The sequence below is a fragment of the Aythya marila genome, assembly GCF_965140915.1.
Source record: "Aythya marila genome assembly, chromosome: 15".
NCBI lineage: Eukaryota > Metazoa > Chordata > Aves > Anseriformes > Anatidae > Aythya > Aythya marila.
The window spans coordinates 6,159,383-6,270,363 of NC_139056.1; the positions used below are offsets into that span (position 1 = coordinate 6,159,383).

Consider the following 110,981-nt stretch of genomic DNA (forward strand, 5'->3'; position numbering starts at 1 on the left):
GGGAGCGAAGAGGGGACAAGAGGGGACACAGGAGGGACAAGGGGGGGACACAGGAGCGACGGGGGGAGCAGGCAGCGCCTGTGGGGACGCGATAAGGAGGCGCGGGGAGAGGCTCGGCGCTGATAGCAGAGAGGGGGGCACACCAAGAAGCGGCTGTGGAGCAGCACCGGGCCCGGCCCGCTCCGTTACCCCGTCCCCGCCCGGCGGCGGAAAATGGTGGCGAGCACCGCCTCTCCCCCCCCCCTCCACACACACACCCCTTCCACAGCGGCCCGGCCCCGCCCGGCGGCAGGGGCACGGAGCGGGGCGGCTGGAGCGGAGCCCGAGGGGCGCTCGGTGCCGCAGCCCCGTGCGAGGCCGGCGGGGAGCGGCGGGAGGCGGGCGGCGGGGCCGGGCCAGCCCCGCTGGGGCGGGTGGGGGCCGGCCCGGCGGCGGCAGCAGCAGCAGCAGCAGCAGCAGCGGCGGTGGCGGCCGTGAGGGGAGCGCTGCCCGCCCAAGCGGCCGCCATGGAGCAGCGGTGCCCTCCCGGAGGGGGCCCGGAGCCCGCTCGGCGACGCTGAGCGGGACCGGGCAGGGGGCGAAGCGAGCGGCGGGTCCCGGTCCCGGTCCCGGCCCCCCCCCCACCCCCCATCCCCAGCCCTCCCTTCACGGGCGCGGCGCCTCCGTGGCCGTGCGAGGCGGGGGAATATGCGGGGCTGCCCGCCTCGCCCTGCCCTGCCTGCCGCGCCCGGCCCGCGGCGGAGCGCCCCGGCGCTGCCCGGCCGCCCCTCCGAGCAGGCGGCGGGTGGAGACTGAGCGGCACGGCCCCGGGGAGCCCCGCGGGGTGGCCCCGCCGCCGGCGGCTCTCCCGGCCCCGGAGGGTCCGGCTCCGGTTGCTCGGAGCTCCCCGGGAGGAGCCGCCAACATGGCTTCCCCGCCGCACCAGCAGCTGCTGCATCACCACAGCACCGAGGTGAGCTGCGACTCCAGCGGGGACAGCAACAGCGTGACGGTGAAAATCAACCCCCGGCAGCAGGCGGGCTGCGGCTCTTCCAAGCGCTGCAAGTACAGCATCTCGTCCAGCTGCAGCTCCGGGGAGTCGGGGGGTGCCCGCAGGGCGGCCGGAGGAGGCGGCGGCCCCGGCCTCCGGAGGCAGAAGAAGCTGCCGCAGCTCTTCGAGAGGGCCTCGTCCAAGTGGTGGAACCCCAAGTTCGACTCCACCAACCTGGAGGAGGCGTGCATGGAGCGGTGCTTCCCGCAGACCCAGCGCCGGTTCCGCTACGCCCTCTTCTACATCGGCGTGGCCTGCCTGCTCTGGGGCGTCTACTTCGGCGTGCACATGAGAGAGAAGCGGATCGTGTTCATGGTGCCGGCGCTGTGCTTCCTCGTGGTGTGCGTGGCGTTCTTCGCGTTCACTTTCACCAAGGCCTACGCGCGCCATTACGTGTGGACTTCGCTGGTACTCACCCTCCTGGTCTTCGCCTTGACTCTGGCTCCGCAGTTCCAGGCGCTGAATCCCCTCTCAGGAAGCGGCGACGTGTCCAACCGGACGCCCCCGGCCAGTCCCGCGGACACTTGTCTTTCTCAAGTAGGCAGTTTTTCCATGTGTGTCGAAGTGCTCTTGCTGCTTTACACCGTGATGCACCTACCCCTGTATTTAAGCTTGTTTCTGGGACTGTCGTACTCGGTCCTCTTTGAGACCTTTGGGTATCGCTTCCGCGACGAGAACTGTTTCGCGCCTCTTGGAGCCGGGGCGATTTACTGGGAGTTGTTGAGTAAAGCCTTCCTTCACATCTGCATCCACGCCATCGGTATTCATTTATTTATCATGTCCGAAGTCAGGTCCAGGAGCACGTTCCTGAAAGTGGGGCAGTCCATCATGCATGGAAAAGACTTGGAAGTGGAAAAAGCCCTGAAAGAGAGGATGATTCATTCTGTTATGCCAAGAATAATAGCCGATGACTTAATGAAGCAGGGGGATGATGAAAGTGAAAACTCCGTCAAACGCCATTCCACCTCGAGCCCCAAAAACAGGAAGAAGAAGCCCTCCATCCAGAAAACCCCCATAATATTCCGCCCTTTTAAAATGCAGCAGATCGAGCAGGTGAGCATTTTGTTCGCAGATATCGTTGGCTTCACGAAAATGAGCGCCAACAAATCTGCCCACGCGCTGGTGGGGCTCCTGAACGACCTGTTTGGACGTTTCGACCGCCTGTGCGAGGACACCAAATGCGAGAAGATAAGCACTTTGGGAGACTGCTACTACTGCGTAGCTGGCTGCCCAGAGCCCCGGGCAGACCACGCTTACTGCTGCATCGAGATGGGCTTGGGGATGATTAAAGCCATCGAGCAGTTTTGCCAGGAGAAGAAAGAAATGGTGAACATGAGAGTCGGCGTCCATACCGGGACAGTCCTGTGTGGCATTCTGGGAATGAGGAGGTTCAAGTTCGACGTGTGGTCCAACGATGTCAACTTGGCCAATCTGATGGAGCAGCTGGGGGTGGCTGGAAAAGTCCACATTTCGGAAGCTACTGCAAAATATTTGGATGATCGTTATGAAATGGAGGATGGAAAGGTGACCGAGCGAGTGGGTCAGAGCGTGGTAGCTGATCAGTTAAAAGGTACGTGCTTTTATTTTGTATTCAGTTCTTTTTTTTTTTTTTTCCCTTTTACAAGGGAATATTTTTTCCCCAGTACGTGTCTTATGCTTGTTGACTTGCAAACTGAACGTGCTTTACACGTATCTCTGCGTGCTGGTGATCAGAAACGCCAAGGGAATTACAGAGTGAAAGATGCCATGGAGATAAGTGTGAAAGAGCTCATGCCTTTTTTTTTTTTTTTTTTTTTTTTGGAGGGTACTCAAAGCATACTTGGACTTCAAAACTCCTTAAAATTCCTCGTGAGCTTATCGTGTTGTAGGGAGGAGAAGGTTAATGTGCTTGCTGTCTGCAAGAGGTTTTTGTTTGACTGTTGTGTGTCATCCTTTAATTCAGTAAATAAACTTGTTAATTGACTTCATGTGCCATACATACAGCATATGTGTTTTGCAAAATTATGTATATCTGTGAAAAGTTTTTTGGCACCGAAAGAGTTGGGACTGCGAAGGCATTTGGGAAAACTGACAGCTGGATTCACAGAAAGAAGTGAGCACTGCAGATTTGGCAGTTTGATAGCGAGTTGTTACGGTTCGAAGTTAGGCTGGAAAAAGTTACTGGGGTGGTGCAGTGAGCTAGCAGATGCTCTCATTTCTGCAGCTCTAAGGATTTGGGGATGAAACTGCAAATTTGCAATTCCGGAAAGAAAATGAGGGATTGTCCGGTTCCCCTTATAGCTCGCATAAGGGGCCAAAACTCATTTTTCCACAGAGGGTTCATTTTCAAATGAACCCCTCGACTGCTTTCCAGCAGAGGTAGCAGCACGTAGGGGTGCGTGCAGGGGGATTGTACGTGCTGGGGCTTTCACTCTGGGGCTCCTTGGATAAAGCTGTCCGTCTCCAGCACCGTGCTTTTGTCTCTCCGAGGTGTGTGTGTCTGCAGCAGCGGTGCTCCCAAGCGGAGAGCAGACAAACAAAAACGAGCGTGGACTGCGTTGCAGCCCCTTTTGTGCGACATGGGTTTGTTTGTTCAGCTTGTGAATGTGCATGTTTCTATAAGGAAAGTGCGGAAAATGGAGTGGAGGAAACCAGAGGAGTCGCAGGAGAGCGTTGTGGTGGGGAAGGAGAGGTTTGTGGCAGTAAATACGAAACGAGGCCAGGATGGTTGTAGGAAGGTCAGCGAGTAAGGACGGGGGGGAGAGCGTTGCAAAACAGCGGTAGAAGCGGTGGCGGCGGTCTGCTCGCCTGTGGCAGGTGCTTATTTTGATGTGACACAAATACTTATTTTTGGTGAACTGGCTGTCTGTATGCATATGGCAACAGGGCTGAAATGAGAGGCTTACGGGGAGGGAAAATATCAATAATGACATTGGTGGCTGGAAGCCACGGAGCTGAAGCAGATGTGTGTCCTGAGGCTTTAGCTCTCTATTTGACTTCTAAAAATACAAATTAAGTTAATTTCTTTGAAAACTGTTGACGCCGGGGTGGTTACGTGGAAGGGTACTTTCGAGAAAAAAGGATCAGATATAATCGCTCCGTCAGGGTAACTTGAAGCTTGCCTTTCTTGTGAAAATAAATTACATGATTTCCAGAGAAACAGCCCTGCGATGTTTAAGTTCTTATTTTCCCTCTGTCTTATTTTTTCTGTCTATAGCTAAATGCAGTGTAAAGGCTGTGCTGCAGCAGCAAGTGAAATGAAGTGGTTTTGCTAAATTTATAACTGCACTCAGTGTCATTAATCGAAGTGACACAAATTGGCTTGCGGAGACTGATGGTACTGCTCTTCGATATTTTAATGTATTTGTTCATGTTTTCTAGGAGATCACAAGAGCGCTGTATAGAGCAGTTACGCCCCATGCCAGGAGTGTTTTTTCATGGTCTTCCTCAGACTTGCGTTCTGTCCTTGGTTTCATTTATTGCAAGGAGGCATAGGCTGCTCTCTCTGCAGCGTACTGATGCGGATTTGGCAGCTTCCAATGCCTTTCACGGGTCCTGCTTTAGCCAGGGCACTACGGATGAACAAGCTGAAACGCAGCTCAGATAAGATGAAGTATGCTGTGTGGATTGACATTTTAATGGTCTCTTCTCACCCTGAAACCTAGCTATGACAGCAGTTGGAAGATGTGGTAAGAATTACTTGAACAAGGAATTGCTTTAACAAGGTTTTTTTTTTTTTTTTTTTTTTTCTTCTTTTTTTTTTTCTTTCCCATCTGTATTTTGTTGCGGAGCTGTAATTAGCTCACATTTTATTATCCGTGTCTTCTACGGTTACAGAAAGCGAAGCCTGTGTGCACGTGTACGTGTGGTGCAGGCAGCCCCGTGCCCTGCCTGCTCGACGTGCAGGTACGCCGCAAGGTGCTGCAGCAGTTGCCCATTTTTTCCTCTTTTCTCAGTTCTTTGCTCCCCAGTGAGCTTACTTGGCTGACAGCTGAATGGCATCAGGGGGGGAAAAAAACAACAGGGAAATGGCAATGATAAAAGCAACCTGGCAGCAGTGCCACTGTATAACAGGGGGCTGTGGATTAAAACCAGCTGCAGGGGAGGGTTTTGTTAAGGAGCCACTCTGAGAGTTAATGCGGTGAAGTGAATTTCACCTTGTAATTAATAGTCCTCTGCCAAGCACCTGCTCGGTTTTGTGACTGAAGTACTGTTAGGAAGCTTTGCTTTACTGTTTTTCCTGAGCATTAGTTGATAGCAGCGATAGAGCAGAGGAAGTTTGTTGTGGTTGTTTAATTATGTCATGTGTCGTACTCTTTTCAAGTATCAAAGCACAGCGGAGATAACAGGCATAAGCTTTATTTCCCTACCAATACTTCACTTCTCAGCTTCCTTTCAACCTTTGGTATCTTAATGATATCCTATTTTTTATGTTGTATGCCTAGCCTATTATCTCTTAATTGCTTGAGCTGCCGCAGCGGTCGTTGCTATCTGGCTGAGGCTAAGTCAACATTACCAAGTCAACTCCTCATCAAGCAGACTGGGGGTGCTGAGGGCTCGTGTCCACCTCGGGTGGGTTTTGGGACTTCTGCCTGCATGAGTGCTGCCCTGGCACTCTGGACACGGCGCTGTACTGGCTCAGGAGTACCCCATGGTGCTGGTAGAGGTGTGCCCGGAGTCATCCTCCTGCTGCTCTGCTTGGTTGCTGGAATGTGCGAGGTATAACCAAGTTTCTCCTTCCCTGTGCTGTTTTGTGTTTCGTTGGAATTTTTAGGATGGAAGTACCTTTTCTTCCTCCTTTGGCTGATCCATGATATGATGCTTCCTCGTCTCCTTATCGTAAGAAGTGCAGCCCCAGTATGTTCCTTCGTGTTTCTGACTTCTGAACTAACTAGATGGTGTTTACAGCCTGCTGATGAGGAAACAGAGCCACTGATGGCCTTACAATGTCTTTTTGCCTGGCTGCTCATTGTTTTAAGATTGCTTAGGCCTGCTGGCCTAGCAACACCTTGGATTTGAGGGGTTATAGGGGAGCAATGTTGTAGTGATTTTTTTCAAGTCCATAGATAAGCCCTAGAGGTCAGTTTAATTGCATCTTCCATGTTATTTTTGCCGTAGGATTTGAGACAATTCACTTTTTCTGTTTTCTTGCTGAGCTTCCTAACAAATACATGTATTGAGGAATAAGATAGCAAGCGTCACATAATACATGAGATTATGGTTTTAATGTGTCCCTTCAGGACTCTGTGGAGTCAGAGATCTCTTTTCAGGATATAAAAAGTCCTGCTTATGGAAATATTTTTGTTTTGCTCTTGGTTGTTCTTGTTTCTTCTTGGTTGTTTGCATTTCTCTTTCTTGTTACTTAGGAGGTCACAATATTGCTATTTGCCAGCCAGCCAGCAACATTTCCAGAAATACCAGGGTCACCAGCATCTTTTTTTGAGCGCTCAAAATGCGTAAGCATGTTGGGGAAGAATGCTTGCTCTGTTTATGGAGCATAGCACAACGGAACCATGGTTTCATTTGGGACGTTTGCATGTATGCTGTTAGTCTAGTGAGAGTCATTGTTATTAAATTCCCTAAAAAATTCCTGGCTGTTCTGCCTCAAGCCACCTCCTTCAGTTTGTCTCAAGGAATGGCGTTACCCCTGAATTCCTGGAAGCGCTTGGAGATATGGACACGGTTTCTCTATGGTTGCCATTTGCTTCATCATGGAAAAAATGTCAGTGTTTCCTGTGCTCTCCGTCACTGGCTCAGCAGCTCGAGCTGTGCGTGGCCGTGGGGTGCAGGTCTGGTGGTGTGAAAATCCTCCTTCACCTGTGGCAGCCGGTGGCTCCAGCTGGTAAAGCGCTCGGAGATCTGGGGCTTAATGTTCTGTTCTTTGCCGTTCTCCGTGCTTCTTCTAATAACTTTAAACGTTTTTAAAGAAAGCAAATCAGTTATAAAATTCACCATTTCGCCTGATATTGCAACCTTTCTGTGCAGTCCATGAAGGCTGTTATTTCTCCATAAACAGCCCGGCTGCGTGAAGGCGCGGTGGCAACCTCTGGCTGACGGGATGCGCGTCTCTGCGCCAGGCCTGCCTGGTGACCCGATACTCTGCTGCTCTTCGGGTTTAAGTTACAGGGAGGCAGGGCTGGTTTTCCTGAGAGAAAAACGTCTCAGATAAGGTTATGTAGAGGCAAAGCACTGAATTTTTCTTCCCTTCATCCCCTCTTGCAGATCAGGTGAGACCATCAGGTGATGGCAGTGAAATCTCCCCAGCCTGCCCATATTTCTCTTTTTGCAGGGCTTCACACAGGGGACCTGTGCAGTTGTGTGCTTCTTGAAGCTCATAGGAGGATGAAAAATAAGATGGAAGTTTCCCTGAACTTCCTGAGCCCAGCCTGCTGGGCCTGCTGTAAATCTAGAAGGCTTGTGCTTGTGCCAGTAGGACAGCTCAGCAGAGAGCTCCATGCGGGTTCGTCTTTGCTGCGTGACTTGGCTAAAAGCAGCTTTAGTCCGTAAAGAGGAGTTTTTAGTGAATAGTCAGTTTATCATTTTTATATCGTCTGACCTATAAACTGTTATTATTGAGGTGGAAGTCCACGATCTTGTTGTCAAGTGTGAGACTGAAAATATAATATACACAGGTTGACTTCTCTCCTGTGTTTTAAAAATGGAAAGTACTCAGTGACAGATAAAGAATTATAACTGGAGATAATTTGCGCGAAGGCATGTTGCCAGGAAGAAGTAAATTCCACGTTGATTTAACATTTTGACATGATCTGTAATTTTACAGTGTAATAGTAAAAAGAAAAGAGATAAATAGTGCATGAAGTTGCTCAACCTGATTCTTGTCTAAGTCTTCACTTGGTAAAGATACGTTTTGTACTTATAAACAAAAGAACCTTATGGGAAAACCTAGTGATTATATTATGCAACATATCTGGAAAGTTGAATAATGATAGAGCTTTTTTTGAAAGTAAACATTTGTATTTTTATTTATGTATTAGTGCTAATCAGGTTTATTGCCAGGTAGGCATGACCTTTGCAGAAAGATCAATTTCTCCAAATTTTGAGGGAGATTTGCTGAGTTGCTCTTGACTTTACACAAGACCAAGTAGCAAAATATCTCTATTTAGAAATCCTCACATGTAAGCTGTTTTTATTATTCAAGGGAAACTTGGATGCTGACCGTTGAGGCTCTGAGTTTTGATAACATACTTCTGGGCTAATTTGATTGCACGTGGTGCAAAGTCATTTGTAAGCACAGTTACCGTCTATGTAAGATTCTCCACTTTGCACAGGGTGGGGCCTGGCTCTGGCCATATACTTTGTTTAACAAATTGGCCTCCAGTTTCATTTTTTTTGTATGTCCTGACACTAACAGGGAAGTCAGCATGTGGCTTCCAGTCTGGTTGGAAGGTGTTGCTGGATTCAGCCCTATCTCAGTGCTGTTGGGTGGAGCAACAGCTTTACTAGCCTTTAAGACATTTACATCCTCAAGGAGTTGAAGTGAGCACAGCACGAGTGGGGCTTTATTTTAAAACGTGGGCAAGATCAGTGTTGAAATCAGGTCCTGTAACATTGGAGTGATACTATAACTTCCACTGCAGTCAGTGATTGTCATCTGCAGAGGCTTTCTTTCATGTTCCTTTCTTTGGCTCCTCAAAATACAGTTGTTGAAATGCAAACCTGTACCCTACAAATAAGTCAGAATTCCCTTCTTCCTCCTCTCCATTTACTTCAGTAAATCTTCAGAGGCATGTAAGGGACTGTTCAAATGCAAGAAAACTTTCTGTTCTTTAAATAAGAGCATTGATATTGTAGGTTATAGGGGGAAAAGATTGATGGAAAAGACAAAGCACAGTCAAAAACACATAATTATATTCATCTTCTGTCACGAGGATTGAATGGGTTGTTTAAAACCCTCTTCAGTTGTTTCACAATATGTACTTCACTTTTCCTTCTGGCAGGCAAAGTATGTAAGAACTTACATTTGCCACTTTAAAGCACAGTACAATTTCATTGCATTTCAAGTTGCCGTAAATTGTCCTGGAATACTAATCAAATTAGTAAATTAGCACTGCTTTCTCCCGTCTGCAGCTCGTGGTTGAGCTGTCTCACTCTTGATCCTGAATCACAAGCTGGCTGCATCCCTCCGGGCTCTGTAAGGAGAGACTGCTATTCCTGCTTCCGTTACAGCTGACACTTGAAAATTCCCTGCTATTTTTAGATGATTTTCAATCTCATTTCTGTCCTTCAAAAAGAAAAAAAATAAATCCTAGCCTTTCAATTTTTAACTTCCAGTGGGAGTTGCTATTGCCAAGAAGCCAGCTAGTCACCGTAGTCGCATTAACACATTTTAACAGGTTCTGTTACCTACGTTTGTGTTACTGTCAAGGCTGTTTCACAGGTTTGTGGGAAATGGCTGGAACTTGACTTAAAGCGAGGCTGTACGGGTTGTGGAAGTGCAGCTGCGTGCTCCCAAGCAGCATTTAGTGAAAACACGAAGTGACAGTGCTGGCAGGAGTGGGCCGGGAGCAGCGCCATAGGGCTGCGGGCCTGGCCGTGACCTAGGGCCGTGCTGAGGGGCCGTGGCTGCTTGGGCAGGCTCGGCTGGAGCCAGGCTCCTCTCGATCCTCTTTGTCTGTCCTGGGTGGCTCTGGGTGCCTGTGCTGCCCTTCCAAACCAACTTGTTTTCATCGCACAAATGTTCTCTTTCCTTGTTTCCAGAAACGCTCTAGCCTAGAGTGCTAGGCCTACCGGACACGTGGCTTTAGGGTTAGATAGGTTTCATGGTTCTAAAATTATTTTGTGAAGGAACAAAATGTTCCACATTTTTTCTTCATCGAGCATCCCTCAAGTTCAAAATGTCCCTTACATCTGCCTGCAAACTTTTGGATTTGTATTTGCTACAGTAACTTAATGTGGGAATTCTTAGGAGACCATATAAATAACCATAAATACATGCTGCAAGTCTTTATTTCACTGACAGTGCTTCCTGTTCCTTTGAATGCACTTCTTAAGCTGTTGTCTTCAGCTTGACTTGATAAATTTAGAAATCACATTATTGTCATGAAGTTGTACTACCTAGAGAAAATCCCCCAAATTGGAACAGTGACAAGGAGCTACTGGAAGAATGAAGTACGCTAGCTTGCTGATGGGACCTTTCTGTTTCTGGCTTGACATACGCAAATCACGCAAACAAAAATAAAGCATCTTTTGCTGTGCCTGTAATGTCTTGTTTGCCTAAGAGCGAAAGAGCAGCTGTCTTTCCTCTTGCTCTTTTCCTTTGGCTGTCGGCTGAAGGTAACCCTGGTTCCTGTGTGTGTCCACCAGAGCAGGACCGTCCCCGGTGTTCCTCCCATTGCACGGGGAGTGGAGGGACACAGAGAGAGATGAAAAGCATCCGAATGCAGCTGTCTGTGAACTAGGAGTTAACGTTGGTTCCCTTCCACTTCTGTTAGCTTATAGGCCTTTGAAGGAAAACTCACAGAATGGTTAGGTTTGGCAGGGACCTCTGGTCATCTGACGCAACCTTCTGCTCAAGCAGGGAATCCTCTTCTGCCCCCTCAGAGATAAGAGGGAGAAGGAGACAGTGAAAGCAAAACTAGTTTATAATCCATGTTAGCAATTATTCATATGTTTACTGAGCTAAAATGGTGACAGTTGGTTTCTCCGCTTAACAGCACAATGAGCAAAAAGGAAAGTCAGTAATTGAAATAAAATGCGCTTTGAAATGTTGATTCAGCCTGTAGGAAATGTAAGAAAACTTCTGTTTCTGATATCAGATGCTTAATTCTTTGCATTCATTAGATAAACAAGGACATTTAAAACAGAAATGGAAACTTTTTTTTTTTTTTTTAATGTGCAGCTTGGATGTCTGACTTGAAAGCATATACCTAATGCATGAAATAGAACTTTTTTTTTTCTTTATACCCATTTTCAAAAAGCTGCCTGATAAGCTTTTGCATAGCTGCTCCTGGTAGTTCTTGAATCAAATTCTTGCAGTTATTTTTAACTCCTGTTCAGTGGACATGTGAGGTCTGTCCTGTAGGGAACGGAGTGTCTTTATCCTCTGACCGACTTGGACAGAAGTGAAACAGGTAAATCTCTTGGAAGTACTCAGGGCCTGACACGGCTGGTGTTAAAGACAGGATGTAATGAGGAAATGCTACTGCAAGGACATAATTTGCAAAGAGCCCAAGTACAATGTTAGCTCCAAATTTCCGTTGTTTAAACAACGTGATGCTCGGTAAGAGCTGTGGGTGTTTCTAGGAAGTCTGCGTTTGGGCTGTACCAGCAGAAGGAATGGTGGCTGCAGGCTTCCAGAAGAACAGCGAAAACCTTGTAGTGTGGCACTTGCCCACAGTGAAATTCTGCTAGCAGACCATCAGACCTTGTTCCAAGATTTTGTAGCCTTTTCCACCTATGCCACTTTTCAGGACTTGGTTTTTATTTGATAACAATATGTAACATGGTTTCACTTGTTTTGCTTTCAGTCTGACTCCCTTTCTGTGAATGACATTGCTTCTGCAGTATGTTATGAAAGAGATTTTATCACGTACGTACATGTAAGTTACTATTGAGACAATATGAGTAATATTTAATGTTTTACTTGCTGCTTGGCAATGTAGCATCAACTGGAAGCAGAGAGCTTTCTTAAAAACACCACGTGAGGATGAGAAAATTTATTATTAGTTGTTTCATAATCCCAATAAACCATTTAAGAGAAACGCACACACGTGCCATGCCTTTCCCCAGTTTCTGGAATCCGTAGTGATCGCTAATTGAATTTTTCTGCTGAGGATGTTAAACTAACATGTATGTCTTAGGTTATGAAACATCGCTGCCACTGGAATCTGCTGCGGGTACGGAGCTGTAAACAAAAGGTCTCTAGTCTTCGCTGAAGTCACGTTTTCCTACCTCTGTTGGAAACTTTACTCATACTTTGGTATTTGATGACAGCTTTTCACAAAGAAGTTCAAAAATCTTTATTGCGTGAAACTGTTGAGAGTTACTTGCTTTCAATGTAGACATACATGATGTTTGTGTATATGTATAGCATTTCAGTAAATATGTGCATCCTGAGGGTGTTTCTTATATGAAAACGCACCAAGTTGTCTTTGCAGCCTGTTATCTCTGAAAAATTGTCTTCTGTGCCTGTGACCATCACCATGTAACCCTTCGGCCTCACTGCAGTCGAGCTGGGGTGTCCTTTGTCCCTCCTTTATCTAGCAGGGTGAAGTCAAAGACATCGTGAGAACTGTTAGTACCAGTAAAGCTCATGATTCTACCATCTTATTTTTCGGACTGATTGTCAAAAATTTAAAATTAGGACTTTAGCCAGCTGGTACTTTTGATGAGACAGAAGCATATCTCTAGCTGTAAGCACCAGAGTAGGGTTGCCACTGTTGGGATTGCTGATGTGTCTAATGAGAAGTTCAGGGACACTTGCAGGGTCAGGCATAACACTGAATTTAACCTCTCACAGCTGGATTCTTCCAAAGGCAGTAAGGAGGTTTACGTGCCCATAGCCACAGCAATGTCCAGAGGCCATGGTGGGAATCCTTGTCTAAAGAACTGTATTATTTTATTATACAGGGATGGTTTGCCTTTTACAATTTACTGCCTGAAAACTTTTGAAATCCACTGTCTGTGTATTGCTGCACATGAGCTACAAATCAAAGCAAACAGGAATATGTCACTTTGAAATCCTGTCTATTGAAATGATTATGAAAAATGCACTTGTCTTTTTTTTTTTTTTTTTTTTTTTTTTTTTACTACTTTTCATCAAAAAGCAAAAATGGCCAAAATATAACATTCAGCTTAGGTCAAATAAATGTGTGGTCATACAGGAGCTTTTTGTTGTTGATATGTCCGTTGTAAAAACACTGGATTAACCAAATTGCCTGGTAACCTTCATTTCATGGCTGGACCTCTTCAGCCGAGTGTACTTTCTTTCCAGTTCGTGGCCAGAAGATCAGCCATTAGTGCAGGTTTGTTGCAATGAGAGCCTAAAGCTTTTAAAATGGTGGAGATCTCATAGGTCCAAGAGATCTCATATGGTCAGAGCATCTAGGTCATGGAAGGCTCCGACGTAGTGCACTGGTTACAGCTGGGATCTGGTGTTTGAAGGCACCATCAGCTGCTCTTGATCAGGCTTTACTTGGGAATAGTGCACAGTTCTTGCACCAGATCTTCATCAGATGGCTGGTGTTAAAAAACAACAACAACAACAAAGCTTAGCAATCTATATTAGAACCTACCTGTTGATAGCAAAGGCAGGAGCACATCTAAGACAGATTTTCTTTCTTTCGCTGCTGCTGCTTCAGCAGGGGCTGGGGCGCACCCAGCTCGGCAGCGCTGCTCGTGCAGGGATCGCGGGCAGAGGAGTTCGTGGTGGCCACAGTCAGGTGCCGAGACTGAATCAGGCCATATGGAAAACATTTTTGATCAGGCACACAGTTTTCTGAACGCTGCAAAAAAACGTGTGCGTGACGTGGCTGTTTTTAAAATGTAGTGTGTCTGTCTGTCAAGCGTTGAATTCTTCCCAAGATTTCAAGAGGTGACAAAGTTGGAAATTGTCTTAGAACATAAAAGGAAAGTTTTTAAAGTTAGGATAGATTTTTCTTGCTAGGCTTCCCCACTTTCTGCCCTTCCATAAAGTATGATATTTTATAAGCACTTAGATAAACTGTGTTACGTGTGTATGTTGGGACTGAACTTGGACTGTGATTTGCGTGGTGTGAGCCTCATGGCGTGGGCAGCTCTGCAGCACGGCAGGCTGTAAGTGTGCATGGTGTTGCTGCTGCTGTAGCAGAGGGGGCTTTGCGGTGCTGGGTTGTGCTGGCAGCACGTTATTTGTCCGACCCCTTCAGAGTGCAGGATTTGTTAATTCTTGTGCCGCTTCCTACGCCCAGGATCCAGGCCCTGCTGGGGTTCTGTGCAGATTTTAAACAGCAAATCTTCCTCATGCAAGCAGCATGCTTTGTTGAAGTTGTTATAATCGTTTCCTTTCAGAGGAGCCAGCTGGTTTTAATGGTGGAGTTATTGATTTGGGGAGGTGGTGTGATTTTGTGTGTGCGCTCATGTCGCCTGCAGGACGTTCCGGTAACAAGTCTGTGGGGGTAATGCATAAAACTGCATCGATACACACTGAGTGCACTGGCAGTTTATGTAAATAAGAGCACTTTAAGTTAGCAAAGGGCTTCCACACATGCAAGCCACACAGGAGTGTGCTCGGACAGTCCTTGCTGCTGTGTTCAGGTGATTCAGCACAAAGCGAAGTGCAAGAGGAAAGGTTGTAAACACAGACACAGGGATCGGAAGAAGGAAGCCTGAGAGTAGTTCTGAGAGTTATTATCGTCCCTTTCAATGTGTGTGTCAAATTATAACACTGCTGCCATGACCATTAGAGCTTGATGTTACAGAAAATTAGCAAGAGGACTGCAGCTGTCATTAGGTGGCCATTGGCCAGGCTCACAAAGCCAGTAACTATCCTGTCTCTATGCTTGAGTTGATAATGGCTCTTCTACAGCCTTGTTGGGTAAATAAATAAGTTTGGGTTCTTTCTTGAGCATAATTAGATTTCTTTTTCCTGGCATGACTTTTTCACGTCTTGTAATTTGAAGAAAAATCCCTCCAACCCCTTCCTTTCAAGAAAGCCTAAAATAAAGGTCTCAGTATGGATATGTGGATATTTTTATACCAATACATAACTGAACCATAACGAAGGGAGGATGAAATGTTATTCTTTCATATGTGCTCTTTCCCTTAGGTGGTCAGGAGATAAAAATCTGCAGTGTGGGCCCAGCACACCAGCCGGGAAGAAGCTGTGCTGCGTTTGGGTCACTGGGACAAACTGGCTTTGTGTGCTTGCAGAGGGATGCTGTGGTTGGACAGGGGCAAGTGCTTGCTTTGAGAGCTGTCTGGAGTCCCTGCCGTTAGTTTCTTCCATGTCTGTAGCTGTGTAGCCCGTCCCTGGAAAACAGTTGTGCAGGCATCTGTCAGAATGTGTTATTTTTCTGATGTGCCCATTCAATAATCTGCCCGAGGAGGTAAGTCAGCCTTCATCAAACCCCGGTTATAGCTGCAGCCAGGGGTCGTTATGTTCGTGTTTTGTAGGGCTCCTGCCTGCTCTAATAAAGCTGCTGGAACAGTTGGCTTCATTGCCCTGATCTGTGAAGTTTACCATTGTTAATGTCACTTTTTTTTTATGGGAGACTGACCAGACACATCCTAAGAACGCAGCAGTGAAGTGCCAGCGTGCAGTAACTGCAACTTCTATGCTGTGACCCCTAAAAGCAGGTTTAAAACCCCATCACCAAACAGGTGCTTGCTTCCCAAATGTCTTTGTGGTAGAGGGAGCACCACAAAGTGCTGCTGTGTGCAGGGCAGGGCAATGAGCTCGTTCATTCGCTGGTAAGAAGATGTGCTTGCATTTTGTTGACAGTGAGCTGTGATTGCTGACAGCGGCTCCCAAAATGCTGTATTTAGGGTTTCTCCAGAAACACAGGCATTTGTAAGTAAGTGGGCTAAATCAACTACATTCTGTGCAGTTAAAATCAGTATTTCTACTCCATGGACACGGTGTGTTGCTTGATACCCCTGTCTCAGACACTGCCTGCCTGCACGTACACTTCTGTGTTGAGCTGGGAATATTTTCTCCTATCTAGTTGCGTCCCCACATTTTCTCCCCATAGCATTTTCCCCCCACGTGGAGTTCAGGAAGAATACAGGGTTGAGCTGTGTTTTCCCTTTTTTTGGTACATCTGTAGGCATTATCTGTAACAGAGTTTGGGGCCTTAAAAAGGTAAATTGGTATGGAGATACTGACCAGGAGATGCGACAGGGAGATGTGGGGATACCGGGCACATTTCAGCAGCAGGATGAAGAACAGCGGGTTTGGCCCAGCAGCGCTGAAAACCCCCTCAGTGGTACGGGCAGACGCAGTATTTGCAGGGAGGAGAGTGAAAATACTCCTGAGCTGTCCCTTGGCTTCTGCATCTCGAGCTCTGGTGGCAGGTTATCGTTAGCAGCGTTGTCCAAGCCGGTGTCCGCGTCGTTCTGCTCGGCTTTCGCTTCCTGCGCTCGTGGGTGGAACCCGGTGTTCTGCCTCCAGACTTGGAGAGGAGAAATTGCTGTCAACGCTATTTTGCAGCTTTTTTTTTTTTTTTTTTTATAGTACAAACCAGATAATGATTTATCCTTCCTACTGCAGTGTTATGGTAGTTCTGGCAGGGAGAGGGTTTTTAAGTGACATTCACTTGGGAGGACGGAAATGATTCTTTAATGGCCTAACGTTTTCAGATGCTGCCTAGCATTTGGGGTGATTCATGACGTTTCCTGAACCAGAATTTACCTATTTGGATGTTGGGGAAGGAAAGAACATACCGCAGCGGCAGTAGTGTATCCAAGATGCTTTTTGTTGTTATTTCAGTGAGATCTCCCCAAAGTAAATCTCAAGACCTTTAGCACTTGGCGGAGCCTCTCCTCGTCCCGTGTGCGGAAGAAAGGATTGATTCAGTGCATTTATCCAGCTGACATTTGGCTGCTCTGAATACGTGTTCCGCTTAGTGTGACCGGTCATGTGAACATGTTCGGATGTGAACCTGCCTCCACACGTGGAGAAATTGGAGTTTTTGAGCTGCCTGTGTGTGTATGTATGTATATAGTTGCAGTATTATCAGCCAAAACAGCGGGGAGACCAAGTGTGTAAATGACACCTGAAAATCTGAAAGGTAAGCATTAAAGCAAGTGCTTACAGCACAGGCAGTAGGTGGCCGAGTTCCTTCATGTTCGCCTTTAAAATTTGCCATTTTGGCATTTGGAAATTTAACATCCAAATTTTGAAACATACTGCGGTCTTTTAATTTCTTTCTATTTTTAAAACCTACTTAATAACCAGGATGTTAGTTGGCAAAAACATCTTTCAAGGGAAGCAGAAGTGAAAGAGGGAGAGATGGTGGATTTTTGGTCCGGTGGGAGACAGCTCATTCCCCCAGGGCGGCCGTGCCCCTGGGTTCCCAAAGTTCAGGTGCTGGGGGCTCTGCTGGGCCCAGTTTTTCTTTCTGGGTTATCCATTACGTTCCTGCCTGATTTTAGGGGCCGCATTTCAGAGGAATTTTCTCAGTGCGGTGCAAGCCGCTGCCCATGGTAACTTGTGCGCTTCTAAAGAAAGGTCGTATTTGCTGGTATCGCCCTCCCTGCCCCCAAAACCTGACAGCTGTTTTAAGAAGTTATTTTCAGGCTGGAACATGAAACTTGGAGGAGAACCAGCCTTCTTTATAAACAAACTCAGCAGTTCCCCCCTATTAAATACGACTCTGTACTTTTATTTACAACTGAATGTAGCTGATCCTATGTTACTGCTGCAGTTTATTTCCCCCTTTTTATTTACTTTAATGCTCTTTAATGTTTGTTTGCTAATAATTCAAAAGCGTAAACAACTGGAGGTGGTGGTGGACTTTGTGGTGTGAGTTGTAATAGCATTTCCAGTGCAGTTTGCTGATGGGAAAAAGGATGTTGGGAAATAGGAAAGCTGGGATTTTCACATATTCGCATCATGGTTTTTAGCTGTAGAACTGAAGAGCAAAACTTATTTTTGAGCAATGTCTCGCATACTTTGGTGCAAGTTCCCAAGGTCCCACAGCACCATGGTAGCTTCTCTGGAAATATTGTGGCTTATTTAGATAAATTTTCAGTGTTTGTTTTCTTTGTTCTCTTGCAACTGAAGATAGGCCCTGTAGGCAATACAGCAGGAAAATATTTTAATGGGACGGAAGCAGTGAAGGGAAAATAGTTATTCCTAAATTTTCTTTTGTATTTTTAATTACCCATTAGATCATATCTTCTGAGATGTAAATTAGCGATGGATTCTGTGGTGATAGGCAGAAAAACCGGGAGGGCGGTAGGGAAGTGGAAATCAAAGGGACGCTGTGTGATGGTGGGAGGGAAGAGGTGGGGAGGGGTTGAGAGCCGTGGGAAGCCAACCTGGACTTCATTTTCAGGGTCTTTTCTTGTTTAGCCCTTGGATGTCGTTAGTTTTGTTTCAGAAATAGAAGAAACGCAGCCAAAACACGACGTGAAGCAAGTGGAGAGGACCTATAAGAGGGCAACGGAGACAGGCAGATGCTGAGTAAAGAGGAAAGGAATTGCAGCTGTTTGGGTTGGGATGGAAGGATGAGGGGGAGGGCGCTGCGTGGGGGGCAGGACCCGAGTCCTGTCCTTACGCTGCTGCACCAGCCCCGGGCCCGGCAGCGTGGGCGGAACGACAGCGACTTCATCGTGTTGAGGATGCTGAAACACTGACATGAATTAATGCATCGCCCTGGGAGGTCGTAGGGCTTCCCCCGCTGGCAGTTCTCATGAAGAAGCGAGGAGCTCCGCGGGGACTGCCCCGCGGCGTGTGGGTGGGCTGGGTCGGGGCGATGGGAATCGCGGTGCTGAGCCGAACCGCGCTGCTGCGAGTGGAGGTGCCGTATTTCAGCAAGATGGCATTAAAAGAATTTTAATCCTCTTTTTGAAAACACAGAAGTGCTGCAGCTTTACTGGGCGGGGGAGTATTTCTTTTTTTTTTTTTAATGTCATGATTCATCCACAGTGCAAGATGAGAGAAGATCTGCTGCTGGCCCCAAAGCTGCGCAGAGCAGTGCCACGATCCTACCCGTGATAACCAGGCCTGGGATGGGCTGAGCATGTGTCGGGGCTGTGGTGCTTTCTGGAATGACACTTAAGCAGTCCCCAAGTCTCATTGCCAGAGGTTTTCCTATAGGTAGAAATTCAACTTGCAATGAGAATATATTTTTTTAACATTCTCACGTGTACACATATAAATAAATGCATCGATTCTGTTAGCTAAGAACTATTAATTCTGGAAAAGAAAATAATTGCAAACCAATGGTTTGGGGGGTTGTTTTGCTTTTGTGCGAAAAGCTTTGGATGCTGCAGCCACACAAAACACCAGGACAGACGTGGGACACATCCTGACGGTGCCGGTCCCATCGCACCGCAGCTGGCCAGGGCTGGCCGGGAAGCACCTGTGGCTGGCGGAGGGCTTGCGATGCTCCAGAGGGTGGCTGTGCTCAGCTGTGACAGTTTGTCCCTCTACATCCTTTTCCTTTCAGTGCAATCTTATGGACACACTTGTGTGATAAGTTTTTTTTTGACTGCAGATGTGTTTGTCGTTGGAATTTACTCCGCTCTGCTCTGCGAGCCTTGCCGTGGTGTTTCCAGGTCTGTTTCACTGGAAATTTCTCCTGCACCATCTAAGCTTGCAAAAACAAACCAGGCATAACTATTTGGAAAGGCTGTTTTGTGAGCTGTTCTTTCTGTATTTTCCAAATGTATATTGCCAGCAGTAAGACGAAAGTGACGGGAAGGTGCTTTGGGTGCAAGTATGGCCCAGGAGCAGTAAAAGTTCCGTTTTCTCTTCGGCTTTGTGCAGACCAGCAAAGCACGTTGGTATCATGAAACATTCTCAAATATTTTCTGTTCTCATTTCTATTTCTTCCTTATCTACTAGCACAATTCCGTAGGCTTGCTCATTGATAAGCAGATAAGGACACCTATCAAAGATTAAGAAAATAAACCTGATTTTTGATTGTTTCCATCGCTTGCCAGCTTTGTCTCAATGTGTGTGTACAGGAAAACGTTCTCAGGGGTCAACAAGCCTGATGATTTTGTTGGTAGTAGTTCAGATGTAATGCCTCTTAGTTATGAAGGGCAACATCTTATACTTAATTTAATATCATGTTAGCCATTCTCTCCTTTCAGTTATCAACAGGAAGACTAAATAAAAATAGCTTAAAGAAACATGCCACTAAAATATTATTTTTTTAAAAAGCATTAGGGAAGAACTATTTCACGGGCTATTTTTAGGTCCCTAAAACTTGAGGCTGTCTTCTTATTTCTTTTTCCCACCATGTAGGCTTTTGTTTTGTTTTGTTGTTGTTTTTAAATCTTTTCTGTTTACTTTCATAACCAGAATTGTTGCCTTGAAGTAATGTATTTTTAAGGATAGTTAAACTCAGGAAGTTTGGGGGGATTGTGTTATTTATAGTCCATCACTTTATACCAAGGTTCTTAGCGAAGGATTTCTTTGTATCTGATTAGTTTTGTTTCTCATTAATTTTTTCATTAAACTCCATGTACTCCAGTGGGAGCTGTACACCTAACTCAACTTGGATCTACCTGTGCAGATTGTGAAAACCAAGCTTCTAGCTCACACTGGGGAAAAAATCAAGTTATAAATATGTTTTTGCTCTCCTCGCTGGGGCTGTTTTACTAGAAAGCAAGCTCTGTTGAGCATGTCAAAGCCCTTAATCGTCAGGCTCCATCTCACAGTTGCTGCTTCTCACTTGCTCGCTTTTCCTTTTTTTTTTTTTCCTTTTTTTTCCCCTCCTTTGCCAGTTCTCCCCCTCCCCTCTCATTAATGTGAGTCGTATTCAGATTAAATTAAGGAAACACAGGGGAAATGCATATATTTTAAGAGGCTGGTTCTTCTCTGCTCACGCAGTGTTTGTTGTTGGGTGCTGCCTGGAATTTGCCTTCATGCAAAACTTCAGCTTTTACTGTTTGCTTTAGGGCTGGCACAGCACAGTAAGCATCGTGCGGGTTTTTAGGTAGGGGAGAAACGAGGCTTTGCTGCTTGCGACGTGATGCAGGTGGTGCTCATGGGGCTGCCTGGCTTTTTGGCCTTCCTCCTCCACGTAGATTAGAATTGTGGAATTGTATTGGCTTTCCAATTGCCGTTTGGAAAAAGTATTTTACCTTTAATAAAGCCTATGAAATGTTTTCCTTCCCTGCCTCCAGCATCTTCGCTTTCTCCATGCCCCTTCTTTCTTCCAGTCCTTCCTTCCAGGTTTCCGCTCCAGGTCTGGAGATGGAAGCCACGAAGCAGGGCTGGCCCAGTGCTCGGGATGGCTGGAGGAGAGAAAAGCTGAAGCACAGGGAGCGAATGAAGCAATGGGAGAGAGCAGCTGGGTAGGGTGGTTGGAAACTCCTGCAGCAGATCCGCTGGTGGAGCAGCACTCCTCGTCCTCCTGCAGCAGCACCCCCAGGCCTTCCCGCTGCCTCCCATCTCTCGTTTGCTTTCTTCCCATTGTCCAGCTAATCCTTGCATCGGGACAGGATTCCTGAAGGAGATGAAAATTTGTTTAGAAAGAATCACGGTTATCCATTTCATTTTATATGAGCGATGATCTGGAATGTTACACAGCCTGAATGTTGATGGATTGGCAGCGAATGTCAAGGCCCTTCATTCTCCAAACTCCATTTTAGCTGTTTTTAAGGACATGAAAATGTAAAGATGTGATTACCAAGGGCAGAAGCAGCAGCAAGGATAACCGAGTCAGTTCCTGTTCCTTTTCAGGAAAGGAGCCTGGCTCTGCTGGGCTGGGAAGCACCCATAAACTTCCCAACCTAGCTGATTTGTTTTAAGCTCTGGATTTATGGGACTTACAGTAAGCAAACCCGAAAGGAAATAGTATAACATCCGGAACGGAGCATCTCTCTCACACTTGACAGTAAGGGAGTAATGGGAAGGAAGGAGCAGGGCTGGCCACGGGCAGGGTTTTGTGCCCAGGGCTAGGAGCGCCCCGGGACACGGCTGTGGTTGCTCCCCCGTGCCGACCGCGGCCCCTGGCTCTGGGGCCATAAAAGGGAACACATTTCTTGTCAAAATACGGCTGCCAAGCCTGGCGGATTTCTGGGAAAAACGTCCAGTAATGGCTGATGCAGCCTTGGGATGCTGGACAGATTAAGAGTGTAAACATTTACTTGCTTTAACCAGGGTTGTTCGCTCTTTGGAGCCCGTAGGGCAGGAGGATGTAATGCTGCCGACTCATGGACGGCCACTGCGTAGCGGCGTAAAGCCTAGGCAGAGGTTTAAAGGTCAAAATTGATGTTTTTGTTTTTGTTTTTTTTTTTTTAAGTTATTTTATCACGATGGACATAGCAAACAGGTCCATTTTTTTTTTTTTTTTGAAAAAGGTGCATCCTTGCAGTAAAAATCAATTTTAGATAAAAAGTAGCCATTTTTTCCCTCTCGTCATTTAATTTGAATTGTTTTATAGTAACACTATTCCCATATTGCCCGGGGAGTTTTAAATATCTATAAGCTCTTTAAATGATGCAAGAAGGCGATCTGTTGGCATATAATGCAAACTGAGCGAGTGGAAAAGTAAATATTTAAGGCTGACATATTGAAGTATAAATAGCGGTCACTGTGTGTAATGTCTTAATTGTAAAAATATTTCTAGAGTTCTGCTACTATGCACCGCTGCCCGTCCGATGGCGACGTTTTCGAGAAGCTGCATTTATATTTTGGAAAGTCTGCCTCAGGCTGCTCGGGGACGCTCCGTTGCCAGCGCTGTGCCGCCGGGTGCGTGGCGATCCCCAGCCCACGGGCAGAAAAACTTTTCTCCTCTGAAGTTTGTCCCTGCCTTGGGCTGGCTGTGGAGCTGTCTAATCCCAAAATGAGGAGCACGGCTCCTCAAACAGTGGCATTGAGGCAGCACAAAGGGCTGCTGCTGGCCAGGCCGTGCCATGAGGTGTTGGCAGCCCTGCAGAGGTGCGGCGCTGGGGGAGGCCTGGGCAGATGCTGCCACCCACCACAGATGTCCTGCCAGGCTGGAGCTGGGTTTTCTCCATCTTCAGAACCTGGTTTTGATGTCTTAAGGTTTGCAAGGCCAGGGTTTTGTACCTGAAGAGCCTCACCATGCACCTCAGCTGGGGCTGCAATGAAGAGCTCACCTCTGCGTTCCCTTCCCGTGGGCTCCTGGTAGGTCATGGCTGCGACTCGAGGCTTGAGTGATGAACAGGAGCCCCGTGGGCTGTGCCGTGCCCTGCCCTCGTTGTCAGGCTTGGCTGGTGTCCCTGTGTGCAGGAGGGCAGGGAGGTGGGAGCTGTTAGCATGCCTTGACATTGTACGACAGCTGCCCTCCGCTCGCAGCTGAAGTTTGGCGCGGCCGGAGCCAAGCTGACATTTGTACTTAATGCTTAACGTGTCTGACTTCAGCAATAACGTTAAAGGGAGGCATCCCTCTCTTGCAAAGAGCCATCGTGGTCACAGGTAACGCTCGTCTGGAATTGCATTGGTGGTTTTTGCTAAATCCACTCTGAAACGTTTTATAGGTAGGCTTTGACTGAAAGTTTTGTAGAAGGGAACAACACGAGAGATCTTGCTAAATTTCAGCTTCCCCATCTCTTAAAAGATTTTCACATGCAGGAATTTGGTCTTGAAATGCAGTGCAGAACAGGGGCACGCCAGGGCCTTTCGGAGCCCTTCCTTACCTTTCTGGCAGGCAGCTTGCTTGGCCAGGTCGGCGTGGCGGTGACACGCACAGTGACAAGCTGCAGTTGTCATCGTCTCCCTAGATGGTGCCGCTATCTGTGTCAGCCTGTACTTTCTCTTGTTTATTCCTTCTGTAATACTGCCTGCTAATACTGAGTCATATTTTTAAGCTGTGGTTTGGAGCTCTCCAGGACCTCGAGCTCAGCGCCGGTGACGCGCTGCGTCGTGTTACTTTCTCCAGAAGCAGTCCCCATCTCGCCGCTCCCCTCCCGAAATTCGTAGCAGCCCAGGTACGTCGCTAGTTTTGCAAAGCAGCGCGGGGCAAGGAGGTTTCCTGCTGCTCGGTAGGTCCAGCCACAGCAGAAGGTGGCGAAGGGCAACCCCTTCCCTGTCCCATTCCCGAGGTGGCCGGGAGCGCCACGGCCACGTAGTGTCCGTTGTTGTGTTGTTCTTTGCCCAAATGGTATCCGTGGTTTTTACTCACTGGAAAATAAATGGTTTGCAGGAGCTTTTGTGGCCAAGAAAGAAAAATAACTTTTTTTTTTTTTTTTTTTAAATAATTGTGTAAATGTGTACAATAAAACCCAGTCATGCATTTAGCAATAAATGCTTGTTCTGCCAGTGCCATACCTGTGGTCAGGGCAGTGTAGTGACATTTTTCATATTACCCCAATATAAATAATTGATTTAGTGAATTATTATTTTATATGTTAGTTTCTAATCCAATGTATAGTTATATAACAATGGTAATGCCTGAGAGCCATAATGAAAATCAAGAACATTTTCTTAAGTGCTTTTCAAACATTAAAAAAAATCCCTGTGAACTCTGGTTTAAATAAACGATACAGATGCAACAGAGATACAAGCCACAGCAGAAGTAAATTTGTATTCAAAAAATATAGGAATGTGCTTAAGTATTTTCTTTGAAAAGCTTTTTTAAAAATACTATCTAATATTCTAACTGACATATTTAAAAGTCTGAAAGCTTTGTTCGTAATCATCAATTGTGCTGCACTGATTATGCAGAACAGGTAATTGTGAGGCTGTCGAACACCTAACAAAGGTCTGACCTTGCTGACTTCCCCTTGCAGGCCTGTGCTGTCCTCCGTTTGATCTGCTCTGTCTCTCCCAGCCGAGTGCTGCTTTCCCAACTCACTGGCTCAATAACCTTGTTTATTCGCTGCCTAGCAAACAGAACAGCGCATGCCCTGAGGCCTGGCTGTGGCACTACAGGGCTTGCCACCAGCTCTTTTGCCCTCTGCTTTCTTCCCCACTGAGATTTTTTTTTTCTTTTGTGATTTAATCACTTTTACAGCCTGCTTCTCTGGTTTAAACTGTCCGCATCCTTCAGTGCACGTGGCTGTTCAGTAATGAGCTATTCAAACTCATGCAGATAGCTTGAGTAAGCTGTACTTGGATATCCCATTTTATACTTTATTGCAGTGCATAAATCCTATCAGAAATTGATTAGGAATGTTCTTTTGGGAGGCTAGACGTGGTACGGTTAGGTCTTTGCAGACGACTGCTTAATGCTCATTTCCTTTCTTTTGCAAAAAAAAAAATAAATTAAATTGTCTTGACCGTAGCAAAGACCATTTTTCAGATGTTGAATGCTGGAGTAATGGACACAGTACGGTTTTATCATGCTCGCACCGATCATTTCATGGCTGTGACTCCATTTGTTCTGGTTTTGTTTGGCTTTTTGAACAGTTGTTAAAAACAACCGTTCTGGAAGCACCTCGCATAGGTAAGGTAGTAGGCTGGTATATTTTTAGTGCAGCAGCTAAAAAACAGGGCAATGGACAATAAAGCAGTGTGTGTGCCGCTGTCCTGGCAAGAGTGGCTGGTAGATGCTGCCCTAACCACAGAGCTCCCAAAGCACTGGTGTGCTTCGTGGCACGGGGATCGCTGATTCGACTTGGTGAGCAATACATTCCTCTCTCTTCAGCTCCAGTGCATTGAGGTGTATTTTGAAAGCTTTAATACCAACAGGTTTTATAGGTTGTGCGTAGTTAATTCACATCCCTCAGTGGTGTCTTGAGCCATTGCTGCATTTCTCTTATTTCCCGAGCAATTCCGTGTGCTGATTTACGATGCAGTTGCTTTCAGTTTGCATCTTAATTTTATGTGTGTGTCACTTAACAACAGATGCTTTGTGGAGTAGAGGCTCCTATAATTAGATCTGGCATATGTTCTCATGATAGGTGAAATAGTTTGCATGCTTGTAGAATAAATATTTTCTGCTGTCCGTATTTATAATAATGGTAAACAATTGACCACGTTAGCTCTGCGCTCCATCTTTAGCGTAAGCTGTGGCTTTTGGAACAGGTACCCTTGTGGTTCCAAAATACGGAGTCCTTTCTAACGGCATTTTTGTTGTTGTTTTAATACTCCAAAAAAGGGAATGATCAAAGTGCAGTCTGTTCTTTCCTGCCCTTCTAGATATACAAAACAGCTGCAAAGCACAATCAACTATTGTAGTGATATGTGCCCGAGGTCTATAAATAGACGTAAAGCTTCGAGCTTGAACTGCGCTGCTGGAGAGGCCAGGGGATTTTTGCCTGGGGTTACTAAACATTCCCTCTCTTGTTTGTGGTTTAGAACCATAATTTCCTAGGCTGCTATATTCCAATTAAACCTGAATTCAAAATGACTTTACCATGAAGGCTTTACATGATTTCATTGTTCGCAGTTTTCTCATTCCGTGATGGTTTTCAACCTCTTTTTTTTTTTTTTTCATTGCAAAATCTTTGTGCATTACAAGTTTCTAAAGGAAAACAAGGGAAGTACAAGAACTATTTTTTTTACCAACAGAATATTGCTGCGATATGTGCACTTAGTGGGAATTTTATGGAGGCATGCGTGAAGAGTGAGAATCTGAATATTGTTTCATTAAACTGTGGTCTGGACTCTCCTTCAACCTGGAAATGTGCAGTGTGGTGCTAGATAAGGGCTTCATGTTCTTTTGAACTGGGAAGTAGGCAGCTGCTCCAAGTACACCCTGCCGAACTGTGAAAAAGAGTAATAAAATCTGCATAGCAGACTCTGAGCTGCAAGAGCTGTTCCCAGATTTCTGAAGTTGATGTGCTGCATACTTCTTATTCATCGTGTTAACTGCTATTGGAGTAGTTGTTGAGAATGTGAGAGCTAGGGACTTCCAAGACGATGAGCGAAAAATTAGTGTATTTGGCAGGAGGAAGGTGTTGGAGATAATTTGGGTTTTGAGTATCCAGGATGTGGTTGAAACTGCTTCAGGCAGAGTTGAAGGAGGCTCTAAATTGCTCGTTGGCTTTCCGCTCGCTCTCCTCCTGAGCAAACTATTGGTTCCCGTTGCTTTTCGACAATGCTAGCACCCAGCATTGTTAGTAGTGCTGTCCTGCTTTAAATTAAAGGGAGAGGAGTGATAAAAATAACAACTTTAGCATTTTAAGCCGCTACTTTTCACATGTAACCTTCCTGCTTTGAGTCAGATGAACTGCTTCATCTCAAGTCTGCATAATTTCCGTGACATGACTTGAAATCCAGATAATTGCCGCTTATCAGGAGCGACATGGAAGGACCTGCTCCGTGTAGGCAACTCACTGAAGGTGTTTCCTGAAGCCTTCAGTGCATAAATATACTTGGATATATGTGGTCTGCGTTTCCCAAGGACGTGCGAGCTTATGGTAGAAGTTCCCCAGCCAGAGAGTAGAGTGGGATGATGATAAACAGTGTTGTTTCTGAAGGAATGGCAATAAATCCTTGAAGGAAGCAGGTTGAAATCTCAACTGGAAAAGCTGTTTGAGAAGGTACAGGCCTGCAGAGTGCCTTGCAGCAGCTGGAGCTTGACGGGAGGCAGCAGTGTGTGTGTGAGGCTGCTGCTCTGAGCCCGGCGATGGCTCCGGGGTGGTTTTCGCCCGTGGTTTTTGTCAGTCAGAGATTTACCTGAGATGAGAAATTCGTCTATTGGAAGCTGTCCTGGTGTGGCCTTTCTTGGTGAGGATCGGGACATCAAGAGGGCTTTTTTAACTGAAGAACACCAGGAAAATTTCTCTGCTTCCTCTGCTGGGTCCATGAAAACCTAAACCAAGCCGGCACAGGCACACAGCTGATCTTTACATCAAAGAGGACTTTCCCTGTAACTTTCCATGTGGCAGTCCTTAGGCTTCATGGAGCAGCAGAGGTTAGAAGGAGCCTCAGAAGGTGCCTTGGCCAGGCTCCTGCTCAGATGTGGGAGCTCAGGCCCTTGTCCAGCTGCTTGGGAATCTCTCTGAGGACGGAGACCCCACAGTCTCTCTGCTCTCCTTTTTTTTGGCACTCCACGGTGAAACTTCCTCCAGTATTTTGCCTCTCAGCTTCCACCACCCAGACCATCCCTATAGCCTGGCAGAGAGGGCTGGGGCAAGCGCCCAACCTTCCTTTGGAGAGGCTGAGGGGAGAAATCAGCCTCCTGCCCCCTTCCTGCAGGCTGCGTAGATGCACCAGCAGCAGTACCAGCAGTGCTGCAGGTGCTCAAGGAGCTGTGGGCACATGGAGAGAAGCTCCCAGAGCCCACAGGTAGTGAAGGTGTTGAAGAGCGTTCAGGGAGGTTGGTGGACTCAGTGGTTTGGACTGGGAGAGGATGTTCTCCTCCGAGCTGGTTTTCTCAGAGAAGCAGATGTGAGGTGAAGCATTCGGAAGGGTCGGTTTCTCAGGACGGTTGCTGTAGTGCAGGCTCCTCTTTTTCGGGATCGCAGGGCTCCAGCGTCCCTGCATAGCATTTTTAGTGCATCCAGCAAAAATAGATGTACTTCAGTACCCAGTGTCTTTATTTATTTGCTTTTGAGAGCAGTAGCTATTGCGTGTCTTCCCGAGACGCTGTTTTTTTCCATGAGATCGTATTTGGTTTCTGATGTTGTTCGGGGCCCCTCGGCTGAACTCCTGCAGTCACCTTGTTGTCTCGAACAGAGCATGGCTATTGTGCTGGTCCTCGCAGCAGTTCCCTGCTAGAGCTGGCAAATGTTTTCCTGAACTCGCTGTACCCTCCAGTAGATAAAATGGCAATCTAAAAGCAACACAGGCTTCCCACCAAAAGATTAAAATTAATTCTTTTTTTTTTTTTTCAGCTACGTGTTTTTTTTTTCCAGGCTTCTGTGCTTGCTGGTTTGCCTCCTAGAGAAAGAGCAGCTACTCTGGAGGTGTGCACCATGCAGCTCCAGCTGAAAAGACAAATGCCTTGCTTGTGCTTTGGTGCTAATGGGAGAGCAGACTTGAAATAATCCATTTCCCTCTAAAGTAAACAACTTTTTATGCTTCTGACATAAAAGATGAAAAGCACACCTCCTTTCAAAACCAGACCTTGCTCCTTAAGATTCTGGCAGCTTCATGAATTAAAAAAAAAATAAATAAAAATAAAAATAATATATATATATATATATGCTTCAGATGAGATGTTCTTTTAAACAAAACACTATTTGATCTCCATATTCTATATATCCTTCATATTCTACAAACAGGACATCCAGTTGTTGTGTAATACCTTCAGTAGATGGCTATGACTCAGTGGAGCCCTCCAGTAACTATTAGAAAAGTATTTCCTTTCTCAGCTCTAAGTTTATATACTCCCGTTCCCATTTCCCAAGTGAACTCTGGCATGAAATACCAGCGGCCTGGGTCAATGAGAAATTAAAATGTTCTTTTTTGGACTAGGCAGCTGGGAAAAAAAGGCATCAATTGATGGGGTAGCACCCAAAGTTTGTCTAAGGTTGGACTCGGTGCTGTGCGAGGCGATGCTGTTTGTTCTGAAGCCTTGTTTGAGGGTCTCGCAGCCCGGGGAAGCGAGGTGAGCAGCACAGCACGCGCGGGGCTCTTCTGTCCTGCAGGGATTGCGGCTCCGTGCTGGGGGGGCCAGGAGATCTGCTTCAGAAATCGGCAGCTGCGTGGTGCAAGTAGCTTTCTCTTGCACGTTTCGGCGTGACTTTGGGTTTTGCTGCCGAAGAGTTGATGGTTATATAAGCTCCAGGGGAAGACGGCTACATTAGCAATGCATAGCTGGGTGCTGGCATACATCTTAATATATTTAGAGTCCTGATTTGCCTGGTATTTCTAAGACATCCTACGATGATGCTTTTTAGGGGAGAAGAATCTCTCTTCCCTACATGCTGCCCAAGCAGTGACATGTGTTAAAAATAATTTATTTTTTCAAAGTATTTGTCTAGTTTTAACTTTTCAGTGATTAAACTTTGATTGAACAAGTTTAACAAAGCTTGAGACGTTTAATGGTCTGAGAAGAGACTCTTTTATTTTGACATAAAGTGCTTCCATAATTCTCATAATGCTGGCTAAGAAATAAGAGTGTGCAGGAACAAATAGATGGGAAGAAGTGCAGTCAGAAATCCACCTAGGTGGAAGGTAAAATGCCAACAAAGTGCAGAGATCTCACTGTAGACAAAAATGAGGTGAAAACTGAGGCATAGACCTGTGTGATTGAGATTTTAATACCAGAGATAGGCAGAGATGGGGGATATATGTCCCAAGCATCCTACACACTATCCTGGATGCCATACACTTTGTTTAAACTCATTTTCTGATATTGGTGTCTTTAATTTCACGATGTCAGTTATTTAATTTCAGTTTCCTTGAAGGAAGGCGTGCAAACTGAAGGGAGATTTGCCACCATCGTTTTTTCTGTTTTGAGACTTCCCATGCACCTCTGTGAGTTTTGCAGCTGCCTTGCTGCATTCTGGATGTGCATCTGCTTCTAAAGCAAGAGATTAGGCTGCTTACCTCAGGGAGATGCTAAAAAGTGTCAATGGTTGGTTATAAAATCCTTCCTTTACATAAAATGGTGTGTACAAGTGTGAAGGTAATGAAAAGCATACTCTTCTTCTTGTTCAAACAAGCTCATAGTGTTTCTTAGATTAGATATCTTTGGAAAAAAGAAAAAAATAAAAAAAAGAATTGCTTGCTATCGGTTAAAAAAAAAAAAAAAAAAAAAAAACTTCTTAAGATGAGTAAGCTAAACCACTGTGATTCATCATGTTTCTCAGAAGCCCTGATCCCTAACCTCAGGGAGAGAGTAATCCCACAAAATACCTCACTCTTCATTGAGGAATTTTGTTTTTGAATGCCTGGATCTTCAAATAAATCAGGAAGGACTCCGTCGGGCGGGTGATTCAGTAGCACAGCGCTGGCCCAGAGCTGCCAGAAATCCAGTTGGGGGCTGCTCCCCCCCGATCCCCACAGATCCCAGGCTCTTTGCACAGGCACCTGGCAGGGCTGCTTGCTTGGTGTCTGCTGTCGTTCCCCGCACAGAGGGGCTGGAAGAAGAGAACAGCCTTCTGCACCGCGTGTGCTGAGCTCGTGTCCAACACTCTGCTTGCAGGTGCCAGGCCCTACAGGGAGGGAGGGCGACGCAGGAATTTACGTGCACTAAAATAGGCTTTTGTAACAGAAGCTGTCTGTCAGTAAGCCTGTTACGTAGTAGCATGCAACTATAAAGAAAGCTTCCGCATGAAAATAATAATAAAAGAAGTTAATTTAGCTGAATAGTCGTCTTTTTCAAGTCATGGCTTAGTTTATGGAACGCTTGTTTCTTATGAAATCACATCAGAATTTTTGAATACAGTAAAAGCAATCACTTAAGTCTTGAACCAAGCTAACCTTGCAAAATAAGAATAAGAACAGAATTGAATGTCAGGAGGGCAATGGTACCATCAAAGAACTTGCTCTGGAGTTGTGTGTACTGCTTATTGCAAGCCCTTAGTTTTATCCATAAAAGATTCCCGAATGTGATGTGGTGCACAAAGGTCAGGTTTAGCTTGCTTTAACTTTAATGAATCACTCTGAATAGGCGCCTATATCTTTATTTCCAAAATGTGAAGTATTCGGCCTATCTTGGATTTTCTCTCTTACACCAGATTTTGAAGAGTTTACGCAGGATAGTTAGCTGCCTCGCATGCCAGTGTAGCACAAACATTATTTATATGGATTTTTTTGCAGAAATGCTTCTTCCTAAGAGCTGGGAGACTAAATCATTTCACCAGTAGATTAGCTAGGGGAGATAGTGGGCCACTTTCTTGTGGTTTTGCTTTTGGAGAGGCGACGAGTTTCCGTAGCGAGCTATCTATTTATACCAGCTCAGAGCCCACTGATTTTCACCCTGGTTGTTTTTGCATTCCAGACACATTCCTGTACTCCCCAGTAATAACTTCTAGCCCGAGGGCAGTTTGAAATGTAATCAGGTAATTATTAGCACGAAGTCTGAGAATGTTTTTGCAAAGGATGAAACCATCATCCTTCGGGTGATATGGGGCAGGAGCAACTGGCGGAGCTGGCTGCGGTGTGAAGCAGGCTGCCAGGCTTGGTCTGAATGCAGACTGCTGGGCAATCGGTGAAATATCCAAACCTTGGAACAACAGAAGTGCTAATTTCACCCATTTTGTGCCGCTTAGAAGACTTCTACTCACCTGTCAGCCAGTCGTGGTGGTATTTTTTTGGTATTAAGATTGGATGTGAGCATTAGTAGTGGGCAGAGACTTGTTGAGGGCGCACTCATTTCAAACAGTGACAAGCCGAAGGAAACGGTCAGCAAATCTGTATTTGGAGAATGAGCATTTGACTGTATTTTATTTATTTTTAGCATCATTCACAACAGGTAGATTTAATGATGAGATGTAATGATAATCAAGAGAGTTCATTGAGCAACCAGTGACAAACCTCAAGCTAAATTTAATCAGGTGTGTTTGGACATACGAAAGAATTTGCCACATGTGCTACATTTTCTAGACATCTTTCATCTAAATTATGATTTGGATCACGCTGCGTTATGTGGTGAAGTACAAGTTGCTAAATGGGGTAGCGATAAGCATTTGTGGTGAATGCACAAGAGCAAAGGTAACATGGTTTGAAGTCTGTATACAAGAAGCCTGCACTGGTTCGGACCTGTCCTGGCCCGAGTGCGTGGCTCAAGTACATGGCAAGCTTTGATGACAGCCTGAAGACACTCGGCAGCTTCTCATGCAACAGCAGGTTTGTTCTCTGTCCCTGGAGCCAGGAGGGGGTCATCCTGCATGCCTCGCACATCCTCACCTTGTGGTAAGGGATGAAACTCCACTGGGAAGCAGCGAGACCAGGGAGGGCAGCAGGGGAGGTCGAGGGAGATCCCTCACCATGCTGCTCTTCAGCTTTGTGGCCTTCTCTGAGTGTAGGTGCTTGCCGTGCTTGGAGGATCGAAGTGGGTTCTCGACAGGTTTGGTTTTCTTGCTGAAGGTCCTAAGAAGCCTACCATTTGGGCAGTCTCTGGTTGTCCTGATGTTACATGGGAAGGAATAGAAGGGATTTCGGAAAGGTTTTGGCTGTGTGAATAAACATAGCTCTGGAACAATTTCCTTTTCTTTTTAACTTTGTTTTGCAACTTTCGAGTTCTTTATTTTGGGGAGGGCTTGTTAGTATCTCTTAGTTAAGGAAGGGAAATAAGCTGGCTGAAAAGACGAGACTCTCTTCTCGGGGAGACACAACACTCACAATCTCAGAACAGTAGCTCTTCTCGGCATGGGCTCGCAAATTAATCTTTCCTTTGCGCTAGAGGTACTTCGTACACCCTCTGGCTGAAGTTTGCCAATTAAATTAAAAGCACAGCCGTATGGTGATGTATGCTTACACGGTGGTTGCATGCAGGGATTTCATCTTCACCTTACCTGTGTTTATACAGCTACTATCCATTGTTATTTTAAAGCGCCTCCCGCAGCAGTTTTATTTGCATTAGTTTTATTTTTCACTACTAAACTAGTAACCATTTGAAACTGTTGGCCTTGTAAACAAGCGGTGCATAAGTTATTCATAACAACCTACCTTGAATTACAAATGCCTGTTTGTATTGCACAAGGGGCAGCGCTGGGGGTGGGATTGTGAAACGAGGGAATCCAGAAGCGCGACGCCGGTCCTGTTTGCCTGGTCCCTGCAGCCCACTCGGACAAAAATCTCACCGGGTTCCATCTGGGGATGCTTCCTCGGGGAGAAAGAGGGTAAATGATTGCTGTCGGCTCATTGGTCTTAAAAATAAACTGGGAAGATGCATTGAACAAACGCTTGATCCCAACGCTAATTCTTCAAACTGTGTGGGTAGGTTCTGATGATGGGTGAAAACAATGGTCATCATCTTCGAAACTGGGTGTAGAAATGTATTTAAAAAAAAAAACATATTTCTAATGTAGGAATTATCTGTGATACGCAAATTTACTTCTTTTGATTTGATCCCTTAAGGAAAAATCTTTTATTTTTCTGAGTCTGACTTAGGCTAATCAAGGTAATTAACTTCTACTCGAGGTAACTTCTGTGAATGTACTTTGGGGACAGTTCACAACACATTCTTGTTGTCTGCAGAATGTTTCCACGTTGCATTCTTTTTGGTGAAATATTGGAGTTTACTTGCAGGGTGCAGGGATCTTTCCAGAGATCCCTGAGCATGAATAAGCCACCGTGGAGCAAGGCGGGCAGAGCTTTGTAGTGCACTGCCGTGGGGCAAGGTTTGCCTTTCCTAAAACACTGCTGTGCCACTGCTGGTCTGTGCTTTCGGTAATGGGAAGAGGGGACAAGTTACGACTGTAGATACCCAGTACTGAGGAAAGGTGAAATGAGAAGGGTCATTCTGACCAATATGTGATGGATATTTAAGAACTTTTGAGTTAGAGCTCTCCTGTAGGCATCACTGGATGCCCAAAATGATCTCTTTTCAGTTTGACCTAAGCAAAAATGTTGGTACCTAATGTGTGCCTTCGGTATTATTTTATCAATTGCTTGGAAAAAAAAAAACACATTTGAAAACTGCTGATGACAATATTGCATCTGTTTGTTTTTGGTTTTTTCCCCTTTACCTTTTAATTTTTCTTTTAAACCAAGTTACACATGCAGAACCCACCAGCTCCTAGCAGGTCTGCTTACTATTCTTACTTGGTTTAGGTTTCCTTGTCTGCAAGTCCACGGAGAGCGGTGAAGTCGCATGGCTCTTACTGAGGGTGTAATTAGCCTGCAGGATTGCCCTGCTTTAAATGAAATGCTGATTTAGCACATCGAGCCCAGACTACCTGCGTTATGCAAGAGGGAAGGAATTTGCCTGATTGTAGTCCTGTCAACACACAGAGATTGCAGCAGCGTAACAAAATAGACTGCTAAAATCTTGTTTAAATTGGTGCGTGCTCTTGTCTGGATCCTATTAAAAATATGTCAATACCAAGGGCCACAATAGCTCACTTTGTTACTGAGTGCCCGAGCAGACTCCGGTTGCATCAGACTATTGTTTTGTACTGCAATCCTTTTGTGCATCGTGCACGCTTGCTATGTTTCATTTCTAAAATATCCATCAAAAGGATAGGTGAAATTTCTGGTCCTGAGTGCAATTTTCCAGGGTGGAATTTCTAATAAACTTCTAATTGCTTTCAGTCAGGCCATGCCTTTTAGTTTAAAAGAAATCAGTTCCCATCCCCGAGAGCCTGGAGCTGACAAAACTTTTGCTTGGACCCCTCTCTGTTCAGCTTAGGAAATCCTGCCTGCCGTGTAGGGCCGGTGCTGCCGTCCCACGGCCCCGAGGTACGCCAGCGTGAGGTGGGCAGGAGGGAACGTAGAGCATGAGACAGCTCTGGCATGCCTGTGGTTGTGCGTAATTATCCCGTCTAGAGGGCTGGAATTTACTCGAGAAATCCTTGCCTCTCCACGGATCTCTGCTTTATGAAGCTGTTCTTAAAACGGGTTGCCTGAGGTCCTTGCCTTGGAGGTGGCCTCTCTGCAGCCATCTGATCACTCGCGTCCCTCCGCAGCACAATGCAGCTTTAGGTTCAAAACGGTTTTGGTGTACTTAATTATGAAACAAAGGGATGCTTGGGAAGTGGATGCCCCGAGGGATCATGGCACTCCTCGGGCTGTGGGGAGCAGCAGGGCTCCCTGCATGGGCAGAGGCACAGGGGATGTTTGCAGATGCCAGACCGACAGCTTGGCTGCAGGAGGCTCCCCCCGGGCTTGCTGCCTGCCAGCCACAATGTAGTGCAAGGCAGTACGTGGGAGCTCCTGGCTCCTCAGGCAAGGTCCTGCCTTTGTTACACGGAGCATTAGGCAGAAGCAGGGGTTGGATGTTGCCTTAGCCATGTATTTTTGAACTTGCTGGGTTTCCAAGCAGGCTGCTTTCTTAGATTCAGTTCCTGCTTCCTTAGTCTTTAGTTATATTTTCAGAAAACAGATTGGGCTGTAGGAGTATGGTAATTTTTTGAAGACGTTTCAACCCCCTGAAGAAGCTGGGCGCCTGTGTGCTTGGTTGACTCTCATTTTGGCAGCTCCTTGGTTCCAAAATGTCATCATCTCTGCCACGCTCGTTCCTTCCCAGCCATGGAAATTAACACAGAGGGCAAAGGGATAGCCAATAAGTGTGAAAAATAATGCCAATAACATAGCAGGTGCTTATGAACACACACAGTTCAATCACAGAATTTATTTTCACAGAGGTGTCACAGAGATTGAATCGTGCAAGTACAAGGCAGGTAGCATCTTCGCTCCCAAATGACCTACAGCTGGAATTGGGCCCTCTTTTTGCCATACGTGTAGAAATGTATCTCTCTTAAGTTTTGTGAGAAATCCTTAGGACAGATCATCTGGTATCTGCAGCGCGTTAGCGAAGTGGCTGGACCTTTGGAGCACCCAGTTCCCAGGGCAGGACTGAAAAATCCCAAGATTACCCTTTGAACCAAAGCTCTCCTTTCAAGGCATCAGGCTGTTTATGTACAGGTCCATACAGTAGCTTATGAACAGGTCCATAAATGTGCTCCTGAGGCAGCTGTTGCAGCTGGACCAGTGGTTTGAGCCACTTGCCCTCGCTGGATCTGCACAGGACTCTTTCCCCCGCTCTGTGCCTCATTTTCCTGTTCCTCATGCAGGTAGGAGGATGCTGCGAGGCTCAGGGGGAGGCTGGCCGGCTGCAGCCTCGTGCCTGCAGCACAGCTCCAATTGCGTACCGTGGCTTTGGGTGCAGGGCTCCCGGCTCCCCGCTGGCAGATGTCGAACACCAAAATTACACACATGTTGTTGATCAGCATATTCCAAGCCCACTGTTGTCTGTTAGCTGATCAAAAGCAAGCGTTTTGCTAAACAAAGGAGGCATAAGAAAAACAGTGGTTTTCCATAATACAGAAGATGCCTCTGGTTTCTCTGGCTCTTTGCAATCCTTCTTCTGAGATTATGAAAATAGGTTTGGTTTTTTTTTCTTTCTTTTTTCTTTTTTTTTTTTTTTTTTTTTTTTTTGTGGGGGGGAAGTTCCTTTTGTATTTCCAGCCTGTAAAGTTCTGTTTCTTATTATCATTGTTTCTGCTTTCCAGAGTCCTAAGATAACAAGTAGGCTCATAAATTCCCTTTCTAATTTTAGTCACAGGAAATACTGCTCCATACATTCGAAGTGCTTTTCCAGGTAGGCTTGTTTATCAGAGCCCAGGCATTGAGGCTCTGCCTGTTGCAGCAAAAGAAGCGCCCCATAGGTTTTTGGGGTGGGAGCTGCTGCAGCCTAACAGCTGGAGTAGAGATTAAATGTAAGGACAAAATATCAGGTCCGGTCCTCCTTCCTTCCTTTCTGATCTTGCCCAAGGAGTGAGGGCGAGCAGCTCCCCTTTCGATGCCGTATCTCATGTTGTTTAAACACAGCCACTGGTGGCTCCTTCAGGAAATCAGATAAACTCCTTGGCACAGCTGGCGGGCTGGGTAGGTAATTGTTTCCACTATGTGAGCATCTCGTAAACTTGCTGGAAAAGCCACTCCTCTTGCAGTTAAAGATCAGGCTAATAACTCCCCATCCTGGGCACGATGCCGTGGAGGAAACTTGTAAGGTTCTGCCTTGGAAGCTCTGCGCCCTCCTTTGTTCAGCACGAGTGAGCAGATGTTTGATCGCCTGCCCGCGCCGCGCCACGCAGGAAGGTGCTGAGAGAGCTCGCCCTGCGGCCCCCGTGCACGGTCCCGAGAGCTTGGGGCTGTTTCGGGCACTCAAGCAGAAAGAGGTTTTTGGTTTGGTTTGGTTTGTTAATTTTTCTTTTCCCAGTTGTTGAAGTGCTCAACGGCAATTGTCTCTCTGGGCGACCCAAGTGCAACGTGGCAGCTTCCTTGAAATTCAAAATATACCTAGAGGTCTTTACATGCCTAAATTTCTAAAAACAAAATCCTAAGCAACTTCAGCAAGTTGAGGTGGAAAATCATTACTAGTGCATAGCATTTCCACTCTGAAAGTTCAGTTGACTGAAAGATGTTCTGCGGGGATATCACAAGCCTTCTGATTATCCCGTTTGTATTTACCAGATGCTGCTGCCCAGCTAAGGATGTTCCTCAGAGCTTTTTCTCCTCTCGTTTCAGCGTGCACAAATGCTTTAATCATGAAATTATGAGAATCTTCAAGAAGAAAAACTCTCAGAAGTTAGTTCTTAAATGCAACAATCTGTTGGCAAATTAAGATTGCAAAATAGGAAAAAACTATTATTACAGAAGTAACAACCCTTATTTTCGTTTAAAGTTGCGCATTTCTTGGCAGTGCATTCAGCTTGGTTACTGGGGCCCTCTTTGAAGATGCCTCGGTTGATTTGCGGTATGTTGGCTGTGCAGCTAGGCAAAGGACTTCCAATTTTGTGTTTGCCCGTTTCCAGATTGGATCTCTAGTGAAATGCACAACGAGCTCTGGTTCGTAAGGAGCCTCGAAATTCTATGGCAACATATTTTATTATATGAGGAAATCTAAAATCAGTCTCGGTTTCCTCTCCCTGGAATGGCCGGGGCTGAATACCAGTTTTCTCACTCCTGGATTTTTGGCAAAAGAAGAAGATAGGGTGTGGAGAAAACTTTGCATTGTGGTTTTTGAAAAGAGAAAGCAAGAGATGATTGATTGTGAAGAAGCATAACATTGAAAGTGAGTGAATACCGAGCTACTTACAAAGGAAGGAGCTAAAGCCAGCCCTGAAATGCAAAGCTTTTTGATGAGCTGCCTGTACTGCTGCGAGATACTTGTACCAGAGTTCTATAAAATGAGATACGAAATTATTGAGAGGTAATAGCTAACACTGTTCATCACAGCAGACTAGGGCAGGTTATTAATAATTACTTTCTATCTGGAAAGGTGCTGCTATATGTCCTCACTGGCGTAGGTAGGGCAGTCACAGTGGTTCTTTCCTGTGGTAGGAACAGATTTCATGTGAATTCTGATTTTGGGTGGTAAGAGACTGCGAAAGCAGTGGGTTGTGAAAATAGAACTCATTATTTAATAATCGTAATTTCACAAAATAATTTATTTTGAAAGAAATATGATTAAATGATTAAAGTGTGTAGATTTATGGGAAATAATGGAAGGATGAATAATGAAAAAGAATTATTAATATAAAGCTGCTTGGTAAAAGGGGGCATAATTGGAGTAATTTGGATTTTATTACACCAATACCAGGAATGTTACTAATTTTACAGAAAAGAGGGCTACTGGGAAGTAGTTATTCCAGAAAGGAAGGTGCCCTGTTCACTAACTGCCATTTCCTAGCAGCACAGCTAAAAAGGTGAAGTGATTCAGGGGGAAGAACAGGGATGTGCACTGAGAACAGGGTTATATTTCCATTAAATGAATCAGTGAGGCAATGATTGAAATATCGTCATGATTTTTTCGTGTCTCTTCTTTAGTATCAGTACTGAGAAGGATTTCAGAAGCATTTGAAGTACATTAAATTAGAGAGGTGAGAGGTATGCTACAGCTTGCCAGAGAGAAAGTAATTTTCCTGTCTGCTATCAACAGAGAGCTGAGAAGCCTTGATTCCTTACAGGTGAAGTGTTAACACTTGATGCAGGAATCTTACTTTGCCAAGGAATTCGCTCACCAATTTTGGTACTAGCCCCCCTTTCTTGAGGCCTCTATAGGAGAAGACATCCCCTCTTCACAGAGGCATGGAGCAGTGCCCGTGCCACTGCACACATCAGGCCTGATGAAGGAATGAAGCAAAGTAATCAAAGTGACCGGGACGTCCTCTTACACCCCGTGCCATCAGGCCAGGTCTCATCAGCTCCTGGGCCCGTTGCCCGCAGCAGAGCCTAGGGCAGAGGTGTGGGGAGGCCGCGCGGCAGCGGCCTACCTCTGGGCTGCCTCTCCCTCTGCTGCCCCGGGGGCATTTTATTTCATGCTACCAAAAGCAGGTTAACAAGACGGGGATGTTTATGCACAGCCTTCCTCATAATTTTGTTTGTTTGTGAGCTTAGAGGTGTTTTGCTGTTGTTAGGCATGGTGTTTTGGTACTGGGAGGGGGTTTCTGTCTTCATAGCTTCAGAGGAGGGCCGCCGATAAAAAGGAAAGCAAAGCTAGTAGAAGAAAGCAGCAAAGTGCAGCCATTTCTTAACACTTCCAAAATTCAGTGTTAGCAGCAGTCGTAAACCCACTGTAGCTCTGTGCAGATCTCACCTGTTAACTACTTTGTCAAAAATGCCCTTCCGCAGATGCTGCCGTGGCAATGTTCAAAATGGTCGAACTCCAGCAGTAAATGGCTTGGCTCGGTGCGCAGGAGCTGTTACTCTTTATAGCTCTGTCAGATTCCCAGAAGCTGAAGATGACTGAAGGAAACGGCTTGTGTTGTTCAGAGACGCACGATGTTGCTCATTTTCTCCTGGGCAGAAAATACTGAATAAATCAGATGGCGGATGCTGTGCCCCCGGTCAGATGTAATACGTCCCCATGAAGGAATGAGCCAGCTCCCTCCCGGTCTGTGCTTCCAGGAGCCATCTCTGGAAAAAGCAGAGACGTGCTGCAGGGTAGAGCCTGCCAGAGCACATACTCGCTATCAGGCAGCTTGAGATTGTGTTATTTTTCAGCATTTCTTTAGAATAAATCTGGGGGAAGGGAGTTATTATAAAAAGGAGACTGGCAGGAGGGGAAAGAAGGACAAGCTTTATCTTTATTACTGGCATTTCGTAGCACTTTCTTCACTGTAACGTCAGGAGATGAATTGTGCAGCAGTACACCCCAAAACTTGCACCGTTTGCTGTATCTCACAGAAAACAGCAGCTCCTTCGTTGCTGGCTTATTTGTTTCGTACTGTTGAGTTACCTAATTGATGTAAACCTGCTGCACAGTGATGCGAATGTTCTTCCTGCTGCACCCTGTTTGTATGGAAGATGAGAGTGTGGCTGGGAGAGCTCGCTGGGTATGTAAAAGAAGGAAAATTACACCTCTTGTGTGATATGTTTTAGTTGCATCAATAGAGCTCTGTTGAATTAATAGCCCTTTTTTATACCAATACACTTCAGACTTACCAGGAGTTGCTTCAGGAAGTGTCACAGAATAGCAAGCAATCCCAAACGTGCAGTTTCCCTATCGTAAGAGCTATTTAATGACCAAGTATTAGGTAGGTAATATTAGTAAAGTTCAATAAAGGTTTCTGAACCTCCTAATTCTCAAAACATAACCTTTTTCACTTATTTACTTTCCTGAAACGCCAGTCCTTCAAGTAAGTAGCATTTGTTAGGGCTGCTCCGAGCACTCTGGGCTTCCACTGTCTGAATGCTGGGGACACTTCTCGAGTAGTGCTGGGTGTTTGGTGGGCACGGTGGGGCTGGGGAGCACGAGGAGGGGGAGAGGGAGGCTCTGTGGTCACCCGGTGCCCCCTCGGCCAGCTTGGAGCCTGGCACTGGCCACCCGTGGGGCAGAGCTGCTCCCCCAGAGCAGGTCTCCGTTGCAGCAGCCCCATGGCCTTGGTGCTTTTTCCTTGGTGCGGAGCTCAAACTGGAGATGATTTTACTTCTTTGCGATGCGTTGACAAAGTAATTCTGCAATGCAACACAGTAAAATGGGAGAAAAGCATTAAAGAATGCCTCCTTAAAAGTACAAAGAAACAAAGAAAATGCGTGTGCTTAAAAAAAAGAAAAGAAAAGGGACTCATAGTGGCAAAATAATCCTGTTGCTTTAAAGGTAGCGTTTAAAAATAGAAGTAGAAAACTTAATGCTCTAGCTTTTACCCCAGTAAACATACAATTGTAAGCTGATTGCGGTGAATTCTTTACATGACAACCCCCATCAGCATAAGGTTTAGAGACAGCCCAACATCTGGAAGCCAGCAGCAGCCCGGGGTTTTACGAAGCGCTGCCGCCAAGTAGGATCCGAGGGCTGCTGTAACCAATGTAAAATGAAGGTCGGGTCCCATGCAGCACCTCGGGCACGGGGCCCACACGAATGCAGGTTTCTGCACAGGCTGGGCAAGTGCTGAGCAGTGTGAGATACTGGGGAAATAAACAAAGAAGCTGAAAAACTGCTATTAGTATGTCTAACTTATTTGTATTGGAAAGCTTACAGACAAAGTCCTGTCTGGATTACGTGTCACGGGCAGAAAAACGTTTATAGAATCTCTCCACAGAAAGTTGCAAGAGAATGACCTTTATCATAACGTCAGCTGTTACTTGAACAGAAACACGCTGTCTTCCAAAGGCTGGAGCTTGTGTCCAGCTTTTGTCCTATAGAAGGAGGCAACCAGACACAGTAGATCATCTTGTGCATGAGTGGTTTTGGGCATCTAAAGCCAGGAGGTTTGCTGACCCAGATGCAGGACCCAGGAGCCAGCGCAGGAGCGTCTCCTCCACGGCCAGGCAGGGAGGGGCTGGCTTCAGAATCGCGTGGGGCAACGGCCTGGGACCCCAAAATAAGGAGCACTGCCTGGTTCGGGGAGCTGGTCCCCCCACGCTTTTTCAGTGTAGCAGTGCCTGTCCGTGCCAGGTGGGAGATTTCCCACAGAGCAGCAATAAAACTGTCTCATTTCAATTCAGGAAGGAGCGTGGTGAGCAGCTCCTTCTCCATCTTTGTGCCTAGGAATAGCCCAGAATATTATAATGCAAACTATCAAGGAAGTGAAGTAGGGAATATTCTGAACCAAACTCAGATCCTCATTTTTTGAACAGATTTTTGGTACGGATCAGCTTGATACACCACGGTATTTACCAGCCTGGCCTTTAATACAGGATCTGGCTTCCAATTATGCTTCACTTCATGCAACAGTTGCAGAGAGTGCGTGTGGGCGTATGAGAGATTGAGTTTGTTCTTTAGAAATGTGAAGTCTGCACTATGAAAACCCATCAGAATTTCTAGCACTTAAACGCCATTTCCTTTTGCAATGTGCTACCAGCATTAAGCGAGCTTCACAACAGCTCTGTGAGAAATGGAGAGTGCAAGTGGAGGAAGACATGCTGGTTTTCAGAGGTAGAATATCAATCCAGACATCATTGAGAAATGTAAATCTTTTCCAGAAGCAGAGAGTTAATGTCCGATCTCAAATTACAGCTTGGAAGCGAATGCCTAAAGTCTTAGCTCTTTTTTCAAAAGTACGTGAGTAAAAATGGAATAAAGTACATGTCAGGCATGGCTGCTGCTGTGGGTTCGAGTAGTGTCTTGAATCTGGGGCAGCAGGTGTCAGGCAATCCTGGTCGCCACCACTTCACCCAGAACGTCTTTATATTCCTGGTGGTTGTTCCCAGATGCTTCTCCTTTTGTGCTGTGCTCTTGAGCTTTGATAGCGCTTTGCTAGCTACTGTATATCATATCCGATCCAAAAAAGTCTGTGCAGTCCAAAGGAGTGTTATTTTTGTCTTTCTGCAATTCTCAATGTTTATGTCTCTCCTCTAGGTTTGAAGACCTATCTGATCTCCGGTCAGAAGGTGAAGGAACCCCAGTGCAGCTGTTCACAAGCCCTGCTTCCTGGCTTGGAGTCTGGAGATGGAGCCAGGATACAGGCAACATCGTCGTCTGAGAACGCCAGCGACTTGACAAAGACTCTCAAACACGTGGAAAAACCTAAGGTAAAATGCCTAGTCCTATTGACAAGCAATCTCTAAAATAAGGTGAATGTTTTTTAAAGGTGGTTTCAGATAAATTATTTTCTTATTATTTGTATTTCGTGACCAAGAGGTCAACACTGCTTTTTCAATAGTCTTAATTTTATTGGGGAGAAAGAATCTATGCCTCCTGCAGCTACTATAACATTTATGATTTTCTGTTCGCTGCAGCCTGCTTCTGTCTTTCCTCTATCTCTCATTCTGTGCACCTGTGAACCTTTTTTATATGAGCATATAACAGACATCTCCACGGAAAGACAGCAGGATTGTTTGAGTGGTAGGAGAAAGCGCTTCGGTAGGCTACAAGACTGTGTTTTATCTGCTTGCTCTAGAAACCTAGAGGGCAACGATTTGTATGGAGAAACAGCTTAGAGAAATGATGACATTTTGTTATGTTCACACCTCTCACGAGAACTCTTGACAAGGAAATCTGTGAAACAATGTGTATTACTTTGAAGCTTTGCTGTTACTCTCAATCTTCCAGCTCAGAACAGATTTCCCAAACAACAGATGTCTATTCTCTGTTTTCATTTGCGCTGTGAGTTCCTCATGGTGGGTTGCCTGAGTTGGCCACTAATGCCAGGCCCGTGGGTGGCTGTCTGCAGGTCGCTGTCCTTAGACTCAGTGAATTTGGTCCTGGGAAGAGCTCTTTATATTTAGCTGGTAGAGCAAGTGACTTTCATGGCATGCTGTCTGGATCAGCAGAGCGTGGTTCAGGCACCTCTACCCTGCTTCTGTGCTTGGTTTTAGTTTTGCAGTAAAAATACGGGATCACAGTGTGATAAACTGGAAGGCTGGTCTGCAGATAAGGACCAAAGTTAAGCGATTTCCTTACAGAGCAAGCTGGGGCTGTATAACTACAGAAGGTAGCATAGCCATCGTTGTCCTTCCCAAAATATGCAGTGTGAGGTTTGGCTGGTCTCAAGTTGTTGGTGACACCTTTCTATTCCTACTGCTGTGTAAGTAAGAACTGGATGGCATATTTGGCATCCCTCGGGCACCAGCTTGCCAGCTCTCTCTCATCTTTCAATGAAGGGACTGACAAAAAATGTAGGAGAACACAGCGCAGGGCTGTCAGGGGATGCCTGTACAAATGAGTCTGTGCTGCCTGGTGCATGGCCACACAGAGATACTGCTGAGGCCATAAGGGGTAGGAGCTTATGTGTTTCAAGTAGTGAAGAGAGAAAACGAGGATGCCTTGTTAACCTGATGGGTTAGGTTGGAATAGATGGTCCCCAGAGGTCCCTTCCACCTCGGAACCTCGGCTGTTCTGTGATTCTGGGACAGCAAAGTAAGCTTTAACCGCAGGGCAGCAAAACTACAGCAAGATGATCTTGGGGGTCTTTTCCAACCTGAATGATTCTGTGGTTCTAACACTGATCTGCTGTCATGTGGGTAGGCACTTACTTCTCTACGCGTTTTCTGAAACAAGAGCGTGACTTACTCAGCAGAAGTGTGCATCACTTCCTAAGCAGCTAGTGTGCCACGTTCGGATGTGCTGCTGGCCCGCGCTCTGTTTGCTGCTCATCGCCTCCCTGCCTCTGGTCTGGGGCCATCCTGGCTGGGTGTTAATTGCTGTTTAAATGCTCACACTGTTCTTCACTGCACAGAAGTGCAAACATGACTATCCAGATAAGTGAAGAAGAGGCTCACACTGGCTGTCCAAGAAGGGAAGCTGCTTCAGAAGAGCGTCTAGGATAAGTGCCAGCTTAGTTTCAGCCTTCTCAGACACCCTATCTACAGTGGTGCTAAAGCTACTGCATCGAGTTTATGCTTATAGGTACCTGTTTCTATTCATCACCACAAGCACTGGAGGTCTCCTGAGGGATTTTGCAAATGGCCAGACAACACCTTGAAAATACTGTGCCTGATTGCCCCAAACAGATTGATGCTGCAGTGAATTTTGAACGGCCCCAAACTCTTCTTCCCCTGCAGTCTGATAAGTATCCATATAACGCATGCCCCAAAATACGACAGAATGTGTACAGCACAGTGATAAAGCAATCGTGTGAAGGCTCAGCACTTATTTAAAAAAAATGCTCTGCTGCCATAGTTGCAGTATAGGAGTGCAAGATGCTCTTGCTTCTCGCAGCAGGGCTAGGTGCAGGTACTCCAAGCTCTGCAGCACGCTCTCAAGTGTGGATGTGCCCTCTGGGTAGTCTGTTATGGCAGACTGTGGACCGAGAGGGTTGGGTCAAGCATTTAGGAAATCTGTAATTAGCCAGCCATGCCAGAACAGGTCTTACGATATTAAAAATAATAATAATAATAATAAATTAGAATATATTTTTAAAATCCTCACAAAGAACAGATGTGCAATTTAATCACAGATCATGCACAGTTTCTGAAAAGGAGTGGGTTTCTTTTATACGGTGTTTTTCTTTTAAAGCCTGCAGCTTGCTGGTAGGGTCTGGAGTGATAATTTGCAGAAGAATCATGACTTACATGCCAACTGTTTTAAATACAAAGCTGTAAACAGTGTCAGTGTGGGAGGAGATGACTCCAACTCTGCAAAAGAGACTAAGTAGGAGGGGCAAAATTGTAGGCAAGCTGAAATATTTTTGTTCCAAAGGGAATAAGTGGCCATATTGCATGAAAAGGATGACTTTCACCTTTTGGGCTTGAACGGATGTTCTAGTGGACAAGGTCTGTTAAGGAAGGTCAGGGAGGAAAGTGCAACAGTAATTGATCCATGAAAGGGATTGTATTTCCTCCTCTCCTCCACTATGTCTGCATTTAATTTGATTGCAAATCTCATTGCAGCATGGATATCAATAAAAGGCATTTCAGGTCATGAAGTGGGTATGTAACCAAAACACCGAGGAAAGATGCTGAAAACATTAAGTAGCAGCTGATTTTTGTATGAAAACGCTGTAACTTGCTCAGCCGTTTTTGGTGTTGGTTTATTTTATCTATCATGTATTTTGAAATCCCATACTTGACTGAGAATTATAGGCTTTTTGTAAAAAAATGTCATTATCAACTCAGTATGAAAACAGAAAGTACTTCTGCTTGTTTTGGTGTTTGCTGAAAGTGCGTTAATGCATTATTCATCGTGGCTGGCCACAAACGCACAGAGCTGGTGCGAGTGTCTGCAGTAGAGAATTAAGTTTATGATATTGACTTGAACCCATGGGGTAGGTTAGATAACCTCCCATCTCTTTTCCAAAAGACAGGCTTCTTTTCTGAGATTTTTGTCTTCTGCTTTAACCCTAGGAGCTAAACATGCGATTTGGTCCTGCTGGTTTAGTAGCAAGATCAAATGGGGAGTATTTTTTTTATTTTTGATGTTTGAGGTATTTGATTTTTATTATCACCATTAACTGACTTCTGCAATGCTTAAGTCTACTAGCTATCATTCTAGGAACATAGAAAGCTCGTTACTCCTTGGTCATGTTCAATTTTAAAGTCATTTAATAATGCTTTCTGCAAAGTGGTTAAGGCATTCATGATACTTGATATTTTTTTTAAACAAAACCATTTAGGAAACAGCTTCATTCTTTTTTCCAGTATGCTGTTACTTGGTCAGGCTGTATCGCTTCAAAATTGGATGAAACTTGCTCACCTGTTGCCAGATTAAGGCACTTGTAGGTAATTTGAGTGCCTCAGCCCAGCCCATGCTCCCGAGGAGCCTTGGGTGTGATGGTCACGGTCTGCTGGCTGCTAAGAAGGCTCAGAGCCTTCATGACAGCCTTTGAGAGACATACATGGTTGAACGATGGGTGGAGCAGCAGTCCCAGGAAGAAGTGCCACACCAAAACAACCTTCAAAATTAAGACTTCTGAATCTTTTTTGAAATTCAGGTGTGACAAGAGACAGGAAAAGGGGCACTGGATGAAAATTCAATTCTGAAAAGAGAAACATGCTGGTCTTTGAAATAGGGAGCAAACCTGAAGGGAGAAGCTGTTGTGTTTTTGGTCCAGCTGTTGTATTTTGGATGGAAGCTTGCACCAGTCCCTCCTGAGCTCAAAATAAATAGATAAAAGGGACATGGGGTGTTGACTTCGGGATGAAATGCCCAAGTGGCTTGTTGGAAATTTCAACAAGTTCTTTTGTGGATAACCCACCAACACATAGGGTAGCGTGCTGAATTTAGCATGCTGTTCCCAGTGACTGGTGTATCTGTACCCATTCATAGTCTTCTGGCAAGCCTGGTAACAACAAACTGAAGAGCATAGGAATTGTCAACAGGGATCAGATATAGGGTTCCTCTCGTGCAGTATCCTGTCCCTACATGGTGAGTACAAGAGAAAAGTTTGAAGGACTTTACAAAAGAAGATACAGGGTTAATTAGAGAAGATCCCATTTTAATTCAGTGGGACAGATTGTTTTAAAAGCTGAACTGTGACCTTTCACGTTGCTTCCAAAATGCGTAACCTATAACTATTAGGAGTGTTGATGGTTTTGCTTTCCTTGTTTCCTGTGATGTTTGCTCAGTGTTTGGCTTCAACAGTATAACACAGGCACAGCTCCAGTCCCCTGTCTTACAGAGCTGTATGAAAAAGTATTCTTCTTTGTTATTTTCAGATTTGTTACTTTCCATTTTTCTGTGCTGTTCGTAACAGACCATGGTGTTTTGTGCTTTTTGAATATGCTGCGTTCTGTGCTAAGTCCTCCCTCAGCTGGTCATAATGCCATTCAGATCCTTTTGCAGACCCTTTTCAAACAAGAAAATTGCACTTCTCTCGCTGAAGAATATTTCTGTCTTTTTAGGGTACTCCTTTACCAGAGAGTAGTGATTACAGAATATCTGTGATTTTACACCAGTAAATCTTTCCTGGATTAGATTTAGCTTTAGTAAGCAAAAAATCTATGATTTGTTTTTGAAATGGTGGATTCTGGTCCTTTCAAATTTTGCTCTGTTTCCCTTTCTGTTGCTTTGTTTATCTTTTAACCATGCAGCAAGCATACAAGCAGGCCACATTATAAATTGCATACCATTACGAGGACACCAGAATGTTCCTGGCTAAATTTTTTTTGTCTCATTGCAGCCTTGCCCTTCATGTAGTACCACCCTTGCACCCCACTGCGATGTCAGCATAGATGAAGGAGCTATCCAAAATGGTTGTCAGGATGAGCATAAAAACAGTACAAAGGTAATTCGAGTATTTATCACTTCCCTTCTTTCCCCTTATTTCTCTGCTTCAGTTAGCTTTCTCAGTTTTGCACAGCTATTGCTTTATTCAAGCTCTTAAGCAGCAGAACCAATTTTGAGCAGTTGTATTCCAAACTTTAGTTGGCCCCCCCGCACACCCTAATTTTTCAAAACAATTAGTAATTTTATGGGCCAGTTTGAGAAGGACCTAAAAGTTGGGCTCTTTAAATTAATGCTGAGGCCAGCCAATGAAAGAGGCACAGACAACACTACCAGCATCTCCATCGCTTACACCAGTCGCCGTGTGTCACCTAGCCACAAGTCACACACCTGTGTCTTGCCATTGTCTTCTGTATCATAGCTCTAAAACACGGTCATTCCTGTTCATGCCCACAGCTGATATTCACAGCACCTGAGTCCATTCACATCCTTTTTCTGGCAAATAGAGCATCTTACATATTCAGCATGCTGCTGCCAGGGTTGTTTTCCTAGCTTGTTGCTTAGATATTCTTACCGAAGCCACCTACTCCCTCTACAGTACCAGACATGGCCTATTTGTTGTCTTGTTTGTGGCCTTTGTAGCCTCCCTGCTCTGCCTGTCATCTCTTCCCCCTTTCCAGAAAATTAAGCTCCCACCAAAATGCAGACTGGATGCCAGAGCTCATCAGCTCTCTGTTATATTTTCAGATAAGTTTTAATGCTTTTCCTGACTGGGGAGATCACTTTATAACTATTCTCAGAGATAGCTATCTGGTTGTTTTCCTCCTCATCTGTCTGTAGAACTCTTCTGGTGTACAGAGCTAACAAAAAAACTTGCCAGCATTTTTGTAAATGGTATGTAGCACAGTAGGCCGTGTTCTGTGCTGGGGTTCCTAGGAAACAGCCTAAGAAAAAAAAATACTAATCTCTTCAGCTCTCAGGAAGATAGAGCAGGGTGGCCAGCAGGTACTGGTCTCAGAACAGCATGAGATCTTCGAGACAGAAAACATTGTGGGAGATCTTCCCAGATGGTGAGCATGAGATGCTGCTTCCCAGGCTGCTTCTGCCCACGTGCCAGGGGTCTCCAGGAACAGACTGCAAACAGAGATTTTCCTCCCAGTAACAACCACCTGTTATCATATATTGTCTTCATCAGAATTATTCTTTAAAGTTTCTTCCTACTGCAGCTATCTTAGCCTCATGTATGTTAATCACGTGGGGGATGACCCTTGCTTGGAAGAGGCCTGTCCAGTGCTGAAAAAAATATCAGTAACGTCACTGGAAGAAATAAGCTGGTGGAAACCAGATCATATGTCCCTCATGTATTCACAAGTTGCTGCCCCCAAAACTGGACCAGCTAAGTGGCTATCCAGTGAGTCTGGGATGCCCATTTAAATGAAAGCTTAAACAGGTACATGTACAATGCTGCCATGGCATTTGATTTCCAGATCTTCTTTGTAGTCTCAGCTTTCTTAGAAAGAGCCCTCAGCTCCCTCTGCTCACCTCTGTTCTCTCCCCACACTGTCACTGCACCTGGCCCTGCAGCATTCATGTCCCCTCCTGTTCTCTCATCTCCCAAAACACTGTTAACCACCTCCTTTGACCCTTTGGAGCCCCCAAGTCTCTTCATGAGGGGATCGGTCCCATGGTGCATCATATCTCCAAGTGCTCGGGAGAACTGCACGGCCCATGGCTGCCAGAACCCACAGTAGCACTGGAGCTAACAGCATTTATTAAACAGGGATTTTCTCCTTACAAGCAAGCAGTTTCAAACTCTAATCCCCTCCTGTTAAGATTAACAGAGTGGAGACAGCACAGGAAAACCTTGAGCTGACCAAAGGGAAGAATTTTCTTAGGGATTTGAGCCTTTGCCAAAGAGCTGAAGAGAAAAGGCCAAGAGAAGTCCATGCTGACCTTCTCTGAAAGAGCAGAAATTTTCACTGCATTCTTCAGATGAACTCGAAGAACAGTCAGGGAAAGCAAACAGTACACATATCTTTTCTCTGAGCTGCCCAGACAAAAAAAGCTGTGTTTCCTCCTTTACTGCTTTTCAAGTAAAGCAGGGTGAGGAAAAGGAGAAAGATTCTTTACAGAGAGAAGGGTGATAACTGTGACCTTCATTTTTCTAGGCCTCAATTTTTTTTCTGCAAAGTGCTCTCAGCAAATACAATCTTTAGCACTAAAAAAACAAACAGCAGCAATGAAGAACCTTCACTTCAGGCACTTGTTTGACAGTTCTCCTTGCCTCGGGAGCAGCGGTCGCTCCGGCCGGCACTGCCGTGCCCTCTGCTCCTCCGGGCGGGCTGGGTGACCTGCTCTGGCTGCCGGAGGGCTTGTTTGGAAGCTGTTGAATGCTGTCCCGTAGAAAAGACACTGGAGACCTTTGGTGGTGACCAGGAGAGTGCCCTTCTGTCACACTCACAAATGCCTGTCCAGTCCAAGAGATACGCGTTGCTGAAATCACCTTTCTCTTCTGTTGCTTACGTTCCTTAGCAAAACATTGGCAGCACACCAAGGTAACTACTAAATTTCCCTATTATACTTCATCAGCTGCTGTCGCTGTACCATGAACACCTGCAAGCTGCCAAAACAGCTTGTAAGTCTTGAGTCACAATAGGGACAAGGCTGGGAATCCTGTCCTCTCCGTGCTCCACTCCTCCTGCTGGGCAGCCAGTGCAGAGGAGTCCTGTGTCCTGCCAGGGCAGGGGGAAAGGGGAGAGCAGTCTGCCTCCTTCCTGCCTTTCCTCCTGTTTGCTATGGCTGTGGGGCAGAGCAGGTCTTCCTTTCACTATGGCAGTTTTGATGGGGATGGGGAGCCGAGCCCAAGTGCCTTCTGACTCTTCCCTGCTCAAGGTGATGTTCTGCTGCTGCTGCTGTCTCATGTCTTCACTGGTAATTATTTGTGAAAGCAGTGATGCATGAAAGTTTTTAACATGCCCAGTGTTTGTGTTTTTATGTTTGTTCAACTAGAAAATGGATACCAGAAATGCTTATGTTAGAAAAATGCTTCTTTTTTGTTGTAACGTCTTCCTGTTAAAAACTACGAAATAATATATTAAGTGGCCTGTGCACCTTCAGTTATACCTGCCTGTGTTCACGTTCCTCATTTGTTTTACAGCCTAGAGACACAAGGAGATTCAATTAATTTTGCACAGGCAGCTAGAAATCTGGTATTTCTCAGCCTTAGCTAAGTTGATTTTACAATCTAAGGAACATATTTCAGTGCGTGATTGGGTGGTGTGATATTTATGGTCACTGCAGTGGCATCCAAGAATAGTCCTCTGGAGGAGCTAGTCACTGCTGTGCTGACTGCTCTACAGGCAGAAATGAAGAAACTTCTGTCATGAGTGGGTTTCAGGATGAAGATGAATGATAAATGATAAGACGTGGAGGGAGGAGATGAACATTCAAATATGCAAAGTTTTGATACATGTTTGTATTTGAAAATTGTAAAATGATCCTGACTAACTGCAGCTCACTTTCATTCTAGCTGTATTTAGCTGTCTAATTCCTTGGACTTGCTTCAGTGCACATTGGTCTAGATCAAACAAAATGTAAAGGAAGAACTTCATGTTCCATGAAAATAGAATCATTTTTGGTTCAAACTTATTTTTATTCCGAAATGAATGACAGCAGAATTGCTGATACTGTGCACTTCAACTGTACTGCAAGCTGGTGTCAAAATTTAAAAGTACATTATTAATGGTAAAAGAACTATATCTTAGTGAGGAAAATGTGGTTTCAGTTGCAGAATATTTTTGTAGGATAATGAGCTGTACAAAAGGTCTGTTCAGATACAGCTGTTCCATCTTTCTGGGAAAGCAGTGAGGGTACAGTGGACAGTGGCAGGATCAGCAAGGCTGGCAGAGTTAATTGTCTCATGACCTGTGGAAAGATAGTACAGTTAAAGCAGGTATTTGAAAAGATTTTGAGAAGAATCTTGACCTGAAGATGAGTGAATGAAGTTTTGGTCTATCATTGGTCTTCACTGCATGTGTGAAAATGTAATTTGCTTTCTGATGCCTTGGAAACAGGGACATAAAAAGCAAAAAGACAACAACACCTAAAGAGGCATGCGCTTCTAGCAGACATGAATGATTTCAAGGCAGGTGGAGGTAGGTCTTTGACATGATCACATAAAAGTTCAGCGTGCTGAGGGAAGAATTTTTGACTTTTGCTCCATTAAATCTCTCCTGTCTGCTTTCTCAACCATTCATGTTCCCTGTGTATCTTTTGCTTTCTGTCATGCAGGCTCCAGGAGGCCATAGTCCAAAGACTCAGAATGGACTTTTGAGTCCTCCACAAGAAGAAAAGCTGAGCAACAGTCAAACCTCGCTTTACGAAATGTTGCAAGAGAAAGGAAGATGGGGGGGCGTGAGTCTGGATCAATCAGCCCTCCTTCCTTTGAGGTTCAAAAACATCAGAGAAAAGACAGATGCTCACTTTGTCGATGTGATTAAAGAAGACAGGTAAGGAAAATGGAGCTGCACAAAGAAAAGGTATATAAAGAAAGAAAAGGCATTAACAGAGGTCCCGTATCTGTAATCAGCATTTGTGTGCTTTTTGTTTCATGTCAATAATTATTGTAAACATACTATAACATGCTGTATGTTTTCTGATCTTAGTCTGTCTTCTGTTTAACCTATAGTAGGATCTTGAACTCAAAAACATTCTGCTCAGGAATATGTAAAGCCAGGTTTTTCATCATTTTTTTCTGTGGTTAACAGACATTCTTCATTCAAGCCTTTGAAAAGGAAAAACACTCTTTCAGTGACTTGTTACAGAGTTGAACTCTTTCATCTTTACATTCAAAACTCCTCATAATACACATATTATGTACCTTCATCTGCAACTGAAACTGTAATATATAATCTGAACCACAAAACTCAAATTTTTGTATTGCAAGAGAACAACATCTGATAATATTGCATGACTAATACCTAGAAATCACATTTGGCTTGGAAACAGAATTAATAGAAGTGAATTCTCATTCTACCTACAGCATTTTGTAAAGTTAGTCTCTCTCCGCATTTCATACAAAAAGACTTGTTTTGGGCAGAGGCAAATATGTTCTTCAGAATTCAACACTGTTTGATTTTGTAAACACACAGCCGTATCTCCCTTATTATGGCAGTGATTTGACTGGATCAGCTAAACAGACAACTTAGTTTTGTTATTATTTATGGCTATTCTTATTTTTGCTTCACTGCTTCCACTGAGATTAGGGACATTTTATCTAAATATCCTTGAAACTGTATGCTCGTATATACTCCAGGCTGTTTGGAACAGGGACAGCGTTGTCTTAACTGGAAACATGACCAAAGCAGGGAGAAGTGAAAGAGGGACAAAAGTCCTTCTCCAGCCTCTTCTTCTCTTGTTCTTTTTCATTTTGTTTTTGTTTGTTGGTTGGTATTTTTTTGTTGTTATTGTGGTGTTTTTTTTTTTCAGATTGCCTTTCTCCTGGGTCCAACCTCTGTAAAAATCTAGGTTCCTTTTTGTGTGTGTGTTCTGTCATTAGTGGCTGAGAACAGGTGCTAAGCTGATACTTCAAAATATTAGAAGACAGAATGATTGTGAAAGTCCAAATGTTTGCAGAAATCAGGAAAAACAAATTGGATTTTTGTTTAAAATGTAACCAGCATCCTGCAAATTTTAAGTTACAGAAGCAGCTTAATTTATGCCAGTGGACTGCTAGATACCCACCTCCAGCTCTTGTATTCATGGAACTTTCCTCCTCCACATACAAAATGGATACTTCTTCAGAAAAGGAAAAAGTGGGACCATGATGTGACATCAGTCAAAGCCTAGCTTTTTTTTTTTTTTTTTTCAATTAAATATCATCATTACCATATTAAGTGGGCCATTTCTTGTTGCCAGGGAAACTTCTCTGCTGAGTTCGGTTCATGTAAACATAACTTTCCAAAAATAATCTCCTGATTAATTAGGTCTATTCAAAATGGTTTAAGCCTACCGTTTTATATCAATCCTTTTTAACATTTCTTAGTGTTAAGTTATAGGTAATGAGTCATTTAAGAAACATGTTTGATCCCCTACTGTAAAACGTAATACATTGTTGGTCTCAAATTTAGTATCGATGAGGACGGTTGAATGGGAAATCTGAGTTTTCTCAGCGAGTGGGGTGAAATCCAAACTTCCACTTGGTCATCTTACATGAAGATTCACATCATTCACAGTAATAATTACTGGAATGTTGCTGCTTTGCTTTCATGTTACTGCAAACCCAACAGCAGCGAGTGAGAGCTTCTCTTCATATTGGGTAGCGACTTGCACCATGTTGCATGATGCAGGTGTTCTGATCTGCAATGTAAATTAGGCATCACATTCACAGATGTCTAACCTAGATATGGTGATTAGGTGTTTAAATTAATCATGCAAGCTTCCTGTACAGCTGGGAAGAGTTAAACATATCCTAGGGACGATTCAGGAGCCTGCACACTGCACAGCTGCCTAGGGCTGGGTGTGAGAAAGTGTTGGACGCTGGTGGTGTTTGTCATGCCCCAGCCTCTTCTGGAGTTCAGGTGTGTGTCTGAGAGTTTCACAACCGGCTGCTGGGCTCTTTGTGTGCCCAGATTTTGCCTTGGAGTTGTTATCTCAGCACAGTTCCAGTCATTTTTAAAAACAATAGCAATAAGGCCAGTGTTAGTGTAGCATTTTTCTATTATTGCGTTACACAGGAATCCTTTCCATGTAAGTTACTGGCTTGCCTTTTCTTAGAAATTGATTATAAGTATTTCACACAGTGCATAGTTTGAGCTTTAACTCTGGCTTTACTACAACCACTATAAAAATACCATGCTTTGTTCATTGCAATCTGCATGCTACCATGTATTTTAGAAGAAAACTGTAGTATAAGAGGTAGTAAGAGTAGTAAGTGGGTCTTGTTGTTCCTTGAGAGCATCCTGTAATGTTTTTTAATATATTGGCCAAAACCAGAGTGTTGAAAGGATGTAAAGTATCTGCCATATTCTTGGTTGAAGTCTTTTGTCTTCTAGAGCCTCAGTCTAGCAGTGTGTATGTTTGGTTGGTCTTGCATCTTGAGAAAAAATGTTTCCCACATGCTATCTTGTATTGGGAAGTTTGGGCGTTTAAAAAATCTCTGCCAGTGGTACAAAAAAAATAAAATGCAGGTACAGACTAGCTTTCTTGGGTCTTTCAGCTTCTTCAGTTACTTGGAATTTGGTCTTGTGCATCTCGTGGCCTTTGTTTAGAGTTAGCAACTGCAAAATAGTCCACTCAAATTTTTGCTCAGGTGCTATGTTTTTTGATGTAGCGCTTGGAAAGAAGCAGTCCCATGTCAGATTCTATGGCAGTTTTTAAAACAGTGCATTATATATAACGAGTGGAATCAGTTGCCTGAAAATGAATAGAGATTCATAAGGAGAGCGTGTGTTCTGAAGTCTCAGATTAGGATGACAGAAGAGAGAGTGACAGACTATCCCAGGAATAAATTTGGGTAAGCAAGCCTGACCATCAGGCACAAAGCAATCTGTGCTGACTAAGTTGAGTCCTTCCAGCTCTTTGACACCTACTAGAGAAAGAAGAGGTTTGCAGATCAAGTGTCATAGATATCACCAGAGAATTTCTTTCACAGGCTTCTTACAACTAATGTAGAACTCAAAAAATGCTCTTTTTTTTTGCTCTGGAAGGTAGGAAATAGAAACAACTTTTTAATGTTTAAGGCCCTTTTGTATTTGTGCTGCACCTGGCACTGAAAGATAAGGTGAACGAATAAATGAACACCCTGTGGTAGATGCTGCCTACTGGTTCATTAGTTCTAGTAAGCTCATTTCATTAGTTGTTAGTGCCTTTGTTGATGATTCTGGAGATTTCAATTTTTCCGTTGCAGAAGTAAATTCAAGCCATCCATCATCTTGGGTTACATTTTTCTGCAGCATGGATCGTTAAGCAAATGTTCCCAGCTGAGTTACTGAGATATTTTAGTGTCTTTGAAATAACAGGACGGTGCTGTTTTCTAAAATGGACAAATTTGTCACCTTTATCATCCTTGGCTTGCTTTGTCCAATGGAATTCCATCCAAGACATAAATATCCCACGGCCACGCGTCTCCTAAGGTTGTGCACCTGTAGCAGCAATTAACCTGTACTATCAGCTAGCTTATATTACACTTACCTGTAGCCATCTGCAGTTATAGCTGTTAAGCTTCTGGAAGAGCTTGTTAGTGTCTTCCTGAAAATATAAAAGTTTGCTCTGTCATGGTTTTGTAAAATATTTCCTTTGACTGAGCGAGGATAAGGGGGTACCACGGTGGCTGAGAGCAAAGAACTACAGGAACTGCAAATGCAAGTGCCTCCATCCCTGGAAGCAGAAACCACAGAATGGTGGGGCTCTGAAAGCACTACAGCTGAATAAACTGATGCTGAACTGTCTTTTCTCTTTAGCCTCATGAAAGACTACTTCTTTAAACCTCCTATTAACAAGCTGAGCCTGAACTTCTTGGATCAGGATCTGGAGATGGCCTACAGGACAAGCTATCAGGAAGAGGTGAGTTTCTCCTGGCATTGGTTTTCTTCTGTAATCCATTCAAGTAATGTCTGTAATTGTTTTTAACACGTTTCATCGCAGTTGATGACAAGGGTTATGAAATGTCAAGTGGGATTTACTACTCAGTATTGCTGCCTCTGAAAACAGTCTCAGTTTACCTGTCTTGTGCCATGTCCTGAGTCTAGTCCAAGATTTGGGTTGGAAATACATTTTCACAACCCACCAGGATACACTAATCACTTCCCTTGCCTTTTCTCCATTTTCAAGTTAATGTTTCAAGGCTTTAGGCAGCTCAGAGAACTGTAAATGACTACTTGCCTACTTATTAAATGTCCTGACTTTGAGAATGGTATTTTTGAATTTGATTCTTGTTCATGCCACAGCCTCCTGGTTATCTCAGTGATACCCAAATCTGATCTGAACTCGGTATTATAAGTTCTGTAAATGCGTTGCATTCAAAAACAGGCAGTTCAAAACACTGTGTAACTGTAAGGAACAGGGTGTAAATTGTGAGGAACTTGGTGCATTCTTCAGGATTTTGCAGTGAGTATAAAAAGTCCTTTACCCCCTTGGGAGCTAGTAGTTCTGCAGATTTTACCCGTCAGTAGATATTTTTGCTGGGTTGATATGAACTAGCAAGATGTTGTAAGTTTGCATGTAGCAACGATAGACATCAGTACTAACTGAGGTTGCATTTCCACGAGTGGCTGAAAAGGTACTGCCAAAAGAGGGCAATTGCTCTCCCACCTTGTTCCTACTGCTCCATGTTCCTGATAATGGCTCTGGTGCTTACCATACTTCCCTGCTGTGATCCAGTTCATTTTACTAACCTAGCATAAAATATTCATGTTTTGTTTTGCTGTTTGGGGCTTTTTTTTTTCCTTTTTTTTTTTTTTTTTCTCCTTTTTTTCCCCTCTATTTTCTGTCTTGGGATTGAACCAGCAGCTTGCTGAGTGCCAGAGGCAGCACACGAGGTGAGGGTCTGGGAGCAGGAAGGGTTGTGCCCTGTCCTTGAGCAGTGCTGAGCTGTGAGGCTGGGTCGCACATCTGGCAGGGTTCCCACCATGATAAACGAAGGTGTTGATTCTCTCTTCTCCCAGTTTACCCTGTATCTGAGGACAGGTAGGATTTCTGTTTCAGTGCTTGTTGCTCTCTACTTGTAGGCTGCTTTCTGTGCTGGGCAGTGCTTCCACACTGTCCTTGGCAGCAGCCCCTCTTTGCTTGGTTTCTACTTTTTACAAATGAAATGAGGTGTAACTTTTTCTTTTTCCTCTTTTTTTTTTTTTTCTAACGTAAGGGAAGCATAGTAGTGATGCAGTTCAATTCATTCACCTTGTTCAGGAACTCTATGCTCACCCTGCAGCACTTTCATTGGTATCTCTCTGAATAAAGCTCATCCAGCAGCAATAGGGAGAAGCTTCCTGTGGGTGACATTCACATTGATGAAGTCATATCTACAGCAGTGTATTACATCTACTCATATCCTGGATTGAGTACTACAGGAGAGCAAACCAAGAGTAGTTTGTGCTCTTTTGATACATCAGAATTTACATGGTATTCATACCAGTGTGTGTGTGTACATACATGTGCACACACAGACCCCTGTTTGCCTGCTCAATTTGTACAAACTATACGGAAAACAGTAAATCAAAATCTTTCTAGCTGAAAGATTGGAAAGAGAAGAAAAGCAGTGATAGTCAAGCACATGCAGATTGATCTAGTAATGTGGATGTGCAGGAAATTGATAGAGGAAGGAGAAGGAATGAGGTCTGTGCATTTTCTTGGTGGTAAGCTACTCGTTTGAAAACTATTATGTAAACCTACCTGAAAATTGGAACCTTATTTTGTAATAGCAACTGTGCAGCACTGGGGCAAAACTTGTTAAAGCCTTAGTATTAGCACAGTACTGGTCCAAAACAAAACAACAAAAATCTCTTGGGGAGCAAAGCAATTGTAGCATTGCTGGTTGTTGAAATGCCTCGCAGATCACTGTTGCTGAACGCGACTTCCAGCTCCAGCGAGTTCACCTCTAATTACACGCTGCCAGCTGCATGATTGCTTTGTGATCATTCCTAAGCGTCTCCACGTCCCGAGAGCTTGCTTAGCCTGTTCTTGTTTGGAAATTAAGGCACTACTTAACACTGTTAGGGCATCCTTAACTCTGTCACTTTAGGATGCAGTGCTGATTTCCTTAATTCAATTTGTGCGACTGTGTATGGACTACAGAGATTCTGCTACAGTTCAGATTAAAAGGTAATTTTGGCCCTGAAACAAAACTCAATGAATACATTAGGTTGTAGAGAGCTACAAATGAAGAACAAGTTCATTTTGCTATGCTGCTGAGTGCCGATAATGTTCTGAGGAGTGAAAGAAATGTCCAAATGAAAGCAGAGTACAAGACTGCAGTATTCAAATAGGACTACTTCATGGTGTTATCAATAGCATACTTCTCATTTTTCTTTGGAATTTGTTTTCTGCTGTCCCTCAGGAAGATACAAACACTCCTAAGACTGCACTTAGTGGAATAAGCCAGGGCACGGAGCTCATGGTCTGGTTTTCAGCTGGACTGGCCAAACCAGCACACACCGCAGCTGTGCCAGCACATGGTGGGGTGGGGATGTGTGGTGAGGGGTTGCTTACAGCAGAGAGTTACTTGGAGTCCTGGCCTTAGATCAGTTCAGGTTACATAGCGTCCCAATTGCTGCTTCTAGTCTTGTCTGAAAGGGAGATGTGAGCTCTGCCACGGTGAACTAACTCTTTCTGTTGAGTGGTGCTTGGAGGGTTTTCTTCAAGAACCCCTGGAACCAGAAAGCTTTTTTTTTTTTTTTTTTTTTTTTACTGTTTTAAGTTCTACTGTTATTTTAAACGAAAATACTTGAAGAAAACTTCTGATAGCTTTCTCTGCTAGCAATTAGTTTTTTATGTTCCCTTGCATAGTATTGGCAATTTTCATATTATTTCTATATCATTATATTCTGTTAAAAAAAAATGATAGTGGTCTTTAAGAAAAAAAAAAAAAAGATTCACGCCATACCCAGGGGCTGTGCTGCCAGCGTGTTTCTGCAATGTAGGCGTATTCTCAGGGAACTGCTAGTCATTGAACTACCTCTTCTGTTTCTTTTTTTAAAACAGTACTTATAGTGGATTAATGAAGTGGCAAAATGTTCTCTATTCCTCTATTTATTTTTGTGAGCTGCTGTTTATGGTACAGTCAAATTCGGCAAGAGAGCATTTATTCATTGTCATCACTTCCCTCAACCCTTGTGTTCCATGCAGGTTATAAGGAATGCTCCAGTGAAGACATTTGCCAGTGCTACCTTCAGCTCACTCCTGGACGTGTTCCTCTCCACCACAGTCTTCCTCATACTATCTGTCACGTGTTTCCTGAAGCACGGGATGGTGGCGTCCCCTCCGCCACCTGCGGCCGTCGTCGTGTTCATCATCGCCATCCTGCTGGAGGTGCTGTCCCTCGTCATCTCCATTAGGTAATAAAAACGTAACGCTGTCTTGAAATAGGAGTGAGAAACAAAGCGGTTGGCTGGCTAACAGTGCTAGCAAAGGCAAGAAGGCTTGCAGCAGATCTTGTGCAGAGAGGGTCTAGCTCAAAGAAGCAAAGTCTGCACACCGTGTGTGTCCCCGCTTAGTGCTTGTGGTGCCGCACACAACTCGATGTCTTTTGCTCTCATCTGTCCTTCAGAAAAATCCCCCACATTTAAACAGAAATACACCATTCTGGTTTAAAGCTGAAATAAGTTGTCACAAATGCAAACAATATTCCTTTTCCGGGGGGTGGGGAGGGGAAGGGTGTAGGAATAAATAAAATTGCCAAAGTCACAGCACATCTGTCAAGAATTAGTTTTCTTAATTATTTCTATTTCAACTCTGATCAGTTTAATATTCAAATACTTTGTGTTTTTTTCTTTTTTACACACTGAAGTTCAGTATTCCCCTCAATTCCTTAGCTGTGTAACAGTCAGCTGCTGCTCAAGACGGGACACGGTCTTGTCTCCTCAGTCAGGGCCCTGCCAGCCCCCACACTGCCTCCTTGCAGCAACGAACCGTCAGCCCCCAGGTTCTTCAGGGTGCCCCTGAAGCCCTGTGCCATCAGAGGCAGGGCTTAGCTGCAGGCACAACTACCTGGTATTTAACAGTGATTTCTCATTCCCAATTTATGCCCAGTCACCTCCAGGATGTGTGTTCTGGACTTCTGGGACACTTACGGTCCTTACCCCATCATCTGTAACTTGTTGAAGATCCGTTACTGTGCAGTTCCTGCATAACGTGGGGTTTCCCCAGGCCTTAGCAGAACACTGCAGTTGTTACATGCATTCAGCAAAGCTCATGCTCTCCTGGGCGTGTTGCCTGATGTGCACAGATACCACATGTAACATGTTATTAACCCAGATGGGAGACGCAATAGTAAGATGTTTGTTTGTCTGTACTTGTGATGGCAAGTTAATTCTGCCCCCCTCGTTCTCTGTTTTCACTGTCACAAGAGAATGTTATGCGGGTGGTGTGTGGAAACGGGTGTCTTCACTTGCAGCTCTGCAGATCTGTTGGTTATGTGTAAGTTAAAATGCTTTTGTAATTACAAGCTAGAAGCAATTCTGTTGTTGTTTCAAAAGAAACAGTAGATTGCAGCTTGCACTCTGACTTTTCAGGCTCGAGGTAAAAAATAATTTGTACTTCAGCCACCAAAGTAATCCTTGTAACTCAAGTATGCCTACAAAGGTATGCAGGCATGTTTACAGGAAATAGTTTGTTTTGGAGAAAAGAGATGTCATTTGTGAACAGGGACAGTACTTCTGAAGGTAGTGTTTCTTAGCAGGTGTATTTGGCTGTTACGGCTTGAATAGTATTGTAGTTCTGGAGTTTTTGGAAAAACTAGAAACTCAGAAAAGTGAAAATTTTTTTCTGTCAGTTTAATGAGCCCAGGCAGTTCCTTCATTACGTCAGGATTGTGAGCAGGAAGGCAACAGTGAGCAGTTAGTTTGGGTTAGGTGGCCACGAAACTGAATCCTTGGATTTGTTCAGCTCTGAACAGCTCAGCCACTGCTTTGTACAAGAGTTGGTTTCTGCTACCCAGGTGCATTTGGAGATAGTTTGTTTATTCACCTTGCAGATACCTTATCAAAATAACTCCATTTTAGTATTTTTCAGTATGTTATTGTTCCTACTTGTTTTTCCAATGTCACATTATTATCTTTGCATTTACCTTTTCTTACTTCCTACAGTTATAAAAGATAATGCTGTAATCCTATAAATTTTTATATGTGGGTACATAAGGTTTTCCTTCAGTCCTGTTCTGTAATTGGTTGGTCATGTTTTATTTAAGGAGAAGAAGGAAAGTTGTTGTTTTCAGTATGCTATCTCTATAGTCAGGAATTTGCAAAGCAGTTTTGTCTTTCTGAGCTGTGTACAGCAGTAGGGAGGTTTAGATTCATTGCAGCACTGTATTGCTGAAATCCATGCTCTCTGATAGTGAGCCTGGGCCATTACCAAGGTGAGTTTAATGTTTTCTTAATGCTATTTGTTTTTTCCAATGACATTTCTGCCATTTGCATGAGATTGTATTGGTTTAAAACCTAAATTTTACTTCCTGAACAGGCTCAGATTCCTCATTTAAGGTCGTGTTGATTTAAAAAGCCAGTGTTTAAAGCAGACTCCTAAGTCTTAGAAGTATCTATTTTTTAATATTAATCATTCCTTTTCCTGATTGGAAAAGCAGGCTGAGATACATCTCACTTTTTGGTGAACATCTGTAGACAGTCATCAAAACTTAACTGGTCCTGCCTGTTACGGTAGCGGCAAGTTTTCAATAAACAATGCATGGAGAGCACACAGGTTTGCCTTTCTCCTCATGGACACTCATGGGAGGTTTGGGCATGCAGAGAATATTGTAATTCCTGCACAGCTACTACGAGTGCAGATGATGGGTGCTCACTAGCACTTGCTGCTTTCACTGGGACCGAGATGGCTGTGAATCTCAAGACCCTACAAATTCTTGTGGTTAATTTGGGAAACAGGAATTGCTGGATGGGAGAAGTGGTTGCTGCCCTTCCCTGCACTCTCCACCAAATGCGTGGCTGAGGAATTTGTGATTGAAAACAAGCCACTGGCTATCAGTAGCTACTGGGGCCCTTGTCACGCAACTGTGAGATGTGCTCTTCTTTCCTCTGGCATGAGGGAAGTGTCTGCAAATTTACCCCAGAGTTACAAGCAGTTGATTCTCAGTCATTGGCTGCCACAGGCTCACATTCACAATCTTTCCTTTAGTAAACAAAATATAATTTATAGTTGGCTTACATCTCATCATGGCATCTATAGTAACTTGTAAGTAAATCTCTGAAGTTCAAAAAAGGATCATCTCTGATCTGGGGAGATCTCACCCAGGGTACTTCCTTGAAAATAGCCTCCTACTTTGCACTGAAAAAGAGCTTTTATTGCTGAAGACAATCTCAGAAGCCTTCTGGCTTGCTTTCAGTTAGAATCATAGAATCATTCAGGTTGGAAAAGACCTCTAAGATCACCTAGTCTAACCCTTAACCTAGAACTAAAGTCCACCATGCTTCTAAGTTCTACATCTACACATTTCTTGAAGACCTCCAGGGATGGTGCCTTCCCTGGGCAGCCTATTCTAATGCCACACAACCCTTTCAGTAAAGAAATTTCTCCTGATACCCAACCTAAACCTTCCCTGGTGCAACTTGAGGCCTTTTCCCTTCATTTTACCACTTGGTGCTTGGGAGAAGAGCGTGATTCCCACCTCTCTACAGCCTCCTTCAAGGTAATTCTAAGAACAAAGGTAGTTCTAAATATATTGGCATATTTTGGGGGCACGTTTTTTTAGGATTTGATGTCTGTTTGGGGTTTTGGGTTGTTTGGTATTTTTATGTTGAATTTATGGTCCATATTTACTTACGGTAAGATACATTTTTGGGGCACTCCAGTCTCCACAGCCTGAGGCACACGCTCATGTACAAGTGTAACAACCTTCCACTTCCCCATCTGCGCTATTGAAATACGATCATTCTGTAAGTGTTCCTTAGTTGGCTGCATTAAATTCAAAATGTTTTAAATTGTGCACTGCATTGCATATTCCCAGAGGATGAGTTTACAGGCAGCTCTGTTTTCACTGCTGAAGCATGGAGCTTGTTGGCATCAAGAGGACAGACGTACTGTTGTGCCCTTATTCCATCTCACTTCCTTTGATCAGAAAGAACAAAATCATCCTTTTCCTCTTTAAATTGTCTTCAAAGCGAGGACTGCTCACTCTGACCGCTCATTATGCACAGAAAAGCGCAGAGCTTCCTGTGCAGAAATGTCATCACAAGTGACAATCACAGAATACCACAGAGATATCTTAAAGGGAGGGGATTGGACTACAATGCTGGGCACAATCCTAGAATTTCAGGAGAGGGATTATTTTGGGACCAAAAAATTCTTGCCTAAGTTTCTTATTGTATTTTCATTATCATGATGCGAAGCACCCTGTATTTAAATCAGTCTGACTTTTAATTGAATCCAGTGCTCAGACTAGGAAGTACTCGCTGCAGCTCTTGTGGCTAAGGGCTCGAGTCCAGCTGCGGTAGTGGGAGAGGAAAGCACTCACTGCCTGCACAATGAGAAACGAGGTAAAACTGAAGTTGTTAGAGCAGAAGTCCTTATGGAGCAAGGCTTGCAGGAGAAGGATGTTTTGATTTCTTTGAAGTGTCTGATAATAAATTATTGGAGTATCTATAGATGAGGATCCCACTGTTATCACAAGTGCCACTCTAGAATTAATTGTTTAAAGCTGCATGCAAAAAGTGGTGCTTAATTTGTCAGCATGTGGAGTATGTCATCTCCAGTTCTGTAAATGTAGTGCAAAGAATGTCCTTCTGCCCACTTGAAATATGACTACTTTGACTTTCATGAGTTCAGTTGGAGTGTAAAAGGTCTTAAAGTTCTGGTATTTTATAAAAAAATACCTTGGGAAATGTCACTGAGCATACGACAGTGTGTGAAGTTTCACTTGGGATTCTTAGGGGTGCTTCTGCAGGAATACAGGTAAAAGAGATCTGCCCACTATTTTAGGTGTGAATACAAGTTTTTTTGTTAACTAGAAGCTTTTTTCATCCAGTTCTTGTTCTCAATTAAAACTTGTTATAAATAAGATGTTTAAAACATGCATTGCTTTCAATAACACCCTTCAGTGAAGATCTCTCAGTGAGGAGACGAATCCAGTGTAGTGGATATTTCAATCCTGTTCTAAAGAGTGAGAGGTGGGAGCACCTGGTAAGTTGATTCATCAGTTTAGAAGTACCTTAATAGAGAGGAAAAAAATCTTCTGGGTGAAGAAAAAAAGCAAATAGAGTCAAAGCAGTAGAATGGAAACCTGCTGTAGTGTGATGAAATAAAACTGCCCTTTGCCCACTACTTTACCTTCTCAAGGCTTGCCAAAGTAATATCCAAAGTCTGTCTGCTGTTGAAACCAGGTAGCTGACCGATTGGATCTTCTTAAATTCCTCATAGCCAAGAACAAAAATTGCTTTGTGCAACTAGAGCTTAATGAACTGGTTTTGTTAACAACCTGACTTACATAGAGTATTGATGCAAGGGCAAACTGTATTCTGTTTTGCTTTTATTTATTTCTAACATCTGTGACTTTGGTATTTAATATCCCACCAATTCACTGCTGTGCCAAAAGCTTTTGATTTGAAATATGGGAATTGATTTTAAACTGCCAGTAAATACAGAAATGACGGTAATGTTCTCCATTAGCCATTAATCATTTATGCCAAAGTTACTAATTTGAACTGCAGCTTGTGTAAACATCTTAGATGCTTCAGCATTTAAGCCCTGTTGAGCTACCCACTGACACTGCATTATTTACCGGTAGTGCCCTGTGGCCATTAAATGTCTGCAGCTCTCCTGCTGCCGGGATTTAATGCAGTGCTCGCTTCCTCTGATGGGAGAGCTGTGCTGCGTTCACAGGCTTCATCTGTTTTGTGAAAGATGGGGTTTCGCTTGTTTTAATTCCAGAGCACAGAGCATTGCAATTGATTCTGGACTGAAAAAAAATAAAATAAAAATCAATGCAAGAAGGTAAACATTACCACTGAGAAATGTGGAGTTGTCCTGGAATTTGTGCTTGCTTTTTCAAACATGCAGCTGCCTAAATAAAGAAGTGTCCTCATCCCAGGATTAACAGATCAGGTTTGCTGATGGATTTGTTGCTATAGTTCCCACAAGAATTTATCCTGGCATGAGGCTTGGCAAAAACCAAGCTTTTCTGCTCCGTGCAGTGCCCGCGTGGGTCGGGCTGTGAGACACCAGTGGTGCCGGGTGCCCGTCCCCAGGGCTGGGATCTGCACCCACAGCAGGGTCCAGGCGTTGGCGTGGGCAGGGGGTGCCCAGCTCCACTCAGGAGTGATGGGTGCTGCCCACAGTGCTCTGCCAGAGCCGGAGCTGTTTCCTTCTCACTGTTTAGCCATGTAAATGCTGATCCCAGTTCGTACGCTTTAGCAGGATCGACTTTATTTTTAGAGGCATGAACTTGGGTGGCATTTTCAGAAGGACTCGATACTGGAGCAGCTTGGCTGCTGCTGCAGCCGGGACACGTTCTGCCATGGATGGTAGAGGCTGTCAGGACAGTATATAACACTTTAGAAAAAATAGTAATTACTCTACAGGGCTTTCGAATTTATTTTGCTTTCTATGCAGTTGTATTTCCGTGCTTTGTTGCAAATTCTCTTTTATGATGTAATATAGCTATGCTTTTTGGCTTCCATGGGACTCCATTAACTAGGCACTGAGAAATCTGTGAGCACCCTCTCGTGGGGTGCTGATGTATTACAGCGTTTTCCATCCTATTGCCCTAATTTTCTCTTTTTTTTTCTTTGCACTTAAGTATAATTCCAATATTTTAATGTATTAAAGGAGAGAATAAGTCTATTGAATAATGCTAAGGGTTGCAAAATTCATGAAGCCTAGAGCTGAGAATTAAAGTAATACTCATGAGCAAGGCATATTTAAAAGGCGTGCAATTAGTGTCCAAGTCACGCAGAAAACTTTACCCATTTTTTATCAGGTTTTTATCCAACATTATACCTTGTATTTTAGTCAAAAGCATTAGAGAAAAATCCTCTGTGTTTATTTATTTATTTATTTATTTATTGTCATTTTTTAAAAAAGATCTAGGTAGTGTGCAATAGTTTGTGACTTTGGAATGTGTGAATTCCACATTTAGCATATATTGTATTTAAACATTCTTGTCAGCTGTGAGCATCTCTGTCCAAAAACGCGTTTGCCATTCGGGCTCCCTGGTCATCCACTGTGGCACCAGCAGAATTACCCGTGCCACAAACGCACGGGGAGCTGCTCACGCCTGCCCCGTGGTCTCACAGCAGGCTCTGTGGTTCTGCCATTTCTCTTTGAAGTAAGTTCATCTCACAAAAGCAGGAATCCTTTGGTAAAGCAAGAAAAGCCCAGACCCGCTGTGGTAAATACACACATCCACAATGGAGAGCCTTTGAATGAAAGCAACTATTGCATTGCCTATTTGTGCCTCCATAAAAATAATTGAAACCTTGAAAAGTGGTTGCAGTTTTTGGAGAGTGATGAATGTTTCTGAGCTTTGAGAAGCAAATTTTGCTGATAATCTATTTCTGTAGATAAAAAATAGTTTGTTAAGCAAGCTTTCACCTTTGCTCACTCGTTTTAATGATGAGAAGCAGTCAGGTGTAAGAAGTGTCTCCGCTGAGCTGCCCTCGGGAGCTCTCCCCACCTCTTTTAGGCTAAGTATTTATGACTGTAAGTCTCTCATACGCTTACCTTCCAAGTGAAAAGTGTTTTCCAGTTTGTTTCTCAAACCCCAGCATCCCCCCTCCCTCCCATCCCACCTCGTGCTGTAGCAAACGAGCCATCATCTTTCAGCACGCCTGGATCATTCCTTGAACTTACCAGCAGGTGGTATGGCACGTGGCAAGCTGTGACTGGTGCTGCAGCCCCAGTGAAGAATTTTAAGTTATTTTATTACAGGTAATTAAGCTGTATGGAGTGATGTGCTGAAATTAACTCACAGGTCTGTGGTTCCGTTTGTTCCAGGATGGCATTCTTCCTGGAGGAGGTGATGACTTGCACGAAGCGTCTCCTGGAGGTGATATCTGGCTGGCTGCCTCGACATTTTTTCGGTGCAATCCTAGTTTCTCTCCCAGCTCTTGCAGTTTTTTCGCACTTCACCTCTGATTTTGAAACAAATATACATGTAAGTTGTAGAACTCCGTTTCATAGTCTGACGTTTTGGATCTAACTTAGCTTGTTGCTTGCCTGCCTTCTTCCTTCACTTCCCTCATGCTTTACAGATGTTTGATACAGATCCGTTAGAGAAAAACAGGGCTTTTGTGTATGATGGAATACAGTTTGTTACGTAAATACAGTGACTTGCTGGAAAACTGTCATACAGAAGAGGAGAGAGAGCGTTATAAATACCTGTGTGCATACACTTTTTTTTTTTTTTTCCCTTAGAACAAATATTTCTGCTGGTATTTACTCTGACTAATGCAAGTAGAGTATTTTATTTTGTTTTTTGATTTGGAGTTTGTAGTCTGAAATGTTTTGTGAACCTAAGAAGTTTGCATGCATATTAGTAAATCTAAGAGCAAGACCAGTATTAGCAGTGGGTTGTTTTTTTCTCTGCCAGGATAGGTGGAGAAACTGAAAGGAAAGAGCTGTTGGGACATAAAAATGATTACCCTGAGGGGCTGCAGGGATGGTTAAAGAACACAGGATGTGCCTTCTTAAAAGGAACTGAAAGAAATTGGCTTTTTTGACCCAGCCAGAGACATGTTCACAGAAGATTTGGTGCCTCCTTTAATAAAAACATTCAGAAGCAGGGAGCAAGGAGATAAATATGGAGGAAAGAAAATAACTGTTTAATTTAAAGGTGATGCATCACATAAAATCAGTGCTTATAATTTTTATGAATAAAACAGATGAGAAACAGATGAAAGTTTGTTTCTCTTAGGTAGCACAGTGTATGAGCCTTCCTTTCCAGGATCTTCAGGGAATTCATTTACAAATCGCTTGCTATTGCAGGGCCCTGCTTATAGGTAACAACCAGATCCTCTTCCTTCTTCCTACCATGAATTACAGATGCAGTTTGGTACTGTGTGTCGGGAAGTGTTTGTTCTGTGGGAACATATGGACCAGACATTTTGATTTAAATCTATTCCATGGTTTTCACAGTCTCAAAGGACTGGATTTGAGGATCTCACAACCCATGTTTAAAATCTTTCTGTAGCTTTTACCTTTGTGAATATAACCAAAGTTAACTATTTTAAAGCTGTACAATTTTTTTAGTTTAATGATGGCCTTCTTTCCTCATGACCACTAGCAAACTAATTGTAGGAATATTTTCTTTACACTGAAGGAACCTGAAAACCTTCAAATCTCTCAAATTTCTTTGTGCATTGATTTTTATATCATCCCATTCATCACCATCCATGATCATCTCTCCAAACATGTAAAAGTAACGTTGGAAGACCCATTTTTGTTAGCGTATTCTCAATACCTCATCATACCAGGTTATTGGTCTAAGGGCTTCAAGCAGCAGCAGTGAGGCGGTGGTGTTCATCACCAAGCTGAGAATGATCTTGGCTTTCTTTCCTCTTGCAGGTCCTCCAGAGTCGCGGGGTTGTTGGCTCACTCTCCAAGAGATGTCCCAACTCATCTTGTGCTCAGGGATGTTCCAACAATCATGGAGCTCTAGGAAATGGAATCAATCTATAGAGGGTCAGGTAAGTGTCATATTTTACTATGACATGGTTTTGCAAAGTTTTTTTTTATTCATAGCATTTTATACCTTCCCTGGATATAAAATAATTAAAATCAAAATTAACAAAAACAGCAATGAAAAAAAAACTTTCCAAAGCCATGCATACATAGTAAACACAGCACTTGCTGACCCTCTATAGGCTGGCTTCATGCTGGGGCATCACTTGGAGTGAGAACCAGTGCTCTGCCACTTTAGGAGACCTGAAATGGGGGGAAAAAAGTAAGTTTAAATTATGTTTTCTATGGACACTTCTGAAATGAAATTTATCCATTTTTGAGTCATTAAATTAAACAAAAAACACTGTTCTTGTGGTTTAAAATGGTAAATTATGTAAGTTTTTTTTTCCATACACTGTGTCTACTTCTGAATCACATGCTTATTTGTTATGTGACAGTATTCCTAATTTGCATTTTCTGCATTTCAGCTGTAAAGGAAATTTAAAATGGGGGAGAGAGAGAGCGATCATTTGATACTGTAAAATGCAGTATGTAGCAGAACAGAGCTCCAGGACGCGATTGTGGAGTCTCTGTTTTAGCTTGGATGGTCATCGATATTCTTGATAAAACCAGACCTTGCACAACAGCTTGAGAGCTTTGACTGGTGTAACGTTGTATCTTAGGGAAATTAAGACATTCTGGGGAATATCTCCATTCTGCACTTCCTTTTATTTATCCAGCAAAGATGTGGAAGGGGAAAGCATTCTGAGATAAGGCATTTGGAAGAGAAAACCCAACTTTTTTTTTTTTTTAATTGGCACAAGTAGTGGTATTACCGAGCACTGATTGACAGTGATTGATACCTGTCTTCTGTGATCGAAATAGTTTTTTCTTATTTCCTTATTCACCTGCTGATAGGCAGTATGCTAGCATCCTCTAAGAAGTGTTTTTAAGGGTAGGAAGCTGGTTGTAGTTCCTGAGGGTGAATATGTTCCACATTTTCAGTGCAGTGGAATTTTGACATCCCGTTCAAAACAGGGAGGGTCTAATCCCAGTAATTAGAGAGGAGATTAATGTCAATGCTTACCCTATTTTTTCCTTTTTTCCTTTTTTTTTTTTTTTTTTTTTTTTTTTTTTTTTTTTAATAAGAAGAGGAACTGAGCATTTTGCTAAGGTAAGCTGAAGGTGTTGAATAGTATTGAAATAATGGTGGTATAATGCGGTAATGCAAAACTGTATCTAGGGAAAATTGTGACAAACTGTCAATGCTAAAAGTTTGCTTGCTCTTTGAAGGGAAGACCTCCATCTTCAAGTGCTGCCTCCTGTTACAGACACAATGAGGATCACTTAATGTGCATATCACACAAGGAAATTAGGGCTTTCTCTCTCATATTGCACATGCCTTTATTTGTGCTGGCATTTATGTGCAAAAGGGCTCCAGTCAGCAAGACAAAGCTAACTCGCACTCTCTCTCTTTGTTGCAGTACACGATGTTTATGTGTTGTGCCATTCTGATCACCATTGTGCAGTACTGTAACTTCTGCCAGCTTAGCTCCTGGATGAGATCTCTATTGGCAACTGTAGTAGGAGCAGTGCTTCTCATTCTGCTCTACATCTCCTTGTGTCCAGACAGGTGAGCATCACATCCCAGCACCCATAGACCATGTTTGGGATAAGCAAATTTGGGATAAACAAATTTTTCGCTGCCAGTCCAATACATATGATTTTAGTATCTGCCATGAATTTCTCTAGTATCTCAAATGTACAAAGTTGATTTGGAAAGAGATCTGCGTTTTTGGAGGCATTTCAGAAGGCTACCTGAGGGGCCCTTTCCTGTAACCTGTGTTGAAATGATGCTCTGTCCTCAAGTGGTGTGTTTCTAGGGCACACGTAGGAGACCCATAGAATTGTTTTTTACCTTTTGTTAGAAAATCTATTTTAAGATATTTCTGAGGTGTTTGGTGTCCTCTCCTAGCTGTATTTACATTTGTACTTAAGAATCGTGTATTGTTCTTCCAGATCCCTCCTCAAGGAATTAGGCACTGTAAAAGGCAGGCACTCAGATTTAATAGAGATCTAATATCCTGCTTCCTTTCTCACTTCTCTGCCTCTTCAGAGGATGCTGCAAAACCATAACTAGAGGAATCATGTTAATGTAGTTTGTGTGAAATAACCTTAAGCCCTTTCAGTTTGTCTGCTGATAAGCAGCTTTCTCCATAAGAGAACTTGTTTGCAGTATTCTTCTATTTTCTCGCCAAGATAGTCAAGGGACTCCTTCCAGCCCCCTGTCCACTCCTATTGTCAAAATTTTATAATCAAACTGCTCTTCTTGGTGGCTTAAGAAATATGGCTTTTGGCACTCTCACCATAGCATGGGCTTTGCAAGGACTTCTTATGCTAGACTTCTGTGATTCCTATCAAAAGCTATTCATTCCTTTTACACTTCTTCAGAGGCCTGTTGAACCATATGGTGAAAAGCCGGGGAAAGAAAAAAAAAATAAAATATTGCAGATGCGTGTTTTGTGTATTTAGTTTTCCCCTCTTCAGGCGTCTTCAGCTGACTCTTAATCTTGATCCAATTTATATTATAAGAGGACAGAATAAAAGTCACCCTTAACATCTGCTCAGGCTGTAAGTAACTCAGAAGTGGCTATGAGAGCTGTAGGAAGAAGAGCTTGTCCCTCCTTAGAAAAAAATAACTTGGAACTGGTGTCAGTTGACAAATGGTTTCTAGATCATATTAGACTAAAGAAAATCCTTTTTATGTCAGCAGAGCACTCAAGCGAGGAGTACAGAACAGCCTTTTCTAGCTTCAGTTGAGGGAAGAAGTGTTTGGTTTCTGGAAGTAGTGTGCAGTTTCTGGATACCTGCTCCCTTTTTCTCATCTCTGATTTTTCAGTTGGATTTATTTGTCCAGCTTACCTAACAACATCACTCCTCCAGTGTGCTAGGTGACCCTCTCCCAGAAACAGTTACTTTCACTCATTTCATTTTTCCTTGTCACTCTTTCCCTGTCCAACCACCAGCTTCACTGAGAAGTTAGCCGCAGGTTCATTTTTTCAAGGAAGTCAGTGAACAGTAAACTCATAACGCTGTTTCACGACTCCCTTGCTCCTCTTCCATAATTCCCCCAGGCCAGGGGTCTTTCTGCTCATTAAGCTACACGCCTGCTGCTAGCATGTCTTCATGGAGCTGCTGCAGCATAACTCGGTGCTGGGTGCAGAATCACAGACAGAACTAGAGAATGGCTGAGGCTGGAAGGGACCCCTGGGGGTTTCAGTTGCAGCCCCTGTTCCAGCAAGGGACACCCAGAGCTGCTTGCCCAGGACCATGACCAGCAAGCAGAGCCTTTTAGAATAGGGTAATGTAACGTCAGTGTAGTACCAAAAGTCTTTATGCAAAGGCAGGCAGTCAAGCTACAGCATGGAAAAGGTATCAAAGTGGTTGACATTTTCCTGGGTGATTACTTCAACAGACCTCTGTGCAGTTTATTGCAGAAGAAAATCAAAACGTTTGTTGTCATAATTTTAACTCCTACTTCCATATTCAGAGACAAATTTTAGACAAATCACAGGTGTAATTACTAGATCAGCTGGTACATAAGCTCTGCATCATGATATTGCGCAAAGGGAGGGACACAAAACTTGAGATAACTTGGGGATTTCCCTGCACATCAATTTTATTAAGGGACTGGAAAGGTTATTCCCAAACAGAGAGGTGGAGACCTTGCAATCTGACAATTTGTAGCACCACCTTTGCTAACTACTAAGGGGGTAATTATGAATGTTTAAGAAACTTTGTCTTAAGAAATTTTCCTGATGATAGTGTATTTTTGCCTGTGGTTTGAGTAGTGGTGATCAGGAATGGGCAAAGTTTAGAATTCATGCAATATGTTATTTCATCTCTGAAGTATTTAAAGTAATAGGCTGAGCTGTTCAACTGCATACCTGAAAAACAGCAATTTGTAGAATAGATCGTGAACAAAATGCAGGTTGAATTAGTGTGTCCCGTAACTTCTATTTGCCTAGATTAATAATAACTTTTTTTTGTTCCTTTCTTATCGATAGTCTAGATGATTTTTTGTCAAAAAGGTAATTGCAGCTTTATACCTCACAGGGAAATCCATTCTGCACTATTCTTTACCTTTTTTTCCCCCCCAAAAAGTAACTAGTTCTGTCAATTATAATACGTAATTGCTGCATAGAAATTGTAATGTTTAAATTACTTTCATTCATGGCATCTTCAAAAAGAGACTCTATATTTGTGTTTTGGTTATTATTTTTTTTTAATCTTTGTATTGTGTTGGTCCAATAAGATGGAGGCATAGCTGATTTTTAGAGTTCTGAAATTGGTTTTCTATGTTTCCAAGGTAAGTCTGGATTCTTTCACAATTACTTGTTCCAGACATCATATTGACTGCATTATCATCACCTAGTCTTCAGAGGTTTTTGCATCGCTGTCTGACTGTGGTTACTTCTGCCAAGCAAAAAGTGCAGATAAGGCGGCGTTCAAACAAAGTTTGTCTGAAGTTGATCAAATGTGCAGTGCTATTATTGGTCCTACTGTCCGCATAATAGAAAAGTTCAAAATGCTAACTGGAATTCTGGCAGAATGCTTTGTTTATTGCTTTAACTTCCTTCTGATGTCAATGCTTTTTTTTTTATTTCAGCTCTGTGGAAACTTTTCATCTGGATTTGGCGCAGAACTTTAGGTAAACTTTATATCAAATGACTGTGTTTAGGAATAGAAACATTTTCAAACAATTACATGTAGTAAAAGTTTGCATCCATAGTAATACACTTGGGAATTCAACAAATTGGTCCAGCAAGTTGTGTTTAAGCTCCTTGTGTACCTAATTTCCTTTCCAGAAGACCTGAGTATGATGAAAAATCATCAGAGAGCTAATGCTGCAGTTGCTGAATTGCATAATGCTATTTTCTTTTTAAATTTTATTTGTAAGAAATAGAACTATGGAGGAGCTGTATAAAATAGCACCTGTTCTTCCAGTAGTAGCTGTTTTTAAAGCACTATCTGTACATCTTGAGCTTTTTTTTTTTAATTGTTTTGTTGATTTGCACAATTTGGAAGCATGCAGAGTTAGATGTTACCCACAGCTGGGCAGCTGAGAATTCCCTGGTGTAGAGAAACGTCAGCAGAAAGAGCAGACTGTGAAGCCAGCTGCCTTCATCAGGACGGAGACATGCAGGCAATGACAGTCTGCGTGCTGTCTGTCACCCGGAGCTCACTTAGGCAGCACAGCACGTACTGTCATTGAGAGCAAATGAAATTGTAGCCCCCAGACTTCTAAACCAACAAACAAAAATCTTTTACTGGGTTATGAATAGCCCCTTATAGATCAGCGAATTAAAGATTCACTCTAATTATTTCAGTGCTGAATTCCCTGTGATTTTATTGCGAGTTTTTCTTCTACCATTTTAAGTGTTTTTACTAGTTGTTGGTATTAGAAAAATGTGTTTTCTAATTGCACATTTGGGGGCAATACTGAGGTGTTGTTGTGCTCGAATGAACTAATGACCGTATGAACAAGTTGACTAAGTAATTCATTTAAACCAGTGTGTATTCAAGAGGATGTTGCTTTTGCTGTATGTATCAGGAAAAAAAAAAAAAAAAAAAAAACAGTATTTACTTTTAAAAATTATCTACACAAAGTGCTATGTTAGTTTAGCAAAAATGTGTGTGTTGTAAAGACAGGGAGATGGTAACTAAGCTTTCTTATTAGATTTATTCACCAAGATGATAAAATTTAATACAGTGGTATTTTTTTACATGGTTTTTCCTTTCTTATGGCTTTGATTGAAGATCAAAGATGAAAGATAACTTCATTTTCAGAAGGGAATTCCAGTTCACTAAACCCAGAAGGGCTGAAAAGTTAAAGCCAAAAAACAGAGGTTGCTCGGTTTTTGTAGGCCAAAACACTGGAGGGAATTTGCTGAAAATGCAATGTACAAAATATTGAAGTGTGGTGATCACTGAAGGTAATGTCTTAGGATTAACCTGAATTTAAATCTTCAGTGTTGTATTATTAGTTTGTGAAATGGCCTAAGCTTTTATGTTGCTCAGAATTACAAATGTCTTGGCCACCATTGACAACAGCTTAACAGGCTCCTGACCAGCTGCTAATCACTAATAAATAATTCATTCTGCCTTAAATAATTGACAACCCTGTCTTCAGTTCCACGACTGTTTGTATATCATTGTTTATTAGGAATCTGTCAAAAAAGAGCTGTCAAGCATTGTTTACAAGCAAACATTTTTATTTCAAGAACGTATCATGTAACTTCTAACTCATGATAAATAAAGGTAAAAGTAGATAAAACCAAACCACGTAGAGGTTGTTACTGCAAGCAGGCATGGAGTACACTCTACCTGCTTTGCAAATTGTAGCCTGTGATTTAGATTCTAAATAAAGCAGTGACCAAAACACCTGGCTCATTAAACATTTCTAAGCTTAAAATTAAGCTTTCTACTGTGAGATGCGTGGTATTTGTATTTTGCCTGTCATTCCTTCAGTCAGAGAAAAAATGCAGATACATGGTGCACGTGTAAATATCGCACAGCGCTGTCCTTCCTGCGGGCAGCAGCAGCTTTGTCGGGTGGTGGTTTGTTGGTCACCATCTCTGGTTTAATGCAGGAACTCTGTCACACCAGTGCGATGTTTGAGAGTGGCTTAGGCTCCTCTGATCTGAAGCTGTCCAAACTTAGGAAGTGATGTAATGCTTCTCTGGTTTGGAAGTTAAAAGAGAGAACTAGGAGTTAATCCTATTCTGCTTCTACTGTTGATTTGCAACAGAATTTGGTAGCTTGGGGCTCTTTTTAATGTGCATCGTTATATACCACAGTTTTAGAGTTATGTGCAAACATATTTTTCCCGTTTTCCAGGTGGTGTACCAATAAAAAGTTGAAACTCCCTTATCCTAACAAACATTTACGCTGTTCATTTCTGATTAGTATAGATAAACAAAAAAGATCCCTTGGTCACCCAAATCAGAGCAAAAGCTTTTCCTTAGCTCTGAGAGGGCAAGACAAACTTTTTATTTGCATGCCTTTCATGAAGCCATTCCCTGCTCTTGATCAAGAATTGAGATAATAATTAATATTGCTTGGGAGGAAAGGTACTAGTAATGGTAATGAAGTCTTAGCACAGAGTTCATCTCTGGACTGTCTATGCTGTGCTCAGTAAATCAAAATATGGAATTTGCCTCCTTTTCCAGACAGACCAGTTCATCAGCCCCAAAGAGGTATTACTGCACTTGGTCTTCTAAGCAAGAAATATTTATTGTTTTCATTCATTTCTTATCTGAGAGCAGATAAAGTATATTGTCGCAGCCTGTAATGGCTCAAGGAGGAACACTGATAGGCTACTCAAGGTGGAAGACTATAATTGCTTGATGATAGGGTTTTTTTTATATGCCTCCTCTTTATGTTCTTCATTGAAAGCAGCTGTTTGATTTCCTTTTTCCGTGCTGTTCCACCATTGCATTCTTTTTTAAGATTTAGCAGGCATGCATCCACTTTAAATATAGTAAGAAATCCAAATCCAAACATAGGTTACTGGCTCAGAAGCAAAATGGCTTTCCAAAAATCTTTATAAGTAGAAAGCCATTATCTTTATGATTTGCGATCAAGCCAAAGGAGATTCTATCTCCGGAGCTCTCACTTGTTCCATATTCAACACACAGGCTGAATGAAGATGCCAAGTTAATAGTTAGGCATCTGTGCCAGGAAGTGCTTCAACAGTTTGAGTTAAAGGAACATTGACAGCTTAAGATTTCGGTCTGAATGACTTTTAAAATTAGTTTTCTGCTGCAACACCTCATGAAAAGTAGAACTTAAAAGGATTTGGTTTTGTGTGATCCGTTCGTATATAGAGGTGTGGGTTTTTTTCTTCCTTGCATTCTAAAGGGCAGCTTTGGACAGAGGGTCATCTTTGCTAACAGACTGTGAGGTGGTTTAAAGCCCTGTAGGTCCTGTAACCTATTCTCTGCAATGTCCAGAAATTTGATTTTCAAATGAGTAGGAAGTAAATGTTTCCTCCTTCAGGTTAGTATTGTGGCTTTTTGTACTAATGCTTGTAGCAGTCGCATAGGGATCAAAAATGCCTGCTCTGGAAAAGATACTGCACCTTCTCTTTTGAGATACTAACCCATTACCTTATTAATGAAATCAGGTCAGCTTACAAGTGAGTCACTCTCATTTCAAATGCAGATCTCTAAGGTTGTACACCCACGTGGGAAACAAGGTCAAGCCGGTGCTTGAGGAGATGATTGAGAGCTCGCAGATGCCAGTGCTTCAGGAGCTGTGAATGGGAGGCAGGAGTTTGTTCTTAAAAGGCATCTCTAGCGTTTGATATGGGCCACTTTTTGTAACGGAAAATGTATGGTGCCCTTCTTAATTTATTTACGAGGAATTACAGAACCAAGGACTATTTTGTACAATGAAAACTAAATAAAAAGCCTCTAATGACTTAAATAAATCCCTGTGGCAGGGCTGTTTGATGTTAGAGCAGACTATCTGAATCAAACTCGTGTACTCTCAAAGGAGTAACTTGGCATTGCTCAGATCTGCCGGCAGATCTCTTTCCACAAGATATGGAAAATAATCAACTGTTTTGAAAAGAACCTGAATCATGCTTCTTGACTGAGATTCATTCCTCACCTCCTCCAGCTTTCTTTATTTAAAGAGATCTTTACTCTTACCTATCCTCTCTTGTTCTGTTCTCTAAGCCCATCAAATTTGGTGGATATTTTTCTACCTGCTAAAGAGGCAGCAAGGCTTGTATTTTAGAAATTCTTACTATTCCAGTCATTGATTTTTTTTTTTTTTTATGTCAAACCAATAAAATGAATATGCCTTCACTTCTCCTGGGAGAAGTATATTTATGGTTGGGAAAAAATATATATATATGTTATATATATTAATTCCCAACATAATACATAGTCTTACCTTTAATCTGAAATGTGACCTGTAAGCTCTCTATTGTAAATACTTGCAGAAACCTTTTTCTCTCCTATAGGCTTACTATGATAAAATTGAATAGATACATATACCCAAAAAAAGACCATAGCACAGAATAAAATGTGTGTATTCATCTGTATCACAACTGTGCGGGGTTTGCTTCATCATACCTTTCTGGCTATACTGTGCAATCAAATATTTGAGAAAGAACTTCCAGAAAAAGAAATAGGGTCTGGAATGTAGCTCAGTTGCTAAAACATTTGCTTTGATTTCAGAAGTGGAAGCATGTCCCCTACGGACATAAAGAAACAAACTGAACATTGAAATGTTTTCACATTACAGAAACAAATTTAAAGTCTTCTTTACTTGAACTGTTGCTACTGTTGTGCTTTGAGGTTTTGATGTCTTTTTGCTAACATACCTTCATAAGAGGAACACAAACAGACGCTGAGATACAGATTGCATTTCTCTTTTTGAAGAATAAAGGTTGAGGTGATGCTTTCCCTTATCAGACCATTTCTTAACTTGAGAAACCCGAGCATGTGTCTGCACATATCAAGTCTTACACTTTGGCATAAGAAAGTTCATAGGAAAAAAAAATTCAGTTAAATGACTCCGGAAATCTCTGCATGCCAATCTGTCTGGGTTTAGACTTAGTTTCCAGCATTGCATAGGTGGTGTCTTCTCAGACTAAATGTGTCTTCACATCTCTCCAGAAAGTTGAGACTGTGGACTGCAGATGTCTCCTTGCTAAGGGCTGTTTGGCACTGGAAGCGTACTCTGTCATTGCTTCATAATCTGCACAGGCAGTCAACGAATTGTCAAAAGGATTTGAAATATTGCTCTTAATCTATATGAGCCTTGATTTTTATTTTTTAATTTTTTTTTAATCTTGGTATTCTGAGAAACTTTCCATCTCCACCATAAAAAGCTTCAGTGGTTGTAAAGTGCAAAAGATGTCAACCCAGAGCTCCATATTCAGCGCTTTCATGCAGGAGACATGATGTTCTTCACGAAGCATCTTGTACAGGGCTATCTTCTTCCAAAACCTTGACACGTTAACGTTAAAGGCACACTGCAAAGGTTGTCTTTGAGGAGGAGACGAGGGAAAAGCTCGAAAAATCTAAAGTGAATGTTTCTAAATATTGGAAGTGTGTACAAAGAAATTATAAACACGCCAGTTACACACACTAACGCACGCAGCTGTAGACAGACATGTACATGCATGTATCTAAACACACAGCCATTATTAAGCCTTTATTTATATGTATTTACATGTAGTGTTTATATAGAATAGTATTTATATAGTTATATGTAGTATTTATATAGAACAATAACTGTCTCCTTAGTGAAATCTTTATAACAGGACCAACGTAAAGGTGGGCCAATTTCTGTGTTACTAAACCCGATGGTATCCCTTTAAGGAAGTACTTGGTGAGTTTAAGAACAAAATTAATTCTTTAGCAAGCTTAGTAGCAGATAAAGTTTTAAAGGCATATTTTCTAATTTGGTATGTAGCATACACTTACAACAATTTCCTTGTAGTGTAGGAGCAGAAATTGCAGTGCCCTGACCATGTTTTTAAATGCACCTTTCTTGTTCTTCCCTTTCTTCTGCTTCCAGCTCCAGGAAGAGTCCGTGCAACAGTTCGGTGCCAAGTGACATGAAGAGGCCAGCAGACCTCATCGGTCAGGAAGTGATTTTGGTTTTTTTCCTTCTGCTCCTCCTGGTCTGGTTTCTGAATCGGGAGTTTGAGGTCAGTTACCGCCTCCACTACCATGGGGATGTGGAGGCCGATCTTCATCGCACCAAAATTCAGAGCATGAGGGATCAAGCTGACTGGTTGCTGAGGAATATTATTCCCTATCACGTGGCTGAGCAGTTGAAGGTTTCCCAGAGCTATTCCAAAAACCATGACAGTGGCGGAGTGATCTTTGCTAGTATTGTGAACTTCAGTGAGTTCTACGAAGAGAACTACGAAGGAGGCAAAGAGTGCTACAGAGTCCTGAATGAACTGATTGGGGATTTTGATGAGCTGCTAAGCAAACCACATTACAGCAGCATTGAGAAAATCAAAACAATTGGGGCAACCTACATGGCTGCTTCAGGGCTGAACACATCGCAGTGTCAGGACAACAACCATCCCCATGGACATTTGCAGACCCTTTTTGAATTTGCCAAAGAAATGATGCGAGTGGTGGATGACTTCAACAACAACATGCTGTGGTTTAATTTTAAACTTAGGATTGGCTTTAACCATGGCCCTCTCACTGCTGGGGTCATTGGCACCACCAAGTTGTTGTATGACATTTGGGGTGACACTGTGAACATTGCTAGCAGAATGGACACCACTGGCGTAGAGTGTCGTATACAGGTGAGTGAGGAAAGCTACCGCATCCTGAACAAGATGGGGTATGACTTTGACTATAGGGGGACAGTCAATGTGAAGGGGAAAGGTCAGATGAAGACCTACCTGTACCCAAAATGCATGGACAATGGGATCGTGCCACATCACCAGTTGTCTATATCCCCAGACATTCGGGTTCAAGTGGATGGCAGCATTGGGCGATCTCCGACTGACGAGATTGCCAACCTGGTGCCTTCTGTACAGAATTCTGATAAGATAGCCCATGGCACAGATAACTCAGAAACCAAGGACATTCTTCCTTCCTCCAAGAAGCTCCAGAAAGATTCGATGAAAGCAGAAGAGAGGTGCCGGTTTGGCAAAGCTGTAGAGAAGACTGACTGTGAGGAAGCGGGAACTGAGGAGGTCAATGAACTGACAAAGCTAAATATCTCTAAGAGTGTATGATGCACTGTCAGAGTTGCATGAAGTGCTCTGTCAATAGAAACACAAAGACATTTGCAATTGGCAGTTTTCTTTTTCAAGAGAGACCTTCTCAACACCTGGGTTGTACGTTTGTTTTCATTTCAGCGCCTGATGCTGTGTGGATCACAGCTCTTCAGGGCTTGTTTTCATCCATCTCTCTCCTCCATGCCCCAAATCACATCCCAAGCTCCCCAGCTCCCTGTGCAACCATCTTACAGCTGAGTAGAGGATATTAAGTGCCTTCAGATATACTCCATTGGACTCCCTGTCAAGGTACAGAGGCCCCAAGTGAAATCATAGCTTTGGGTATTTATCTAATTTTAAAGAAAAGAAAAGCTGTGGTTATATCATTTTTATTGTTGTTTCTCACAAAACACTTTTTTTGGCTAATGCAACTCCTTGGGTTTTTTATATCTATCTGAACAATGTTTTACTGTTATCAGACCTTTTGTATGTAAACACACAGACAAATGTGCATGTATCTACCATATGAGACTGACATAAAGTGCCAGTAACGTACCACAAAGAATGTCTTGGCAAGGGGGTGACACAATTTTACTTTGTGTTGGGCTGGAGGAGGAGTTCTGCAGTGGCTCAACATTTAGTTAGAGTAGGCTGAACAACTGCTGTAGTTTTATTCTCCTTTACCAATGCTTTCTTCAAACTTAATGTGCCATTGTGTGCTTTGGATACACTTCTTTTCCATATAGCCAATGAGTTACTGATATGTGGGAATGGAATAAGGGTTCGGACTTCACCAGCTCTCAGGACAGGCTTCCAGAAGCAGACAAGCGACCAGAAGAGCGTTACAATTCGGGTTTTGTGTGTCTGAAAGGGTTTTAGGTTGCTCTGCACCCTAGCTGAATTGGCAAAGGTAGGTGAAGTTGGTGTCTCTAAGCTGGTCTGATTTGAGAGAGAGAAAAGTTAAATAAATGTTTTGGAGATGCCGTTATTTATTTATTTATTTTATTTCTATTCTTATTTTGTTTTCATTTTTGTTTTTTTTTGCGGAAGAGATCAGGAGAGATGAGTCATTAATTGGTTTAACAAGAGTGGTGGGATAGCGTTTCAGCCTCTTTGGACTACCAACCACTGTGAGGATGTTGTTACCTAGGCAATATTTGTTTCAAAGCTGGTGAAACGTCCGAAGCCACCAAACGCAGTTGGGCATCCCAGCTTCCCTCTGTACTGAACTAATGGTGCTGCACAATATTTTTTCAGGATTTGCCCCCTACACTGTGCTTTTGCAGCAGGGAATAGAACAGCATGCTCCCTGCGTGCCACTGAAAGCAGGAATAGGGAAAGAGTCCTTTGTTGCGAGCTGAGAAGCACAACAATTTCCCAGTCCTGTGGGTGACTTTGTGCAGGTCCTCGTGATCGGAGATCTGCTTGCACAGAGGTAACTGCAGGAGTGGGGCCTCAAACGATACTGGTCTGCCCTCTGCATGCTTCCATCACCTCACCCACTTACATCTGATGCCCCACTTTGGATATTATTACCTGTTCAGCTATTCGAGTTTAACAACCTTGCAACACCAAATAAGATTAAAAGAATTTTTGCGCCTGAAATAAGTTCTTTAGCCGGGGAAGAGCTGGTGAAATGCAATGCTGTGCTGTCTGCGTATTGGTATGTGTTTTAATTCTTTCTTTCTGTCTGACCTGAAATCAGAATATATTGATGCTTCGTTTTATTCCCGATGCAATTTTTGGAGTTTGAGTAATAAATATACACATCGTGACGTTCCTATTCAGCCATCTGAGATCCATCTACACTCCATGGTGAGCACAGAGCCCTTGAAGCCTTTGTCAGATGTAAATCTAGGAGGTTTCTGGATCTCAGTTACCTTAAACAAGACTCTGCACACTGTTCTCACAAAAGCTGCTGTTTATGCATCTCTAAATTGCATTGGATACAAAAGCTGTTTAAAGTGAATCTTACTCGCTCAATCTCCCAGCACACACAAAAAAAGGGGGTGCTCATCCCTGTGCCACAGATGCCATAGCCTCGTTCGGGGCTATTCCTGCAACAATATTCCAAGCAACAATAGCAAGTTGTTTTTAGTAGTGCAACGTTTTACAGCAGCCTGCCTTCCCACTCGATTAGAACTAGTCCCCTTCCCCCGTAGTGGGTTGCACTTCCAACTTTCAGGTAGTATAACTCTGCAAATACCTCTTGCATCCGACGAGTGTATTCTTGAAACCATTTCTAGGATTCTCCTTACAGTGAAGTCTATGTCAGTATTTCTTTTCTTACAGTGGGGGAGTTCACATGGTCCAGAATTGTTTACATGCCTTCTAGTGTTATGTTCGGGGTCTCAAAGTGGTTCAGCCCTTTTCCCCTTTCCCTTCTTTCTCCCCGTTTTACAGACAGCTCTGCCCAGGGTTCAGTACCATTTCTCTCTCGCTGACCCCCTGCTTTGTTGGGAGCTCTGTGCGGGGACCTCTTGCCACCAGCCAGGTTTGCACCACGTGGAGCCTCTGAAATGGGCAACGCTGCTGTGCTGCGGGAGCACTGCAGGTGGCTGCTAGCGTTCAGATACCAAAAAATGCAATACCACGGGTTTGTTATTGTCGGTATTAAGCGAATGAAATGGCAGAGGACAGAAATGGGGCTGGGCTCTGAAGCCGGGGGTTGCTGTCTGCTGCAGCCTCCGCCGCCTCCTTCGGAGGTCAGCACCTCATCGTAGCACAGCGAAGGAACAAAATCGGGAAGCCGAGCTGTCAGCCTGCGCTTTGAACAGCCAGATTTTCACAGGCACAGGGAGACGCTTGCTTTTTGTTGGGAAATGGTGGGGGTTGAACCTTTGCGCCTTCCCTTGACGCCTTTGAAAAGATGTCCCGGTGCTCGCAGAAATTGTTCTGCGGGCGTTTGTAACGGTGCTGGGCTGCATCTCGCCGTGCCCCAGAGCTGGCCCTGCCACACGTGTGCTTGTGGGAGGCCTCGAGCGAAGCCGGTGTCATTGAGATGTCCCTCCTGCTTGCCCCACTGATGCCACCACCATTCAGACATGGGGTGGAAGCTGCAGGGCTGGACAGAGAGCTGGAGGTGTGTTCTGCATGCAGCCAGCATAGTGCTGTGCTCTGGTTTTGGGGTGTCTTTGTGCTGATCGTTTCAAAACTACCCAGAGAGGGGGAAAAATTGCTGCGTTTGCTAGGCTGGGGCTGCCTTCAGCTGCAGGTCTCTTGTGGGAGCTGCTCGGGAGCACAGAGTGAGGAGCAGGATGGTGAGTGTGCCCTGCAGCGGCGTCTTCATCTGCTGCCAACGCACAGAAATGCTGACTTTCTTGCAGCTGCTTCTGTGAAACGGAATTGATTTCTCATTTAAAAACACGTAAATGGCGTTCCTGTTGATTTACTTCTGGTGTTCATGATTTGGAGACAGGACCAGAGCTGCCTGTTGTTTCCCACAGTTTGGTGCCATCCCCTTTGGCCGAACCAAGCAGGCACAGTTGGACTTTGAGGAGACAAAACGGGGGCTGAGAGGATGCCCCCAGCGTGGAAGTGGCACAAACCTCTCCCAGAGCCAGGTCAGCATCGGCTGGCACCAGGAAAAGGGCAAAATGTAACTAGTTGGGTACTTAGGGCTTATAATTGATGAATTCTAACTTGCTTCTAAACTTTTAATTCTGAATACAACAGCCGTGTTTAAAAAAAAAAAAAAAAAGAAAGAAAAAAGTTGTAAGGGAGCAGTTGTGCACTTCATGCCTTTATGTTGCAATATCGCAGAGCCTGGGAGTGCCTGAGGTTGGTTATAACCCGGTCGGCTGCGTAACTGAACAACCTGGGGGGGTTTACCAAATTTAAGGACTGCGTCTGTTTTCTCTCTGCTTTCATACGGGATTTCTCTGGCTCAGTCTGGGTGACCTTGAGTATTAGAGACCATGCAAAAGCAGAAGTTAATAACTAAAATGAAGTGAGGGGCTGCTGGTGTTGGGTTCAGGGAAGCAGAGCTCAGGAGGGCCCTTGTCCCCAAAACGCTCTGGGATGCTGAAAATGGAAGGATGCTTGCAGAGAGCACGTTTTGTTTGTTTGCTAAGCTTGAGGCTTCTTGGTTCGAAGCTATTTTGTGGGGAGGCATATTTGGAAAGGAATGTGGCCAAGCAAAAAATGAGAAACTCTGCTTGCTGTCGCAGCAGAAAAGAGACACGTGAGCGGGCAGGGGTCCTTGGTGGTGGGGCTGCCTGGTACACACGGAGGGTGCGGCTTTGCCTTGAAGTCTGGCATTTAGTTATAAAGCACTGTTTATTGATGTGACTTTCCCAGCTGCTGGAGATGTCATGGGGATGGTTTGGCTGGAAACAGAATGATTTACACACGGAAAGAAGAGCGGCGGATGCTGGAGATGCAGGGGTGCCCCAGCGCTGTCCGGCAACGTGCTGCAGCGCTGCCGCCTCGCAGGAGCAGCCCTGGGGTCAGCTGGCTCGGTGGGGTGGGAACAACCTGGGCTTGAGGCTCGATGGAACCGAGACCATCAGCACACAGCGCCTGCAGAATTTTGCCAAGTCCCATAAAAACAAAAATTTGGAAATGATAACCGCTGCATGCTGATTCCTGCAGACGTTCTGGCTGTGCCTATTTTAGTTTGAGGGGGGCAGTGGTCTGGTGACTCAGTCAGGAGCTGTGAAACCATGGACCATTTTCTGCTGAAATGTACCGTGCAGGAAAGCAGAGAGGCAGGAGGGTCTGCCGGTAGGAGTGCAGGAGCCCGTACACCGGTGGATTTTTGTTTCAGTGGATTTTGGTGCTCTGTATGATGACGTTCGTGCTTCCAGCTCAGAAGGTACCCACAGACCCTTACCGCTGTCGCCAGAGCTGTGAAATCCCTTTGGTAGTTTCCAGGTTGCCTTTGGTGTCCTTGGTGCCCACGGGGGAGAGCAGCAGGGGGCAGCGGTCGGGCGCATGGACAGGACTCGGCAGTGTTCCCCGCGACACCCCAGGCAGGCGACAGACCTCTGCGGGGTCTAGAGGTGGGTGCCTCTGTCCCCTGCAGCAGGGAGTCACCCGCAGCGTTCACCCACTGCTTCTGGGTGCTCCCGCGTGGCACAGGGTCCCCCAGCTCAGTTTTTCACGTGAAGCCATGCCCAGCTCCTCAGCTCGGGGGGCACTAAGCCCGTTTGCCAACTTCAGGAGGAGCAAGAGCCTTTCTCTAATGAGGAGCGACCAACTTCCAGCCTTCACCTGCTACAGACTCATGATTTATGGTTTCACGTGGCACAGAGGCCCCCTACATCTCCACTGCAGCAGGGGGCTGAGACTCCTGAAGCCATCCATGGGGTCTCTGGGGACATCCCCTCTCTTCGTGCTCATCCTCACGGGTGCTGTGCAGCCCCCTCGCGTCCTGCCGTAACTGCTGGCCTGGTGGCGAAATGTGGGGTAAGCAAACAGTGCTGCACAAAGCACCGAGCACGCTGATAACACAGAATCCCAGGGTCATCAAGGTTGGGAAAGACCTTCAGGATCTCCAAGTCCAACCAGCAGCCTGACCTCTCAATCCTCTGCTAAGCCACGTCCCGCAGGGATGGGGACTGGGCAGCACGCCCCGGTGCCTGGCCACCAGTGCTCAGGTCAGTGAGGAAGGGGGAAGGTGGACATGAGATGAGGTGTGGGTGCTCTGAAGGCTCATTTCTAATTTCCACGTTCGGTGACTTTGCTCGGCTGGAGCACGGGGAGGTTTGGGGTTTCTGTGTTAGGATGAGGGAGCCTGAAAACGGCCGCAGTTTGTGAAGCTGCTGTAACGCCACCCTCTGAACTCTGTCCTCTGAGCAACACGGCGGGTTTTGTCAGCAGCCATCAGGCACCCAGGAGCTTGCTGGCTTTGTCTTTAAATTAGAGTTCATTAAAAATCAAATGTCAGACTCTGAATAGGCTCAAGCAGTAACTAAAATCACTGCGGAATCTGATTTGTGTTACCAGTGGCTCAGCTGGAGCGTTGCTGGGGGGTTAGGGGTGCTGAGTGAAGCTCTGTGGAATAACAGCAGTGCGGGTTTTCTTCAGAAAACCCTTTTTAAGCCTTGAGCAGAGGAGCTAAACTTTTGTCTTCAGCTAAGGAAACTGGCTATACAACTTAGAGAAATGTTTCCTTTTTACATTCAAGAGGCAATATTAGATTTTAAGATTATTTTGGGAAAACGAAAACAAAAACAGGTGGGTAGAAGACATTCAAAGCTTTTTTCCCTGGTTCTTTAGTGCAGCTGCTGTCCATTAGTTGGCCAGGAGAGGTGCAGGGGCGCGAGCTGTCCCACCTGCGGTGCGATGCGGGTTATGGGGAGCCACTGTTCTGCACACATCGTGGGGCTGGACGCTGGTGCAGGGGGAGCAGTCGCTCGTTTTATTGTTCTGGAAAGGCCCTGAGGCTGCTGCATCCGCTTCTCACACTGTAGCCCTCGGTCTTACTTTGTACATGTTTTACTCTGTTCTTGCACTGGTCTTTGGCTCGCTGTAGCAGCGCGTATTTTCATCTCTAGATGTTGCAGCATTCGCTGAATCTGAAGAACTGCAAAGACGGCAGTGGCTGGGACCAGCTTCTAAAATGTCAAGTTTCAGCTCTTTGACTGGTGCTGCCCTCGCCTAGCTCGTCATCCGTGGTCACTTGAGCCGCTATGTACCCGAGGTACCCGGCCAGGCTCTGGGTTGCTCCGCAGCTTGTGTGGTTTTGAGCTTTCTGAGGATATTAACGCATTCGTGTCAAAGTGATTTTCTCAATTTTTACTCTTTTCTCCCTTACTTACTAATGAGTTCGCCTGTTTCTAAATTCATGCATTGGCTGAATATTAGCGCGCGATTCAGAGATTGTTTGTATTCTTTGGTTGTGGCTCGGGGCAGGAAGAAATGCAGCGCGTGGGGCAGCGATGAACCGGGGGGAGGGTGTGCAGCAGGAAGGCGCCTGCCTCTTCAGCATCCTTGACTCTTTGCCTTGATTCCAGCAGGAGCAGCGTTTCGTTTGGGGTTTATCTGAGAGGTGAGCTGGGTACCTCCGTCTCGCTGGTGCCCCCAGGAGCATCCCAGGGAGGGTTTTGGTGGTATCGCAGCACTTTGCTGGGCACCGGGGTTGCCTCTGGGCTGGCTCCAGCACCTGCGGCGGTTTTCTCCGTGTGTAGAGGTTTGGGACTCCCCCACCACCAGAGTGCCCTTCCCAGATTTCATTTGTCACCACTAGTTTTCTGAGGCCGTGCTGAGATACACATGCGCATGCGTGTACGTGCCGAGACAGAGACTTGTTGCACCCTCCTGCGAGTACAGCTTCCAACTTCCAAAGTAATAAACTCTTTAAAGCCAAGAGCCTTAACGACTCCCACCGTCTGCTGAGAGACAAAGCACAGGTTCAGGTTTGTGCCGAATACTTAGGAATTTTTAGCCATGGATGTTTCCTGTCCGTGAGGAGGTAACAGGAGCATCCAGAGACGTGAAGGACCTCGGCAGCGCTCGCCGAATCCACCAGGAACACGTAGAAAGGCTCCCCCGGTGCTCTCAGGAAAGCCACCTCGCTCCCGCAGGGCTTGCCGTCACATTGCATTTCTCATAACAGCTCCTTTCTGTGAAATGCTGCTTTTAACCTGGCGTCAAAGCTTTCTGGTGGTGGTGGGGCTGGCCACCTCTTTTCCCGTTCGGCCCCACCACGGGGCAACCCCACGGTGTCGGTGCCGGAGCCGTGGTGGGGTTTGGCCAGGTGGAAGCGAGGAACCCAGATCCGGCAGGGCCGCTGCCTCGACGTGGTACGGAGACTTCAGCGCTGCCCGTCCTTGCCTAAGCACACGTGGAGATTGTATGGAAAGTGTTAAACGTTCATTGAGAACAGTTTCCAGTTCAGGAAAAAAAAAAAAAAAAAGGCAAATGAAAACATTTTCAAGTATCCAGGTTAGCTGGAAATTGTTTCTTCATGACGTCTTTGTTTTCTTTCTCTTCCCATCCTAGCAAGGGCCGTGCTCACACTACCTTCTCCCCTCCCTTTCTGCAGAACGACAGAACCGCGCTGTTTACAAGCGCCCTGCGGGGAAGCTCGGCGCTTCTGCCGGGTCGCTTTGCTGGGGGACGGGGCTTCCGCGCAGCGGCTTCACTGTAAATACTCTGCATATGCTTCGTTGGCAAAGCAGAAATGGAGAAAAGTTGTATCTGTGAAATATTAAGCTATATATGTATATAGATAAACCGCGTATTATCTCTGACTCGTTACTACGGATCTGTAATCAATTGTATATTAAACTGTTTTACTGTACCGCAGATCATTTCACGCTATCTTAGATGTAGACAAGCTGAGAACGTAATTCACAATACACTATGTCAACTTAAAATTTGTTTGCTTTTTTATTTTTGCTTCAGCACAACTTCAAATGCAATCTCGTGCCATTTGCACATTGTTTCAAAGTATAATAGTTTGGAACAGCAGTTTTTTTGAGCCCTTTGTTTTGGATCTGGCATCTTGCAATGTTTCTTTGATAAATCATGAAACCACCGAGTTAATTTTTGATTAGGTGCATATTTAGACGGCGTTTTGAATGCTGAAGGAATTTGTCGCGTAGCCCAGAGCACAGGCCCGCTGCACTTCGGTGCGTAGCTCGGCACGGCCGCCGTGCCCCCAGCAGCGGCTCAGGAGCAGGATCAGGAGCAGGATCAGGAGCAGGATCCCCCCGCTTCGTCCTCGTCTCAGCACTGCCCCGGGGCCTCGGCCACATCTCTGCGGCAGGGACAGCCCAGGGCTCGGTGTGCTGGGGAGCTCATCGCGGTTGAAGTTGGGCATGGATTTAAGACAGACATTTTTTCTTTAGCAAACAGCCTGGATGGTTTATTCTGCAAATTATTTTAATCTGCTTTAACAGTGGAGCAGGACGTTGTTATTCCGGAGCAAGAGTCCACAGGACAAGAAGTCACTTTTCCCAGGAGTGGTTGTCTGTGAAGACGAGCCTTGACGTTTCTGAGATGCGAGTCCGGCCGGCAGAAAGAGGTGAACGTGTTGTGCTGGGCTGCCATGGGCAGTGGAGTCTGTGTCCACCTCCCTTGAAGCATCCCGTTGTGTTTTCACTGGGTGTCATGGGGAGACAGACTTGTCGGAGGACCGTCCTGAGCCCTGGCAAAGCAAGGCCTTGAGCTGGAAGATCTGAAGGCTGCCTCTGGGTCCGTGCTCACCCGCTGTGCCGGCGAGCTCAGGTGCCCACGGTCACCGTGTCCATCACCACCGAACCCTTCCCTGCCCCTGGGCGCTGAGGACGGGGCTGTGCTGAGCCTCTCGTGGGGTTCAGCCAGACGCCGTGTTCAGGAGCCTCGGGTTCCCTTTCCCCCGCTGCCCATCAGGCTGCAGCAGCATCGCACCATGAGCTTTGTCCTGGAACCACAGAGAGGTGAAATTTGTTCCCCCTGAGGGTGTTGATTTATTGCTTTTCCCCCCGTATTTTAAATACATTTTCTTTCTGAAGACGAGGTAAGTATCAGAGCACACGTCATGTGCGTGGTGCGACTCGCTCTGCAGCCAGCAGCCAGCGGCTGCACCACGACACTCGATGGCAACCCGGGGTTTTGTGCCAATGTGCAAATTGAGGCGATGCTCGAGTGTGCCTGGGTGTTGGCCTTCTGTTGTAGGTGAAAACTGTTCCAATGTTATTCAGTGGGTTTTCTATTGTAGATCATGGTGATTGTGAACTGCCAAGGGATATTTTTTAATAAATCTTATAAAGGCATTTCAAATAAATCCAGCCCTTCTGTTTTCCTTTTCAGTTCTATGTTGTCTTCTCCCAAAGCTGCCCCATTTTTCAGTTTCCTGTCTTTCTCTGTTCAGGTCGCAGTGAAGGATGTGTTAGATGTATTTAAAGATACTGGCTTGTGTGTGTTTAGCTTAGTAGGGGACTTTGGGAATGAGAAAAGCCCCAAAATCTCCCAGGGCCGCGTTTCATTGCCGTTCCCAGGGGACCGTGGCAGGGGTGATGCCGTGTCCTTGGGACATCGCCTTGCGGGGGTCTCATGCCCCAGTAATGCCAGGAGCACAGGAAGCTCTGCAGCAGCTGGCTTCTTGCTTCTTCATGCATCAGGATCCCCCAGACACCTGGAACGTGAGTACTGGCTCGCTCCTTGCTCCCAGCAGCGTGGTGTGGAGGTCGCAGTGCAGCGTGCACTGCCCAGCCGTGCTGCTCTAGGGGTCGGCTGTTCTGGAGGAGCCGCTGTCACCTCCGGGGTAATGAAGAGATGCAGAAGCCCGAGCTGCCCCAGCGCTCGGTGCCGTGGCACCCAGGGCAGTCCCACCTCGCGGGGTGGCTGGCTGCCTGCTGCGCCCGCCTGGCCTTCCTCTTGCCACCAGAAGTGCTGCTCAACCTTCTGGGAGGTGAGAACCTGAGTGCATCCTGCCCGGGAGGGAGCAGGGATGTGGGTGCCCTCCAGCTCCAGCAGCATGGAAGGTGGTCGGGGAGTGGCGATGCTGCCCCTGCCCCTGGTGTCTCCTTGGGGTTTTCCCCAGGGAGCTCGAGCTGGGCTCCTCACCCTGGGAACTGGTTTTGATTTCCATGGTGCTAAAAAATCTTTTCCTCCATCTCTGGGGCCAAATCTGTCTTCGGAGCAATATTTTATTCCCCGCTCTCCCTGGTTTCATAACGTTCAGTCCAGCCAAAGGCCCATAAGCGATTTGTGTTCAATTAACGTTGCCACTTAAGCACCCGCTCGTTGCGTCGCTCGGCGTGGGTTCGCCACATCACTTGGGGGAGCGGGGACCTGCCAAGGATGCGCTCGGCCGCCACGCAGCCCCTGGGGCCGGGCGGCTCGGGAATGCAGCAGGCTTTTGTTCTCACTTGTTAATCATTGTTTTGCTGTTGGTAACTGAGCTTTGTCGCTTTGTGGTGTCGAGCAGCAATTCTCATTTCACAGCTTTGCGGAGTTTATGGGAATTTAAGAGCTGGATGCAAATGAACTTCATTAATGTGCTTAATTATCTTATAAACCTCATATCCATCTGTCCTGCATATGCTTTGTACTCGAAGCTTTAAGGCAAGCATCCACATCAGCGTGGCACGAGGCGTCTCTGAGCAGGAGCCCTTGGCGAGCACCAGGCTGCGCGTGCGGCATTACCTGTGGGATGATTTGCTAAAGGCAAAACATAGAATAAAAAATGAAGAACACAGAAACTTCTCCGAGGTGTCCAAACTCCAGCCCCCACACCAGGGGGAATTCTGAAGCTTCAACACCTCGATGATGTACATGGTTTTCAGCAGAAAGCTATTTTGTGTGTTTCCAAAGGTGCTGCTGTAGCAGTACTCCAGCAGCCGTGGCCATAATTGCGATGGGAGCCATCCGTCCGTCTTGGCAGCGGATCCCCAGGTTGCTGCTGGTGCTAGGAGCAAAGTCACAGGCAGGGCCACCCAGGAGCCCACTGGGGCCTTCTCCAGCAGCGCCTCCAGGTCTGGCCCCCTGGCCGTGCAGGCTGCGCTCCAGCCCGCTGGCAGGAACTTGGAGCACCGGAGTCTTCCCCGGTGGTCGGCTCCTCGCCCGTGTGGACACCACCACCCAATGCCACCAAGTCAGTAAGTTTATAACCCGCCCTGCGCTGGCTCCTCTCGGCAAGGCATGCCCTCACTCCTGCCATCGCCTCCTTCCCTGTACAAGCATTTCACCATGGCAGAGGAGCACTGTGGTCCCAGCACCAGGTGCCACAAGCAGAATCGCAGGGGATGCTGCAAATTAATTGCATTATAGTAAATAATTATAATAATTTAATTTAGATAATAATTTAACTCCATTCAAGCATAGCATAAAAAGGAGCCTTTTCTTCCAGGCTGCCTCATGAAGCTGCAGACCTGCTGGACAGGAGGTGGTGCAGGTGCCCGTGGTGCTGGGGCTGTGCTGGGGCCAAGGTGCAGGGAGCAGTCCCAGGGAGCTGGGGCTGTGGAGCTGGAGATGCTGCAGTTGTGTGCTGGGCACAGGGAGCATCTCGGCTGGGAAACACCAGCAGGGCTCAGTGCGGATCTGCAGCTCTTGCCCTGGCAGCAGCAGCCCCGGGGCTGTGCAGCTCTGAGGCCGGCGTCCCGTGGACACCGTGGTAAGCAGCGAGCTGGGAACGGGGAGCCGCCACGCATAGCAAAGTGCTGACGGAGAGCTCGTTCCCTCCTTTCACTCTTGCCAGCTCACATCATGGCAGAGACACCTTGTTCCCGGAGGGGCTCGGATAACACCCCGTCCTGAGAGCCCTCTGCCTTGCTCCCTTTTTGCATCCAGCCTCCCTGATCCAGTGCCAACGTCCCTATCAAATTACCGGCCACCCTAGCTCCCCTTTTTCCCTCCAGTACAGCCAGACACTCAGCTTCGGAGATGATATTGAAGAATTGTCGTCATCTGGAGCTCTAAAAACTTGTAAACCTTAGTGAGGGATGGTGATGCTGCGTGCCGAGGGGTTCCACAGCCAATGCTTGTGCTGGGGACACACCAAAACCTTTGGTCCCTCAGCACAATTTGAGCTGTGGCTGCACAGTGGGCAACACTGCTGAGGTGTGTCCCAACACCTCCAGAAAGGCTGGAGTGTTGGGGTTGGCATCCTCCAGCTCCCCTCTGGCACCAGGACACTTACCGACATCGCGTGTGGTTGTAGCTCCAGAGCCTGTGTTAGGTGAGGCTGTGTGCCCGCGGGGCTCTGAATCCCTCTCCTGGAAAAGGGGAAGAGTTTTCTCTTTTCTTTTGCAATCCATAGAAAATATGAGCAAAATATGTGTTTCTAGTGCTGCTGCTGCCCCATGGAGCTCCTATCATGGGGACCTGCAGGATGGGGCAGCTCCTGCTGGTCCTGCTCCCAGGGAGCCCTGGAGGTGCCCGGTGCGGTGGTGCTACAGCAGACGCGTGGGCTGAGTTCCCAGGTGAGGTTTGCAGCAAACCCCCTCTGCTTCCCTACCAGCACACCTCTGTCCCTGCTGGGCCCTGCTCAGTGTGCCGGGCACTGTTTTTCCTTCTAGGGTTAGTTTTGCGTGCCCCTGTGCTACCTGCAGCCGGCACGCCCGCTGCAAGTCCATGTAAGAGCCAGGAAGCCCCGGGCACCATTCCCAAAGATGCTGGGAAAGCCCCTGCAAAGCCGAGGGCCTGCCACCCGCAGAAAGCTGCAGCTTGGGGCAGGGTGGCCCTGGGGACACGGGGACACAGCACCAGGAGCACCTGCATGTCCCGGCCTTTACCTCCCCCTAGTGCCACCCCCGCTCCGGCTGCAGCAGGGGAAGCCCCAGGAGCCAGGGCTCAGCGCCCTGCCCGGCCCCCAGGGCTGCTGGCAGCAGGAGCGATCACCCCAAAACCCCCAAACTGGGCGAGTGAGCACTGGGTGCTGCAGCTGGCAGCAACGAGGAGGCATTCAGCATCCCCCAGCTATGGGGGAGAGGGAGAGCCTGGGGGCAAGTACCCAAAGGTGTGATGTTTTGAAGGCCGAAGGTCCCTAAAAAGCGCTGTTTTGAAGGCTAAAATGAGGCTGTTTCAGTGCCACAGTTGTGGGGCCAAGGATCTCTGGGGCAAAAGCCCAGCACATGGGGTCTGTCCCTGCTGTCAGCTCCGTGCTTTCCACCTCTCATGGTCTGAGAAGGACAAAGGCAGGAGGAGGCCCTTCCTTGGAGGCCGGACGGTCTGCGCCAGCCCAGCCTGGCCAAGGCACACTCTGGTAAGGTACATGGCAGGGAAATGGTTCAAAAAGCACGTTTGGCACCACAAAGTGGCTTTGTATAGTTGTGGGTGTTGGGGAGCTTCATGACCCCACTGCTGGTGATGCCTCAGGCTCTGCAGTGCCAGGGACTGGGCGTTTTGGGGTTGTCCCCAGGGCAGGGACAGAGCACGGGAATTGGCTCGATGTGGGGCCGATGTGCCTGTGGGCTTACAGGGAGCGGTGTGGGGGGGTGGAAGCCGGCTCACAACCCTGCCCTACCTGGATGTGTTTCTGTTGCCCTGAGGGGTGTTGGACTTCTCTGCTCCTCTGCAGTGAAGAGCAGGACTTGCATGTGGGGAAGGGGCAGGGGGTGCAGGCTGGGCAGTGTGGGGCCATGTGGGGCTGTGGGGTGCGGAGCTGTAGGGTGCGGGATGTGGGGCTGTGCAGTGTGGTGCACAAGGTGATGCCGTGTGGGGTGCGAGAGGGGCTGGCCCCACAGCACCATCCCCCAGGGGATGCCCAGACCCCACCACGCTGTGCCCCCAGTCCCCACCGCTTCTGGAGGAGCCCCCAAACCCACACAAGAACCGCAGCGGCCACTGCTGCCAGAGCAGGGCTGGCCACAGCCTGCGCGTCCCCGCCGTGCAGAATGAGCCCTGGGACGCTTCCAGCAGGAACCAGCCCAAAGAAGGCGTTTGCTGCACTCTTCTGGCTTTAGAAATGTCTTGGAACCGGAGGATTCCTCTCTTTCGAACTGCGTAGGGGGAGCCACAGGCCCGAAGGGTTAATTGCAATTAAACCCCGTTTGGTTTTAGCAGCCGCTAACGCTAACCCCGCGGCCCTGGCAAGCCCTGCGCTGGGGTATTTATAGCACCCTGAACTTTGAGCATGTCCAGCGCGCGGGCAAAGCCCGAGCCGGAGATGCAGGGAGGGCCGGAGGCTGTTGGGTCCCCTACGCCAGCAGGGCCACGTCCTGGCCTGGCCCCTGGAAAAACCCTAAGGCCCCCAAAACCTCTGTTTTTGCGTCTCTTTTATGCTGCAGCAGAGGTACCTAGGGGGTGACGGGCCCCACGTTGGATGCAGTGCTCCTGGCTGGTGGCTCAGCTGCACTGGCATGGCTTGGAACGGGGCAAGAGGACAGAGGATGTGCTGGGCTCACAGCCGCACGCAGGCCTGAGGACAGCAAGGGGGACAGCAAGGACACTGAGAGAGGGGCTGGAAAGCGGGACTTGGACCTAGGAGCAGTGCGGGAGCTGGAGCTGCCTAGCCTGGAGCATGGGAGGCTGAGGGGAGACCTTGCCATGCTCTGCACCTCCCTCAAAGGAGGCTGCAGCGAGGAGGTGTCGCCTTCTCCCAGGCGACAAGTGGCAGGACACAAGGAAACGGCCTCAAGGTGCAGCAGGGGAGGTTGAGGTTGGACGTCAGGAAGAATTTCTTCACAGAAAGGGTGGTGAAGCACGGGAATGGGCTGCCCAGGGAGGTGGTGTCTCCTCCCCCGGAGGTGTCTGAGAGATACATGGACTAGTTGGCAAGGACGTGGCTGAGTGATGGGACTCGGTAGGTCAGGTTGGTGGCTGGACTTGATGATCTCGTAGGTCTTTTCCAACCGGAGTGATTCTGTGGTTCTTTGATCTCCAGTCCGGGGCTATCCTGCTGCTGGGGTCATCCCAACACTGCCGTAATGTCCTCAGCAATCGGATGGTCTGTGAGCGTCCTGGTCTACAGGGAGGGGTGAGAAGTGACTCAAAGAGGTGTTGTCTGGAGCGTGCTTGTGTAGACGCTTCCAAAAGGGCATTGATCTGAGGTGGGATTGGAGCAGGGACGGTGAGACCTCGCGATGTGTTCCCGCCATCAGTGGAGACAGTGCAAAGACTGGGAGCCAGCTGCAGGGCACGAACAGGCTGAGGAGGAGTGTTACGAGTCCCAAACAGCCTTCTTTCAAGGGCAGGACAGCAGCATCGCTCCCCACCGCTGTGCAGGATGGCACCAGGTCAGCCAGACCCCACGAGGCCGATGGGGGATGCACCACGGTCACAGGGAACCTCTCCAGCCCCTTCTCCTGGGGCTGAGCGTAGGATTGTAGAAGTGCTGACTGGAAGGCTCCCAAGAGTGTGCAGTATTTATTTTTTTCCTCGAAAGCAACTGAAATGTTTTGGCTGAAATTTATTTTTTTTCTTGGGAGTTTTCACTGTGATTCTGGCCCGAGAAGAGAGCATTTCATCTAACGTAGGTAATGTTTGACAGGGTTGTAAGCAAATGAAAATCAGGTCTTATAAAGAGAAGTGTCTGGAAACCCTCATAGAGGAGGACTGGCCTCATTTATAATTGCAAATATATACAGTTTTGTACAATTACGCATCTTGGCCAACTGTGAGGGCAATTGCTCAAGATTGCCTCTTCTTCCTGAAAACAGTGGCTATTTATTTGTGGGAAAATGTATTTTATTCCCTCGGGAGAATAAACGAGTGTTGCTGTTGCTCTCCAAGGTGCCTCTGAGATGTTCTTAGGTCCTAACCCCACCCCAGGAACCTTTGTACCAGCAGGCGTAGGAGGAAGCACTGAAATGGCGGGGCAGGAAGGCAAGGAACGGTCTGAGTCTTACAGACTGCTGCGTCAGAGGCTACGAGCATGTCTTCAGAATAATTGAACAGGGATACTGTCCAGTACATGAGGCTACGAGGCTGTGGGGGAAAAAAAAAAAAAAAAAAAAAAAAAAAAAAAAAAAAAAAAGCTGATTTCTATTTTTATGAAATAAAAGGAGTTTTGTGGATGACATAGCACCTTCCACTGAGAATGTCAGCACGAGATAAGTGGGCTACAAATGGGAAAGTAAACATTTTTCCCATGGGGACTCAGTTCTTCGTCTGAGAGGGAAGAATTTTTAAAAGAAAAATGTTGTCGCCGTAATAATGTTTTGATAGCACAATGTGCATTTAATGCAAGAACACTAATTCTCACCTTTGCCTGCAACTTCTTGCTGCTTCATCTGAACACGGTGAAGATTCGGATATCAGGAAAATTGGACTACCTGTATTTTGTGGATGTAGCATTTTTCAGGGCACGAATTGGTTCTGTTTCTGCAGGGGGGGCTGATGTGCTTTTTAGGAACCAGGGGGATTTTTCAGCAGACGTCAGAGCAGGCTGTAGTTTAGCGATACTTTAATTTCATTCACAATGAGCAGCCCGGTGGGGGTTTTATTCTGGTTTCAGGTTGGTGGCCCTTTGAGATTTGATATGCCATGCTTCAGATCCACTGCTGTCTGGCATAACAATTCAGGTTGCTCAAAAGCAATGATTAGCATAAATGAAAGAGTGGGTGAAATGTTCATTATATTGCCTACTGTCATGTTTGTGTACCAGATTTTGTTACCATCTGTCATTTCTGTTTTCTTGTTGTTGCCAAAAGTTGTCATTCTGAATGGAGGGTGGAGACATATTTTCAAAAGATAACATGAGATAATTTTAGGTACTTTAGGGCTCATATGCTCTGTGCTGTGTGTCAACAGCTCTCATGTACATCAGCCTTGTGAGTCTTTGATAAATCCTGGGCAGTGATTTAGTTAAAGTAGGTTTTTTAAGTCATTGGTTGCAGCCACGCAAATGCATGAGATTCTCAGCTGTCGTCATCCAAAAAGCATCCAGTCCTTGCAATTGCAAAGGAAAGCTTAAAAAATGAAATGTGTCCTCCCTAACGTTAAAAATACAGAGAATGTAAAGAAAGTGGGTATATGGTGACATCAGGCTGTTAGAAGCCAGCCTCCTGACCGGGGATGTGACCACGGAAAGCAGCAGCTCTGCAGTGCCCCCGGATTGCTTCCAGAGATGTAAATGTCCCGGGGACCTGAAGCTGGGCAAATTCAACCTTGAAATAAGCTGCAACTCTCTTGCAGTGAGTAATGGCACACTGTGACGGTGCACGAGGGGAGCGGTGCGCTCACCGGGGCTTGCAGCCTGTGAAGCAAAATGAGCTCATTTTAAACTGCAAGCTTTAATTCAGCTTCTGGGGGGAGCGAGGAGCGGGCAGGGGGTGCATGACCTTGCCCCAGAACTGCAGCGTGCCCCGCTCTGGGGCTTGGGTGTCTGGAGGTGCAAAGGAGGAGAGTGGGGCTTCTTTCCAGTAGCTCTCCAAAAAGCCCAAGGTGCCCAGCAGGAGGATTTGGTCTCCGTGCCTGGAGCTGCAGGCTGCCATGCCAGGATGCTCCCCAGCCTTGGACGGAGGAGGAATGGCTACAGGAGCAGCCCTGCGAGGCCCAGGACTGGTGTCCAGTGCATCAGGAGCTCTCTGACAACCCAGACAAGCAATTGCTTTCCAGGCCAGAGGGACAACAGGAGAGGTGTCAGAAGGGCAAGCACAAAAAGGGCACAAAGGGGCTCATTAGAGTAATTTTGATAGTGGTGTAACTTAAGAAATTTAATTATTTCCAACTAACCTAGCTTCCTTCATAAGACAGCAGTGAAGCAGTGGATGGGACGTATCTCAATTTCATAAGGGCCTTCAGCACAATCCCTCATCCCAGTTCTATGAAGAACATAACAGACAGATTGGATTAAATGCCTGAAATGAGGGTGCATAGGGTACGGAGAGTTGGGTGCTGGGTTAATACCCTACAGTGATGAGTGGAGGTTTTGGATTGGGCGCTGAATCTGGTACTATTCCGTTTTAATTAATAACCTGTTAATTAATTAGGTGGCAAATGAGTGATTTGCTTGATGGAGCAGATTGGCCTGGGATGGTCTGGCTGCTGCTGTGTGGTGGGACCATGGCACTGTGGCAGTGCTGAGCCCCTGGAGGTCCATGGGGAGGCTCAGGACAGAGGAGCCGCACATCCCTGCACGGGGCCAGATCCTGCACAGCCCTCAGGCTGAGCACGGCTCCAGCAGGCACTTGGAGAGGAGGTTGTGCCCTGCTCAATGTGGGCTGGGCATTGAAGATCCTTTCAATGCAGATGTGTCCCCATCACGAGCTCAGAGGTGCCCAGAAACCAGCATCTGGGCTCCACCATGGGGAATTTTGGACCAGCTGCTGCAGTGACAAGAGGGTAAGAAGCCTCACGTTGTCCGCAAGTGAAATCCACATCCCCTTCCAGGTCTCCTCCTTCATGGATGCCTTCTGGAAGCTTTTAAGCAACCCCATGGTGGGTTGTGCACCCATAGTTGTGCTGGCCACCCAGCCTCAGCCTCCCCAGGCTTCCATGGCCCCTTCCTTGGAGTTGCAGGAGGGCACACAGGGGGCTGCAGAGCACAGCACGCAGCTGGTGTTGGTGCTGCCAACCGAGGGCTCCTGTGTCTGGCAAGGGGTCAGTCGGGGCTGGTCACCTCCGTGCCTGGAGGTCTCAGGTCACTCTTTGTCCCTGCCACTGCTCCTCCCTGCACACGGGCTGCGGTCCTGGGACCGAACTTGCTCTAACAACTGGGCTGATGCTTGCTTTGGGATGCTTTGAGACATTTTAAGATATAAAGTCTTCCTGGCAGAGTCTCCATCCATGCAAAATCCTGTATTTCACACTGTCCTCCGCTGCTTTTCTAGCATGGATTGGAGATAACAGCTCTGTCCTGTTTTAACACTTCAGTAATGTAAATTGGCTTTCCTAGTTTGAATTCTTCCTATTTGCTCTCTGCTAGAGGGTAATTTTACAAAGCTCACAAGCAAATTCCACACGAGCATTTCAGGATGCTGCGCACGTCACTGAAAACTGTTGTAAAAATGTTGTGTCTTTTTTTTTATTTCACAAGTGTTTTTCAGAGCTCTCAAATTCAAACCAGCCTGGGAAATTGCCCTAAATGAGCACCAAGTGCCTTCTTGTATGGGAGAGCCTGGAAGGCAGCTGAGAAGCTTCAAATAAGCAGGGAGTTGTGGGCTTGGGCCACGGGGAGTAGAGCCCACCTGGCGGGGGGGCTGTGCTGGCTGCTTGTAGGGTGATTAAATGGATGTGGCCATAAAACAAGCATGGCAGAGCTGGGCGGCAGAGGCGAGGTGTAGTGCTTTGTCCAGCACCCAGCTCCCTGCCACGCTTAAGGCTGGGGTGGCTGGCGTGGGATGGGAAGAAAACCAGGAAAAAAAAAAAGGGAGGTTCTCTGCTTACCTCCTAATCTGCTGTTGGTTTAAGGAAACAGAAGCACGCTCGGCGCCAGGACCTAAGTGCAGAGTGCTTAGTGCGCGTCTGCGCAGGTCGAACAGCCAGCCTGATAAATTCAGCAGTGTAGGAAGTGAGCTGCGTGCAAGGTGGACAGGTTGGTTTGAAAAGTTAATCCTGCTGTAATTAGAGGCGGTGTCGTAATAGCAAAATCGCAGAGTCGCAAATCAGAGGGCGAGATGCCACAAAGACTTAGAGTGCGTCAGGTCTTGCAAGAACGGGACAGAAGTAATACGCATAACAAAAATAATCCAGCCTCACGCTTAAAGGAATGCAGCAATAATCTGAGAGAGCTGGTGAAGGCTCCTCTCCCGGTCCAGCTGACAAGGTGTTTGGCCTTGAGGAATTTCAGGCGAGAAAAGTGTTGTGTCCAATCAAGGACACAAAATCCAAACAAATTAAAATGCATCTGGACTAATGTGCGGTGATGTGCATGTACGTTAAAAGTGCTTTCTGACCTTTACAGGGATTGTTTTATACCCTGGAGCGTGACATTTTATTACTCTTGCCTTCTACATAATTCATCATAGAAAAATATTATTTTGGCTATAAAATCATTCGCCTTCATTTTAAGCCCAGCAATAGTATTTAACTTTCTGATCCTTTTTTAAACTAATTTCCCCAGGCAAATTGCATATTGTGCCAGGAGATTCCTTTGGCTTTAAATTTTCCTGCCATTAATGTCACAGAATGGGACATCGCAGCTGAGAGGGCGATCATTTTTTTGATAACCTTGAAAGCAGCAGAGTAGAACACCTCGTCAGAGTTGCTCTAACACCGGTTTTCCAGTGGAAATTATCCCAGTTTTTCCTGTGCCAGTTATCACCACCACAACAGTCAGCTTTGCTCTGATCCCCTTAACCTGAGCTAGAAGCAATAAAGACAACAATTATTTCTATTTTCACCCAAGCCCATTATTTGGGCACTGTGCAAACACAGGGCAAAAGGTGATTTCTTCTGAACAGGTTTTACAGCTGAAGCCCTGAGACTGTGTTCAGGAAAAATTCTGGGCTGAATCGATAGAAAGTGTTTGGGTTTGGCTCCAGCACACTCCAGAGGGAATACCCAGGAGACCTCAGGTGTTGGGCCAGTTGGGGGAAATGAGGCGCATCCGTGTGGGATGTGCAAGAACCAGACCTTAGCTGAGAAGCTGTCTAAGAGAACCACAGGGTTAGAGAAGTAGTGGATCCTTTGATGTGGTTGTTGCTGTAACAGGAAAAAATAACAAATTTGGTTTGAATCAATGTGAGAAATTCAGTGAGGGAAGGGTGGCGAAACAATACAGTTTAGTTAATTTGTCATTTCTCACTCGTTATTTTCCTAGTTTCAGAGCTAGAAGCTGTTTTTTAAAACTTTGCTTATGAAGCATGGAGATGAATTGTTTTCTGTATCAATTAATAGATCAGAATGTCTCAGTGCTTTCCAAAATCCAAAAACCGAAACCTCAAGGGCTTTCTGAATACTCACTGAATACCTGAATATGCAGGGGTTGTCCACCTGCAGAAAAGTACACTTCCTGAAAACGTGTTTTTGGCTAGAAAGGGGGGGAAAAAAGCATCATCCAATTCTTCCAGTTCCCCCAAAATGCTGAGGAGACCAGAGTTCAGCTGCACTTCTCCTAGGAAATGCAGTTCCCAACTCCAGGCTGGAGGGAGGTGTCCCCTCTGCTCGCTGTAGGGCTCTGCAGATGGACAGCCCTACGGTGTGGCCCCAGGCCTCCTGAACCTCCTGAGCCTCAGCTCCTGAGCAGGAGGGACCCCGAGAGGCCTCCGAGCCCAGCCACCCACGCACCCCACGGCTGGTCCCGGAGCTAGATCCTTCCTGAGAGCGGCTTGGACAAGGTGGTGATGGGGACCGGCTGCCCGCAGCATGGCTTGGCTCATCAGGCAGTGTGGGGCCACCAGTACGGCTCTCCCACCTCCAACCAGGCTGCTCTCTCCTGTGGAAGTTTGTTGTTTGTTTGTTTTTGCCTAAAACAGGGCAAGAACCCTTGTGCTAGAGGAAGAGCGAGGCTGGGGGAACACACAGGCGGTTAATGTATTCGCCTCGTCGGGCCCTGCTCATGGGCTCTCCCTTCCCTGATGAATATTGAAGAACTTTATACAAATGGGAACTGGTTCGGCAGGCCAGTTTTCCACAGACCCAGCCCAGAAAGGCTTCCTGGTCGCCGCTGGGGACCCTGCCTGCCGCAACAGGAGCGCGGGCCCCGGCCTTGCTGATGGGGACGAGCGCTCCCGGTGCAGGCCAGGGCCCCCCGAGGAGGCCGCTTGTGGGGAGACCCCCAATTGCTGCGGTGGGGCAGGGGCTGCCTGCAGAGCTGCTGGCCCTGGTGGTGCCGTAAGCTAGAGGGGTTTGCACGTGGCCAGCCACAGAAGCACAGTTAGCAAGCATTTCCATAGCTGGAAGTGTCAGCCAGCACAAAACCCAGGCGCCTCCGGGGAGAGGTGAGGGCTGGGCAGAGAACGGGGTGGCGACTGGGTGCTCGGGAGGGCAGGGAAGTGGAGCCGGCTGTCCCCCGTGAGGAGCTCAGCTCTGTGCCTGCAGAGGCACAGTGCTGTTGTGTGTTCACGTTTGGGGCTGGTCTCTGCCCTGAGTGGCACAGTCGGGGCATGAATGCAGGTGGCAGTGGCTGAGCAGGGACAGGACAGCCTCCTGGAGGGCAGCCACCCCTCAGGCTTTAATCGTTCTCTGGGAGCTGGGACAGAGCTAACTCCCGGACCCAACACAGAAGATGAGGGACCTGCCTGACATTAGAGCCAAGAGGTGGCTTTGGATCCAGGTAACAAAGAGGCTGGCACTGCAGAAGAGCTTGGGGGTGACCCTGGGAGTTCAACAGAGTCTCTGCTAAGTTTATTAGCAGGTGGAAGGAGTCGAGCCCAGAGACAAAAGCTGGTGGGCTGATGGGCAAGCCCTTAACAAGGCAGAGAGAATTTTCCAGGAATGGAGCTCTTAGGGATAACCAGAGGTCTTGCACCAGAGCCACGACCAGCACCAGGAGTTCCTCTGAAGGAGAGGGCTGAGGCAGGAGGGCCAGGCGAGGCTCAGTGAAGCAGCAGCAGCAGCAGCAGAGCCGTGCATCAGCCAGGACAATGCCCAGAGCAGGGGAACAACGCAGTCAGTGTCCCCACGGCCTGGCTTTGCAAAGGCTCAGCAGAATTTTGCACACGGGTGACTAACAGGATGATGGTGAGACGGAGAGCTCAGGCAGAGTTTTCATGGGGCCGTCACATTATTTTTTTTCAGCAGAAAACAGGGACTGTCAGGCCGAACACCAGGAGGACATTTCCAAATGTCATCTTAGACACTTACGTGGAAGTCACTGTGTTGCTGTGAGCAGTGCTACCAGTAGTAAAAGAAGCTATATGCAGAGAGAGAAGAACAGCTGAACTATGAAATTTACAGTAATTACTTTACTTCCACAAAAGAAATATGCAGTCTATCCAAGTAGGTTAATACATGGTGCATTCGATCAAACAGAGCAATGCTTAGTGGGGTAAAATGTGCTGAGCCCTTGATCTTGTCTCTGTAAAAGCCCTCATGGAAAGGACAGAGGATAAAAAGGGATGAGGAGGAATATGAAGACATCTCTCAAGGGACAGGCAAGCACCCAATCCCCCACCTTGGGGCAGCAGTTCATGGAGATTGCTAATATGTCACTGCTCTGAGGTTCGTGGAGTGAATGAAGAGTGGGCTGAGGCGCCAGCTGCAGCAGGAAGGATGAGGTCTTTTGAGGAGATGGACGTTCAGTTAAGAGGTGGACTCTATAGTGAACTTAGTAGGCAGGAGCATGAGCCGTGCTAGCCACCAGAGCTCACAACTCAGCATGTTAACTTGGGCTGTCATTGATTTGGGATTAAACTGGCACACCAGACTGTGACCTGCAGCACCCAAAGCACTTGCAGATGCTTCCTTCTGCTGTCTGTGTCATGGGAAGGGCCAAGTGTTTGACAGAGGGACGTGGCGGAGAGCAGGGAGGCAAAAACCTCTGAAATCAACCCATCTTGAATGGTCAAGTGTACCTCAGGGCACCCCATATTTCCATGTGCTCAGGAAAGGGGAATATTTCACCATGGTCTGCAGGAAAAAAAAAAAAAAAAAAAAAAAAAAAAAAAAAAAAAAAGCTTCATGTCTTTATTTTGGCCCGTGTTGGCTGAAGCCTCCCATAAACCACTAATTGCAACTGCTAAGAGGGAACTGGCAGGCATGAAACTTGCCGAGATTACACAGATTACTATTTTATGGATAGAAATACAATTTTCAAACTGACTGTGAGGCTGAGAGCTGGTGGCATACAGACAAAACTGTAGTGTAACAGAGCCCAAAAACAGACATTTTTCATAGCAGTTTGACTTAAAAATAATTTAAAAAGAAAAGAAAAGCGAATGGACTATTGTCTCAGACAAAGTGCAAACCATGATTTCTAGAGAAAGAGCCCAGGATGAGAACATAAACACAGATTTATACAGATTTTTCATAACAGTTTGTCAGGCATGGCAAAATGACAGGCCAACTCCAGCAAAAGGACTTCACATTTGGGACATATGAAGAAAGGACCACTCAGAGCGAGAGACGTGATTGTGCTGGTGACAGAAGACTGCATGTTTTTCCTGAACCGTTATTCTCACTTCAGCGAGAGCTTTACTTGTTAAATGGATGATTCCTCTACACCAGATTTATGCCAGTGGAGAGGATGGTCTTGACAGACAATGAATGGGCAGGGTTTTGAGCAGCTCACAGTAATACCCATGCTTGCATCCCATCCCCGCTAGACTTTGTTCAACTTGGAGGTAGGAAATTGCTTTAAAATGATACATACGCATTGACAAGGAATGCAGAATCAGGTCTGGCTGATACTTGACAGTATTGCATTACAGGATGGCACCTATGAAGCACAGCTAGCCACCTGCAGATGTTTTATTTCGGAGAAAATGAAGCAAGCAGACTGCTTGGGACGTTAGTTAGGCTCTGTAGCCCGAGGAACTGAGGGTTTGCAGAAGTGCACAGACATCTAACTAAACACAAAACAGCACTATGATTGCGGTCCCAGGGGTTACCACCACTTCCTGAACACAACAAGAATTCACACATACGATGAAAATCAGAAGCCAGAAACAGCAGTTATGTCACATAAAGTTGTTCCACAATCCCAAGAGTGCAGGGTGTGTCTAACCAGACAGACGTACTTGGAGGAAGAATATGCAGCACCTTCTTCAGCAGCTGGGCGGAGAGGAGATAACGGATGCTGTGCTTATCTTTTTGCCTGGGACAACTTCATTTGGCAGCAAATGTGGCAGGTAAGGCAACCAAATGCCAGGATATAATGTTCCCAGGAAATACTGACTCTTATTTCCCGTTAGGACTGTTTGGATGATGCCATGTTGAATATGAGTTGCAGAGCAGTGCTCCTCAGAAGTTATTCAAACACTGTTAATTGTTTGGTTGTAAGGATCAGAGGTTGCGTGCTATAGAAATGATACTTCCATGTTTTGGCTGAGGAAGGAAGATTGATCTTGGGAACTGTGTCTTTAAGCAGCTTAGTTTTGGAGACAGGAAGTCTGGAAGTGGGCTGCAGCAGTGCAGATTTTATTATGCAATTTCTTTTGGAACTAGTCCCTGAACAAAGGGGCTATCCACTAAGCACCTGCTTCACGGTGGCTCCTGAGCACCACCAATGAAGTCCTCAGGAATCTATGCAAGTGCTTAATTGTTGGCTGGGCAAGCGGGGAGCTGGGATCTGTGACTGGGAACACTGGGTGCGAGTTTGGAGTACGAGGCTCATTCGCTTGCTACACAGTACCTTCTCACAAAATCCTCCTATTTGCTTGAGCTCATTCTGTGTTTGGCATTTTCAGTGGGTGTTATTACAAAGAGCATGGTACCCCGAGCTCTGCAGTACTGTTTGGGCAGCCTTTTGGGCAAGCTGTCATAGCTCTATTTATAGGGGTGGTGGATAAGAGTCAAGTTCTTCCCCTCACTCCTGCCATGAAGCCCATGCTGTTCTGATCCCATGGCAGGAGGCAGCTGGGGCCACCCTAAGGAGACCTCGGCAAGGAGAAGCTGCAAGACAGCATCAATAGTATCCTCGTCCTGCTTTACTGCCCCAGGGTATAGGATTCTCTCCCTCCAAAGCACCTCCTTCCTCTCCCACTCCCCGGGACTCAAAGCCCCCCTCTGATTTTGCTTATGTGGCAGGCCTGGTTTGGCCTGACACTTGCTGTAAAGGTAAAGGAGCTCTCCCAGCTTGTGGGAGAGGATTCATGGCCTGCTTCCACCTGCTCCCCATCCCCATTCCCAGTACTGAGAGCACAGGGTTGCCCTAGCAGGCACGAGCTGCTGTTAGAGTTGTGGTGGTGTGTCTGGGCTTTGTGTGTTGTAGCTGTACAGTCAGAGCTGCAGTATTGGTATAACATGAGCACGCTGTCTGTATTCAGGCAGCATAAACACCTTCCTAGAGAAAAGCTGTGGATCCATCCAGGTTCTGTTCCCATCAGTAGATCCCCCTCCTGACTTCACACCAGAGCTGTAGAGTCATTGCAGCAGTACAGAAGGGGGTAAAACACTGTGGGTATCTCCTGGGGTTAGCTGCTCCAGTGAATCCTTCATTTTCAAGACCACAAGTGATGTAATGGGCAAGGCAAGGGCAAAAAGTTATGCTAGCTGCAGTTCAAAATGTCCAGACCATACTTTTTTTAAAAAGTTCAGGTAGCAGATAGCAAAGGGCACTGCTGTCTTCTGTTGTGCATGACGGACAGACAATCTGACCTGATTTCCATCCATCCACCTCCAACAACAAAACGTTGTCCCTTAACCTAAACCAGGGCACTTGCCTTATATTACAGTGAAACACTGCTGGACAGAAGCTGTTGCAGATCCTTGTTACAGTGTTTTAGATGCCCTATTTGCCTAAGGGAAGTACTGTTCCTCGGTGTGTTGCCCTCATTTTTAAAATGATGGACAAGTAGACATTTTTGTGCTCCTAAACTTGAAACAGACAGGTGGTAGCTTAGCAAAGACCAGAAGCCAAGGGCTAGTGGCCTGTTGTGCCCACCGGCTTCTACTGCTTCTGCAGCAGCGGTGTTTCGGTAGCAAGTGCCTCACTGACTGACCTTGAGCCTTCCACCCAAAGGACTGGTGTCTGTGGTGCAAGACCCAGTTCAGAATCAGAGCATTCGCATCTGGAGCCGCTGTGAAACACTAAGCCCCGTCCCACCCTGACCTATCCGAAAGCATACGGAAACACTGCTTTCGAAGGAAATGTCTGTATGGCAGACAAAACCAGGGAACACTACCTGTGTAACTAATGAGTAATGTAGTGGTGGAAGCAGAGGCCTATAAGAGACCTCCTGTGCGTGATTACAGTCAGAATTCAGCATGGACAGGCACCATGTAAATAAATATTGAATTTGCAAGTAAATGTAATGAAATGCATGTAAATGTCAAAGTAGATGTAATGAATACGAGTTTAGCAGTAAACAAAAGAGAGACTTGCCCTTTGCAAAAGGTGTCATTATAGATCTCCTTTAAACCAATGCAAAGTTGCTGATTGATCCATCTCAGCTTATGGATTTCATCGGCATTGTCCCAGCGCCCTTCTCCAGTCTGGCCTCCAGTAATTTCTGCTCTTTGGGGACATGTCGACATATTGGGGATGAAAACAGCCCCGAGCAACTAGTTTGGGTACAAGGTGATCTGCTACTGCCTTGGCGTGCCACGTCACCGGGGCTTATACGACCTGCTTCTCAAGTTGGGAACCAGTATGGAAATCCACTGAAGCATATGAGCTCCAGTCCTATAAACCTGTTTCAGCCAGGAAAGTCTGTCTAGACAGAGTGCAGGCGTTTTTAAAGGCAGGAGCCCCAGCCGCCGCCTGGCGCCGCCGCCCGCTGGGGCCCCCAGTGCCTGAGCGCTGCCCCGGTGTGTGGCTGTGCCAGCCAGCAGCATGGGGACAGGCGGCCCTGGGGGACCGGGGGACACCGGGCCTGCTGGAAGCTGGACCCTCAGTGGGTCCGCAGCGGCCTCTTGCAGGCTGCTGGTGCCCAGGCTTGGGTGCTGGGAGCGGGAGTTTTGGCAGGGAACGTGTGGGGCGTCCCCAAGTCCTGTGGCGTGAGGGGGCAGAGGATGAGGACAGTGCTGAGGGAAGCCAGCCATTGTGGGGGGACAGCAGGCTGACAGGCATCAGGGGGACAAGGCCCCATGGCCTTGGCGTTGCCGCAAAACCCCACGGGAGGGCACAGGCTGGCAGGTCCTGAGGGTGCCGGGGGTGCTGAGAGGTGACACAGAGGGACGTTGAGAAGGGGAATTTGTGGTGGGGCTGGGAGGGGACAGCGAGAGGGGGGAATGCAGGGGGATGCTGTGAGGGGACTGAGGGGAGACACTGTGAGAGGGCACACTGTGAGGGTAGACACTGTGAGGGGATGTGCTGTGAGGGGATACACGGAGGGGACACACTGAGGGGGCACACTGTGAAGGGACATGTTGTGGGCTGCCACACTGAAGGGACACGCTCAGGGGACATGTTGTGAGGGTATACACAGAGGGGGCATGCTGTGAGGGGACATGTTGTGGGGTGCCATACCGAGGGGGCACACTGTGAGGGGACACACTGAGGGGACATGTTGAGAGGTGCCACACTGAGGGGATACACAGAGGGGGCACGCTATGAAGGGATATGTTTTGGGGTGCCACACCGAGGGGGCACACTGTGAGGGGATACACTGTGAGGGGATACACGAAGGGGGCACACTGAGGGGACATGTTGCAGGGTGCCACACTGAGGGGACACGCTCAGGGGACACACTGTGAGGGGATACACTGAGGGGACATGCTGTGAGGGGCCGTGTTATGAGGTGCCACACTGAGGGGGTATGCTGTGAGGGGATACACAGAGGGGGCACACTGAGGAGACTGTGAGGGTAGACGCTGAGGAGGCATGTTGTGAGGGGGCACACTGTGAGGGGACGTGCTGTGAGGGGATACACAGAGAGGGCACACTGTGAGGGGACATTGTGAGGGGACATGTTGTGGGGTGCCACACTGAGGGGCCACGCTGTGAGGGGATGCATGGAGGGGGCACACCGAGGGGGGACGTGTTGGGAAGGGACGGTGTGGGGGGACACACTGAGGGAACACGCTGTGAGGTGTCACACTGTGAGGGGACGCGCTGTGAGGGGATACACGAAGGGGGCACGCTGAGGGGACATGTTGTGAGGTGCCACACTGAGGGGACACCCTGTGAGGGGGCAACAAGGGGTGCTACGAGGTGCCCGGCCGAGGCCGGCGGTTGAGTCTGAGGCGAACGAGACCGGGACGCCACACGGAGGAGGCGGCTGAGGGGAACTGAGAGGGGGCGACCGAGGGGGGGCGCGGCGAGCGGACACCGCGGAGGCACCGACGGCCAGCAGCCGGCAGCGGCGGCCGCCCCCCTCCTCCTCCTCCTCCTCCTCCTCCTCCTCCTCCTCCCCAGGACACCGCGGAGCAACTGAGGACGAGCTCGGCTTTTCCGGCGCCGCTCGCGCCTTTCCGGCGGCGGCGGCCGGCGGCGGGGGCGGCGGGGAGGCGTGCCCGGTGCGCGGTGACGGAGCGCGCAGGCACCTCCCCGTCCCCGCCCCCATGGTCTCTGGAAAAGAGAAGAGAAAAAAAAACTTTTTTTTTTAATTGAGGAATCAACAGCCGCCATCTTGTCGCGGAGCCGGAGCGCGGCGCGAGCGGAGCGGGGCCGGGCCGGGCCGGGCCGGGGCAGCGGGGCCGCCCGCCGGGACACGGGGCAGCCGCGCCGGGCGCCGCAGACGGGCAGCGGGGCTCGGGGCCGCGGGGCAGCGCCGGACGGGGCCCGCCGGGCTCCGCCAGCGGGACCGGGAGCGGCGGCGGCGACCGCGGCGCGCTCATTGTTTTGGGGCGTTTTTTTTCCTAATTTTTCCCATTTTCTCTTTTTTTTTCCTCTCTTTTTTTTTTCCTCTCCCCCGCCTTCCTCCTCCTTCCTTCCCTTTTTTTTTTTTTTTTT

General features: G+C 45.9%; 1 protein-coding gene across 2 annotated transcripts; it reads left to right on the forward strand.

Annotated features, from left to right (window-relative positions):
* The first annotated feature begins 283 nt into the window (after window positions 1-283).
* On the forward strand, window positions 284-82,217 carry ADCY9 (adenylate cyclase 9). 2 transcript variants are annotated; one of them, XM_082772026.1, is made up of 10 exons: window positions 286-2,600; window positions 42,901-43,073; window positions 48,101-48,205; window positions 52,435-52,652; window positions 56,604-56,706; window positions 59,983-60,191; window positions 67,795-67,954; window positions 70,944-71,092; window positions 74,129-74,170; window positions 80,059-82,217. In XM_082772026.1, exons 1-10 carry the CDS (start codon window positions 905-907, stop codon window positions 81,245-81,247), a joined length of 4,044 nt encoding a protein of 1,347 aa, XP_082628152.1. In that variant the 5' UTR covers window positions 286-904; the 3' UTR covers window positions 81,248-82,217. The 2 variants fall into 2 exon arrangements, with proteins under 2 accessions (XP_082628153.1, XP_082628152.1); XM_082772027.1 differs by lacking the exon at window positions 48,101-48,205 and having other exon boundaries at window positions 284-2,600.
* Window positions 82,218-110,981: the final 28,764 nt, after the last annotated feature.

Coding starts and splice junctions, on each gene's coding strand:
- ADCY9 (XM_082772026.1), top strand. CDS start 905: ATGGCTTCCCCGCCGCACCAGCAGCTGCTGCATCACCACAGCACCGAG. Junction 48,206..52,434: donor AGCATAAAAACAGTACAAAG/GTAATTCGAGTA, acceptor TCTGTCATGCAG/GCTCCAGGAGGCCATAGTCC. Junction 52,653..56,603: donor GATGTGATTAAAGAAGACAG/GTAAGGAAAATG, acceptor TTTTCTCTTTAG/CCTCATGAAAGACTACTTCT.